The sequence below is a fragment of the Atractosteus spatula genome, chromosome 3 (genome assembly GCF_055471065.1).
Source record: "Atractosteus spatula isolate fAtrSpa1 chromosome 3, fAtrSpa1.hap1, whole genome shotgun sequence".
Classification (NCBI taxonomy): domain Eukaryota; kingdom Metazoa; phylum Chordata; class Actinopteri; order Semionotiformes; family Lepisosteidae; genus Atractosteus; species Atractosteus spatula.
The window spans coordinates 14,045,661-14,177,689 of record NC_142708.1 but is presented as its reverse complement, the minus strand read 5'-3'; the positions used below and the strand labels follow the sequence as shown (position 1 = coordinate 14,177,689).

General features: G+C 36.1%; 9 protein-coding genes across 15 annotated transcripts; 5 read left to right on the top strand and 4 right to left on the bottom strand.

The window, feature by feature from the left end:
• The first annotated feature begins 7,479 nt into the window (after positions 1–7,479).
• ccno (cyclin O) lies at positions 7,480–8,974 on the top strand. The gene is made up of 3 exons (XM_088911465.1): positions 7,480–7,908; positions 7,999–8,184; positions 8,519–8,974. The coding sequence occupies exons 1-3, from the start codon at positions 7,480–7,482 to the stop codon at positions 8,972–8,974; spliced, it is 1,071 nt and encodes a 356-aa protein (XP_088767591.1).
• Positions 8,975–15,029: 6,055 nt separating this feature from the next.
• On the top strand, positions 15,030–22,313 carry mcidas (multiciliate differentiation and DNA synthesis associated cell cycle protein). The gene is made up of 7 exons (XM_088911499.1): positions 15,030–15,134; positions 15,237–15,312; positions 15,412–15,491; positions 17,423–17,492; positions 17,802–18,058; positions 18,878–18,988; positions 19,374–22,313. The coding sequence occupies exons 1-7, from the start codon at positions 15,030–15,032 to the stop codon at positions 19,824–19,826; spliced, it is 1,152 nt and encodes a 383-aa protein (XP_088767625.1). The 3' UTR covers positions 19,827–22,313.
• Positions 22,314–44,318: 22,005 nt separating this feature from the next.
• Positions 44,319–70,963, top strand: LOC148837450 (cell division cycle protein 20 homolog B-like). The gene is made up of 12 exons (XM_088910787.1): positions 44,319–44,381; positions 44,542–44,613; positions 53,032–53,260; positions 53,505–53,602; positions 56,653–56,731; positions 61,023–61,136; positions 62,573–62,769; positions 63,376–63,470; positions 65,697–65,922; positions 66,348–66,473; positions 66,787–66,904; positions 70,836–70,963. The coding sequence occupies exons 1-12, from the start codon at positions 44,319–44,321 to the stop codon at positions 70,961–70,963; spliced, it is 1,545 nt and encodes a 514-aa protein (XP_088766913.1).
• On the bottom strand, positions 49,428–51,916 carry gpx8 (glutathione peroxidase 8 (putative)). Its single transcript, XM_088910913.1, has 3 exons — positions 51,682–51,916; positions 50,896–51,157; positions 49,428–49,750 (listed from the first exon to the last, which is right to left on the bottom strand). The coding sequence occupies exons 1-3, from the start codon at positions 51,886–51,888 to the stop codon at positions 49,587–49,589; spliced, it is 633 nt and encodes a 210-aa protein (XP_088767039.1). The 5' UTR covers positions 51,889–51,916; the 3' UTR covers positions 49,428–49,586.
• A 7,691-nt stretch (positions 70,964–78,654) lies between the features above and the next one.
• LOC148837449 (granzyme A-like) lies at positions 78,655–83,118 on the bottom strand. The gene is made up of 5 exons (XM_088910785.1): positions 81,755–83,118; positions 81,057–81,198; positions 80,320–80,458; positions 79,695–79,967; positions 78,655–79,246 (listed from the first exon to the last, which is right to left on the bottom strand). The coding sequence occupies exons 1-5, from the start codon at positions 81,849–81,851 to the stop codon at positions 79,091–79,093; spliced, it is 807 nt and encodes a 268-aa protein (XP_088766911.1). The 5' UTR covers positions 81,852–83,118; the 3' UTR covers positions 78,655–79,090.
• Positions 83,119–84,072: 954 nt separating this feature from the next.
• Positions 84,073–98,616, bottom strand: LOC148837448 (granzyme A-like). Of its 4 annotated transcripts, XM_088910782.1 has the most exons (6): positions 98,511–98,616; positions 97,017–97,062; positions 87,020–87,170; positions 86,164–86,299; positions 85,355–85,630; positions 84,073–84,770 (listed from the first exon to the last, which is right to left on the bottom strand). In XM_088910782.1, the coding sequence occupies exons 3-6, from the start codon at positions 87,121–87,123 to the stop codon at positions 84,615–84,617; spliced, it is 672 nt and encodes a 223-aa protein (XP_088766908.1). In that variant the 5' UTR covers positions 87,124–87,170; positions 97,017–97,062; positions 98,511–98,616; the 3' UTR covers positions 84,073–84,614. The 4 variants fall into 4 exon arrangements, with proteins under 4 accessions (XP_088766908.1, XP_088766907.1, XP_088766910.1 ...); XM_088910781.1 differs by lacking the exons at positions 97,017–97,062; positions 98,511–98,616 and adding an exon at positions 89,731–89,805; XM_088910784.1 differs by lacking the exons at positions 97,017–97,062; positions 98,511–98,616 and adding an exon at positions 89,731–89,784 and having other exon boundaries at positions 86,164–86,296.
• On the top strand, positions 92,809–101,119 carry LOC148837447 (fibronectin type III domain-containing protein 2-like). 3 transcript variants are annotated; one of them, XM_088910779.1, is made up of 8 exons: positions 92,809–92,996; positions 94,574–94,942; positions 95,393–95,665; positions 96,240–96,518; positions 96,658–96,771; positions 97,172–97,228; positions 97,827–97,907; positions 100,072–101,119. In XM_088910779.1, the coding sequence occupies exons 1-7, from the start codon at positions 92,957–92,959 to the stop codon at positions 97,865–97,867; spliced, it is 1,173 nt and encodes a 390-aa protein (XP_088766905.1). In that variant the 5' UTR covers positions 92,809–92,956; the 3' UTR covers positions 97,868–97,907; positions 100,072–101,119. The 3 variants fall into 3 exon arrangements, with proteins under 3 accessions (XP_088766905.1, XP_088766904.1, XP_088766906.1); XM_088910778.1 differs by lacking the exon at positions 97,827–97,907 and having other exon boundaries at positions 100,072–100,161; XM_088910780.1 differs by lacking the exon at positions 97,827–97,907 and having other exon boundaries at positions 92,850–92,996; positions 94,574–94,709; positions 100,072–100,161.
• A 1,088-nt stretch (positions 101,120–102,207) lies between these two features.
• On the top strand, positions 102,208–106,498 carry LOC148837446 (cystatin). Its single transcript, XM_088911973.1, has 4 exons — positions 102,208–102,378; positions 103,426–103,577; positions 104,371–104,472; positions 104,835–106,498. The coding sequence occupies exons 1-4, from the start codon at positions 102,273–102,275 to the stop codon at positions 104,913–104,915; spliced, it is 441 nt and encodes a 146-aa protein (XP_088768099.1). The 5' UTR covers positions 102,208–102,272; the 3' UTR covers positions 104,916–106,498.
• A 2,926-nt stretch (positions 106,499–109,424) lies between these two features.
• rassf6 (Ras association domain family member 6) lies at positions 109,425–128,923 on the bottom strand. 2 transcript variants are annotated; one of them, XM_088910776.1, is made up of 11 exons: positions 128,696–128,923; positions 124,194–124,287; positions 122,285–122,363; positions 120,455–120,603; positions 116,494–116,594; positions 115,693–115,886; positions 115,207–115,308; positions 114,610–114,661; positions 113,563–113,681; positions 109,898–109,995; positions 109,425–109,801 (listed from the first exon to the last, which is right to left on the bottom strand). In XM_088910776.1, the coding sequence occupies exons 2-11, from the start codon at positions 124,250–124,252 to the stop codon at positions 109,726–109,728; spliced, it is 1,029 nt and encodes a 342-aa protein (XP_088766902.1). In that variant the 5' UTR covers positions 124,253–124,287; positions 128,696–128,923; the 3' UTR covers positions 109,425–109,725. The 2 variants fall into 2 exon arrangements, with proteins under 2 accessions (XP_088766902.1, XP_088766903.1); XM_088910777.1 differs by having other exon boundaries at positions 124,194–124,264; positions 128,696–128,829.
• Between the last annotated feature and the right edge of the window lie 3,106 nt (positions 128,924–132,029).

Genomic DNA, 132,029 nt, shown 5'->3' with positions numbered 1-132,029 from the left:
TAAGATCTGATTAAAACACATTTGAAAGGAACAGAAAGTAAGATGTGGTATGTTTGAATCAGGGGGCGTAACAGCACTGTTTATTCTGATACTGAACCACAGGGAATCCAGCGATTTTCGAGGTCATGTGCAAAACCAATTAACGGTTCCTAAGTTAAAACTACAATTTCATCATCTGTTGCCTCCAACCGTTACTACAGGACCTGTTCTAGCAATTTGGTCACAGCCTCTGGTCACGTAATAACTTTGTGCTGCTCAGAAACACCTGATGGTGATCACGTACCCAGTGCGCGACGCGCTTGATATTCGCAGCTGCTCTACAATACGTACTGTATATGTACTGTACGCACTGTACGTTTTCTATACACGCTTTTCTTTTAAAGGATCATTAAGGTTTGTTTTTTCAGCAAAGCATCTTCGCACAGTAAAAACGGCATAATATATTCAATTCAATTCAATTCAACTCAAGCTTTATTGTCCCCTAGGGGAAATTTGTTTTACGGCACAGTCAGACACAACACAATGACAAATAAACATCATCAAAAGGGAAGAGAATGCTGTAGTGTTACAGGAGAAAAGAAACAAGAGACAAGGTAGTTGCTTTGCATTGTTTAAGAGTGTAATTGCAGTGGGAATTAAAGATTTCCCGAGTCTGTTATATATATTATAATTTGCTCGATGTCAGTTGATGTGCTTGTAGATGCTCGGACCAAAAATAATAACATCGATAAAGTCACTTTTAGCCCTGTTGCTTCGCAGCTGTTGTCTGCAGCAGCTACTCGAAGCCGTTCTCTGCACAGGATACTACAGGTGGAGTTTACCGTCGTTACTTCATTAGTCTTCGTAAAACTGCGCAGATTCCTGCAGGTGTCTTTTGGCATCGAAAACAGAATACTAATTTCGTAGGTTTCATGCAAGTTTTAAAGCATCATGAAGGATCAAACAAGATCTCCAGAACTTAGTATTTTAATACCTTCGCAGTTTTTATTCTCACTCGATATTATCCTTGGGGCGATGCATTTACTCCAACCTGCACGTTCTTTTTGGTATGTTATGCTCAAGTCCGCTGAATATTTAAAGGCAAGGTAAAAGCTCCGTGAAGTTGCCCCCCCCTACAGACAGCACAAACGATGAAACCCACCTCATTCGTTAGCCGGTTTGTGCCGTTGAAAATAGCGTTTGTGCTGCTTTCGTTTCCGAGATATAGCGCCTTGTTTATTCGGGGTCGTGACGTAACTCAGCCCCCCTACAATGTCGTAGGCAAACCAAACCGGTCTCATTCGTTAGTGCTGCTTTCGTTCCCGCGATATGGCGCTTTGGGTTTCCGGTGATCACGTGACCATACACGCTAACTTTGACTTCCATGTAACCCCGTCTGTCGAGTTCAAGCGCTCTGTTACAGCTCGTACCCTTAACATTTAAAAGACAATCAATATCCATAAACATATATGAGTCTCCTTAGGTGTGAATAATACTAAGACATGACGCATGTCAACAAGTTAACGATCTATGACATAGACCTGTGGTTGTGATGTATGTAAAATCACCGTGATTGTAAGATCTATGGTTTTTATTTTCTAAGGCACTTTTTCCTTTTCTTTCCCTACCATGACACGCTGTTGCCAAACGCGTAACTGTGGGATACCATCGCGATAAGACCTCCGCAGCATATCATGATAGGGACTCCATATATATCGCATGTATATCGCGGCTGTCGACTGGCGCCTTGCTTCCATGCCACCCTGGCACCGCTGTCGCAACAAAGGTCTCATATCAGGACATGATATACCCAGATAGGACTTTGTGTCGCGACATGGGGTCTTCATATCCTGTCAGGGTATGTCCTATTGCAACATATGGACTTCATGTCGCGACATGGGGGCGGGGCATTTTGTCGGGGTATGTCATATCGCGATATACGAGCTTCATGTCGCGACATGGGCGTGACAGTTTTTGTCATATTGCGATATATGGACTTCATGTCGCGACATGGGGGCGGGGCATTTTGTCGGGGTATGTCATATCGCGATATACGAGCTTCATGTCGCGACATGGCCGTTACAGTTTTTGTCATATTGCGATATATGGACTTCATGTCGCGACATGGGGGCGGGGCATTTTGTCGGGGTATGTCATATCGCGATATACGGGCTTCATGTCGTGACATGGGCGTGACGGTTTTTGTCTATTGCGATATATGGACTCCATGTGGCGACACTAGGGGTGGGCATTTTGGCTGGGCATGTCATATCGCGATATAGGGCCTTTCATGTCGCGACATGGGGGCCGGGGCGTTATGTTGGGGTATGTCATTTCGCGATATATGGATTTAATGTCGCGACAGTGGCGCCATGACAGTGATGCGCCAGTCGCGACGTGACCGTGATGCGCGCACTTCTATCGTGACATGCTATCGGAGTCGTGAACGCGCTGTGGATGCCATGACATTCTTTGCCTGCTGTTCAGTTTTGACGTCAGTGCAACCTCTCTTAAATTGATCAGTAACTGGAAACCAATGGATGTGTTACTGTATATCCAGCGTGCTCATACAGCACACACGGTACACACAGAACTTCCGCTGTGGCGCTTTACCCAATCAGAGTGTCGATTCTCACTCTTCACCCAATCGCGGCCCGAACTGTTCGGGGGTTTAGCCAATCACGGGTCTGAGAGCTGTTCAAGCTAGCAGCGCCAGGTGGATCGGCTTGTTTACTGTCAATGAGAATCTATTTTTAAAATGCTTTACTTGTTTGCAAAATAACTACATCAGCTTATTTTTTAACGTCTTTATTGATTCACAATGTCCCGTACTAAATACATTTTTTATTTGTAATACAACGTTCTCCGCTGCTTTCTGTAATAAATATATGGTATTTGAACAAGTTTAATCGTATATTTAAGGTAGGGGAAACGCCTTCTGCTTTGTACTTCAAAAATGAATAGAAATGTAAAGTTTATGATCATTATATTATTATGATCGTGCTTTCAATTCTGTTTTTTATTGTAAAATTTTATCGATCTTGAAACTAATACCTAAAAATGTTAATATGGGCTCTCGTTTTGTACCAGCGGTAATTTGGAAACTGTCGTCTCTTCACCAATGAAAGGAGTACACAAGCAAAGCATTTTCTAGAACATGGTAAAAAAATTAAAAGAAAACACCTAACCCAATGAACTAACATAGTAACTCCTCCCTAAATGTAAGACTGTTTATTCGTGTAAAGGCTGCAAAGTCTGGGGTCAACTGATCAAAAGATCACAACTGAAAGATCTGGCGGTCGTGACTTTGCTGTTTTGTACCAAGTGAACCAAGAGATCAAGAACATCCGAACACAAACAGCTCAGTTTAAACACAGTAATGTAGCCATGGGTTAGGGCAGGTTCTGGCAACGTATTGTCTCGTATTCACCGGATCTGCAGTGTAATATCGCCCTGGCGCCTCAATATTTACGGACCTGACATGAAATACATTGCTCTTTTGAACAGCATTGTATCTGTGTTTGCTGTCTCCAGGTTAACTCTTTTCATTTGTATTTTCTTTCACTTTCCATTTTTTTAATAATAATAATAATAATTACTTACACTTATATAGCGCTTTTCTGGACACTCCGCTCAAAGCGCTGTACAGGTTATGGGGACTCCCCTCCACCACCACCAATGTGCAGCATCCACCAGATCCGCTAAAATACTCACCACACATCAGCTAATATTAGTAGTATTGCTAGTAATACTAGTAGTTTTACTGCAGCTGTTAATATTAACTGTTGAAATAATGAAAGCCAAGTGAAGCAGTTGAAGAGTTTCTGGGTTTTAAGTATGTTGGCCTCTAAAAAAAATAATTATCTCAGTGAGCGGCCCATGCTACATAGCGGCTAGGCTATCATTGAAGACGGGAAATGTAGCGGGTGTAATTGCCTTCTTGCCCGTTAGAGGGCATTGGTTTGCCAGAAACATTGTCGACGTGCGTAAGAAAATAGCAGTGATTATTAAATAAGTCTCAAAGTAGGTTCATAGGTTTAAGACCGTACACATAAGGGAAAAAATGTTTATGGGGATAACGGTATAGCCCAGTGAGTGTAAGAGGAAGTGAACAGTTCTGAAGAGGGACAAACTGGCCTTAATATGCTCCAGGTTCGGAGAGACTAGAGCAGATCATTTATGAAGAAAGGCTCAGTTTAGGTTTCTGGTATTATCTTTTTTGATAGAATAATGTATTAGGACTTTTAAATAAGGGGACGTTTGCACATCGAGGATCTCGCAAAACCAACACAGATCTGATTTGGTGTGAATGATGTTATGTTATGTTTCCTTCATTGCACGGTGTTTCTCCAATTCACTGAAAAAGATTAACAAGTACCAGTGATGCGATTTGATTCTTCTCAGAGTACCCCAAAATCGTCGTTTTGCACCAGGCTTTGAAAGAATGGCATATATTATCTTGTGATTGTGACTGCGTCAGCCACGCCAAAGCATCTACATTTCCCACGATTAAGGGATGTAAAAAAATAGAACATTTCCACAGAATTTAGTAAAGAAAATAATAAGTACTGGATGTGAAATGTATCATTAGTGTGTTAGTGTTTAACTTTAATTTAGTCAACTTCATGACAAAATCCCCGCTTCTTTTGTTTGATTTATGTCACGTTTAAAATGGAAACAATCCTCTTACATGTGCACAGACATCACTTTTGCATGATCAGAGGGCAAAGTGTCCAAAGAAGAATCATTTCCACATTGAGTTTACCAGCCTCTCAATTTCCTGCTCATGCAAGTACTGTCATCCATGTCGATAACAAAGATTTACGTCAGCAGACATTACGCCGACAGTACAGGTGAGTTCGTAACAGTAATCGTTTTCCAAAAGGAGAGCCCTCTAAAAACTGATTTAAACTTTTCAATATTTCGACTGTCGTGATCTGTGCTTCATGTTCAATACAGATAATCCTCTCCCCTTTCTCTTCTTTAACAGGACTCTAAATCTTTAAATGTGTTCATATTCAGTCCGGGAAATCGAAGAACAGTCTCCTGCTTGGGTAGTTCCCAAGTTTATCTGCATACTCCACAAACTAGTCTAAGGAATCTGTACGTGAGATGCGACTCTTCATCAAACCGCAAAGGCTGCATTTTAGGATAACGGTCTTACGCGGGCTGCATGGGGGTGCTGTGGTTAATATTGCTACCTCTTATCTCTGGGGCCTTTTGTTCAATTCCTGAGGTGCTATGTGAGTGGAATTTGTATGTTCTCCCCGTGTTCTCGTGGGTTTCCACAGGGTCGGTTTCCTCCCGCAGTCCAAAGACATTCTGGTGGGTTAAGTGGCTTCTGGGAGAAAAGCCCCTGGTAATACCAGTGGTATGAGTGCGTGTGTGGCTGTATTTGTGTCTGTCTGCCCTGCGACCCGTCCAGGGTGTACCCTGCCTTGTGCCCGTTGCCTGCCGGAATGGTCACCGGCTTCTTGGCGACCCTGAACTGGAAGAAACGATTGGGAAACCGATAGATGGATCTTAATTTCCCTCCCTTAAGATCGCTGAACACATCAAACACAAGTTACAAGTTCCTAATCTCCCTCTCCCCCACTAAAAACAGAATTATATATATATATATTTCCTTTGGCCAGTTATGAACCATTTTTTAATCGTTTGTTTTTCTCATTGCAAAGAATAACTAGGAACACACACTTCCAGGCAAATAAAAGTCCCTGATTACAGATTTCTTTATAAAAATAAAAATTAAGAAGAAATAAGTATCAAAAGAAGAGACAAGTTGGGCAACCAACTCCAAAACCGCAAAAATATTTTCATATTATAACAACGTCGTAATAAAATAAAACCGTAGCTGTTTGCAGTCTTTTTACTGTGATTCACTGTTGCAAAAATATTAAAAATATTAAAGGTGAAGGACATAGAACACAGATTATTTTTGTATGAACATAAATCAACATATTAAAAAACTTTCTATTTAATGCGGTCTGATAGAAATGACCGAAATAGCGAAGGGGGAAAATGAATGGATCTTCAACCTAAAGCCACTTACAGAAATGAAGTCAGATATATTCTGACAATTTCAAATGCAGCCATTAACCACATAGAAATACAGAGGTCGGTGCATAGAGTGAGTGACAGCTGTAACAAAGCCGTACTTGGTCACGGAAATCAAAATTTCGCAAACGTTTTGTCGCTGTCGTTAGAGTGTCCCCCGTCTGTTTTAGCACGTTTTCTGGTAATGACTGCGAAGTATCAGATTTCACCCTAAGGCAGCCCTCCTTGCCTCTACACTTCGCGCCTCTCGGTCCCTTGGCGTGTGTGTATGAGGTGGGAGATTGGCCCTTAACCATTGCATGTCATGAGCAAAACGAAATCTCTGACGTCTGAGTAGAAAACTGACTTTCAAATATTCCAGTCAAGCAACTTGGTGATTAAAGAGGTTGGAATGAAAACCAGCGGGTCTGTGGGCTTCCTGGACCAGGATTGGGAAGCCCTGTATTAGGCTACGGTTAACGCTGTGACACAATTGGAAAAGATGATAATGATAGATAAGTTAGCAGTCCCTATGCGGCAGGTGACGTGGGCTTGTCACCGCAATTTTGATCCCTTTTTATAAACCAGAGGACCTCTTATTTTAAATCTATTTGTACCAATAAGAATTGCTTTGGCTTTTCATTGATGTGGAATTTGGAACAGCCAACAAACATATAATGAAAGTCAATAGGGAGTTCCGCCACATATAGGAACGCAAATAAAATACATACATATGTGTGATAATTTAAGCAGAACTGATGGTCCTAAACCATCTAAAATTCTACCCAGCGCAGCTGTGTGGATCGAGTTATACTGACCGCCTCCACGTACAATTAAAAAAAAACACTTCTGTGACAGTAAACGCGTCAGAGAGCTAGACAAACACTTGTCTTTTTGGACATTTCTTAATTTATTGTTTTACCTTATATTGCGTTTGTGTAATAAAGTTTAGTAAGCACGTATTTGTTTTCTTCATTTAGGTGACTCTCCGTATTACACCAATCATAAGCAATAAGCAACAACGACCTAAATCTTTTTTTTTTTCAATTTTTCCCATGAAATTTGCATGATATCATTTTCAAGTAGACGCTTCTAAGAGATACATTTTACAAGGAAAGCATGACGTTTTTAAAATATGCTGGCGTTCTCCTTGTATGTTTCTGCGGCAGGAAAAAAAAACTAAAGGAAGAAATAAACCCTTTTGTTTCGGCCTGGCAACCACAGGACGCATATTTTCTAGCTGCGGGAGTAATTAAGAGTGGCAAAGAGCGCTAGCTTACCCGGGAAACCAGCGGACTGTCTACGTCACCCAAGCAAACCCCCCATCAACAGCCAATAAGGGGTGCGCCTTGGCAAGTAAATAAACGCATGTGGCAGTTGCCTTTAGGTGTAGATACTGAGCGCATCAGCGCAAATTTGCGAATGGCAGAGCTCCATCGGTTATAATCGCCTTAAAAAAATAAAATGGTGGCATTTAGTTTCTTGGAAGACGGAGTCATGAAGAAGCCTAGCCCGTGTAAAAGAAAAAGAAGTCACGGCGCCTCTCCTGCCAAAGAAGACGTAACACCCGAGGACAGAACTGAAGCGCTGTCGATCGCCTCTGCCAATCTGCGAGCTCCGTGTAAAAAGACGAAATACCCGAGGCACAGAAAGCAGATGATAGAGTCGGTACTAAGTGATTCAGGCTTCCACGAGGGTATCTTAACTCCGTGCTCTACTCCCTCGTCCGGGTCGTCATCACGGATCAGCCCACGACTGACAGACTCGCAGTCCCCTTACTCTCCCCTATTGGACTGGCAGATCTTCAAGGAATACGGGGAGACGTGCTACTGTGTTCAAAAAAACAAAGAGAAGAGGTTCCATCCGGTTAACTGTTTAGCAGTTCAGTCACAAGTAAGCAAAGTGCGCTCTCGCAGAAGACGTAGCTTATTTTTTGTCACACTTTTCTCGGTACTAACGTGGCACGCGTTTTCTTCCATCTAGATTACAGCAGAAGCCCGGTGCAAGCTGGTCAGTTGGCTGATTCCCGTCCACAGGCATTTCAATCTGTCCTTCGAATCCTGCTGCCTTGCGATCAACATCATGGACCGGTTTCTCGCCACCACGCCCGTGGCTTCAGACTGCTTCCAGCTCCTGGGAGTGACCTCTCTTCTGATCGCCTGCAAGCAGGTGAGTGCTGGTCGACAAGACCGAGTGGAACAATTAAGATTGAAGTCTTTTAGCCTTTAATAAACTCCTTTTCATGTTAAAGATTTAAACGTCAGGGAAGACCTTGAAAACATGAAGGGGTAACCTATTAAAATTATTCTAGCTCTTACAGAGGTTGTTATTAGCGTGATTGTTTGTTTTTCTCGTATCTTGTTTTTATGGCTGTTGTATTTTTATGGGGGGTGTATGAGACAGTTTGCAGTTTTAATTGATTCATACGATCTGATCTGAAAACAGCAACAGATTATCTGGCATATAGTATTAATCTAATAACGTGTGTTTATATTTATTGCAGGTAGAAGTGTACCCGCCGCGCATAAAGCAGCTACTCGCATTGTGTTGTGGTGCCTTCTCAAAAGATCAGCTGTGCAATCTGGAGTGCATTGTCTTGATCAGATTGAACTTTAGCCTGACAGCTCCGACGGTTGCCTTCTTTATTGAACATTTCACGAATCGCAGATTGGAAGGTGGAGAGGTGTTTAGACAAAGCGTCTCGAGCCCTGGGAAATCTAAAAGTTTGGCGAAGAAGATCGCAGAACTCAGTCTGGCCGATTATTCATTCAACCGATACCCTCCCTCTCTTCTAGCCGTTTGCGCGATACAACTGGCTGACAACATGCTTGGTCTTCACCACGCAACAGACTTGGAACAGAATGATTATCCACTCAGTGTAACCGAAGAGTGCTTAAAAAACCTGAAACTCCTGGTTTCCCTCAATGAAGATGTATTACGCTCCATGGCTGAATTGTAAAACATCTTATTTCACTAGTTTATCGTTTGAGTTCGTCCGACTATCAGGCAGCAGTGTGCGCCAGTGGTAACCACATGACGTGTGTCTTGAAATCTCTTGTGATACGCTGCTGTTATAACCTATGAAAGTCAGGTACTTAATTGAAGCTGCTCTAGGAAATACCCCGCTGCATAAAATGTTGCTCTCCAGGTCGTCATTGTAAATTATCCTGTAAAAACGCCTAAACAGAGGATTTAAAAATGAAAAATGAATCGTACCCAGTACCTCAAGTTCGTTTACAGAAACGTTAATATCTAGTCCTTAAATTTCATTTTTTTTAACTGTACTTAAATTTGAAGTTGTTGAAATGTTAAAATACGTTTCTCATATTTTGAGATGAAGAGCGAAAATAAGAGCTGGTGTATCCATGTAGGTTGTTTTTAAAACAAATCTCTCTAGGTCAGAATACACTGTGTTAGTACTGAAAGGGGGGACAATACAAATGAAACTGGTAAGAAAGAGCAATATTGTCAGTAAATCCTATAAGATGGCATTTGTTATAAGATTTTGAAGGCAAATATCCTTTAACAATTTGGACGCTTAAGGAAGGTATCTCTGTATGCTTCATAATCATTTATGTTTCAAAGGAACAAGTAAAGGTTTATTCCAATGCCAAAAAGAGAAGAAAAGAAACACATCATTTTGGCTGTGGAGCCTTCTTTGAGTGTGAGGAGAAGGAAAGTTCTACCTACGCAGCTACCTACTTGAATTATTTATGTTTCTTTTGTAGTGCAGATACTCACCTTGAAGCTCTGATCTGTCAGAGATCTGTCTCAGTTACAGAAAGTTACTTGAAGAGAAGAAAAGTCACTATTGGACAAATCACTAACCTCAACATGTTGCATAGGTTACATCAAGACAGATTTAGAAATACATATCTTTGCTCAGTTAATTGAATCTTTTAGGTGTTAAAATGAAGTTCTATTTTTGAAGACTGAATATGTAATTTTTCAAAGTGAAGGTTCAAACACAAGGTTCAGCAGAATGAAGGAAAGACTGAATAAATACTGGCAGCTTCCACAGCACTCAAGGACATTGCAGGGAACATGTATTCATTTGAAAAGATGCATATTCATACTGCAAAGTGGTTTAGTCAGTGATCAATATGTGTTTATTTATAGAACAGCCTTTTTATTATTTAATATTTTTGTTCAAATGTATGTCGTAATGAGAAAGCACACTGTACACATCTACTGTAGGTGTTTGATCTTGTATTTAACATAATGTACTAAATATAATGTACTGTATTAAACAAGCATTTCAGAGTGCACACCTTCCTGCTGACTTCTTCCACTATTTTGTTTATTTTGTACTGTTCACAGTAATACCAATAATCTTTTCTGCGTCATCTTGCTATTAAGAGTTGCCTCTTGTATTCAGATTGTATTCAGTGGTGGTCTGTTACCAGATGTCTTGCAGCTAAACACAATCAACAGAAAGTGATTCCAGTAAGTCTTGACCTTAAGCAAAAAGACAGAACATACGTTCCCTTTGAAAGCAAAAAAGTCACAATGTTATTTTGATAACAGCCGAGTTAATGTTTTAAGAAAAACAACATTTGTAATGGTCAAAATCCTTCATCTGGAAATGCAGTTTTACATCTGTCAGATGATAGTTTTTTTTACAAAATTGTTATAAGGCAAATGAAGCTTAAAAGATAGATGGGGAAAATTATAACTAAGCAGTTCTAATATTACAATACTACTATACTTTTACCAACACACAGATATAAAACTACTATAGTGCTGCCTCTAGTCGCTTAAAGTCTCAGAGCAAACAGCACCAAACTCCACTAATCCACAATTGTTTTTGTTTTTCAACTGGAGAATCATACACTATGTTTTTAATGGAGTGATGTCACCATCTCAGACATGCACTGCACCTTGATACACATACATTATAAGAAAAAGATTTTGAATTCACAGGTTTGATTTATGTTATTTTAGACTAAAATGTAATTAGATCTGCATGAAAGTCATAATAAACAATGAAGATGACCTGATTAAACATATAACACCAAAACATAAGCAGAAATTAATTCAGCTATACATTTTTTGTAACTGTCGATTAGTTTATCATATTGGCTTTTAGGAATTTCTGCCCTTTCTTTCTTACAGAACTGCATGAGATCAGTGACATTTGAACTTGCATAAACAGTTCACCTCAGGTCTTTTCATGGCATTTCAGTGTAGTTTAGGATCAGACTTTGACTTGGCCAATCCAAAATGCAAAATGTCTTCTTCAACTATTCTGTTCTAAATCTGCTTGTATGTCTTGCTGTATGACCAAGTCAGTATCAGATAATGAATGGGTGACCTAACATTCACCCCCAAAGTTTGTGGATATAAATATAAAATATAAAAAGGTTCCATCAATGATGCCAAGTTATTTGTATCCTGAGGCAGCAAAACCTTCCCTCTCCATGATACGCCCACAAGCATGCTTTGACAATTGGGATCGGGTTCTTTTGTTGGAAGGCAGTTTTGTTTTCATCACATTAAACATTTCAACTTTTGACTTTTATCTTGTTTATCATCGATGTGCCCTTTGGCTGTCTTGAGATAGGCTGTAATGTTCTTTCTAGAGAGCCATGGTTTCCTTCTGGATACCTTTCTATTAAAAATCTTTCTGTTCTTCTTTTTCTTATTTGCTGAGGCACGAACACTAATGTTAGTAGCAGTGTTACTCCTGTGGATCCTTAGATGTTACTATGGGGTCCTTTGCGACTTCGTGGATGATTTTCTGGGTTGATCTTTCAGAGATCGTGGCAGGGAGATTTGTCTTATGTTCAGTAGAGTACCCATGGTCCTAAATATTTTCCATTTCTAGACTGTCTGGCAGTGGAAGGATCCCCTAATATTTAGAAATAGATTTGTTACTCACTCTCTCCGGACTGATGAGTCTCAGCTACTTTTTTTCCAAGGTCTTCTGAATCTCTTTTCATGGCTTGACATTTTTCCATTAATCTGTATGATGAAGGCCGAATTCACCAAGTTTTTAAGTATTATACAGGGCAGGGCAACCCAAACTCAATTCTTGTTTAGTTGTTACTCAATACTTAAGCACTTGATCCTAATTACCCTCTTATTTTGGCTAGGTAAACTAGGGATTCACTTATTATTTCACATATACTGATTCTGAATTATTCATTTTTCTACTTCATATATTATCTCCAAAAGACATTGATTTGGTAAAACTTAACCCAGGAAAATAACTATTTTTATTAAACAAGAATATTCTGTTAAGCTATAATTGCTTATAATTGCTATAACTGTAATTGCTATAACTATAATTATACTGGTGTTTCACAAATCTTTTCTTGTTACTGTAGATATATTATCATTATGATTACAGAATTGAGAAAGTCTTTTGCTTCAAGGTAGAAGGAGAAATCTACAGTCCGGCCCAATCAAGAATCTCCAGAGACACCATGAAGTTGACAAACTGTGCAGTTTCCCTGTGATATGTACTTTTCCACAGCCTGCACAAAGGTATTTAATTCTGCAATGAACAGTTTTCATCAGACATCAAAGTTTGCTAGAAAACATATTCCAAAAGACACAGCAGATATTGCTAAGCATTTTCTCAGTAGGTTTGTGAAAGAAAATGACCAATTTGTTTCAAACCATAAATGAATCACGGATCAAACATTTTTGTATGTTTTTTTAAAAAGTCAACGAAATTTTCTACAAATAACCTCCATCTATAAAATGTATGATAAATGTCTCCAATACTCACATAATAATGAATTTAATGATAATAAGTTTAATTAGAATGTAGTATATGGCATCATAAACTCTTCCACTTTAATGACCTATGACTTTCTTGATTTGTATGAATGCTTTTAATTCAGCTACGTAAGTAAAACTACGTTTTACTTACGGATTACAAATGTCTGTTGATGGCTGTTATATGACATTAGTAATATTTTTAAGAAGGCTCTTTAAGAGACTTCATGGTTTTGATAAGGTAAATAATTTCCTCTATTTCAAAATTGTCTAATGTTATTTTACAACATTTGGATCACTCAGTACAATTGTAGTATTTTCCATTTTCTGTGCAACATTTTTGTTTTGAACCGTGCATTGATGCCATTTAAGATCCCTGCAGTATTAGTTGTATCTTCTTTTGGTTGTTTGAGGTATTTTGCTTGTTCTCTTCATTATTCTTTTCAGTTTGAAGATGAGAGCAGATGCCAAATGTAGCCCAGTTTTCCTTAGGCTAGAAAAAAATCAATTCAGAAAGGAAATATAACTCAGGCGCATTGTTAAGGGTAGCTAGGAAATGTATCGAAACAATTTTTCAACTGTATTCATTTATTGCAATACACTGTATAATTTCCAAACTGAAAAGACAACTGTATTTGATCATTTTATGCAGCACTTTTTAAATCCATATCGAAAAAAACTGTCATGGTATTGTGCTCGCAGGCATTTGCTCATTTTTACCCAGAAACTACAGTTCTTCATAGTGCAAACTTGTCTTGCAGCTAGGATACAGAAACAACTTTCAGACAAGAGATCTGGGATGTTTTAATCTGGGATAAGCAACATTGAAAAGATGATCGTACAAGAGAGCTGCTTGCAATTCAATATCATCAAGAAAAGTTTTAATTTAAAAATGACAGTAACGCTAAGCATACATACACACTAGACTTGGTGAACAAAATAAAAAGGTTTTGAAATGGTCTGATATTGATCAGTGTCTGATATCCCCACTTCCTGATACTAACGCCAATGTAATGATAAAAAATGAATGTGAAAGAAGCTGGAGGAAGCTAGGTCTGAAAATGTACAAGAAGACTAATATGCCGCGAAAGCTGTGGGACAAGAATGCCCAGATTAAGCTGTAAAACCGTGATGACAACAATGGAGACAGTTCCGATAATAGAGGTTTTAAACAAAAGGCATTCAGGAACAATGAAGTTGAGGTGCAGTCAAACAATAAACAACCAAGGAAGAGAAATACTCAATCCCAATCCAAGACATTTTGAACTTTAAAGATCATGTAAAAAAGTCCGAACTCTGGCCGTAATTACCAGTATTCTTCGGAAACAAAAGCAGTTTCTCTTCGCTTTTAATTTACAATCAAAAGATAAGGACATGAGAATTGGTTACTAATGAAAATGATGTACTGAAGTACTCAATTAAGAATTAAAACGTAAATGGGTTGGAAAAATACAATTCACACCAACAAATTATAAAGGCTCGTTTTATAAAAAAAAAACATCCAAATAGTTTACACGACTGAATTTGTCCCTGGTTAAAATAACGTAAATTTAGTAGCATCAGAACAGTATTTTGTATAGGATTTTGTGTTACTTTGTAAATATTTATCGTGCGCGAACAATCAAATCATATTTTTTACTTTGTCACGTGTTTGTACATTTTGGGGCTATTTTTTTTAGGCTATAATGCAAATGTTGCCTAATAATTGCACTATCCTGGAACACATATTAACAACTGACTTTTCCCCTTGCGTTAGGCTCTCTTGATAAACAAAAATCAAGAAGACGTTTTACGTTCAAAAGTGAACTATTGAAATGCGTATTAAATGTGTACTTTTATAATAAAACAATACAATAAAAGTGAACGTATTTACAGTTAAGGGGAGAGTTCTGCTGGCGCCACTTGTGACAAAACGGCGCAAATCTGACTGCACTGTGCATAACGACCACAGTATTATGTTGTCCCAAGAGGGCAGTGAAGGCTGTTCAGTGTTAGCGCCTTTGCTCTTCACAGATTGTCACAGCGCAAGGCGCCACCCCTGGCGCTCAGGTTTAATTAAAATAAGGACTTTTTGCTTCCCGCATCCTCAAACATCTCCAGGGACGCCTCTCTACCTTGGAGATTTGGTGGAAAACGCAGTGATTGGATGAGGAAATAAATAACACATAACGGCATTTTTTTCCGCCAACTATAAAGACAATATAGAGCCTAACTTCCAGAAACCAATGTGATCGCTAACGCATTTTAACACGGAATCGCATTTCATAGGAAATACTGATTATACTAAAATGCAAAATGAAAGAAAAGCATTCGGAAGACTATGCCCCAACAGCCTGGCGAATTTCTCCTCTCGTATTCAAGACAGAAAACCATCCAAGGAAGACAGCAAAAAGGTACAATAATTTACTGTCCAGTGATTCTGCCTGTTTAAGTGCCCTTACGCGATTAATTCAGTAAACAAAAACAAAAAAAAAACCTATATATTTTACTTTCAGGAACCTCCGAAAATTATCACGGGGAACGTTCCAGTTTCCATTTACATTGAAGAGACGTCCAATATCGTTGATGAAGGTAGTCATCATGTTTGTGTCTTTTGTCAGGTTTATTTACTTAATTGAAGTGTAAGAAACATAGTCGTGGTGTGGACTGTAATGTGTATCAATTTAACAGCCTTCGCAACGATCGCTTGGCAAGATCTGGAAGAATGTACTTCCGTTCTGCAGCGGGAGAGCGGCTCAGTGCAGCAACAGGTACTGTTCTACTACAAACATCATCCTTATACTAAATAAGCTTAAACTATACCGCTTAGGCTAACCAACACTTCGACCTTTTGTTTTATTTTAAAACGAGAGGAAAGCTTGTTACTTGTTTTAGTGACGTCGAGTTTTTTGCATGTTTGCTGTTGCACACAGGTAGTATTTCACTTCACTGCTATTTTTACTTTTACTGAAGCTTCCCCTAGGACACAAACTAGGCCACAGAACACAGTCAAACGGTATAAAAAAATTAAGATTAAGGCGTTATCAAGGTAATAAATCAAAAGACAACCTTAGATAGGCCCACAGCTTCCCTATGCTCACAAACATGCTTTTACGGACTTTCACGTTTACGGTAAACGTAAGACCGACAGTAATCACTCTACGCCAATGAATTTTCTGGGGAAAAAAAGAATGATTAGGTTTTATTTCATGTCTGATAACCTGTCACTCTGCACTATACCAACGAGTAGCGGTATTTAATTGGACATATTAAGTAAAAAATAAAGTAAAAACCGAGAGATGGTGCAGAAATCAGGAGAGGAGTTGGTGTGTAGGTGTGGGAATATAGGATAATAGCATAGAAACACAATTCTATTCTCATACAGCACAATGGCTCTCTAGATCTGCAGTGTCTGTACTACTATCTGTAGTATCGCCACGTGCCTGCGGTTTGTTTTGGCAACTGAAAACCTGTTAGATTCGCCTCTGAAATTCACTGAAATCCCAGCATCACACTGCGCCAACAGAATATCTTAGACAAAAAACCTTAGCCTCTGACTGTTCTTCAGCAGGGTACCTTACATGTCAGCATCTGACAAGAGTTTTTTTTTCCCTGCGATGGGCCTGGTAAAATTCGTGGAACAGTGACACAGGTGGTGTGAAACTGAACGTGTAACCTACAGGATTTAAGGTAACAGGTGCTCGTAGTATAATTAAATCACTGGTTCGCATATTATCGTCTGAGTTTATCAAGGAGGTCTAAAGAAATGTAATATTAGAATGCTTTTACTCATACGTTAATTATTGCCACTGTTGCTACTACGGTAAATAACATTTGCTATTTACAGCAGTATAAAAGCGAGCAACTTTAATGAGTATTAAGTGCTCACTTTTTATAATCTAGCAGTAGGCTAATTTATCAGTGAATTTATAGTTAAGGAAACTATTTTTCTGATAGATTTACATTTGCCATTATTATTAAAGTGAATGTATTGTTGTCTAGTACGATAAGACTGAATGAAAATTAAAATAACATGCTAGCGGACCAGAGCATCTTTGGTGCTGTATATGAGAGCCCAAAACAGTCGGTACGCTGGGAATGGAATAGTTAATTCGTATAGAAGCGTGAGAGAAGGCAGGTCGGTGAGAGGAGAGCAGTTTCTTACAGCTCCCCTGTCCGGGTTCCAGGGGCGGAGTGCCGGGGCACGCGGTGCGAGCGGCGCCCGAGGCGCTGTCCCTGTTTGCGCTGCAGTGGGGGGGAATGCGCGAGGCGGGCGCTGTGGTTGGCTCGTGCGGCGAGCCTATGGGATCGCAGGGCGCGGGGCGTATAGAGGCAATCCTGGCAGGCGAGCGCCAGTCCGCGGAGCGCGTGGCACCTGCACAGTCGCCCCCGGGTGTTTAATTTTCCCAAGCAGGGCTCGGAGGACGACTGACACGGGCTTTCGCGTCAGTTGACACAGTCACCTACAGAGCGGATAACACGCTTCCGTTGAACTGAGGAAGCTTGGGGATTTTGCATATTATAACAATATAGTTGACATGGCAATTGAAACGTGTAGTTACATGCGGTTTCCATACTGGGAGTACGACTTTCAGGTATGATGACATAAAGTTTTGAAAATAAGGGCATTTTATCTCGTCTCCTTTTTACATATATTATAAGCGATTGCATTTTACAACATTGCCATTTTTTTCATCCACAGAATGCGCAGATACCCAATTCAGGCTACGATCTTCCCGAGTTTGAGGATGCTGTTGGCCACATGATTCCTGGTGAGTATATTTCATTGCCATCGCTACCGGTTTTTGCCCGTACGACAGCGCGTGAGGAGTTGTCTATATTTTTGCATGCATAAATCATAAAGTTTAAAGGCTCATTTTGCAAAAGCTGACGGAGAAGAGAACATGGAGGTGGGGACAGACTTTATTAGAAAAGTTCTTTTCTCCCTACTTTCCTTGTATTTAAAGGCTGTTTCAACAGAAAATGTGCAGGAAGGATATTTGGCAGCCTAATCAATATATATTTTCTCAAGTGTACAAAATAAAATTCAGTGGTAGTATATGTTTCGTTATATTTCACAGACCACCCTGCGCTGATGCAGCCCTGCCTCGATTCTGTCAGCCTGCAGCTCCCCAGCTGTGATGTCGCTGACTTTGAGGGCTGTGTCATGTCACCCATCCCTGCTTTACCGGAACACAGCCTGCACAGCACCATGACTTACACCGCCCTGAGCCACGTGCCGCACGAGGGCCTAACTCCTCAGGCCGAGCAGTACTGGAAGCATGTGGCTGATCACAATCAGAAGGCTCTGGGAGATGCCTTGCAAGCTAACACTCAGGTGGGTGAGAAGAGCAGAGGCCAATACCCAGAGTTCAGATTCCCCTGACGTACTAGCCCGTTTGATCTTGTTTTTCTTTTTGTGCTCTCACAAACATAGATGGGCAGCTCCGCTGTCTTAAGCATCGCATTGCATCACATTGGCAGGGTAGACAAAGAGTGCTTGAATCTTTGTAGGAGTGGACTTGCTTTATTTTGTCACCTCGCCGTATTGATTGAGAGCGTAGATACTGATAAGAATATAGTAACATGTAAGGAGAGTTACAACAATACATATTGATCTGTTTCAATAGTGATAAATATTAAAATGTTTTATGCTAAGCACTATTTTGAGACATCCCAGTTTTGTAAATGAAAGGCACCATAGAATTTTTAGTAACGAAGATTCAGAAAGAAAAAAATCAGTTATTTTGTATTTAAGCCTTCTGATGTAATTCCACAACATCTGGAATACATGCATTGTGTTCACGTATAGTTCTGTCTGTTTTTCTAGCTCCTAATCTGGTCAGATTATAGTAAAACTGGTTAATCCACCTTTTAAAAAAAATGTAATAATACAATTTGTCAATATAGTAATCCAATACCAAGCAGATAAAACTATCGCTAATACAATTGAAGTAAATGTCAAATAAGAGTTTCCAGTTCCTTACTTATAAAATACTTTATTTCGTTCTTATCACAATGATTCACAAAGTCTTCAGTCCTTTTCAGTCACTAGACTCTCATTGTTATCCCTGTTGTAAACTTTCTAGTTACATGCACTTTTTCAAAAATTAAGGATATTCAATAGGACATTATGTGTTTTCTTTTTTTCAAACAGCTCCATGTCACATTGAACAGAAAGCAAGAAGAGATTGCATCTCTACAGGAGAGAAACATCCATCTGAAAGAGCTTGCAGACCAAGCCAAACATCTGGCCTCAGTACTTGATGTAGGTACACTTACTGTAGGAAGGAGCTGTGTTTGCTATCTTTTAATGCTGGTTTAATTTAGAGCTTGAACATGACAATGATGCTGTTAAGGGCTTGTTTTCATTACCACATCGAGGCACAGTTAAACAGCCATACATTTTAAATACTCACACTAGCTTGCTAAAGACTTGCATTGTCGACTGTAATTTGTGGCTTCTGGGAGTTCTGTTTCTATTGTATTCAGAAAGGCAGAGTGCTCTCGTATTGCATCAGAGCTCTGATGCCTTGAATTCAATGTGCAATTACAGCGATCTACAGTAGGTGGTTCCAAAAGACCATAGGTAAAAACGAGAAAGACCGCAAGGAACTGCGTGCCTAAATCTGATCTTTTCCTGGTTGTTTCAGAAGCTGATGGCACAGCCCAACAATGCAAATCACCCCACAGCAGAATCCGGCCAAGGGAATGGGGGCATTAAAAGACGGAGGCTGGAGGATTGTTTCGAGCCCGTTCCCGGCTGCAAAGAGGTGGATGACATCTTGAAAGACATCACAGACAAGTGCAACGCGGTTTTGCACAGAGACTCCAAGCAGCCAAGGATGCAGCAAGAGGCAGAAGAAAACGGCAGTGACAACCAGGGGACGGGAGCAATAAATATGCATGGTGCCTTCAATGGACTGAAGACCTGCACGACACGTAACTCCATCGTTGTAGATGGTAGTGACATGGAAGAAGGAATGTCCTTTAAAACCTCCATTAGAGATCACTGTACGATCAGAACCCTGGCTTTTCCCCAGGGAAATGCTTTCACCACAAGAACTGCTAGCGGGGGGTACAAATTCCGATGGGTACCAAGTTAGAATGGGCTTTCAGCTAACTACACTAGCCACAGACGACCTCTCAGAATGAGCAGAGCATACGATGAATCCATTTTTGCACTGCCGCACTTACATTCTCTTTTAAAAAAACAATGTTCTGTTGCTCAGTTTTGGCTCCTGCCTTGAAAACCACCTGGAAGAGAAAAGTTTTTTTTTTTAAACTCTAGAGTGGTGTATTTTCATACTGAAACTGAGTTCGGCACAAAACATGCAACTGTCTTTTCTTTTTTGTTTGGGCAAAAATGCCTGCATTATTAATTCATTTGGCTGGTGCTTTTATCCAAAGCTACTTAACTGTACGTTTGTTACGGTTAGGCTTTTTACTGGAGCAAACTGAATGAAGTACCTTGAGGGTACAATAGTAATGTCCCAATTGGGATGATTCTCTTTGCTTGGTTTGAATTTGTCTGTTTGCCTTAAAATGGCACCATGGCAAAATGTCCTTTGAAAAAAAAAATTATTACATTCGTAATAAGTAATGCTGCTGGAGAGATGGTGACCTCAGTGTAATTATGTAATGTTCTATATATGTACCTGTATATATTTTTATTCTCAAATTATGTTTACACGTTTGCATTACTCATTGAAGGATACAAAAGTTTGCGCTTAACTTATAGAAAATGTATAATAACATTGTTGGGAAATGGAGTAAAAAATACTTGAATTTTTAAATGAAAAGATTTGTCTTCACATTTTATTTATATAAATCAAATATGCACATGTTTTTAAGCAAGAGCATTGAATTCTGTATGGGATCAGCTTCAGTAGACTCTTCCTGTTGTTGACTATCTTATTGGAAGGTAGTGTAAGGAAATGAATAAAATGAAAATTCAGTCACAACTGATTTTCTTGTCCGGAGTCTGAGCCAAAGCCGTTGTGATTGACACCCCATGTCTGAAACCTTTTTTTTCCCACTAATACATTATGTATAATGAATATTGTTTGAACTGCTGTAGGCTGTTATCAGTGACACTACTTCTAAGTCTGTTAAACTCTTTTACCCTAGAAATATGTCATACTGAATTAAATCATTTAAGAAAATGCATACCAATGTTTATGTCTGCAAGTGGCTACGTTATTAAAAGTGACTAAAAACCTTGTTTCTTAAATTAAATTACAGACAGATTGCATAGACAAATGAATATTAAACATGGAAGAGGTCAGATGTATAAATATGTTTAGTTTAACACAACATATTATTTAATATAATAAGATAACAAAATCCCTTGCCTTGAGGATGCCAGTATTTTAATACCTTCATGATTTGAGAAACAATATTGGTTGCTACTTTAAGAGTTATACTATGATAGTCAGGTGCCAATCTAAATGTTTCTTTCTTCTATCCAGGAAAGTGTCAAATCTTTTGTATTAGGTACTGTAACTCTGTAGATTATTTAAAAAACTGCAGTCTAGATCATTCACTACCTTTGAAGGAATTCACTAGTTTTATTCAATGTCCTTCAGGTTATGGTGGACCACAATACTCTTCCAATCAGCTTCTCACTAAAATTACACTTACGATCCCCAGGTTAGGTTACAATAATTATTGCTGCTCAAGATATCAATCGAGTGCAACTTGACAATCTTCCATTTACTGTGTCCCCATATCATAATGTAACCCTCGTGCTTTACAACAAAAGAAAAGTGTCCTTGTGGACCTCTCCATTCTGTCACCACAAAAATGTGATTTTTAAAGAATATGTCTAGTGATCTCATTCAACTCAGCACAGATTTAGTAATTGACCATATTTTCATTTAAAGTATACCACAATAACTATTCAGATTAATGTAGAGTACTCATGATTACAAAAGTACTGACTATAAGTTAAAAAGTATCAAACTAGATCAGATACAGTGTAGTATTTGGAATATTTACAGTAGCAGTATAATAAAATCAGACTGAGAGGCAAGATACTGTATATTAAGTAATGAACATTAACCATGCCTAATTGTATGAAAGGTTTAGTGATGGGCTTCCTTATTAAAGTAAAAGGAAATGAAATTAGAACATACAACTGTATGTGATACTTCTCATTATAGGCAATTAAACTTTAGGATGAACCTCTTCTACAATGGAATGGTGAGAGAAGAAAGCAAGAAATACATTAATGCTGGAGGAAAGGAAAATACTTTGTTATACTGTGACATATTTCATGAGATAAATTACAAATGCTGTTTTTTTTATGAAGTACAGCGCTCATTTCAGTTACTGTTTCATCCTTCAGTCTATTCTAACTAATTCTATATATGTTTGGTTTTTATTTCTTTTTCTTATTAAACACAATTCTATTCAAAAATGGATGTGCATACAGTATTCATATAATGGTTTTGTTATGCTTCTGTGTATTTTTTGTATTTTGTGTCAATGTAAGTGTAACACAGAGGTCTTCCGGGTGATCAGCGATATTGCCCTAGACGTGACAACCTGGATAAATACGATTCAATAAAATAATACTTTTACACAGGAAAGTGAACATTATTTATCTGCTGTAAAAATGAAAATATATGTTGAAATATTATATACATATCCTCTAATCCTAAGAAGGCTTTCAATTGTAAAACAAAATTGCTTTGGATAAATTAATGATACATCAGGAATTGCCACTGAACAGAAAATTAGTGCTACGTCCCAGCAACACAACTTATTTAATGCATACAATACATAAGTAAAAATGGAATTTATGGAAGAGTTTCAAACACAAAAGCAGCACTCTTGCTTATGTTGAGCACAGTTACTAAACATTGACTCACTTCTGGTCAGTGGTTTGTGTTTGCCTGCTGCATACTTCACTTCACACAAAAACAAAAGTTTGCAGGGGTTGGAAAAAGAGAAACAGTTTGATTTAGGTCAGCAGTTCTCTAGGTGTACAGGAACTGCATCAGGCTGTCTCCTTTACACCTGTTCAAACTCTCTGGGTTAAGGCCTGTTTATTTTTCACTGTTTGCCCTTTTCTGTTGAAAACAAGTAGTGAAATTAAAATGAATAAATGTCATAATTTCTTCATTCAGTTTAAGGAATTTCAGAAACAAGTAGGTTGTTTGCAGAGGATTTAGTATAGGGCAAAGATAAGGAAATAAAAGCTCAGAGTTAATCTTCTTGATATAGTACGCTGTTTAATATACAAATTCCTGCGTCATATAGTGGTAATCAAAATTCAACATGTCTTTTTAGTCTTTGATAATTAATAATCATGCAAAAACATAGTGATTAAATGTCACATAATCAGTGATACTACAGCACCCAGCATCTTTTTCAATGCTAAATCTTTTTAGTCATAGCATTTAAGTGTTTCCAAGCTGGGCCCTTTCCATGTGAAGAACTGTGATACTTAGTCAGACAAATCAGAAGTGGAGAATTTTAACCAAAACAAATGAATTCTTTGGAGTAAGGGAATAAAATTCGACATCCTCAATGTATCAATATGAAACGTCCTCGAGGTTTAAATTTTGTTTTAAGCAAGAAATTTGTGCATGTATTTATCACACAAAGTAAGCGCATACTTGTCAAGTACTCATGGATCTAAACATACATACTGTACTATATTAAGTATCTAGCTAAAAAAGATAAAAAAAATAGATAATACAAAATAAAAATGGAAAAGTCATGGTTGCTTAAATATCCGAAGCATTTGGAATAACAATCCTAAATGAATTTAGATGTATGAAATTACCTTGACAAGCCACACAGTCAAGTGGTCTCAGTGGTTCACATGATTTCCCTATAACCACACCTGTGTCTGTAAGGTCCTCAGTCAAATAGTGAATTTCAAACAAGGATTAAACTACGAAGACCAAGGAGCTTTCAAAACAACACAGAGATTATTTTTTAGGAAAGCACAGATCAGGCGAAAGGTACAAAAATTAAAAAAATAATTTTCCTTTGAACACAGTGGAGTCAATTATTAAGATGTGGAAAACGTATCAAACCAACCAGATATTGCCTAGATCTCTCTGATTAACCAAAGTGAGCATCTGAGCAAGGAAGGAACTGTTTAGGGATTCAACTGTTAAGCAATAAATCAGTGAAGTGGTATAAACATTTTTGTAAACACTGGCAATAGATTCAGCATGTCTTCTTAGCACATACACTAAAAGACTTCTAGCACATTAGTGAGTTAGAGTTTACAGTGAAATGCTTGGCATAATGTCAATCTGTAGGTTTCTAAAAAAAATAGGGGCAAATAAGACTACACCTCAAGTGTGAATGCCAGCTCGGGATTATTTTGGTAAATATGCTCTCTGTTAAATATTAAAAAAGCCAAGTGTTTGCCTTAGATTTTTCCTTTACTGAGTAATATCAGAATGTCACCGAGACACAAGACTTGAATTTATTTTTCTTGCGAGCAAGATAGAAGGGTGGTGAATTCTGTCAAAGTTCACTCACTGTATGAAACTAGTATTTCCAAGAGTTTAAATAGGAGGTTGAATAAGAATATTAGCGAGTGGCTACTACATTTAACCATTTGTGTCTTTTTTCCTGTTATTTTTTAGAAAAGTAAAATGTGAATAGTATGAAAATGTGCACATGTAATATAAAGAATGGCAGTGTCAACATATTTTTTTGAGCACCACAGAATCAAATCTTCCAATGTTCAAACTGCAGAAGGTGTAAGAATATATTTAACAAACATTAAAAGTAAAAAATAGAGAGTTCAGCAAGGATTGGAATCAGAAGGGTCTGTGGACCTTAATGTCCCTAGTTCTACATAAACATCAAGAGAAATATTCAGTTTTAACATGGATCATACTGTACATGGTATATATTTATTAATATTTCTAGGGATTTACATATAAAAAGCCCAAGATATAGTTAAAAAAACAACATATTTTAGGAAAATATATTTACCTCTCCTGTCACTACTTAACTTTTTAGAAAGAATGACAACACCATCTTAAATGTGTTTGATTAATGTTCTTGATAAGAGCATTAATTCTTGTCCACTAGAGAAAATTCAGAAGGCACTCTATGTGCTGCTGCTTCCTCTACACAACCTGCTTTCTCCATTTCCAGCACTTTTATGAAGCATGCTGCCAAGAATTTATTATTTTTTTCTGGCTGCTGCAATTATCTGATAAGTAAGGACACATTGGGAGCAACTGCAGTTTTTCTTTTTCAAATTTAAAAACCTGTGTCTTTCCATGGAGGAGAACTGAATGAATTTTCAAAATCTGCAGATTATTTGAATAGTTGGAGCATCTATAAGTGATATGGAGGCAGTTATCCTTATGTGCTCGAGTGGAAGTATACCTCGAAGGCATTCATTCAACCAGGACTGATACTAGAGTAGCTCTTGCATGCAGTAATAGAAAGGATACAATACAGTTTTCCAGCAAAGAATCTCAGAAAGAAAAAATAACTGAACATGACTGAAAATACCAACTGCAGCTCTTCAGCTCAGCCTTTAAACAAAACAGTTTGCTTTGAACAAGATAACTGATAGCTCTTGCTTTGATATACCGACAAGTTTGATATTTTTATTTGATTAACAGAACTCTAAACATTAAACCTCACCCAAGCAAGGTATGGTCAAGTTATATCAGATGTAAAGCAACCTCTGGGCAGGCTTCCAGAAGTCATTAATTATTTTTGTGCTGTTTTCAGAACTCATATCTTTCACTCATTTTCCCCTTACTGAACTATTAGGCACATATAATTATAACACAAAGATTTTAAAGTAATTCCCAGTTTGTGAAGTTGGTTTTGATTTAGTTATTACTGGTTAAAAATATATGTCATAATGTTGAAATTAACTTGGAATGAATCAGGATTCAGTTAACTTACTGCACGTAAGAAGAACTGTTACACTGCTGTAGAAGTCTCAAAACATTTAAATTGACAGACTTTCTATACTGCCAGCATTAATGAAAACTACATTTACAATTGGTTCACTGGAAATCAAGTAAATACAGTTTATTTCTAGAGGTATTAAACATTTGAAGAAAGAAATGTTCTGGCCCAGGGGTGAAATAAGTAATGATCTTTTAATTATGTAGAAAGCTACTGTAGAACATCACATATTAACAGAAAATATACTAGAAAGAGAGAGAAAATGTATACATTGTATAAAAGTATAGAAAGAAAGTGCTCCATCTCATGTAACATTTAAAATGTAGATAACTGAATTTCATCATGCTACAAAAGAACTTGATGTGTATCCTAGTTCTGGATGTCCACAGCTGTGTCAGACCTGTCCCTATATTTGTCTACAGCAGGAGAACAGATTTTTTTCGACTCGGGACAGCATGGAATATTAGGCACAGATGTTGGTCTGTTATACAGGTAGCTGATACTTTGGAAACTAACATAATCTTTTGAGACAGTGCAAGGAGTGTATATTGTCGATCTCCAGAATACAATGTGCTACCTGAACAATAAACTTCTGATGTCTTTTCCAGACTATCATTACATGAGGGGAAGGAAAATAAAGACCAGGAATCCATGCCTGGAGGAATTCAGAAACATAATTCTCCATCTAAAGACCTACAGTAGGACCTTCAGGCTTTGAAGATTAATTATGTTGTCAAGCTGGAGGATTTCATGATAAGCTACCTATGAGCCTCTCACCCACAGTGAGATGGAGAATAAAACATTTCCACAGTGTAATGGAAAATAAAAAGAATAGAAGTGACTTTCTGTGGGCCTCCATGAAGTGATTTTAATCTTTTTAAATTTGTGAAAACAAAACAAAAGAATACAAACACAAATGGAAGAAAAGAGATGCTCATTAAACATCTGATTACAATGTCACAGGTTTGAACTTGCAACATGTAAGATACATCTACTTCATTTCCTTACTACAATTTCTGCAAATGAATACAAACAAGTTCAAATTAAGAGCAATCCAGTGTCAACCCAACATTTTTAAATATATTTTTTTTGTCTGCAGTTCGACTCACAAACAGAAGATATTGTGCTTGAAGATTGATATCAACTTTGATATCTTATCAAAGTATCTTGATATCTTATCAACTTATCATTGTTTTGAAGAAGGAGCAGTGGATTGCGTAACAACACATGAGTTACATACACCTGAAAGGATGGTATCACAGAAAATTGCAAAAACTTGTGTTTAAATTTAATGTAAATGTAATGTAAATTATCCCTGGATAAAGCCTGTGCTGAGCAAACACAATATAACTGCTAATTATTAGTCTAGGTACTGGGTACACTTTAAATGCATCTGTGACAGAAAGGGAAAGAGGTAATCTTCATCTGGAACCACTGAAATAGTGTTACAGTACATACAGTATAGTATACTGTACTGTATGTGCCAGTATAAAATGGATTAACTGGTGCTATGTTTTTATCAGAAGAGAAGGTATTGTCCTGTAAAACATCCCATTTCAGAATATTGAAGTTGTGTAGTTTAATCTCCCATAAAAAAGGTACTTGGGAAGGAAATGATTTTCGGCAGGAGAAGGAAGGCATAGAGAAGTGATTACCGTATCTTGCGGAGACTTGAAAGAACTAGATTGAGTAGGTTAAAGCAGTTGTACCCTAGCACCCCAAAGGCAGAAATGGCAAATCAAACATATATTACATACTGTATAATAGGAAAACTCAGGGATTGAGTTAGTCTCTCTTAGATCTAAAAAATTCAGGCCACTATCATCAAAGATTTGCAGAAACATTTCTTGTTTATCAGGCTGGGTAGATAAAGGACTGAGAACCTGTCTGTAGGATGATATTGCTCCAAATGCTTGAAAGCTTATGAAGTTTTGAGGGGCTGGCAACAAAGCAGCTGACTTCCCCATAAGTCTATTGAGTCAACAGTGATTGTGATCATCTGAAGGGAGACAGGGTCAGGATCCATCCCTGAATCAGAAAAATAAATCATGGAGACTAAATCTTAAGTCTTAAAACTTCTTCATTTAGGAGTGTGACGGAAGATCTGGAATCAAATCACGTCCTAAAGAATCCCAACTGAAAAGCCCAATAGTGATACAGTATGTAAAATCTGGAGCATTGTAAGAACGTTTACCTAACCCTTGGACGCTAACACGCCACATGAAACCTGATACAACAGAATTCATTTTTTCTGAGTATTTTGAAGGACGCAAATTAGGTATCATGGAAAATTTTAAATCAATATAAGGACATATTCAGTATGCATTTTATAGGCAAACTTTCCAAGTGGTGGAGCACATAAAGTCCAAAGAGTTTCATTTTTATTCAGGACCCATGCTCTCTTTATGAATATTAGGTGATTTGTTTTTTTTAAATGAAAAAGAAATGGTTCCAGTTGGGAAATGATATCTGCATGACTCCCCCGGCTTAGACCGTGGTTGTGGTGCGGAACTCCACATGTGAAAAGGAGAATTTGGAGTTTCTCACTTTGCACAGTTTGCTGCACACTCATTACTGGCTTTAAGGAGTGGAAATGGGAGGGGAAACCTTACAGTGGAGCAGATTTATCATTTACCTGACCCAGCCGGTTAGTAAAGAAGCCGTGAGAGTGATGAATCTGAAGGACATGCAGCATTAACTTAGCTGCTCCCAGAAGGAATAAGTAAAATGTGAAGAAGTTTAGTGTAAATTTACTTGGATACATTCTCGATAGCAAAGTCTCTCAAATGCCTTTCCCGGTTACATGCAATTTTAATTTCACTTAAGCACATCACTGCAATAGCAGCAGAAGCAATAATTAACACCAGCACCAGGCAGGTGTGCCGAAAGAACACTGAGACACAGTTTTTAATGTTTCTGAAATTCATAAATCAAGGCAAATCTGATTCAATTCAAGTCCTTGATATTGTTTATGTTTGGGTACATTAGCATTATATAAAGATTGTGTGTTTGTAAAATCTGGAATGCTGCAAGGTGGATGAGGTGATACAAATGATTAGGGATTCCCTTATTCCTTGTTAAGCAATACCATATGCACAATGTAAAACACACCATTATCACTTGTTTCCCACTGCCAGGGAAGGAAGATGAAATCTCCAGGAAGCTTCTAGAACTATTTTTTGATGGAAGTATTTTCATGGAAGTAATTTAGGTATCATGAAAAATACAAAATTAATATGAGGACATATATCCATTTTTATAGTGGAGGAATAAGATGTGTGGTCCTTACTTGACATACTACAGCTTTTATCTGTATTAGGTAAAGCAGATGAAAAATCAATAAATGCATGCACAAATTCTTTATAAACCAACATCCTGCACAACGACATTATTAACATTGTATTGTACCATTCGGAGAGATCTAAACATGCATCAGTGCAATTTATTTCTTAGGGATGTATTTGATTCTCGATTGTTGATTTTCAGATTTCAGATACAATAATAGCCTCCACAATTGCTCATTGTTTAATTATATTACTTTTTTAAAGCACATTAATACTTGGTACAAAAACATTAGTCATATTTTCTTTAAGTGTCATGGTTATCACCTTTTTGACATCTATTGATGGCCTAAGTTATTCAATACTTATAGCTCTCATCCAATAGCTTTAAAAACAGGTTTTGCTATCAGACAACATGAGAATTTGTAGACATTTTAGTACTATATTTAAAATAATATAACCTCATGAGTAAGGATCTGCGCCTGTGGGTGGAAGGTTGCTGGTTTGAATCCTGGGGCTGGCAAAGGAATCCTACTCTGTTGGGTCCCTGAGCAAGGCCCTTAACCCCAGTTGCTCCAGGGGTGCTGTATAAATGGCTGACCCTGCACTCTGACCCCAAGCTTCTCTCTTTGTCTGTGTGTCTCATAGAGAGCAAGTTGGGGTGTGTGAAAACACAAATTCCTAATACAAGAAATTATATATGGCCACTAAAGTGATCTTGTTATTTACTAGGAACAAGTAATAGGTTTATTCCATGGTGAAATAAAAAAGAAAGAGAAAAACAACGTATTGGCCATTGACACCTGAAGAAGGCTCCACGGCCGAAACGTTGTGTTTTCTTTCTTCTTTTATTCAGAGTGGAATAAACCTATTACTTGTTCCTTTGCAGCCTACGCATGCATGCTGACGCAGCTACCCACCTGAACTACTTGTTATTTACTACTTACCTACACCATTTTGTTTAATAAATGTGTATTTATTAATACTAATATTTTAGTATTTGATTGTATAAAACAATGTGGTTTATTCTTCATAAATTAATTTAGAATTAGATGTTTATATTTTGTCTCATTTTGAGACATTTTGATTAATTAATTTTTTGATTAATTATGATGCAGCATGTTCTATGTGGTAACTGTGTTTTTGTAAGGATATTAACTACTGTATACAGGTGATTGATTAATTTTATTTCAGTTGTTGAACTACTAACTATATATGTATGCTTCTTGTGTCTGTGTAGTTACTATTGAAAAAGGGTGAGTGTTAAGATTAATCTATTGTCTTTGATCACAGTTTTTTTATTTTCATTATAATTTGCCTTTAAATTACTTTAGTTTTTGTCTGTTTGAGTGCATCTTATGTATTCTCAATGGATTGTATAGCATTTTTTAACCACTGGGCTTTAACCCTGTCCTGACTGAATGACTATCAAACAAGTCTACAAAAACTTCCCTCATTTCCTTTCTTACAATAGGTAGAATACCAGCAGGCCCTTTGGTTTTTATTTACTGTATCTTCAGTTCTTGTAGTACCTGTAGTACGTCTTTACTCAGCCTGGGGCATGTTTGGGTATTCTCCCTCAGGAAACACTTGAGTGAAATACAAGTCAATTCCTTTTCATCTTATAAAAGCTCCCTGATATTTTAATTAATCTTTTATTGTTCTGCTGCTGTTGTAGTACTGATAAACACTTTTTTGCAATACTCTTTCCTTATTTTTCTTATGGCATTGTTAATATGTTTTTAACCCCTGAGTGCTATTCATTGTACTCATTTTTTTACTTACTTGCTTGTTTTTAATAATTCTCCTTTCTCCCCTATCCATCCATTTTCAGTAACTGCTTAGCCCAATACAGGATTTCACGATGTAGACGACCAATTCACCTAGACAGCATATTTTCAAACTGTGTGAGGAAACTGGAACGCCTAGATAAAACAGTCAGGAATGAACCAGGACCCGAAAGCTGTGAGGCAGTAGTGCTACACTTGACACTACCACACTGCTCCTCAACTGGTTTATTAATACATTCTAGACATTGACACTTTTACTTTTTCTTTGAAACAATGTGAAAATTAGTATAGGGCTCAGTTACATTTTAAAGCCTTCACAGAGAGGCTAAACTGTTAACTAAAAATATTTTTCCGATGACATTCTAACTAAAAGATACAGACATAGTTCAATGGAAGCTTTAAGGAGGCAATCCATTAGTCTTTTACCGCTAGAAAGTCAGAGGTTCAGTCTAGGGAGCCACAAAGCATTGCTTTCTCAAGAAAAAAAATGAATTCAAGAATCCTGAAGTGTACGTCTAAAAACCCAAATCAACCCACAGAAGAAGTAGCTGACTTGCAACTTTAAAAGATCACTGCAAAATCAATACCCATTTTTACCTGAACAGGTTTTTTTTTACTGTATAATAAAGTTGGATAGACAGTTTAAGATCTATATTACAATTTACAGTGCCATGTACATGTTGGGGCAATTTGAATATTAACCATTCTATGTTTATTTTGATTCTAATTAAATTATCCAAGAAATGAATCAGAAATGATTTAGCATGAAATGTATAAACTTTGAAAAATATTACTGTTGAAGCACTTTTTAAAGACAATGTACCACATATAACACAGATGATATGCAGAAAAGCTCAGTGTTTTGCCGACAACTTGTTGAGCTACATTCAGCTGAATAAATACAGGGAATAAAAATCAGGTTCCTGCCCTAAAGTCTGTTCTTGTAGTCAAAGATCCAGTCAAGATTAACTTGTTTACTGTACTAGTGACCCACCTAACTATCAACTGTTACACTGTTATCTGTCAACTATTATAAAACAGCTCACAAAAGTATGTGACTGTGGTGAAAAGAGACAGGGACAATAGAACTCTGATTAATCAAATGTGTGAGTTTAACAATATGCTTGGAGGAAAGAACAAAGTTATAAAATAAGAGAAATTCACACCACATGTTGTGTATGTTTACTCTAGACCCAATGTGCTTTTTAAATGCCCACAAGTGTCAAATGTAGAAATGTGTGGTAGACTTCATTTGTTGTCTTGCATTGAATTAAGGAAGAACATGGAAAATAAAGGCGTAAAATAAAAATAAGACTGTTAGTTTTCATAGGTTTGGCACAGAGGTTATCATTGCTGTCTTCCAGTGTGACAGTATGGTAGACTTGGTAGACTTCATTTGTTGTCTTGCATTGAATTAAGCAAGAACATGGAAAATAAAAGCGTAAAATATAAATAAGACTGTTAGTTTCCATAGGTTTGGCACAGAGGTTATCATTGCTGTCTTCCAGTGTGACAGTATGGTAGACTTGGTAGACTTCATTTGTTGTCTTGCATTGAATTAAGCAAGAACATGGAAAATAAAGGTGTAAAATACAAATAAGACTGTTCGTTTTCATAGGTTTGGCACAGTGGCAAAAATAAGACTGTTAGTTTTCACAGGGTTGGCACAGAGGTTATCATTGCTGTCTTCCAGCACTAGCAGCCTGGGTTCAATTCCTGGGGTGCTATCTGCATTGAATTTGTTTGTTCTCCCCATGTTCACGTGGGTTTCCTCTGGGTGCTCAAAGACATTCTGGTAGATTTATTGGCATTTGTAAAAAAATGGCTTTGGTGTGAGTGTGTCTGTGTGTTTCTGTCTGTATCTGGGTGTGCCCTGGGATGGACTGGCATCTCGTCTAGGGTATACCCTGCCTGCACCTGTTGCTTTCTGGGTTAGGCTCTGGCTCCATCTACGACTCTGTGCTGGATAAGCGGTTAGAAAATGGATGTTCTGATACATCTGATGTTCTGCCACATTTCTGCATAATGCTGTTATGCAACTACCAAAGTCAGAACTTTATATAGTATCACCGTTTATATAGTATCAGAACAGTGATGCTCAAAACTAAAAAATCTGCTTAATTTGAATAAAAGCTTTGCGAAAAACGCAAAGGTCTTCCAAACTTCCAAATTTGTTTATTAATTATCTTAATAGGTTTGTGCCAGTACACATGGAGAAAAGGCATCTTATCTGCAATCATAATATATGGAATTACCTTCAGACATTTCAACAATATGCACAAATGGACATAAAGTGCTTACATCATTTGTTTGCTATTTTATAATCCAAGCACTGCATGGTATTATTTGAGTAAGATAACATTTTTTCTCTGGAGCAATTATTTACACCAAAGGGCAACAATCTCGCTCAAAGGCTTAGACTGTTGCTGCATAATTGCTCAAAACGTATTTAGAGTATTTAGATGTTACATTTAAAATTAAACAAAAATTTTAAGAGATTTCAGAACTTGGTGCAAGTTTTTAAAAAAATTTATTTAAATACTGAAAACAGTTATGAAAGAATAAAATGATGATACTGTCCACTGCTGTCTTTAAAATATGCCAATGTAAGATTTTTATGGGTAAGATTTTGCCTATGCTTCATGGTAGATTAGCTCAGGCACCTTTATGGTATCTTAATTGTTGCTTGGAGATTACTTATGGATGGTAGTTTTCAAGTCTTTCCACAGATTCTCAATAGGATTGAAGTCAAGACTTCACTGGCCCAGTCAAGAGCACTCACTTTCTTAATCTTAAGTGACTCCAGTGTAGCTGTTGCCTTGTGCTTTGGACTATTGTCCTGGTGAAAAGTGAATTTTGGCCCATTTTAAAGTCTGAATCAGGTTTTTGACTAAATTTGTCCTTGCTTCTTCTATATTCCTATTAGTTCTGATACATTCCACAGTGCCTGCTGATGAGAAGCAGAACTACAACATAATGCTGTACATTGGGTTTGAATGGGATGTAACACTTTGTATTTATAACAAATAGTTCCAATATCTCTTGTATGGTCACACAACCTTTTGCTACATGTTTGCAGTATTGCTTAGGTGTTTTGTTGTAAACATTTGAAAAAATGGCAACGTCAAAAAATTGTAATTCCCATAATTATACAGAGGGTTCACAGACTTTTTCTAGGCACTGTATTGGTGCTTATTACCATATTACCAGAAACACATAAGAAACAGCTGTCTTCACTACTCTGTGATTCATGGAAACTCTGCTTTCTCTTAACAAAACTAGTCCTGAAAATCTCTTTGTCACATATTAATCTAGTATTAATACTAACAGTACATTTTATGCATATTTAGCAAACTAAAACTCACTAACATCTGCAGATAATGTGAATTTCACCAAATAACTGTAGAAATAGGTCTTGTTCTTTTGAAATTTTGCTTTAAGCATCTAGACATAGCGCTCTTTGTTTAAATAACTAACCACAAATAAAGTGTGATTGCGAACAGGATCTGTTTTGCAATTCACAGTAGTCTGTATCTCCAAATCTACACAATTTAAATTCACTTTTTAAATCAGCTGAAGTTTGGAATAGTTTCACACACCCAAACATTCAACACCCAGCCTTGACTACCTATCATCCCTTTTATTTAAAAGAAATTTAAGACCAATAGAAAAAAAACAGTTGTTAATTCACTAGCTATGTATTACACAGTGTTTATGTGTTTAACTGTAGTGGCTGTATTTGGTACTCAAATGACAAGAATAATTGAAAATGTATGTCATATTTAGTTATGTAGTGTACTGATGGCTGTGTTCAAGTTTAAATGTTTTGCTTGTTCTTCAAGGTTATACAGTATATAAATAAAACTTACACTTTAATTCTAAATTCCGATTTATGTCCTATGTTCCAAAAAATTATAATAACTTAGACATGCAAGCTTTCATGTTCTATTTATACTTAATAATTTAAAATAATGTCTATTGCTTTGGTTTCCAAATTGGAATTGGAATTTTAAGAATTTGTGTATACGTATTTGTAATTATTCAATTTGTAAGGCTAAATCCCTATTTTTGCACCTTCTAAAGTGTTACATCCAAATATACTGTAATTTAATTTCAGGTACAGCACTTAGCTCATTGTGCTTGGTAGGCAATGCAGAAAAGTGGAATGTTTTGTCTGATGATTTCTGAGATCTGTGTATTACGCGTTTCTTACAAGTTATTTTTTCCCTTCTGTGGAGTTCTGGGCCACAAGCAGTAAATATCTGCTGAAATAGAGAGGATGAGGCACATTGTTTAGTGATTTATATTTGGGTTTTGCAGTTGGGTTTGATGCCATAGTCTGCACTTCATTCTTCTTTCTTATGACCATGCATTCTGGAGTATTCCAATTAAATACTGCTGTCCCTGATACCTAAAAACAATGGAACTGTGTCAATAAAATTATTGATTTTGAACCTCTTTCATAGTTCCCTGGGTGCATAGTTCCGTGCATTATTCACGTGTGAGGAAAGGACAAGAAACATACACTTTGAGGATTTTACCTACAGTCTACACAGCCTTCTGTTTCAAAACACTAGTCTAAACCAAATTATTTATGCCAGGTATTCTTAAAGTCCTTTATTGCAATTGTTTAAAACAACATTTAACCACACTTTGTATTTTCTTTATGATATTGCTGAGTTTTGAAAGTACCTTAGATAAAAAAACAAGAGCATATATATGCTTAAACACGTATATTCAGCCATGATTTTCTCACATACTGTACGTATCTCGGGTAGTTTAAAATGACATTAAAAGACAATGAAGTGATGTGAATAATGACCTGCCAACGCAAAATGAAACAAGCCGACGGGAAAACCCACTAAATAAATAAAACGTTGCTTGTGCTTGTTCAGACTTTCTTAAAAGTGCTGAGGTTTAGAGCCCTAATGAACCATCTTTCATTGGCCTTCCACCTATTAGGATACAATTAGTTATACAAGCATTTTTAATTTTTACTTAAGATATGTGCTGTGTCAAGTGCAAGAGAAGGAAATTTATTCCTGAATAAGGTGTAAATTACTGTAAGTTTCAAAATAAAAATGTTTCATTATTTTCTAACTAACTGTTCATAACAAACACATAACATTTGTGCAACTACACAGTAGAGCTTGTACACTGATACTAGAGATTAATAACAATTAGCAACTCCATGTATTTATATAACTCTTTTCATCCAAAAGGAGTCCATATAGGAGAACATTCACTTCATTGGTTAGTGATGCAGCATCCACTTTGGTAATGAATGGCACCCATTCTGCACCAGCAGCCCCCCCTACCAACAGATCAGGTAGAGAAGTGAGAAACTGCCTCACCAATTTAATTAAAGGGAGAAGAGATTGTAGAATTTTAAGGAGGTCACACTGGGCAAGAACATAGGGGAATTTAGTCAGGCCACTGTGGTGAGCACACTTACTCTTTGAATAATATTTTACAACAAATGTTTTGAGAAACCTTGAATACACATATGTTTGTATGTTGCTGCTGGAAGTGGTGGACCAGTAGAATTAAATGTGTATTTAAATAGTATCCACTTATCCATTTTCCGTCTTCTTTATCCGGCACAGGGTCACTGGGGAGCCAGAGCCTGTTCCAGAAAGCAATGGAAATACGGCAGGATACGCCCTGGATAGCACACCAGTCCATCCCAGGGCACACACTTTTCTCCAGCTCTATCTTTTTAAATTTACAGTTTTTAATTTCTTATTTTCTTTTTGAAAATGGAAATTCTAACTCTAACATCCACAATTCTAACATTTGGTAACAACTAAGAAGTTAGGTTTTATGTAAGACTTTTTGAGAAACTACACTCCTTTAATCTAATCCAACTCTAATCTACAACCGAATGAGAGAGACAGTGGTTTGTCAAACATGGCACAACATTGGCAATCACTGCAGATCTAAGTAAATACATTAACTGTATAGTAAACAGAACAAAATAACAACTATTAACTGTTTTCTGTCCATGTGATGTGTTACATCACTTCTTTTTACAAAAAAAACCTGTTAAACTATACCTATCTTTCTGTTGAGAACAGCTTTTTTGTTTGAATCCCCTTCAGCTGATCCTGGTCATTTTCAGCCAAATAGTTTTATAATAGGACTTATCAGGATTCTACTGTTGACATTTGTTTTTTATTGCAGTAACCACGGAGTTTAACTATGGTAACAACCAAATATTTGTGCTGTATTTAAACTATGATATCAAGATTAAATTTCAAATTTAAAAGTTCATACACGCACCTCACTCATTCTGCTAATCATTCTACTAAATATCTTTGCATGCAATCATTAGATAGACAGATATTTTTTTTTTCAGGACGTTAAGAAAAAAAATCTAAATAGCAGAAGATGGAGTTTTCTCGAAACAAATGTCTTACCCATTTATGCCTTGCAGATAAACAAATAGAAAATTTGTTTTCTTATTTTTAAAACTAGTTTAGTACAGTTGCCTGTACCATTAATTTTTAGATTACTGTTAATCTTTTCTGTGGAAAGTAATTGAAAGTGACATATCCTTGCAAGGTTACAATATTCCGAGCAAGTATTTTCATACAACAAAAATATATGAATATGTTTTTAAAAGTAAAAGGGGTGCTCATCTTGATCAATTGTTACATCAAAAGCCTAAACTGCATATAAAGAACTTAATATTGTCACACTATGTGGCCACCACATTGCTAGTCAGAGGTGTTACTTGCTGCTGCTGGCATGCATTAGACTACACATTGTGTATTCAACAAACAGAAGAATGTATTCTCTTGTTCATACAGCTCTTGGGCTTCCTGTTGTGTCTGTTTTTGGACAGTTGCAAAGACACTACCATGCCATTTGACAATCAATAAATATGACTTTAATGTGATACAGTGTTAAAGACCAGAAAAATGCTAACCTTGGAGAAAGAAAATTGAATGCAATTAATGCAAAATGTATTAATTCTATATATGTTTAAATCTGAAATACTGTGTTGCATTTCTTGTAAAATAAAGAAAAAACATTGTACAGTCTTCTTCATAGAAGTTGAGTCATGATATTGATTGATTAAGTTTAGTAAGAAAAATAATAAGAGGCAGAAAAGAGTGGAAGAACAATAATATTGACCCTAGAATAAAAGGCAGGCATGCAGATGACAGGAGATATTTCTGAATAAGGTCCTCACTGGCCCTGTACAATGCGTAACAGAAGGTTTAACAAGCCATTTGAAATCCAAATACTTTCTAAATACTAAACAGGAGCCAAGGGTGAAAGCTACTGTAAGAATAAAAAGAAGGCAAACATCTATTGTGACAGTAATCTTTTCACAGGATAATGTATAGCCACACGTTTCTTATCAATCATCAATCAATAGTCCACATCTATTTTCCCCTTGAGTTAGTGGTAATCTTCATATGAAATATATTTTTGAAATATCAAAATATGTTAATGAGGGATGAGTAGGATTATATTTTGTCCTCTCAACCTTAGTGATTCAGTCAAAAACAGAAATTAAGATTTTAAATCATAGTCACCGAATGCATAAAATACATGAGGCTTTTCAGGACATTCTGTAAATATTGTAAGCAATCTGGATCTCTCTTTTACACTAAGCAATTTGCACATGTTTAGTCCTTACCCCTAAACCCCCTTTGAGATGAGCCAAGGTGAAAATTGGATTTCACAAAATTAATATTTAAACCCACAGTTTTTCCAAGTAAAAGAAGTAGTTGAATACTGACTCCTCTTAAAGAAGCAACATGGATGGCATGGTGACACAGTACTTACAGTAGCATTGCTGTTTCACAGTGTTTGTGGTCCCGGGTTCAGTTCCTGACCTGGGGTGCTATCTGTGGATTGTATGTTCCCCTGTGTTCATCTCTGGGTGCTCTGGTTTCCTCCTGCAGTCTAAAAACATTCTGGTAGGTTATGTGGCTTCTGGGAAAATTGGTCCTGTGTGTGAATGTGTGTGTCTGTGTTTGTCCCTGTGTGTCTGCCCTGCAGTGGACTGGTGTCCTGTCTGGTGGGTGTTCTGCCTTGTGCCTCTTGTTGGCTAGGATAGACCCTGGCTCCCCTGTGACCCTGAATTGGGAAAAGTGGTTTGAAAATGGATGGATGGAAGAAACAACATATAATTACATTGTAAGGCCACGACTCTCTTTAATTTAAAGCATCAGAAAAATGTTTGCTTTTAGTCATTAACTTTTACAATGCTAACAGTTCAGATATTTAAATTACTACTGATTTGGCTGAAGACCTTTAAAATGTACACAGATTATAGCTTGTGTACACCCAAGGTCAGGTGGATTTGTTTTCGTTTTTTCTGTGGAAGAGGAGATCAGTCTTGGCTGTTGCTTCATGCTTGAGTGATTCACTTGTGATTTAAACTCTCAGTTTTCAAAAGAAGACCCCAAAGTTAATTTTTAACTCACTTGTTTTAAAAAAGTGCAGTGTCTCCTTGTACTTCCCCATCTTAACTGATAAAGGCAAATTAAGGTGGTATACATTCACATCACAGAAAGAGTCTCAGCACCACTTATTAATATGAATAATAATCACAATGATGATGATTACAAATACCACTCAGTGCTGTGTGACTGAATTATATAAGAGACTGACTATTTTCAGAATCTTTTCTGGCTTATCTTTTTAATAAAGATTTAAAGTAGCAAAATAATTATAGGAGACCATTTCTGTTAAAAAAAGAATTTCAGCACTAAACTGAGACATTTCAAATCAAAACTATTTCAACCAAAAGAATCCTACAGCAGACAGCCTCTAACACGTGCAATGCACTGTTTAAAACGTTTTTTTATAGTGTGTTGCTCCTGTCCATCTCTGGCAAAGTACATAGAACTAGAAAACAAGGTTGATGCTAAAACTAGATCAATGAACCTGAGAAAAGAAATACTGTGCATGAAAAGAAAGACACTTTGAACATGCAAGGAGAAGAGAGACGTTCACTCAATTGTTTGTAGAAGTGTTTCCTCATCTGCACAGATAAAGTAATGATTATAACCAAGTTGCTTCCTGGAATGGTATATATCAAACTACCAAACATTGTTATGAATTCAGGCCAAGATCTAATTATTTGACAACAATGTTACAATTTATTCCACTGTAATTCATGAGAAATTATTTTTTTCTAAAGTTGCAACTGCTCATAGTATGGCTTTGTGACATGCTATTGATTATGATCAAAATAATCATCATGTAATGAGCCTAACCTTTGCAGTTGTAAAACTGCAAAGCAGAGGTTCTGAGTAAAAAGTACTCGGTGATGCATTCGTACGAAACAGAGAGTTCAAACCTTTGACATCTTTGAAAAACTCTAATTGAATTTGCCTCCTAAAGAGGCCCCAATTACAAACCTGTGTACCCATCAAGGGTTGTTCCATTTATCATTTAAATTGCAGGTGATCATAGCATTACTAATGACCTCATTACATTAGGATAGTATGTAAAAGAAAACATGACCCATCTATCTGAAATTTGAGACAAAGGTTTTCATGATAAATTAATCAAGCTAGTAAGAATTTTGATAATAAAGATAAAGACAGATGTTACCATTTTCTGTTTTTTCATGCTCTGTTCTCTGAATTTATGTTTTGTGATTACACTAACAATTATTTTAAATAAAAACATGTAGCTTCCCTGGCTTACATCATGTAGCATTACAGTTTTAAGTATTAGCTTTGTGAAATTTCCTTTCTTTGTTTTTATATCTGTAATTGTTGTGTTGTCACCTAAACTGAGCAATAGTTTTCATACAAGTCACTTTCAGTGATTAAAGCTTGTTAATGAATATACCATCATGACCTCACGAGTCGGGGGTTGTGGCTAATCATGGATAAAGAAGAGTAAACTGATATTCAGTAAAGTCACAGACTAGTTCAGTGTAAGTCCTGTACTAGTAAAGCCATTTGTCAAGAGAGAGAAAGCATAAGAATAATTCAAACAAGATCTTCTGCTCATGCTTTCTGTTTAAGAGAAGAATTGTATAGGGTGCAATTTGCACTCACCATTTTTTCTAAAGCCAACAATGCAGAGGAAGTGTGCAAAGAAGGCTGACTAACAGTGCACATTGCCAGACAGCCTAGTAATAATGTTTTATTGAATAAATCTGTGCAAACCTGATTTCTTTATGTTATCCTCTGAGACGTCTCCGAGTATTCATATGTTTTTTACTTCATCTGGAAGGGTAAGCTACCACAACAAACAATTTGTGGAGAAAAAGAAATAAAGAAACAGTTACAACCCATTTAAAATGAAATAAATTAAAACAGCACATAATATAAATAACTGCTTAATCAGTGAACTGCATATTTTTCCACATAAATGGAAAACAATTTATGGAGAGACAGAATAAATAATTATAAAAACTAGCATGTAGAAACCATGTAGCTTTTCCAAACTGCCTTAGCGAACCTTAAGAGATAGTTATTGAAGCATGAAATTATAGGTTTCTCCTAGTATTGTTTACACTAGTAACACTCCACAGTAATATGGAATCTGAATACCTTGCCGCTCCTTATACTTAACCTAACCTGCTTCTGTTTTGTTTCTATTCCTGCTGCTGGAGAACAATGATTTTTATACAATAGGGAGCTCCAGTGTTTTTCTCTGTGGGTCTTCACGTGTCCTTTTGTAGGCTGGTCTTACTAAGATGTTCTGGTTAAATAGCAGCAGTGTGCGATAATAGTTTTTCACTGCCACCTTGTGGACAAATGACTTATGTATACAATTAAATTTAGAATGCTTTTCAGTATTACCCTTTGTATTAACTAAACAGTGAATACCAAATCAAAATGTTATTCCGTAACAGATTAATTTTGATTTTAAACTACATGCAAGACCTTCATATGTATCATTATAATGAATGTTAATAAAATGTAGTATTGAAGAAGGAGAACTGTAAGGTCTGTTGATAGTAATCAAGATGACAGTAGATAGATAAAGCAGCAGAGGAAAGTGCAAAGTGATACCATGAGGAATGCCCATGTTTCAAAACTTGTGATATCTTGGACCACGTCTAACACTTTTCTATTGAATTAATAATTAAATAATTATTTCATAATGTTTTTTAACACTGGAAGCCATTATAAACAAACACTTTACCTAACCCAGCAGACACAGGACACAGGGGCCAATCTAGAGACATAAATTAAACTGTACAGCATGTCTTTGGACTGTGGGAAGAAACAAGCATTCAGATAAACTCCAAGACAATCAAATCAAAAGCTGATTTCGACTACTTCGCTGGTGGTTAAATAACCGTAGATTGGGGGTTAGACCGCTTCTGACATTGTGTTTTGGATGCATGTAATTTTGACGGATAACATGCTGTGCTTAAACTGAAGGCATGCCGATTGCAGCAACCATATATAGAAAGGTACTACCTGGTAAAAGAAAAGTACCTAGAAAGGTACTAGGGTGTACCTCTACTACTACTGTGCCGCTGCAAATAAATATAATATTCAACCAAAAAACCCCAAAACATCCATGAACACTTAAGTAGCCTAAGAGCAGCTGCCTAGTTCAGTCTTTACTATTTGATCCCTGCGAGAGCATCACTGTAAGACTGCAGAGAGCTGACAGTACTTCATTTTTAATAATCTAAAATAAGTGTTGTGGGAATTACAGATAGCTTTAAATCTTCAAAGGTTAATAATTTGGAAACTGTGGACCAGTTCAGCAAAAACACGGGCTGATTGAGTGTGCGAATACTCTATGTTTATACAACCATCTTATATTCTGTTATTGCACAGGACAGAAGTATAATTTACCTTTAGAATTAGTGTGCATAACAGAAAAAAACAGACACAGAAAAAAACACACGGGAGCTCACAGCTTACAACAGATAGGCAACATTTGTACTATCTAGTAACTAATATTTACTTTGTCGAATGGTCACCGGTACTTAACAAAAACAATATTTCTTTTGCTGATAACGATCCTACAGCTTACAAAGAGAAGCCTCGTTCGTTGAAGCTTTTCCATTCAAATAGTGGGGTTTAAAGATGACTGAACAATACAATGCACCTTTATAGAAATAACTGTGCGAATTAGCTGCTGACAGAAGCTGCAATGCATCTCCAACAAAATGTTCACACTTGCTTCATTTTTTTCCTTGCCACGGAGCACCACAATCAGACCTTTGTTCAGCGGCTCATAATTGCGTTTGGTGTTTGTAATTGACAGCTCTGGCCGTTAAGACTGGCAACCAGCGCCAAGACTGCAGGAAAGGCGCTTTGAAACTGGCAGTTACGACCCTCTTTTTCCCGGTTTTGTGGCCCCGCCACATCCAGACCACTCAACCTGCGAGGTAGGTCTGGTAACCGCGGCAACAAGGGCCAAACACTTCAAAGCGGACGCAAAGGCAGTTAGTCCCAGTACAGCCAGTATGCTTTTATATCAGAGGATTATAAAAGCATACTTATTATTAAGGGTTATTATTATTTATAATAATAATAATACACCGACTGTTATTATTATTATTACAACGTTACTGTGTATCTATCAAGAACATTTTTCTACATAGAAGATATCAAATGTACATTATTTTCTCACCTTCCTTGACATTACAATTGTTTCGACAATTGCTTTTTGTAGGCTTAAGCAGAACGACGCGGTACTAAAACCTAAAAAAAAAGTGTCCCGTGTCGTTATTTTTCTTTTCTCTCATGAACAGCATCTGGTTGCTGCTCATTGAAAGTTGAAAGCACCTGTTTCACACACTGAGTCTGAGAGCAGTGGATGTACATGTGTTAATGGCAGGTGGTAACTCAAAATAGTAAACGACTTCGTGACACGGATGACTCCGTTCAAAATTATGGGATACTGGGAAAAATGTGGATTGTTGTCGTCTTGTTTCTTTCATTTTTGGAGTATCGTAAATTAAGTTTTGTCTAACTTCAGACAGCCTGGTAGCGGTATGCACGTATTGTAAATAACATAACTCAATAAATAATAAAAATCATTGCAGAATATAGCAATAAGGATCCAGCATCATTGTGCAGTTTATTTTAATTTACTCCATTTATACATATCTCAACTACAGCACTTCCTCCACTACTACTTAGATCAGCTAAATTATAGACAGCTGGTAGATTCACAACGTTAAAAACGTTCCTCTAACCGCAAAAGATCAAAACCCGCCTTTGCCTTATTGAAGTTGGCGCGTTTGTGTCCTGTGCAATTAGACACCTTCCTCGAGTTTTCATTCTGCATCTCTACGGAGACCGGCAGCGCGTTCAGCTGTTGCTAGGGGTGTCCACAATGGGGGGCATTCCACTAAGGGAATTCCTTTCGGTGACGTAACCTTTTACCCGTCCACCAATCGCAGGAAAGTCGAGGTGATTCCCGCTCCACGTTCCGCCTGTACTGCATATTTAAAGGTACCCCTGAAGGGGTAGGACAGTATGTAGTTTTCACATAGGTGAGAGGGACAGCAGAGACCACGACGAAGTATTTAGAAGAAAAGTACGTCCGTGTAAAGATAACGTGTTCTTAAAAAGTATATACATATATTTTAAATATCCGTTCATATTCTTGAAAATATAGTACTTTTTAAACACGATTACAGTTTTAGCTCTGTTTAAAAATGGAATGGAAGCTGGAGAGGATTTCCCGTTTTAAGATCAAAACGGATGACACTATTGTATGGGTAAGTTAATGTAAATTGATTTCTGGTATAGTATACATAACATACAACAAGAGAGACACAATTTCTCTTGTAACCTCTTGCAAACAATTTATTTGGCAACAATTTGTATTGTATCCAACCTACTCCCTCTAAGCGAAACGTGTTATTTGTATTTACACAGGAAACGATTATGAAAACGTTTGCTAAAGATTTCATAAAGACCAAGAGACACTATCCTCTCAAGATTGGAAAGGTAAGAGTTTACCCGAATGTTTAAAATTTAAGCTAATTTACAAGTGTAATCATTATGTGGCTGTTATGTTTGAAGAGAATGCTATTTATATTCTGTTCCATGGCATGTGAGTAGAACATTCAAATGATCTTTTCTGTCATGTCATACAAAAGGGAATAAAGCTGGCGGTTTATTTTGACCATATTATCAGCAAAGAGATATTCGTTAATGATGAGCACAGAATTTTAATTTTCACTTGTGTGATCGACAGGGACACTTGGACTAGTACATTATACATGTACTTTGTAGAAAAACAATTATTCTGACAGCACTGGAATGACCATTCAAATTCCATATGAATTTCTAAATTATGACCTTGGACAAAACAGGTTGGTCTACACTGGTATAATAGGATGTTTTCAATACAGTAAAAACAGTTCCTGGTGTTACATTTTTGAGCCTTTGTCCTGCATTGCTTTCTGGACTGTATCAGTGTGGCAGTGTACTGCTGCTGGCTGTTGTGTTTTTGACAGCTACTGGCTACACTCCACCCTGCTGCAATCAATACCACCGCTCAACTCATGTTCGCATTTGTAGCTTTTCCCTCAAGTTATATGTCAGTGCTTATTAGTTTTACCCAGATTGACACTTGTATGGTGCCAAAGCCTGCATCTGCAAACCACATTTAAAAAAGTGGCAGTGAGTATGAGAAATGTCTTGAGGAATAAAGAAGTGGCATTCTATAGAATGTAAGCAGTACAGATATATTTTTGTCTAGGAAGTATAATACTGGTCAGCAGATGTGTTAATTTAGGAAAAAGAAGGGCACTAAGGATACTAAGGTGCTTGAAAAATGGAGTCCAACACATCGGGAGCTGGAAAAATCATAACACTCGCATCAGTCTGAAAATGTCACGTCCAGTTCCTTCTTCTTCAGGAGTGCCTGTGTCAGGCAGGCAGTGTACTGTTAGCTGGCTGCTGTGTCTGTCGGAAGCAGCCGCTACTACTTTGCCACCTGCTGCAGAGCAAACGAGTCATCAGAGCACGCCGAAGTGTGGTCCTTCTGAAGACCTGTGCGCAGGTTAGAAGGCAGTGTAGTGTTAGCTGGTTGTAAACCTGTTACCAGCTTACAATTCAACTGCTGTCTCACCGCGCATTTGGAAACAACCAGTTCAACGGCCAGAAGGACCAATCTTACCACTGATCGTGTGAGTGGCAGGGAGGCAGTGAAATGTTAGCTGGTTTAATTGATTTCACCAGCTTACTTTTTTACTGCCCTCTTGCTGCCCATACTCCAACCATTGTGGTTTTGAAAGGTACTCAGAAAACATGCAAACTCACGTATCACATTTGACCACATATTAACATAAAAATAACCGAATCAATGGACAAAAACAGACTTTGTGAAAAACCTCTCATTTAGTTAAATATCTTAAGTAACGTTTTGTCTTAGAGAACTTCAGTATAACTTACCTGTAAGTTTTCTTTTACTACATTTGTCTTATTCTTAGATATAAGTCTGCAGAAAGGTCTGCAGTTAAGATGTATTCATGCCACTGCTTTACTGGGATTTTTTGTACATTGCATCTGTACACTAACATAATACTGTCATGTGAGAGAAGTTGCTAATAGTAGTAGTACAGACATGTGCTTTAAATCTTCAGTAAAGACAGCAACAAACGTGTGTGATGATTAGGCAGTGTATCAATAGCTGGCTGTGACATACAAAACAGCAGCTATGTGCACTTCCACATCACTACATGCCATGCAAGTTTTATTAAAAATTACAGAAAAATGCTGTTAAGAAACTTTATCATCACAAAACATTAGTTTAATTAGTAGCTTGAAGTATTTTTTATTGGCGTGTGCTCTTTCACAAATTCAAATTCAACAATCTGACATTAAGGTCTTCATTCAATAGTACAGTATGTCTTGCTGAGGGCAATGCAGTCAATTGCGACTCATAATTGGGGAGACACAAGTATTGTATTGTACGACTCATAAAAAATCCGAGGCTCATGTAGTGATCGTACGTCCTGTCGTCTGGCCAGGCTGCACAATTATCCAGCAGTGAACGAGGATTGAGCCAGAGCACGGTGGAGCGAGAACTGTCAAGGCTGGATGGGCTTTTCTTGCACATAATATAATTTTCCTGCTGTCCAACCCCTGGAGCACGCTGGCCACCAGAGAGCCTGCATTGCTCCATCGGTTAACGTCACCTCTGCTGCCAATTACTTTGGAGCTGCAGAATTTCACGTGCAGAACAACTAGGACAGGACATGTCACATTATGCGCAAAATCTTGTTCTTCCTGGGGGGGTGGGGGTGGGTAGTGATGAGCCAAGATGACTAACAATTTGGTGATTCCAATCTAGGAAGGTTATTACTGACATAAGTGATGCATTAATATTACATAGTATTAGTATTACTATGTAAAGTTACTTAAAACTTATTCTACTGTATATGACCTTTGTAGATACTGTACAGTATGGACTAGGCAACAATTTTAGTGTTATACAGATATCCTTTCTCTGTGTTTGGTTAATTCTGTTTATGAAATGCTGTAGGTGTAATTTCTATTTCACTTAATTAAAGCATCAAGGAACAGGATTCTTCTGATTTGGCAAATAGGAGGCATTTATAATTTGATGTATAAGTTCTGTGTGTTTATTTGCAAAGTTCTGATAGAAATTTGTGAAAAACAAGAATGGCAGCATTATGAACATAAAAAGGTTGCAAAAATAGGAGGCAATTCAGACATTTAGCCCACTGCTTTGCTGGTAGATCCTGGGAATTAATCCAGTTATTTGCTAATTCTTGCAAAAGATCAGTAGGCTTATTGAGGCTATTGAGAAACTAAAGGTAGATTATCTGTGTCAGACATAAAAATGTTCAGATCTGCTCCAAGAGCTTAGAAACTATTCTACACAAAACAAATTGTTGGTTCTTCTGGCTTGTTTGATGGCCGGTAGCTTATTGATCTGAAAATGTCATACATCCGTTTCTTGAAAGATACCAGGAAATCTGCTTCAATATCATGGCTGTGAAGTTTAATCTAGGCCCCATAAACTTTATGTTTGAACAGATTGAACAGACGTCTTTTCTCAGTCCTGATGTGCAAATCCTCTTGTGTTATCAGATCAATATTTGATTACTGATAACAAAAAATCAATAATTTTAAAACTAGTGGAATGATATTTAATAGGTAACAATACTAGAGAGTGCTCCTAACAGTACTATTTTCTAACAGGCTCCATGGATTATATGTATTGAAAAATACAATGTGCAAAACAATTATGATTGTTTTTGTTTCAATTCACATCCTCTGGAATGTTAATTAATCAATTGGGGAACATAATTTTAGCAACAGGTAAAGTGTTTGACACTTTAATAATAGACATTACAATGTACTCCAGCAAAATAACCAAAGAGGCAAATGCCCTACAGTCTTTGGTTTTACTCAATGCAGATGTCATCTGTTTATGAATAGCTCTCTTTATCTCTCCAGTCTCAGATGATAAAAACATAAGTAGCTGCAGTTGTTTACCCCTTTAGTACGTGAAATGTTTTTTTTTCACATAATATATGTGGGTTTCCTGAAGCTTATCATGTATAAATTCAATCTAGTGTGATAAAACAAAAAATCCCAATGATTTTTCCTTCATTTGTCCAATTAATCCAAAAACTTCAAAACCTAAACAACAGTAAGCACAGAGTCTCACCACCAACACAAATTGATAACTATGATAATGTCAGCAGTCTCCTTTTGTTAAAGGTGACAAAAACTGTAAGAGTGACTTGAGTTCTAATTTTAACACTTAATTTACCTACAATTTTACAGTTCCCGAATACTGCAGCGCATAACTGCATATCAACTATAATTTCATGTATAAATCATTCTTTACAGCGATTCTCTTAGTTGTCTTTACTGTTACAAGGCCCTCCATTCTTGTTCCTGAGGGGCACATTGAAGCATATTTTAGAGCTCCACATTTTAATACCGAAGAAGTTAAATCCCGATTTACCCAACAATATCTACATCTTATGAATAACCCAAACATTAACAAGCTTTAATGTTCAAAGTATTGACACATATTTCATTAAGTGAAAGGCTTAATTGTCTTTCAAATTAGAATTGCTACATAACTTAACAATGCAAAACATTAAACATGAATCCTTTGGTTTCTTCCCCAAAAATGAATTAACCACATTTTATAGAACCAACTAAAACATCAGACTTTGTAATCACATTTTGATGAGCCTTAAAAGATTTCAATCGAACTGTACTGTTCAAATGACAGTATAACATTTTCTTTCACTTTTAATAACAAGCAGGAACAAGTCTCCAGTAAATAAAAATCAATCACTTACAATCCCACCAATCCTCCATCTCCCTAACACACATCATTGGAATCTTAGTTCATGCCTCTATTTTAACTTTACTTAAAATGTACAATTTAGCAAAACTGCAAATACAAAAATGGCATTTATAATTAACACAGTGGTTTGCAAAAAAATGAAAATATCTTCTCACACACAGAAAGATCTCAATAATGACACTTTGCACAATTTTATAGAAAAAGACTTCCTTGGTCACTGTGATCCCAAGCACATCTTCAGTTTACCTGTGATTTCTCACACAACCACGCAAGTCACACAACCATACATGAGACGCACTCTCCACTTAATTTTTAACTCACATTTCCAAAGTGTAAATTAACACTTTCTATTGAAAACATTTCATTTCAGGCATAAGCACAACTGGTCAGAATTGTGAACAGAGATAACCTGGACCAGATATCCAAAGAATCGTTTGTGAGAATGTACATATGTTGCTTTTGGAAATATTCCATATGCCACAAAAAATGTCCATATGCGTCTCTATTAAAAAATGAAATGTACAACTCAGCTTGGCAAACAGAGTGAAGGAAAAGACCTTCTGTGATGCAGTAAATAAGGCACACAAAGTTCTTCTTTGGATGCCGCGTTAAACCTTTAAAGCTCTACCCTCTTCTTCAGGATGATCTCTCTCACTAAAGCTGCAGCCTCTTGTTTGATGTTCTCCATGGGTTCTTCAGGCTTCCAGTACTTCACCACATGTCCATCCGGGTTAATGAGAAACTTCCAGAAGTTCCACTTTGGAAGCTTTTGTACTGAGTCTGTTGAAAAAAAAAAGAGATAATACTTTGAATCTTTCTTATGTTTTTTGGCAATATCTGAATAATGTAGGAGTATCAAAAATGAACCTGAAGATAAAAACAAAATACATTTTTTTGGATTATTGGTCTAAGACCCAAAACAAAATTCAATTGTACAGTAGTGATGCGGCACGTAGGAATTTTTCTAAGATAAGGCCTTAGAGTTAAAGGAAAAGATCATTTAAGACCAGAAAGATCAATTATTAGGCAATAGTTTGGTACCCTGTTGTTGGCATTCAATTAGATGCATTTGTTGATATTTTTCTTGTAATAATTACTAGTTGTATATTCTTTTATAGTCCAAGATCACACAGCAAATCTCTGTTCTGGTGTACTGGCTACGGCAGTCTTGCAATAGCCTTAAAGAACCTGAACTGTACACACAACTGCTAAAAAGCCAACTTTTTAACTCAATGACAAGATATAGCTGAATACCATGTATTCTATTTCATATCGGCAGTGCGAAAACCCCAGTCTTGGAGGGCCAGGGAGTTTCTGCTTTTGTTACAATTGGAGCCCTTACCTAAATGAAACCTTTCCTTGTTCTTAACAACCTGAAGATTTAAAGAGACCACAAAACCTGCTAGAGAGAGGCCCTTAAGGATTGGAGTTTTTTTGTGTATGGATCGTGTATTCCTTCTATATATTAAGTCAGACATTCAATAAATTGCAAGTTATTAAAGCATCCTTTGTGAGTAGTCATTAACTCTAGCAAACCGTTGATGGAGTCCTAAGGAGAGTTCGGGAGGGATGAGAGCAGCCAGCAAACTCAAGTTTCCGCACCCAACGAACTGTAACTAATCCTTACGTAATTTCTCAGATTCTCATATATACAGTACCACACGTCACCGTCCGCTTCTTCGCTCCCTCGTTTTGCACCCCTTCCTCACCCCATCTCACCCTTTGCAAATACACCTTGATCGCCTTTTCATCGGACATGGGCGTCCTAGCCTTCCTGCCCTGTAGCCGGGAGGTTGGCCCTCAGTCAAGCGAGTTAAACCAGGTTTCCACAAGCTCAATAAACCGATTGTACTTTCACACAATCTTTGGCTGCCCTCATAGATACCACATGAAGTATAATAATAATAATCGATAATTCACCTTACCTGTAATGTATTTGAAAGCAGGGTCAGCTTCTGAACCCATTATCTTAATCTTGCTGAAAATGGGGAAAGTGACGCCGTAATTTGCTTTTGCAAAAGCTTCGATATCACGGTTTGACCCGGGCTCGGTGTCTCCAAACTGACCGCAGGGAAAGGCCAGGACGTTGAAGTGAGAGGTCCCCAGCTCTCGGTGTATTTCTTGAAGGGCTTTGTAGTTCCGCTCCGTGTGTTCGCAGTGACTCGCCACGTTTACAACTAGTGATGCCTGCAAAAGCAGCAGCCAGTAAATACTTTGCTTTGACAAATACCGAAGGCTGACTTACAATGCAACTAAGCCATGAGAGATAGCAAAAACTCAGACTGCCCTATTGTTATTTTAAATAGCATACTTATAGGGACAGTGAACTCTGTCCCAATGTTGTAATATTATTGCTGGCGCCTGTTGATGAATAATATTACATCATGATTATGCTGTAAAAACATTAATTGACTGGCAATCAATTAATGAATCGATCATTCTGTACTTCATGAGAATCGTAACTGTGCAACAACATAAAAGATTCAAAACAGAAAAAAATAGTGATTCTAATCGCATACATTTAAAAAACGAAAGTGAGTATCTCTAGGAAACTGGAAATTTCTCCTTTACAAAGGTTTGGCATTATCCAAAATAATGAAAAATACTCGAAATTATTGCCTAAATAGACGGTCAAAGTTATATTAAAATGTCCCATTTATGAAATGACACGGAATTACACAACAAAACTAATTGCATATTTTCCAGCTTACTTTTCCTCTGTACTTCTCCAAAGAAACGGTTCTTCCTCTCAGATCCCGTACTTCTAAAGAGTAGAAATCTTTATTTTTTCGGGGTTTGAAAAGTTTGTTCTGCAATAAAAATAATCCCGCCGTGCATATCATCATCGTAAATAAAACAAGAAACATTCTTGCTTTTGGAACCGAGCTTTTTAAAGGATAAGATGACAGGGTATCCATTTTGGTGCGAGACACGTCCAAATGTCGATGAGGAATGCAAGGAGGAGCTGTGCTGCCTGGCTCAACAGCAACAGAGCTGGAAGATGCATCAGATTACACGGAAGTTTAAGATGAACAGGCTACTAAATAAGAGAAGGATTCGCCTCCTGTGGCCTGTATTGTAATTTTCATCCATGGACCTACAAATTAATGGTATAAAGTCCATTCAGCAAATAAATGTGCCCAATGTTTTTTGTAACAGACTTGTCGATGCTATTTAACTCTTGATTTCGCTCTATGTAGTGGGTGAAGTAGCAGCACTATACATCACAAAGTAGTCAGTTTCAGACTCTAACCTAGTGGGATCAAGAGTCTAAGAAAGCATATACTGTATATACAGGCCAGACTCATAAACAATTCTGAAGTTCTAGTGTTGTGAATATATTATAGCCCAACAACTGCAGATGTTAATTCCAATGTAGAACTGCGTAACGAACGTAATACTATGCGTAATTCTGTGCAAAAGAAGCAGCGTTTTTTAACTTAGTTTACCCACGCAGACGGGATACAGTCTTCAGGCAATGTCAGCAACAGAAACTGAAATGATCAGCACGATTAACCGTTGTTGTTGTTTTACTGAGCACCTTGTATTGCTTGTATTGATCTAGTGTTTTCAAATATCTGAGACAGAAAGCGAACTGACGCGGTAGAACCCTTTTAGGGCACTGTGATCACAGAATGGTGTGTTTTGAAGTGTACTTTGAGACGCTGCAGCTTGAGACCAAATCAAAGGTTTGCAATTTCGGGGTAGCAAACTTTGAAGAATGAGACAGAGCTGAAGAGAAGTAAGGGAATAAGTAAAGGTTTATTCCATGCTGAAAAGAGAAGAAGAGAAACACAACGTTTCGGCTGTGGAGCTTTCTTCGGGTGTGAGAAAGAGAAGAAAATCCCCTCGTTTCCCTTTATATAGTAAATCACATTATTTAATAACCCCCATGAACGCTGACACCTACAGTACATATCTTCAAGGCAAGTAAAAACAACCAATGAACATAATATATTTTCTACAGTATTGAGAAATTATACCATAACAAATTATACCAAACAGTGCAGTATTCCATTTTCGTTACAGTTATTAAAACGTATCTTTTCTTTCCTTTTTAGACCACCGATGGCACTAAAACATCATACACCAGATTTAAAAGCAGAATTGTCAAAAAACTACGCCGCGGCTACCCCATTGCGAGTAGCCCTGTCACCACGGGGTGGCAGCATTCCTACACTGTAGGCGACGACACCGTTTGTCAAAGACTGTCTCTGGACCTCTCTCCAGAAGGAAGCTCAAAGTCTCAGCTCACCCTGGTGGACTCCGAGTCGACTATAATACGTCAAGGTGCCTTTAAGATATTTTTTCATAATAGGTGACTAAAATAAATGTCTAATTTTTATTTTATTGGAAACTATTTTGACTTTCTGGAAAGCTTATGTTTCTACATTGTTGATCTGCCCTGCATTGTGGGTCCCATTCAGACATGCTTTGAATAACGTTTCACGTATCCCAAACATACAGCATGAATCTGGTAGGACTTGTCTTTGCATAAGTGATAGTTACTCACATGTGTATTTTGTCCTCGTAGAGTCCACGTTTGAAATTGAGGATAATAATGTAAGGGAGTCTGACAAAAGTTTGGGTAAGGACCCTTCAAAGACCACCTCTACACCTATTAAGAAACAGGTACTGTATGTTAGTGCTAATTTTGGTTTGTTTAGGAAAATCAAAATAAACATCTTTTGTCTGAAATCGATTTATTCTTTTATAAAGGATATCTTGTGACTGCAATACCTGCCCCGAGGTTTTGAAAAGTTAATATAAAAAGTGTTATTGTGGAGGTGCTGAACATACAATCTTACTTCACATGTAGAACTTCCAGATTTCAACACATGCTTAAGTGGTCAAATAAAAGTATCCCCGGTATTTAAAAATTGATCCGTTCAGTGTGACCTATAAAACCTGCTGGAAGCAGAGCATACAATAGCTGACTTACACCCACGAAGTTGGAACATCAAATCCCTCCCCTAGACGAGAAATATTTTAAAATCAGCCATAGAGTTAAAAGCCTAAGTATTGGGACAGTGAAATTAAATTTTTGCTTTGTATCAATGAAGTTTGTATTTTTGATCAAATGATTAATGAGGCAAACGTATAGAATTACTGCTGTTGGGTCTGGGTATTGTTTTGCATACATGTTTAACCATGTTAAGACAATGTCGCTTGTTTTCCATTCCCCCCCCCCCCATTTCAGGTGAGCATAAATAATGGGACAAATGGCTGCCTGGAAAGGTAGAGTAAAAAGACCCCGTGCAGGGCTAAAAGGGGAGTAGCAAAGCCCAAAAACAATCAGGCATAAATTTCAAATCCAAAAAAACGAGCAAAAAAAAAAGCCCAAAAACCGGTAGAGGGTAGTAGAACGGGGCAAACAAACCCGAAGACGTAAAGCGAGAGAGAGAAACCAGGAAACAGACAAAGGTCAATAATAATCATCCCAAAAAAAAAACAACAGAAAAGCATTGAAGAAATACGTGCACTACTGAAGCCCAAGAAGACTAAAAGGGGAACTAAAATAGTGAATGCAGGGAAAAGTGATAGTCTAATCACTGACGGCGTGAGCGTTTGTGAAAGCGGGTTCGCGTGGATATGCAAGATTGAGTGGAATGCGAGCGTGTGGGAATAAGGATGCGTACGTGTAGAATGCGTTACACAGGTGCTTTTGATTGCTCAGGTATTTCATGTTGCATTTATTGTGAAACGATACAAGAGTCGTGAATGTAAAGGCATAAGCCAAGATGAAGACTACAGAGTTGTCTATGATGGAAAAGCAAAAAATTGTTAAGATGAGAACAAAGAAGATTACAATTTGCAGTATTGCAGAAAAGCTGGATCAACAACATGAAATGTCTTTTAAAAAAGAAACTACTGAAGGAGCAAAAAGATGAGCAAAGACCAGGTCATCCAAGAAAGACAAGGTGATGACAGAAAAACCATTAGAACTGTGAAGTTAAACTCTAAAATAACAGCCAAAGAAATTGTAGACAATCTGCAGAGTACAGGTAAAAGTGTCTTAGTTCCCTGTGTGCTACTCCTACAAGATGCAAGCCTCTCTTCAGCACTAAAAACAGAAACAGCAGACTAGAATTTGCAAAGTAGTATAAAGATGAAGCACCACAGTTCTGCAACAGAGTTTTATGGACAGACAAGACAAAGAGAAGCCTTTATCAAAGTCACAGAAAGGTAAAAGTATGGATAAAGAAAGGAAGTGCTAATGACCGCAGGCACACAGCCTCACCTGTGTAGGTAGATTCATTGTTTCAGTAGGCAAAGCACTCTCTGGAACAGGCTCACTGGTCTTTTGATGTAAGTGATAATGAGCGGCACAGAATTCTGAAGTGTAAAGAAACATCTTGTCTGCCCGTGACCATTAAAAAGTCTCCCAACTCAAGACAAAGAATTCACCCTGCAGCAAAACAAGGACCTAAAACATACTGCATGCTTAATCAAGGAGTTCAACAGGAAGAAGAAGTGGAAACTTTTTATCTGGCCAAGGCATCTCAGAGTTGAAGCAGTCAGTGCATGTAAGGGATATGTTACCAGATACATTAATTACTTTATTTGTTCCAAACCTATGCTGACCTGAAACCCAGGAGGGGAAGAACTTTTTTTTTGTTCTAACATGGTTTAAAATGTATGTACAAGAATATCCATAAATAAATTGATATTCTGTACTTTTGCCTCATATTTATCCTTTCATGTGAAAGATAAATTTCAATAGTATAAGACAAATATGCCACATTTCACTTCACTTTCCCGATACCTCAGGCTTTTTTCATGTATTACAGATAAACCAGTGCCTCTCATTTCCGTTACTGCCGCTAGAGGCCGCTAGCAATCCAAACTTGAGTTCATTTTAACCGGTAAAAAAAAATCTAACCAAAACGGATAAGTTATGATCAAGTGTACCGTTTTTTAAGAATTCATAATGTGAAATAAGAATTTTATATCGCCCTTATGGAATTAAAGAAGTGTAGCATGCTGGTCAAATGCATGCGTGGCACAGTTCACCTGGGTCAATGCTGGGAGCACTATATCAAGACTTATAGTACTACAATACAGAACTTGAATAGACGTATATACGTCCAGGGTGTATTCTGCTTTGCTTTCTGTTGCTTGCCAGGATAGTCTCCTGCACCCCCCACGACCCTGTATCGGATAAAGCAGTTAATAAATGGATGGATAGAGAATCATAGTAGGTATGTTAGGTCCCCTTTTCAGGCCATAAAGGCCCATGGGGGAATAGGGGGCAAGGGTTTTTCTCAACCATCAACACTGGAAGTGGAGGTGATGTGGTCAGCATCACGCTCCAGCCGGCCTTACCCCCGGTACTCAGTTGAAAAGCAGGCTGAGTGGACCTGGGAGCCGTCTGGAAGGAATTAGAGCAAGCTCCATCACTTGCCCCTACCTGGGATTGAATCCAGGACCTTTCAGTCAGGAGCTAGACACCCTTGCCATCTGAGCTCCCACGGCTCCAGAGAATCATAGTATAGTAAATTATTGGTTCATTTTAATTGTTGTTCAGTACAGGTCACAATAGGAGGCTGAACTTTGTGTTCTACAGAGCACTGATCTGCAAATTTATTTTAGCTGTTATCCGTTGACTGAGAAAATAATTTAGCATGCTGTTAATACTGGATTTGCTGCTAATACTGGATTTTGTGTTTGTTTCCCTACAGGACTACTTGTTGAACAGCTGTCCTGAGAAGAAAACAGATCTAGAAAAAACTACAAGAATGTGTGTAAACTTTATTAAAGGTACAGTGACTTGGGTTGTGGGAAAAGAAAATGATGGATGACATCTTCAGATCATTTAGCTACTACCAAGCCAGCCAGATGAAATGAATGGCTCCTCCTGTTTGTAAAATACTTTGTTTTGTAGAGTTTAAATTAATATTAATTTTAATTACTCAAATTAAAAAAAAGAAAGGTAAACAGCCAATGTTAGTGATGCTTCTTTTAAAAGTTACTGCAGTATTTGAAACTTCTTTCTGAGAGTTACCCTCTTACCCTTCATCATCACCACAAAGTTTTGAGAACAAAATAAATGCCCATTCAGCCCATCTTGCTTGAATGATTAGACAAAATACAGGTGGTGGAGTTGATATTCGTGTGATGGCTTTAAACTGCTTCTCAGAAGAAGATATCAGCCTAATAGACCAACATATGAATGTGAAATTGCCAAAGCCCTTAGCTTTTATCATGTATTCCTTATAGTTATATCTACAGTAGTTACATTCATTAAGTCTGTCTTGGGGCAGAAGCTGTGCACTCTAGGAAGCTTGTGTGTGACACTGTTCCATACTACAGGATTCATTCCTCATGATGGGAAGTGGATGAGGCATTTCTCAGCCTGTCCTTAATAAATGTAAATAAAATTGTACTTCCATCCATTTTCTAACCTCTGTATCCAATAAAGGGTTGTGGGGGAGCAAGAGCCTATATCCTGGCAAGTAGCTGGCGCAAGGCAGTATACACCCTGGACAGGACACTAGTCGATGGCAAGGCAAATACAGATACAGATGCACACACTCACACCAGGGACGGTTTACCTACAAGCGAGTATGTCTTTGGATTGTGGGAGGAAACCGGAGCACCAGGTAAAAACCCATGCAAACACAGGTAGAACATGCATACTCCACCCAGGTGTGGAATTGAACCCAGGACCCCAGCACAGTAAGGCAAGAATGATAACCACTTCCCCTACCACGCCACCCAAAATTGTACTGTTATTTATTAGTTTCTCAAAGAGCTGGTATTGTGTCAAAGTGACTTTATGACTTGTGCTTACGTGATTGTTGAGGTGCACTAGCGTTTAGGGTTCAGGATTAATCACTGGAAGGTGGTGGGTGTTAATTCCAGGTGAGGCATTTCTGCAGGAGCCTTGAGTAAGCCACGCCACCTAATGGTTTTCGAATGGGAGCAGCTGTATTTTGCTTTGGATGAAAGCATCAGTCAAATAGTCTTCATTTTTGTTTTGTCATACAGTAAATTAATATTAAACATGAAGCCCCAGTGTGGCAAAAAGATTTTCGAATTTGTGAAAAAGTATTGCATTTTTTTTAAAGTTGCAAGATCTATGTTTTTTTCCCAATAATGTAGGTGATTTTTTAACAAGAAAACAATCAAAGCTTGTAGTATACATCACATGGAATATAGAACCTACTTCTACACCTGATAATCAGTATGTAAAAAGGGGGGGGGGTTATAAATTATTTATATAATTTGTTTTCAGTCTTCATCCCGGTTTGTATTTGGAGAGCTGCCATAGCTACTGTAGTTGCAGGGGTTGCAGGGTTCTATCATCTTTAGTTATATGTGCTGTATTTTCCAGGTTCTGACATATTTGCCAAAATTAATATTTCTTGCTTAATATATTTATGTATAACTTGCTTGTTATATATATTATATGCATATATGCATTATGACATACTGTATACATTCGATATACATTTATCTTTTTATATGGATTTTGTATTTTAAGAACTGATGTTTCAATATATTAGAAGTTAGTTTACGTACGTTATTTAGATGTAGGTAGGAGAGTTGTTTTTTAATTAATAATCTCATTCTTTGTGTGCCTACAGGCAGCCAGTGAAATATGTTTGCAGGTCACGTGTCTTCTGATTTGCCAGCAATAATGGAAAGTAGTTGTATGGGTGTGTGTGAAGAGAGTGAGAGACATTATCAGGCAAGAAATAATCTAAAAATGGACCAGCAAAACTAGAATAGACCAGCCCTTAAAAAAAGGGAGCATTGAGGTAAAACTGGTGTATCATGACATGAATAGAAATAACTGTTGTATCATAAAATGTAAAATCACAATAATGCAATTAAATAACTGCACTTAGTTTCAAAATGTTGCTGTAACTTATAGCACTGCAACCGTGAGACGCAGATAAGCAGGACAAACAGCTCGCGACAGGACATGACATTTCCTGTGGTATTTAAGGGGTCTGGTGTTTGATGTCAAAATAAAACCAAAGCAGGAGATGCGTACAGAATAAAGACCCCTTGAGAACATTTTTCAAAGACGTTTGGGTTAACCGCACCTCGATTCATCTCGAAAGTCAGCCTTTGTGCAGAAGGAAGGTGATGCTTTTTTCTTTCCATTGCTACCAGCTGATTTCAGTTTAAGGCATTCTTATTTCCAGTCGGTGTAAAACAAAATGACTAATTTATAAGTATGTAGTGTTCAAAATTTCAGGGTGGGGAGTCTAGTAATATTGACTGATATAGCTCACAGTCACAATCATTGTTATAGAGAAAGTTTAAATTTAGAAATTCTTACACTTGACTTAATCAATATAACAAATAATCAAAGTTCTGAACACTTCTCTGACAGTCACGAATGATTTTGAAGATTGCTAAGTGGTTTCTTTTTTGTAGCATATTTTAAGTAAGCTACTTAAAAGCTACTACTTACTCGGTAGAGTAATAAGCAAAAGACAGACTTAGAACACAAAAAGTAAACATTACATATGAGACACAATTGTTAAGGGAGTTGATACTGGTTTCTGCACAAGAAAAGACACTTTACTAGGGTCTTCTGTCTAGATCTTTTGCTTTAATGGGAGGTGTGTTTGCCTGAATCAGATGCTTGATGGATTTTAATTAGAAACAAATGTTCTCTCACCTATAAAAACACAACCCTCTGTTCCTAAAATTACTTCTGGTCCTATCAGTGTTAGAAATGCCTGTTTCATTTCTCAAAGTGTAGGCCTGATTTGCCTGAGTTTGGACTTCAGTACCCTTGTGCAGTTCCTGCCTTTTCACTTCTGGAAAGAGAGATGGGGAGGGACATGCAATTATAAATGCATATAAAATGGATCTCCTTGGGTGTCCAATGCTCCCCTTCTGCCTTAGTGACAGTTTCCAGCTGGTTTCTGAGATCACACAAAAGCAATGGTCTTAATCAGGGTGTTTTCTATTCTGCATAGTTCTGCAACCTTACTGGAGTCACTGATCACATTTTCTGTCTGTCACTCATGGCTTCTGAGCTGTGTTTCCAGTGTCTGACACTGGACAAGAACAATCAGAAGAATTTTCAATTGCTAGGTCATAAGGTCTAGAAAGTATACTAAAATAAAGTGTAACATAATAAATTACAAGTGTAAAAGGAGAGGACAAAATTGTACCTGCAAGAGGGATGAAAAACATTTTTTTAAAATGAAAAAGCGAAAGGAATGTTTTAATGAACAACAGCTTTTATAGCCAATGAGAAGAAACTGGTAACTGAAGGACGGGTCTGACCAGGCACAGGTGCAGGGGTTTCAAAACGTCTTCACCCAATCAGGGTCGGGCCCTCAGGGTCACATAGCTGACTCCCCACATTGGACATGTGACCATCATGATACAGCAGTTCAAGTCACATTTGGTTAATTAATGAGAACCAGGGATCAAACACTGTGGGGATATCTTAGAATAGCCAATTATACCTAACTTTCATGTCCTTACGAGTCGGAAGGAGAAAACCCACACAAATACAGGCTGAACAAGCCAAGCTCCACACAGAAGGAGCTCCAGCTCAGGATCAAACCCAGGCCTCACTACATGTGAGCAAGCAGTGCTACTAACTTTTTTGTTTTCCAGATTGAATGAGCTCATTGTGTGATGGCCTCGTGAGTATATGTATGTGGAAAGAGTCTGGCACAGACCTCTATAATTATATACATTATATACAGTACCTTTGAGTTATTTCTTTTAATAAGCATTTAAATAAATTAACTGAAATGTTAATCACTGCTAATGGCATACTCCCCTACTAATACCATTTGAACACATTTTTCCTTACTTTATAGGCACTTTACGTGACACCCAACTCTAACTGTCTCCTTCATTTGTATATGACGTTCTGAGTAAAATGTGTGAATGGAAAAACTAAACCTGCATAGGACCACAGGGACTCTACCCAAGCACAACTGTGGACTTAGATGACGAATTAATTCCAAAACTACTGTCATTCAACTGCCAGACAAAATCAGTCTTTTAAAACGTGCACATAACTTTTCATTTTGTTTGAACAGTATACAAATACATATCATTACAGGCTCAAGCAACAGCCTGGGGCCCTTCTCCATTAAGACCAGCCCTTACAGAAGTAGCTGTGCCCTCTTAGAGTTGGACTTGCAGCTAAACATCAGCGGACTCAGGAATGATTACTGTAAGATGTACAAACACCTCATGGAGAATTAACTCCACGGTTTTTTATGTTTGGCTTTTTGTTAAGAAGTGTTGCCTTTGTCTTAGACCAGATCACCTCATGCAAAGATAATCAAAAGCGTCCACAGTAGCTTCATGCTTTGTTTTCATATAGAAAAATATTTTTTAAGAGATAAGGATCTTTGCATGAAGATTGCACATTAAAACCTCATTGGGCTTACGGAGATATGAATGTTAAAGATCACATCCAGTTAGACAATTCTAAGTCTTATATTGAACAAATAACTTAAAAAACTAGCTTAGATATTCGAAATACGAACATCAAAAAGGAAAAATACTTACAGCAATTACTAAACAAATCTTATGCAAAAGTATTCACTCCCTTCCAATGTTGTTCCATTTTTTTTTGTATGCAGGATCACTTAAATGTGTTGTTGTGAACTCCCTGTGGGATTTGAGATACTGTAGGTTGGGCACTCTGCCAAGCAGGCCAGCTTTGTGGACTGACAGGGACATTGTTTTGACTCATGGACATGCACATTTTTCCCATCTCAACAATTGACAGTTGACCTCTATGTATTGGGCAGCCTTATCTAGACACTGTCTGGGTTCTTTATGTTTAACTTGACTATACACAAAAGAATATCCAATGTATTTGATTTTCCTCCTTATCATGCTATATACTTTGGAGTGCCTGTCTGGCACACTCTGGGTGCCTTTCACATCTTCAAGATCGACTTCACCATGGTCAAAAATATATGAAAGATTTTTTAAATAAATATTTGTATACTCTTCTGCTGATCTGCACCAATCTACAACTTTATCAATGATATGTTTTTGTCATTTAGTGGAATCTTTGCTTGAAATTCACTACCTGATTGAGGGACCTTATAGAGATGGGTGTACTTATTCTGAAATCATGTGAACCACTGTTATTGCGCACAGAAAGAAGCCATTCAGGGAGCTGTGTAATTTGTCAAAGTCATTTTGTGCAATTTTCCAAAACAAAACAGAGGAAGTGAATACTTATGCAATAAGCGTATTTAGTTTTTGTTTTTTTTTCATTTGACTTCTTTTATTAATAAAACTGTTCAAGGTGAACATTCATGAATAATTAAAATACAGTATCTCCTTTAAAACCCTAAAGGGACCTAATAGTTTTGCAGTGTACTCTATGTTTCTCAGGTAAAGTGCAAAGTATATTAACTGTTCTGTTACTGTTGTGGTCATGAAATGTTCTACATGACATAGGTAAAAGAAATAAGGTCAGCAGCAGAGAAAGGTCAGAGAAACAAGGTCTTACTAAATATTTGATCACCATAATTTATGGTCTGAAGTGTCTCTGCATGTGGTTTTAGACTGGAAATAAAACATTTTCGCTTGTGTCACTATTATCAGGCCATAATAATATCGTCCATCAATGTGATTATTTTACAGACTTAAACCTACTTGACTGGAATTCTGCAAACCTGATTGCACTGGCTTTGGATTCTACAACGTATATATGGAATGCTGAAACCCACATGTTGGAAGGCAGTATCCATTTGAAACCAGACACAAGCTATATTTCTTCGGTTTCCTGGGTTGAAGATGGCAATTTCCTTGCAATTGGTACAAGTGATGGTGCTATTCAGGTAGATTTCCCTGTTATTCACCTTTCTGTAAGCAGCTTATTAAAAAAAAAAATTATCCTAAATTAGTTCTTATTTTGTACACTTTCAACTTAACAGCCCTTGATTTAGATTTGACATATTTGAATATACTGTATATTCTACCACATTCTATCCTGTCTACCCATATATTTATGGTTAAATAGTGTGTTATAACTATCTGCTTGTAACACTCTGTACTTATCTCCCTTAAAAGACATATTAATTTGGTGTCTGAAAACAATATAAGGACATTGGTCTTTTGTGAGTGTGGATGTCAGCTAATTAGACCACAAAAAAGACACACATTGTAAAGAAAAAGTTTTGGATTCAAATTCACGTTGATTCATTGCCTAATGGGTAAAAAGAACTAGTAGAAAATGGCACTCAAGCCTAAAGGTCAAGAAGAAGACATTGCCCTTCAGTTTGTGCCTCATTAAAAAAAATACACAGTAATAATAAGAATTCTGCCCTGAGATGGGCCGCCTTTAACAATTTAAATTACTTTTAGTGTTAAGGGGTATTTCTAAATTTGGCTAAGAATATTTATCTGCAAGTTTTAAAAGATAATTATTACTTGTTTATTTTTAGATATGGGACATAGAAAGGAAAAAAAGATTGAGGAACATGACTGGACACCTTTCAGTCGTGGGTGCTTTGAGCTGGAATAACCACATTCTCACCAGGTACTTATTTGAATGTTTCACATTGTTATGTGTGCCTTGACACTCTCAAGAGATGTGCTTCATGTTACACTGTAGTTATGTGCTTTTTCCTGAATGAACTCTGCTGGGTACTGTACATCCTACCCATTCTGTCTAGGTGCAGACAATGGTTTTTCCAGAACGTTCATTTCCCAGACCTCTGTGGGGATTCACTGAGGCCTTATGCAATCATACTGGTAGTACATCACTGGTAATAGTCTTTCATTTTGGCTAACCGTCTATTGGCTTCCTGCAGTTTTATAATAAAGTGTCAACCCTAGGCCATCTACTTTTTGGAAGAATTTAAAACACTTTATCAAGATTTTGTCTAATTCTCTTTGAGATCCTGCCTATTCTTGAGGTGTTCTGATTAATTTGATTTAATTCCACTTGTGATATGTAGGCTGAACAGATTTTAATCTGGAGCTTGACTTTGCCAGTGTAAGATTTCCCACTGCGATGACCAAAACTGAATACATTTCTTAGTAAGGTCTTATTAATCATGAACAGAAATTCCCTTGATTTGAAATATACAGTATATATTTTACTATATACCCAAATATTTTGATTCCTTTTTCATTTGCCGTGTGTAAATCCAATCCATGAGTTTATGAGAGACTGTGTCATTCCTTTGCTGTTTTTCTGTACTTCCCAATCCCCCTATTTTTATAGCATCTGTAAATTTAACTAACATCCTAACTAAACCAAAATCGAAATCATTTATATATATCAGGGAGAGTTATGGTCCTAAAGCAGATCCCTGTGGTACACCACTGCTTCAATCTGTCCAGTTAGATGCAATGTCCCATGCTGTTTCCTGTGCATTAACCAATTTTTGATAATGTCAGTCATACATTATCTTGTATTGTTATAGCTTTTAATTTGATTTTTTGAGATACCTTATCGAAATCGTTCTGGAAATCTAAATATATCATATTGTATGCTTTAATGAGTCAACTTTCCTTAGTGCTTGTATGGGTAATTATAGATTATTCCACAACCTTTCCTTCCAAAATGCCCATTACCTGTCTCTTATGTATTCTTTTAGTTTAGCTCTATCATTTACATAACTTTAGCAATAGCTTTGTTTAACAGAAGATATATTTTCTATAGTTTCCAAGTGCAAAATAATATTTTTTTATTAACTGACTTTATATCTGCAGTTCTCTAATCTGTGGGATCAGTTCCCATCTTGAGTGAAAGTTGAAATGTCGTAGCTAGGGCTAACATCCCACATTGCTTTAAGTCCAACTGAAATATTTTTCATTTTAAATCATTCTCACCCCTGTAAATCCCAAGTGTAAGTTATTTATAGAATTGCCTAATATTGATGGTGATCCTTCTGTAACACAGGGCATATTATTGTAGTCTGCTATTGTAAAATTACGTATGAAATATTCATTTATTTATTTTTCACTCTTTTCCCTATATTCACTATTTCTTTTTCATCTTCTTTCGTTATTATTGTCTCAGAACCTATTTATTTCAGGTTTTACAACTATTTTACTGTTAGAGAATATTTCCTGTCTATCTGTTTGGCAATATTATTACCTGCCTATAGGTTGGTATACTCTTTTCTCTACTTTAAGTTACAAATTCTAGATTATTCATTTAAGCATGGAGATGGGAATGGTGGCATAGTGGTTAGCATTGCTGGCTTGCAACACTGGGGCTCAGCTCCAGACCTGGGATGCTATTTGCATGGAGTTGGTATTTTCTCCTTGTGTTCACAGTTTCCTCCAGGTGCTTCAATTTCCTCCAACTGTCCAAAGACATGCTGGCAGGTTAATTGGCTTCTGGGAAAATTGTCCCTGGTATGTGTGTGTGTGTCTGTGTTTGAGTCTGTCAGCCCTGCAATGGACTGGTGTCCCATCCAGAGTGTACCCTGCCTTGTGTCCAATGGCCCTAAATTAGGTGAAGCAGTTAGAAAATGGGTGGATGGATAAACATAGCGGTATTACAAAAGATGTCAGAAATGGTGTCTTTATATGTAATCACCATGTTTTAGTGTTTTTTACTTTAGTATTTGGTATAGATGAGGTAACTTTTAGACTTTTAAATTAATGTTACTTTTAGTTCTAGATGATATAGCAATCCTCAGAAAGTTTAAAAACAGTGCTGACTGGATAACATTCATTTAATAGTAAAGAAATTAAATTTTTTAAATTTTGAGAATGTTGCTTAGACTGATTGCTTCTTTTCCTGCAGCGGTTCACTTTTAGGGTTAATCTGTCACCATGATGTCAGAATAGCCCACCACCATGTGGGCACTTTGAGACATAAGAAGGGTATTTGTAGTTTGAAATGGTCTCCTGGCGGTGCCCACCTCGCTAGTGGGTCAACAGACGGCATCCTGAGTATCTGGCCGAATGACCCAGGAGTGACAGTGACCCAGCAGCCCGTCCAGTCAATGTCCCATCCCACAGCTGTAAAGGTAAAGCCTTATGGACAGTAGGTTTTCCATCATGTACAACATTTTAAGAAGGGACACACAATAGTAATGGAACATCATCAGCAGTAAAGCTTACAACATTATATATTAATTAATTATGGAAAGTGAATATTTTCTAAATCCATAAATACTTACAGTGCTGTAATCTATTTAAACAGACTTATAATTCAGTGCTGTAAACTATTGAAGCAGACTTCCAGCTCAATGCAGAGTTAAAAAAAAAAACATACACTAAACCCCCACATCTTAAAATAATCAATAACACATTGAAAAGTAAGGAATATAGGTGACAATGTGTTGCCATATAAGCCACAGAAAGAAGTGAGGATCTCACAATTCTGGTTTGCTATTGTGAAACTGAAATCCATCCTAAAGCACTGGGCATTTATGGTCTTTATTGTTTATAGGCCATGGCGTGGTGTCCGTGGAAGACTGGAGTCGTGGCTGTTGGCGGAGGGATGAAAGATGGAGTTTTAAGAATCTGGGAAACACATACAGGAAACTGCATCAAGTCCAGTCCCACTGACTCACAGGCAAGGGCTGATATTGACTTCATATTTCATAGTTTTCCTGATTCTGATAGGCTGTTTCTGTTGCTTTGAGGCTTTTTCCAACATCTATAACTATGCAATGTTAAAATCTTCCTTCCTGAACACTTAAACTTTTTAAAGTTTCAGGACAGTTTTCTTTTAAACTCTAACATTGTGAATCACAGAGGATATCTTGGGCAGAAGCACAATTTTCAATACCTGACTATTTTACTAATCAAACACATTTTAAAAAATTCATACTGTGGTTCAGGTTATTTAATGATCACTTATCTAACTTCATCTTGTTTTCTTCCAGGTTTGCTCATTACTCTGGGTCCCCCAAACAAAGGAAATTGTAATAGGACATGGTCTCCCTCAGAACCAAATAAGCATTTGGGACTTTCCATCCATTACTAAAAAGGCTGAGATGCATGGTATGTCTTAAATTAATAGAAATTTTGTTTATGTACTTTCTCATGGACAGGAGTAATGCCATAATGGTAATTAGGGCAATTTTGATTTATTTGGTGAATCTTCAAGGGCAAATCTCCATTTGCATGAAAGCAGGCTTGCCTTGATAAAAAGCCTGAAGAGAGGGAACCTAGGTTTTTTAAAACTGTTACACTATTGGAAAAATGATAAATATCTATGAAAAAGCAAGGGGTTAAATGCATATATTACAGAACTTCATACATTTCTGCACATAGGAAGTAAGAGATGAAAACTGGACAATGATCTAAACACAAACTTGTGCTTATAGGATCTTTAGGGTATTTGAAAAATAAATTGAAAATGAAAGTTTTGTTTGCAGTTTAATTAATTGCTTACACTAGTATAGCGCTTTTTTGGACATGCCACTCAAAGTGCTTTACAGGTAATGGGGACTCCCCTCCACCACCACCAATGTGCAGCATCCACCTGGATGATGCGACAGAAGCCATAGTGCACCAGAACGCTCACCACACATCAGCTATCAGTGGGGAGGAGAGCAGAGTAATGAAGCCAGTTCATAGAGGGGGATTATTAGGAGGCCATGATTGGTAAGGGCCAATGCGAAATTTGGCCAGGACGTACACCCCTGGCCAAAGGAGTACACCCCTACTCTTTTCGAGAAACGCCCTGGGATTTTTAATGACCACAGAGAGTCAGGACCTCGGTTTTACGTCTCATCTGAAGGACGGCTTACAGTATAGTGTCCCCATCACTATACTGGGGCATTAGGACCCACATGGACCGCAGGGTGAGTGCCCCCTGCTGGCCCACTAACACCTCTTCCAGCAGCAACCTTAGTTTTTCCCAGGAGGTCTCCCGTCCAGGTACTGACCAGGCTCACACCTGCTTAGCTTCAGTGGGTTGCCAGTTATGAGTTGCAGGGTGATATGGCTGCTGGCTGCTGTTTAAAACAGTGAAAGTGAAAGCAACATTATTTGAATACATAGTTTCAAATGCTTTGACTTTTTTCCTATAGAAAGTTTCAGACACATACCCTGCTTTGAATACGTTTCTTGTCAGAAAAAAACTTTCATTAATCGTGCTTGGAGGTTTTTTAAATCTTTAGTATTGAAATACATAATATATACTGTAAATCACAATAAACAAAAACTGAAATTCAGCTACCCTGACAATTTTATTTAAACTGCTCTTCTTTACCCTTACGCCCATACCAGCTATGCCCTGACAGACACAGTGTTCATGTCACAGTGTTCTTGTCTTTCTGTGGTGTGACATATTTTTAAGTGGTACATTGGTCTTCAGTTTCCTCACCAATTTGATGTGTGAGACACTTGCACAACTGTCTTTTGCAAAGCAAGACGTTACATTGGAAGAGCTGATATTTCTGTCCTGTGCACAAGGTGGGTTTTATGTTAGAGTACTAGTCAAAAACCGCTGTTTACATCTCATCTATCTACACAAAACTTCAAGACATATCTCATTATTATATATTTGTTGAAATGGATGACATTTGAAATTTTTCAAATGTTGACCTTCTCAATGGCACCCTTTTCAGATCACCACAGTGATTTCATCTCACATAATTGTAAATTCCCACAGAAGAACTGTTTTTACAAAATACACTGCAAGGCTAATACTTAATACAAATTATTTATAAGTGATTAAAATATTTACCATGTATACCTATGTGGCTAAATATCTACAAGGTAATGGATTAGTGTTATCAACGCAGCTATGGTAGTTGAAACATTTTTAGAGTGAATTTTAGAGTGAATCAGCTAGTTCAAGTGTGCAATATTTACGATGAGAAACAAAAAGCAAACACCAAAAACAGTTATAAGTTCAGTTGCTGTGTTGTCAAAGGGGTCAAACTTCTTATCAGTTCTGGTCCTCACAGTTTTCCTGGAATTACACTTGTTTCAAATCACACATTGGATAAGAAAGTTAAACTACAATTCTACGAGTTATCCATCTGTTATTCCGTCTTATGCAATCTGGTAATAGGAGTTTTGAAACAAGCTGAATATGTAAACTAAGCAATTGAAAAGAAAAAGTGGATTCTTAAAATATATACTATATGGCCAGCAGCCATATCACCCTGCAACTCATGACTGGCAACCCACTGAAGCTCAGCAGGTGTGAGTCTGGTCAGTACCTGGATAAGAGACCTCCTGGGAAAAACTGAGGTTGCTGTTGGAAGAGGTGTTAGTGTGGCCAGTAGGGGGCGCTCACCCTGCAGTCAGTGTGGGTCCTAATGCCCCAGTATAGTGACAGGGACACTAAACTGTAGAAAGGCGCTCGCTGTCTTTCGGATGAGACCTTAAACCGAGGTCCTGACTCTCTGTGGTCATTAAAAATTCCAGGGCTTTTCTCGAAAAGAGTAGGGGTGTAACCCTGGCGTCCTGGCCAAATTTCCAATATGAATTATCCAGTATTATTAAACTATATATCATTAAACAATTAAATATTAAATTATTATTATTTAATACATATTTATAATATTAAATATTTTAATAAATACTATTATAATAAATATGTATTATTAAACTATAAATTATTAAATTTACCAATATTTTATAACAATAAAATGTGGAAACAGTAGAAGATTCTTCATACTTTTGCAAGTCATTGTAGACCATCTAAATAAGTTAAGTCTTGAGTGTGACAGTAGACACTGAAACTTCAGTGAACTTACCTTGTGTAGCCCAAAAGATTTTTCAGAAGCTCCAAAAACGTCTTAAAGGGATTACCTGTTGAAAAGTATTGTTTCCACCGTGGGCTTTGTTTCCAGCTCTGAGTCACAACCTTGTGACTTATTAAACCACTACAAAAACCTTTGTGGACGTAATCTAAACTATGATAAATGGAAATGGCAGTAGGAGGGGCAGTAGTAATCAAGATTGCTGTGCATGACATCTCCATGCCGAAAATTAGTCATTTGAAGAAGACGGAAGTGAGTCCATTATCCTTAGGAATTAGAAGTGCTCACATGGCATTATTACAGAAACAGGAATAATACTGGGGAACAAATAATGTGATATTGATCCATAGTGAGCCTTTGGGTGACCATGTTGCAGTGAGAGCTGATCGAGAGGTTTTCAAGAATTAGCTGGTAGTACATTCCGCAGTGGATGCACATCAATGTGAAGATTATTTCAAAAGTCAGAAAAAACAGAAAAATGTTTTATAGGATTCAAAATGTAAATTGAGGATTCAGCATGTAATAAAATGATAAGACCTCAGAATTCAGAGATGGCTACTATTGACTGACCTTAGGCTGATATGATGACTACTGTCTGGTTATTTCTACATCTGAGAACTGTTATGCAGAAACAGCACAGAAGACTCAAATTTTATTTCTGTGTTTGCTCATTTCAGTGGATCGAAATTTAATAACGTGCAGCTGACTGTGTGTATTTTGCTGATCTCCAGAGGCCTCAGGGGTTTTCAGTCTCATCTTGGCCTCAGAATATATTCTTTCTGATCTATATAATCTTGTCTGTTGGATTAAAATAACTACAAAACATTTTTTCTTATTATTCCTGACATTCCTAGACAGTAAGGATGCTTTCATGATTCTCACTATGACTGGTCTTTCTTTAAGGATATCCTCAAGCTTGATACATTTTCATGAGCTCAGAAAGATGCAAAACGTACAATTCTATTTGACATGAAATATATATAACCCATGCATTTTTTTATTTATTTGCATGAAAGTTAGTATTCTCTGCTTTAACTATTTTCAGTTTCCTAGGTTGGAACTTCATAAGCATTTAGTGCACAAACATTAGAACTGAGAGTGTAAAGTTCTGTCTGTCTTAAAGTTCTCCCTTTTAGGAAATAATGCTTTATTTTCTACATATGTTTTTTTTTCTTTTATTCTCGCCTGCATTAACTGACATTGTGGATCAGCACATAATGGAAGAGTTCTGAATTTAGCATTGAGCCCATGTGGAAGTAAGATTTTTTCCTCGGGATCAGACGGAATGGCTTGCATCTGGAGAAACAGAGGAGAGGAGACCAGATCACAGGAGAAGTAAGGCAACAGCTGACAATGACCATGCTCTTCGTTCTTCAAAGGAAATCAGGTAAATTGGGCACCAAAAACTCCTACATATAGTAGTTATAGAACAGAGAGTGGGTTGTGTTTTCTATTTAAATTTGATTTTAAATACCAAAGCAAATCTTCATTCTTCATCAGTCTGACATTTGTCATTCGTCATTTGTCATTTGACATTCGGTTTGCTTGTTCAAACCGAGCACAGCCATGGCTGTGTGGACGTTAGTTGTCTAGAATATTCTTTTCCTGTGCAACAACAGTTGAAATGTTTTCAAAATACTATCACTACTGCATTATCAATAAGAGCTATGTTTTTCCTCATATCCACCCTTTTTTCCCTGTAGGCACTGAAAAAAAGCAACTGTGTCCAGATATGTGCACATTTTGGAGGAAAGGGTGCAAAGTCTTCATCACCCCTGTACTGTGAAGAGGGTTGTAGTATGCTGACTGAGCAATGGCAATTCCAAATCAAAAATATATTCTTAACATATGATAGTCATTCAAAATACTTCCAGAAGCGAGTTCTGAAGACATTATCTATTACTATCTTATATATTGTATACATTGCATAAATGTTGAACTTCTGAAACAATCCTCTTTCCTTGACAGAGATGACTCAATGTGCCACTTCATGCAGTATGCCTTTACAGTGCTGTATAAGAAAGTCTGTACTAAACTTCATCAGCAACGCTAGTTTTGGAGCAAGGAAGAGCTATTGCTTTTAAAATGTTTTTGACAGAATGTTGATTAACTGATGATTTATGACGGTGACTTAACATCTATAATAACGACTTTGACTCTTGGGCATTAAATGTTTCAGTTAACCTGTTTAATTCCAAGCCTGGTGTAAACAAAGAAGGGAACCAATATGTCCATGCTTATCAAGAGAACAATGCCTTCATAGAATTGCTATATTGGAGTTTGTCTGTATCAACCCATACATTTTGTGACCTGTCAAAATGTTATAACCAAACAAATTCCATCAACAGTAGGCTACAATCTGAGAGTCCATAAGTCATGATGCATCATGACGCATTATCAGGAATGCTGGGGATGTTAACATGTGATAATCTGGGCAGGAGTGTCTAGAATTTTATATTAAGAGGTGGCAACCTGACTGCATGGAGCCACACTGACCAAGTCTGGGGATTTCACTTGCTGTCCTGGTGTGGCAACATTCCAGCAGGGCAATGCACATCCTCACACGTGTGTAACAGTGGCTTTCTTGGGAGATGAGAACATGACAGTTATATCATGGATGGCCTGCTCACCAGACTTGAGCCCCATTGAACATTTGCGATTTGCTTGGGGGGATGAGGAAACTAGGGCTCAAATATGAGGGAACAGAGGTATGCTTCACAAGACTTTACAAGGCAAATGGAGTGGAATCCCAAACTGCAGCATCTGCAGCCTTCTGGAAATCATATATATAAACAGCGTACTATTTCAATAATGGCCGCACACTATTTAGCCAGCAGCTATATCACCCTGCAGTTCATGACTGACAGCCCATTACAGCTAAGCAGCTGTGAGCCTGTTCAGTACCTGGATGGGAGACCTCCTGGGAAAGGTAAGGTTGTTGCTGGAAGAGGTGTTAGTGGGACCAGCAGGGGTGCTCACCCTGTGGTCTGTGTGGGTCCTAATGAGCTGATATAGTGAGGGGACACTATACTATAAAAAGGCACCATCCTTTAAATGAAACATAAAACTGGGATCCTGACTTTCCAGGAGCAGTGGTGTTACCGCAATGTCCTGGCCAAATTTCCCCTTGACATTTACCAGCCATGGCCTCCTAGTAATCCCTATCTATGTATTAGCTTCATCACTCTGTTGTGCTCCTCACTGATAGCTTATTTGTGGTATTGGCACACTTTGGCTGCCCTCAGATTACCCGGGTAGGGCTACACATTTGTGGAGGGGAGTCCCCATTACCTGTAAAGAGCTTTGAGTGGAGATTCCGGAAAAGCTCTATATAAGAGTAAAGATTATTTATTATTTATTATCCTATGTCTTTCACAGCAAATACTCTGCTGATCAGTCTGATGTTGATCTGTATAATAAATGTTCATATGTTTTGTCTATTTAATAAAATTTTAGGAAACCTGCTGCAAAAACATTTTTATCAGTTTCTGACATTTTTAAATTTGGTGTTCTTGATGTTCAGTATACATGTGGATTTAACAACAGATTTTCTTCCTTGTTTTTGTTCTGTAAATGTTATGAAAAAATATATTTTTTAATTATCAGAAAGTGTTTCTCATGTCTCTGCTACTGATTACATGATATCATTTTTCTTCTAATTATATTAATATCATTATTAATTAGTTATTAATTATATATAGTTCAGGTGGGTAGCTGCGTCAGCATGCGTAGGCTGCAAAGGAACAAGTAATAGGTTTATTCCATGCTGAAAAAAAAAAAGGAAGAAAGAGAACACAACGTTTCGGCCGTGGAGCCTTCTTCAGGTGTCTACTCATAGTTCCAGTAGGATTCGATCACAGACCATGTGACAGGGGAGTCAGGAACCTAACCCACAGCGCCACCGGCGCAGTCACCTGAAGTGACACCTGAAGAAGGCTCCACGGCCGAAACGTTGTGTTCTCTTTCTTCCTTTTTTTTTTTCAGCATGGAATAAACCTATTACTTGTTCCTTAATTATATATATATATTATTATACTAATAATAATCCTTTTTCTATTCTACATCTTCATTATTGAAACGTATTTCTCTGCTTTCACAGAACGTAACCAGAAAATAAGTAACAGAAAAATATTCTGTTAAATAGATTGTAGTCTAATCACACATTTGATTCCTGGGTAGGGCAACATCTTAAACCACTTCAAATAGGGGGGAAACTGCACTTCTGCGGTTAGCTAACCACGGCTTTGAACATACAGGTCTAGGGACACATCCGTTGGCAAGGTTTATTTTCAGTCCCACTCTATCTTTCAAATCTGTCTGGCTATCTAGTTTGAAACTGGTCTTCATTATTATCTTGGATTTTGTGGTGGATTGTAACAGACTGCTATAAGAGATTTAATGCACATAATGTTCTCAAACTTTATCTAATATAAATGTTGGAAATGTTTGCAAATGTAATTGAAGTTGCATGTTGGTTTACTTTGATTTCAAATAATACCTATTTTAAACAGCTTAGACTATTGTCAAACAAAATGAACCTTTTAAAACCACTGTGCTCATGTTGCATTTAAGTAGTCAAAGCGCATTGGTGGTCTTTTCTGGTTTTTGGTGTAGTTCTGAAGCGTACCTTTCCAGTAACATAACCCACAGGTTCCATTTTGAGTCAAGAGCTTATGCCTGTTATGTAGATTGGGTTTTCTTGCTATAGTTTTAGTCACGTAATGTATAGTTATTTTAAATGTAGAAATTAAAATCTCACTGTGAGAAAGGTTATTACAATGTAATGTTCTTCCTTTTAGAGGGGAACTTTGAACCTAAATAGCTATATTTGCTTTGTAATAAATAAATACACTGGTACATTTTCAAGAAAAGGATAGAAATTCCCTTTTTTCTCAGTTCACTGAGAGATACCTAAAGTATACATTTGACAAAGAAATACAGTGACTAGCAAAAGTATTCAGACCCTTGCACAGTTTAATATTTGGTTGCTTAAAGCTTGCAGTAATAAAAAATGGAAAATTGGAAAAATGGGAAGAGATCCTAGAGAAGACCCATGATATTATATCTCTCTGAGGTATTATATCTCTCAGCTGACCTGGGATTCCCTGGGAGTCCCTCAGGAGGACCTGGAGAATGTTATTGGGGAATAGGAAGTGTGGTCTACTCTACTCAGCCTGTTACCACCATGACCCTCTCAGGGAGTAAGCAGTTAGAAAATGATGATGACAAGTTTTACTTGTAACACACTTCCCCATCCTTTCACTGTCATTTAAAATAAATGAAATATGTATTTTGTAACATTGAGTAATAGATTAACACTGATGTTTCACTGAGGTGAAATCTTAACTCCCATAAAAAGAATATGTTACTAACCCTAAAAAAATATCTAAGCTTATTTATCCATTTGATGAACCGGAGATGGACACCTTCTGGGGGAAATAGTTTTGATGATTTTTTTACTGATAGTGAAACACAGAAGCCCACCCTGTAGGAGTTCTGAGTAAGCACAATTACTGGCATGATATGAGTCAGTCAGTCAGTCATAAACCTGTGGAGTCACACTGAGCCTTTTTTAATCACTTGCACAATATTGAGAAGGTTTCCCTAAATGACATTGCTTTGCAGCAAAACTTGCATTTTATCTTGTTGAGCAATATGAATGAATTTGTGGAATACTTCACTCACAGAATGACAGTTTTTTTTTCACAAGCAATATTATGAAAGGCAAAGGAATATCAAAAAGGATGGTGACAAAACAGTCAAAAAGGAGTTACCCTTGCAAGTGTGAATAGGTATGGCACTGTAGACAGTTCTGTGTAGCTTGCTGTCTTTGCAAATAAACTCCTGGCTCTCACACACTTGGCATCTAAGAAGCTAGAGATTGTGCACCCACTGGGTACCAGAGCAGCACACAGCTGTTCACAAATGGGGTGAGATGGATCTTTTTCTCCTATATTTGACACACTTCCATTAAAAAGGAAGCACTTCATGTACAGTAGTTCACATTTCACTGTGGAAGATGGAACCTGAGTGCATCATTATACTAGAACTGAGCCAGGAACACCCATCAACCACTTCTGTAAAGACATTCAGAACAGCTCCAGCAGTGAGCAAGATTCTGGCAGTTGTATTTTGAGGTGATCAGACTGTGAATCTTGATCATTTCTTCTTCTGGAGTGATACTGTGAATGTTGAGCACTGGTCCAGTTGTCAGAGGCCTTTCACTGGAAACGATCTGGGATGGGGCATCATCCTGCTACACAATAATCACATACTGGTAACAACACCTGTACGTGCTTACAGCATTGAGGGTGGGAGATACAGTATAGGACAACCCACCTCATGATCTGACCTGGTATCACATTGGTGTTGCACTGACACATATACCTGAACAGGTATGGAGACTATGTACTGTAGAATAGTGATGTGTCTCATGGCCTTGTTATTGGTTATTCCTGTAGCCATGCACATACTGTAAAATGCAGTGCGGGTTGAGCTTTCATTGCCTCAATTATTTATTTAAAACACTTTTGAAAATGAGTATGCAGATGCAAATGTATCACTATCCAGGGATTAATTATATTACATCTCAGCATAAAATACCATTGAAAAGGTCATTTTGAAGAACAATATTTTTATTTGTTCTCACTCTAATCTCTACTTTTGCTAGTTATTTGATTAGTTAGGCGACTAACAGTCTCCTCTTTTAAAATGTACTGTGAAAACTATAACATAGATTTCCTCCTAAAAGCAGGACCTACTGCTGCTTTTCATCACAATATCAATGTCTATAGCATATTGTGTAAGAGAAAAGATATTAGCAAAGATGTTAGTAAAAGATGAGGTTACACTAAAGAACAAGGAACATTGTTTTCTGTAGATGGCATTTGCACAATTTCAAACAGTACTCTTTAAGATTTAAAACAATTGACAGTGCAAAGGACATACATTTACAAACATTATCAAGAGTAAGGTAGGACACAAGACATAAAATAGTGTTACAGCTTTAGGTGACTGAGAAGTGTCTTTTAGATTTTAGTCTGTGACACTTGGAAGGTTAAATGCTTCTAACATTCCTTGAGCAGAAACAATTGTAAAGTTTACCTTAGTATACCTAGGTAAATTGTGGATTAATGATTGTCAAGGAGCAGTACAGACATACACAATTTAAGATCACATTAAGAGCACAAGAAAAGGGAGGAAGAAACAAGGAGGAGAAGGGAGAAGAGGGAGAAGTCTGTTGGAGTTGGGACTTGAAGCTTGTGCCAGGAAGAGCCCCTACTTCTTGATCATCCAAACCAACCTGACTGGAGCTTAGTATTTGAACTTAATTAGAGAGAGCATGGTTTTAGGTTACTTGGGTTTCCTGGGTAAAAGATAACTCAGTTAGAAATATCTTTCCTGCTTAAGGTGCATTTTTATGGATAGGGATATAGGCTCCCATTTATTTTGTGGCATCCAGAGTGCAGAGAGAGAGAGAGAAAGTTAGTTAGAAGGCATCTCTTGTGTGGCCTTTGTAGGCATATTAAGAGTTTAATGTTTAATAGCAGTCTGGGGATTTCTGGGTGGCCAGAATGTTAGGCCTCTGAAACACCTTGTTTGTAAATACTGTACATAGAGTAACTTGTGTGTAGTGTAGTTTGTGTTTTGTCATTGTAATAAATATTTGTTTAACCAAGTGTGCCTGGATTATTACTCCTATCAGCAAAGCTGTGCCAGAGAATAAAGAATTCACATGCCTCTAATTATACCAACCACTCGGGAATATTGCTAGAAATCACTTTGTCACAAAAAGACCCAAGCAGTGGCCAAAGCAGGTCCTTTTCCCCAAATGATGGCACAGCCATAGAGCACTCAGTTATATCAAAGCACAATTTATTTACAGTGCTCTTCTTCCCAACAAGAAAAATACAAAAAGACAAAAAAATCCAGGTAGAACTCTGCATGCATGCTCTAACACTTTTAATCCTTCATTCCTGAACGTCCAACTCAACTAACCTTCTGCCCTGGGGAGCACCTTATATCGTTTGTAAACCGCTCCCCCCGGAATCAGCCATTATCCTAATTATCTTTGATTTAACACACATTTACATTTACAATTCATTCAGTCAGGTCATAATAATTTCCGAAACGAAAAAAAAAACAGATGTATCCAAAAACTTTCTACCGCTTCCTTTTTTACCGTTTCCCCAAGTAAAATTAAAAATGGAATCTTCCCATTCATACCTGCCTGTGTGTTTTCCTTTACACGCTATAAACATGCCTTTAGAAGTACGGATCAGGTTTGGACCTTTGGAGCCACCATAGCCTGACACCACGATAGAACCAGGAAGTCTCAAACAGCAAACAAGCTGTTAGTACCACACAAATTGAGAGCGCTCTCCATTCACACGATCGCAGCATAAAAACGGACAATACGATCAACATATATGCTTATATGGGTATGTATCTGGATGCCACTATGCCTCAAATTAACGAATTAAGTCACCAGTCAAGCCCTGAGTGTGCACCCTCTGGAGCTAGCTAGCAACTGGTTGGTGGGATGTGTGTATTTGCGTGATGTTCCTGTACTACTCGTGCCTAGTGTGAGTCCTCTGTCGCACACTTACAAGTTGGAGGTTATGAATAATTATTCACTTATTGACTAAGCCGCTTGGTTAAATTCTGATTTTCACCAATTTCGTAACCGCCCATTTGTAACAATAGTAAAGCATGTGGGATTGTTTGTTTGGCATTAATTAGTAGTTATAAAGGAATAAATATAGATTTATTCCATGCTGAAAAGAAGAAGAAAGAAAACAACGTTTCGGCTTCTTCAGGTGTGAAGCCCCCACGGCCAAAATGTTTTTATGTTTTTCTTCTTTTCAGCAAGGAATAAACCTATTACTTGTTTCTTTGCAGCCTACGCATGCTGACGCAGCTACCCACCTGAATTAATTAGTAGTTGGTATTTACTCGTGACTACGTCTCAAAAATACCCTTTAAAAACAAGTAGAATACCTGGACAAATTTCACAAAATGGAGTCTGAATTACTTTCTTTCTCATTTTTATTTTTATTATATAAAATATTTATGCTTATTAAATTATGTAACAGAATATATATATTCTAATAAGACTAAGCCTAACACAGAAGTATTAAAATTTAAACGCAAATCCAAAGAGGCATCTTACAATGAAAAGGATAATACATTGAGGCAATACATATTCCATGCTTATCAAATCATTATGCAGATAAATTAAGAAATTCTAAAATTAAATAATTTTGAGACTGTTTTCAAAATGACTAAGAATTTATCACAGTTCTGCATACTTTCTGCTTGATAAGGACCTCTAAAAGGAAAAAAAAATGTTGCTCAATAGCAACCTTGTTAAAGATATCTATCGTTCTGAAGTTTACAGAAAAAAAAAACTTCACAAAATGCATTGACCATACATATTTGTTTCACCTAAATAAACTGCTGCTTTTTATGCGTCTCCCCCTGTTACCTTTCGAATCCACTGGATATATTTTTTGGTCAGCAGAGTATATACTCCAGGCTTCTTGCCACATTGACCTTTATAACCAAATGAAGCAACAGCTACAAATTTGTTATTGCAGATGAGAGGACCTCCGGAATCACCCTGTTGGAGGAGAAACAGTTTTCAGTTAATGCAGTGCACTGACATAGGCATTGAAAAAATAATAAGCTGGAAATGTATATGCTTGTACAACTGCTCATCCTCTAAAATATTGCCAATAACTGGATTGTTGCATCAAAATGATGGAAGTGGCAGAAAAAATGAACATCAAGATCATCATCAGAATTGAAATATGTTAGGATGAGTACTGTATTTTAAAACGGTTATAACATTTGTGCCAATCAAATAGGAGAGTCACTGGAGCCACCCTTGAGCAGAACAGAGAAATATGATTGGGTACCAAGCAGACCAAGAACATTTAGTCAAATTGATTAACTTTACAATATCAAGAATATCTGAAATACTGAACAGCTGTATGTATTGGTCCCTGTATGTTAATTGATGTATGTCTGTTGATTAGAAGAATGACTGAACTGAAGGGAACTCGTACCTTACAAGAATCTTTTTTTCCTCTCTTACCACCAGCACAAAGCATGTCTTGGGTAATTACAGGATTCAAGTTAAAGTAGCTTTTCCCATTGCATTTCTTTCTATCGATGGCTACAACATCGACTTCCATCAGGACATCTGAGCCTTGGTTGTCTTTGTTGCTAGTGGTTCCCCAACCAGCTATTGTGCACTTGCTTCCTGATTTGACATCATGGGATTGTTCAGGCACATTCAGTGTGGAGACGAACTTGTTAGGTTTAACTGCTTTGTTCAGCTGTAAAAAAAAAAAGAAATCTGATTAATCAAAGCAGATGCAATCAAATGAAGTCTCTTCTACTGTGATATGAGGTTGGGTGTTAACTATTACATTTTATTCTAGATTTTAAGACTGTCAGATGAGTGAAACTGAAATGCAGGTGTCTAGTTATCTTTTGTAGAGGGCATTAATAACCAGATGCCTTCAAATGGATAGTTTATCAGAACGTGGGTAGGTGTTTATATTTGTAATGTCTGCTATACAAAAACTCAATATATTCTTTCTAATATTAAATGCATTAAACCTCTGGATATTAAACATGGAGTAACACTCATTACGGAAACGCAAAAGGATATGAAATATATGTTACCTGCAAAAGCATGAGGTCATTTACTGCCGTTTCATTATCATAACAGGGATGAGTCACTGCTTGAGTGACACTAAATTCCTGTTTCTCTTTCTCAGGTTTTGAGCGAGAGTGAGCCCCAAGGACTACCTTCATGTTTTTACTAAGAAACACAGTAACATGCATGTAAATAAACACTTCAATAAAGGCCACATCGGTACTTGCCATAGACAAAAAAGACTGAAACATAGATCAAAATGCATAACAAAGACATCCTGAACTAAAGCCTACATAATGCACTAAGCACTCTCATGTTTATGAATTTCACTGAACATAAAATTTATTGAATATGTGTGGGATAATCTAGACAAAGCTCTACCTCAGAAGAAAAAAAAAACATTTGAGTGAATATATATCCTGGTATTGCAATATGGGAGCTATTTCAGAAATGCAGTGTAAACAGTAATCAAGATCACAATAAAGCAACATGTACATGTATATGCATTGACCATACATATTTGTAGTCTGTTTTGTTATGGTGTTTGAAACTGACACAAGTTATGTGTTTACAACCTGTCTTTACCAACTTGCTCTCATTCAGAACACAACATTGATGATTTATTTTTAAATACGATAATCTTCAAAGGCTTCTGGAGGAAAATGTGAAATAATCACTATGAAATGTAAGGTTTTACATTGCTTTCAAAATACTTTTGTTACTATCAGCATTATTTTTGAAATGTGGATATCCAGTATCTTACCCAGAGTAGCAATGTGCTGCAGTTAGAACCCATTTAGTTTTGATCAGAACCCCTCCACATATAGTATTTCCTAGTATAAGTGCCATGTAAGGTCTTGAATGGTTTGCCACTTCTTTCCCTCCAATGATTTCCACACAGAAATCTGCAAGAAAGGAATTAAAAACAGCTTCATTATTTAATATCACTGCAGTTTAAAACAATATAACATTGTGCATTTTGTTAGGAAAAAAAATCTTCACTTTGTAACTTACGCATGTTTATAAACATCAACAATAAAACTTTCTTCCCCTCAAAAATCAATATGCTTTCAAAATTTTCATTTCTTTGAAATATTTGCATACTTTTGTTTCCTTCCAATAAGATCATATTTGAAAGATATTGAAAAGTCTGCTTTATATGCTTGGGGTTTCACAGTAGATATTTCATTCTTTGGATGATTTGTTGGTGGTTTTATATTAATCATTTTTCCATTTGACTTGAGGTATAGTTTCCCTGATGCAGTCCAATTTTTACTGTATGTCCTTTCCTGTCTCTAGTACTTTTCAGTATGGTATTCAGAAAGCACTCAAAAAAGTGTATAAAGCTGATTCCCTTACTGCAGCATTTTAAAGAGTCCATTTAGCAACTGTCTTACTATTAAGTAATTGATTCACCTTCAAAGATGTCAGAATATTCTAGAATAATACTACATTTCTTACCTTCTGGGATTGTCAGAAGAATTACTATAGCTATGCAGGCTAATACCTTTGCCATTGCAGCAGAGTGACCGTCTTTAATCTGCCTGTGTGCTAACATGAATCTGTCTAATATATGTGAGTTAGGGGGTGTGGTTTCATTGAGGTCTATGTTTTTAACACATGCTCAATTACGATAGCTTCTTTCTTCTTTTATTCTTAAGACTGCCCCCCCGGAACTTAGTGGTAGTTGAGAAACCCATCCTAATAAAAGGTGTGAAGAAATCTTTGCAGCCATTTCATAGAAATACTACTTGAGGTCACTTGAATTTCATTTTTTCAACATCACAGCAATCTGTACAAACATATAGCTGAGAGATAATTACATACAGTACAAAAACATCTGAAAAGTGCTCAGGTACTGTAGGCAACTTGTTGCTTTTTTTTACTTTATTTTAGTTTTATTTTCTCATTTTATTTGAGACTACCTAGAGAATACACACGAGTAAAAGAAAGCTGTATGTAGTGCATAACTGAAAAATAAAAAGTCACATGCTTAAGACAAAGTTTGTTGCTGTCATCCCTCGGGAACATTATTTAAAAACTTCTTTTAATATAGAGCTTCCACAGACTGGGCGACGTTGTTTTCTTAACTGGTATGCATAAGTGAAATATCAATTCAATACATCAATCATTTCCTTTTCATTGCCTTGATTTTTACTGTTATTATACTGTACACACCTTTTCATCCTGCACTCTTCTTTTGCTGCTGTAATATTAAAATTTGTTTGTACTCGCTTATCAAAAAATGTAGTGTTCTGTACCCTACATGCCACACATAAAAGTTGGGGGGGGGAGAAAAAATAAGTAAAAAGCACAGTACATTGATCCAATAAAAGCATGAAATTTTACATGTGAAAAAATGTAAAAGGAAAATTCAGTCCACGGTAAATGGTAAATAGGCATTTACTGTAGAGGGTCTTGAACTCCCTAAAAGTGTTGCTTAATAAATACAACAGCATGTTATGGGCCTTTGGTCTTGTCCTGCAAGATACTCCAATTTACCAGTGTTGATTCACCTGATGCTCATTGGATGGCCTTGCTTATTATTGAGTGTGTACTGCCCTCTCAAATGAAGTGCAGATTAACCTTGCAGTAAACATGATAGAATTGTATGACAATTGTGTGAGTAGGTTACCTTCTCACATCTAACATCGCTGCTATTTAGTGGAAACAATAGTGCTAGACTGAGTTGTAGAAAGCTGTGCTCGTAGTGTAGTGCCTTACATGATTCGTTCTTCCTTTTAGGAAAATCCCTCAGTGGTCCTCAATGCTGTTGGTTGATGTGTTGTAATATTCCAAAAGTGTGGACTAAATAAAAATTTCCTTCAGAATTTGCTTTGCATTTTCAGTTTTTTGCATCAACGTATTTACTGCAATTAAATAATTTCTTCCTTTTCCCCTTTTCAAATGTGCTTATCATTCAGCATTTAATTAACCTTGGGTTCATTTAATGTCTGGTCAGAGAAATTGTTTAACTGTAGCATTATTTATTATTAGAAGAATCCATTGGAGAATAATATGAAGTGCGATGGCATGGTGACGCAGTGGTTAGCATTTGCCTCACAGCGCTGGGGCCCCGGGTTCAAATCCAGACCCGTGGTTCTATCTGCATGGAGTCTGTATGTTCTCCAAGTGTTTGTGTGGGTTTCCTCCCACAGTCCCAGGACACACTGGTAGGTGAGTTGGCTTCTGTAAAAACTGGCCCTGAGTGTGTGTGTGTCTATGATGGCCTGGCATCCCGACTAGGATGTATCCTGCCCAGCACCCATAGTTTGCTGGGTTAGGAGCCAGCTCCCCCACAGCCCTGAATTGGATAAAGCAGTTAGAAAATGGGTGGAAGGATCAAGTATCTTGCTGATGAAGGATTTTTCACATTTTTATTCACAATAAAAATAAAGAAATAATATTATACATTCTGCATGTCTTTCAAACACTTTGTGCTGTTGTGCATCAAAAACAAAAACAGACTAGCATGCTCTGGGAGTACAGAAGGACCAAGGTTTTCTATATTCAATATATAGAAATAATATAATTTAGCAACTCTGAATAGTAAATATGTTAGAATTATCTTCCCTCTTCCTCCCAAAATGTTTTCATCAAACCCAAAAAAACAAAAGTGGAACAATTAAAATAAAACTGCTACACAGAACATGATATATTAAACATTAAGTTGACTTTATTTGCATATAAATACTGTAAATATTAAGAGTTATACAGAAAATTAGAACACATTACATTTTGGTTTTAAAACTACATCATCCTGTAACGGTAAGGCCTCAAAAACTCTTCTTGCCATTATGTCTTTCTCTTTTCAGATCCAGCACCTCTGTTTGTACCGATTCTCCCATCTTTGTTTGCTTCTTATTTTCAAAGTAAGGTGCTTTGCAAGAAATGCTTTTCACTTGGCTGGCAGAGAGAAGGTGGCAGTGATGCATGTGTGCTTTGCACAGGCCTTCGAGAAGGCTTTTGTGCTCAAGGGCATGGGAGCATTGCATGTTGCAAGTTTCTTTGTCACACTTTTTGCACGGTGAGCTATGAGGAATCTTTCTGTCAAGTACAGAAAGCAATTCATGCAAAAACAGTACCAAAGAGCCTGTCAAAACAGTTTTAAAAAGAAAAGGAAACTCAGAAGTAAGCTACTCATTTTAAAGCAGTTTTTTTCCTAGACTAAAAAAAAAATAAAGACTTGTTTTATTCCCAGTGATATACTGTAAAGGGTAAATTTTATAAAAATATAATCACACACAAAATAATAATACTATATGCAGGTCAGCACTTGTGGTTCAGTTGCAGGTGTTACCTCTTATGTGAAAATGAGATTTTAGTCTGATCTACGAATTGTTTTTTTAATCCATTCAATGTGTTTCTGAGTGAGAAGTGTGTACACTCCAGGTTTTTTCTGAAGGCCACAGCCTTTTCCAAATGATGTTATAGCTCTGAAGACTCTACCGCAGATTAGAGGTCCCCCAGAATCTCCCTGGAATAAATACAAAAATGGATCCATTTGGATAAATATTGATATACTGTATTGACATAGATAAATACATACATGGAACAAAATGTGTGTGGACATCTAAAATCTGTATGGAAAATATGCATGGGGGTACTTGCTGTTATTAAAATAATTATAAGTTATATAGTGAAGATCACAAAACAATAGTAAAATCATATATCAGAGGTGTCAAAGGTTGGAAAGTTTTGTTTTTAAAGAAAGCATTTTACTGAGACTGAATTAAGTCATTTTGGTTTTGTTTTAATTTTGGTTTTGTTTTTATCCAAAGCAACTTACATTGGTACCCATTTATACAGCAGAGAACATTTTCTGCAATTTCCCTCACGGGATCAATAAAGTATCTATCTATCAATAACATCACAGGACCATAGCAAGAGAAGTGCTTTGTTTAAGTGTACAACAGCAGTCATCCAAACAGTACATGAACCCACAACTATCAACATATCTGTCAAAACCACTACCTAATTATATATAGTGAAACTTGCCTTATAGTGTTATTTATGTAGTGTAACCCCACAAAATCTACACTAAAGCTTTAATGTACTCACCTGACATGAATCTTTGGAATCTTTACCAACTGATCCTGCACATAACATATCTTTTGTTATGATAGGATCAAAATTATAATAGTCCTCACTATTACACTTTTTCCTGTTAATGACAGTGACATTGGCTGCCATTAGCACATCTGATCCTTTCTTCGCTGTGTTTGTCACCAGACCCCACCCAGCAACAATGCAGTTGGTACCATCTGGCACATCGCCACCAGAATTTGGCAAGGGGAGATAAGACACAGCAGCATTACTCTTCACCTCTTTATCAAGCTGTGGAAGCAGAGAGAAAATCTTTTTAAAACTGCAGAAACGTCGAGGAAGGAGAACACAGAAATGCATTAGCCAGTGGTTTCACTGAACTACCTAAGGTTATATTTATAATTGTTTGAATGTAATTTGTTTAATGGTGATCTAAAGAGCTCCCATTTATACAGTAACTGGTTACTGCAACAATGTAAGTGATGTAAGTGATGTACAGTACCTTGTTCAAGAGTACTACTTCATTATCCCACCCAGGACTCTAACACACATCCTTCCAATAGGGCTTCTAGAAACCAAACCCTTACTTGACACTGGTCTGCAAATCTAGAAGCATTTCTAATCAGGGTATTTCTGTATCTCTGTTTGTACATAATTAAGAGCATGTGAAAGATACTGGAGATATTGATATTAAAGATCTGTGTGCATGTGCTGTGCAGGCCCAATTGGACAATTGCTCCAGTTCATGCAGCTCAGGCTCTTCTCTGCACTGAACAGAGGAAGGTGCTGAAACTGAATGCAATTTTTCAGTGCATGATCCTTACCTTTAGTAGCATGATGTCATGAACTTTATCTGTATTGTGAAAACATGGATGAGGCACTGTATTTTTCACTTTCCTGATTTGTATTTCTTTGTCAATCTTTGAACGAGCATGAACTCCTAGCAGGACTTGCATACTGCTGTTGAAGAAAACGGAGACAAGGGTTCATCAAACCTTTCTTAAGAAAGAAATGTATCATATCATTGTATAAATATGAATGACATTTGCAAAACATAGACATACTCTACAGCACATTGTCTGCTTTTGTTTGTAACAAACAAACCTGTACAAGCCTTTGTAGACCACATGTGAGCATGTGTTAGGAACCAATATAGAATTTAAGAGACTCTACAATGAACCTACTGTCTTTAAACAGTATAAAGAATCTTATTTTGGCTAATCCTAATCTTATTTTGACTACTGAAATATGCAATACAGTATAAGTACTGTAGTTTGCTGACAGTGATTCTGTGCTTAATTCACCAAATAGTACTTTATTTTTTTTTCTAAATTAAACTTGTTTAATTTTAAACATTCATATACAATATTTTTAAAACGGGTTCCAACAAAAGTCTAAAGAGCTTAGCCCAATTTGTTGAATACTCTGCAATGCATTAGTGCTAATAATCATAATGCCGTTTGTCTAATTCAAATTGGTATTTCTTTAACTGTCTTTGCTTTATCATTAGATAGCAAAAAAAAATAAATCTGTGAAAAATAAAGACATTTTTGCCAACAGCCACTAATCCTATGTAGCATTTTTTTCTTGCCTCTGTATGGATGTGTGGTACAGAAGATGAGGACTTGAGTAAGCTATTAATTCGGCCATGGTTAGTGAAGTGCAGTACAGAAATCTTACATGTTTTGACAGTGGGCAGCAGTTATCACCCATTTAGGTGCAATCAATGCTCCTCCACAAAATATTTCTTTGTTTTTCCCGTGCACAAGCGCCATGTAAGGCATGGAGTGTTTTGGCACTTCCTTGCCTCCTATGATTTCAGTGCTGTGGCCTATTAAGAAAAGAAATGACATATATGAATAATATACAGTTGAAGAGACACATACAATATGCTCCTGGCATCTTAAATTATTTCATAAAAGTGTTTTTAAAACAGTACTGTATAGTAAAATGTAGGGTTGTTCCAAATACACCGACGAATGTAATTCTGTTAAATAAGTACAATGTTTAGTTAATTGTATTTTTAGAAATCCTAAAGAATTCCAAAGCACATCAAGGAGGGGGATCTGCTTTATCCACTTCTGAAGCACAGCCCCTTCTTGGGTGATGTGTAGCTGCTGTTATGACCCCAAAGCCTGACTTCACAGCTGAGTAAGTGGAGAAGTGAAACATTGCTTCACAAATTCAATTACAAAGGAGATTTAGGTGGACAAGATTGATCAAGCTCAGAAGGGAATTTATCTGGGACACCAGGATTAGAGCTTCTGTTCTTTAATTTATTATACATTTATTACACATCCATCCATCTTTAACCACTTTATCAAATACAGGGTCTCAGGGGAGGCTAGAGTGTACCCTGGCAAGCAACGAGTGCAAGGCAGGATACACCCCGGATGGGACACCAGTCCATTGCATGGCACACACAGACACGCATGCACTCACACCAGGGCTAATTATTCTAGTAGCCAATAAGTCTACCCGAATGTCTTTGGACTGTGGTAGGAAATCAGATCACCTGTAAGAAAACCTCGTGAACATGAGAGCTGTGAATACCACTACCTTTACATATAACATTAAAGAATAATTTTGTTTCTGATACAGAATCCTAACAAGATAGTATGTCTTAAACCAATATCACATCTTAAAAATAGATATAGTGCAAGTACATTAAATTGTCTTTAGGCAGATATAAAACCAGTCAGTGTTTTTCCCTTACTGAAACAGATAACTGGCAGTGCTACAGCTCTCAGTCTCAAACTGGAAACCACCTGTGGTGTGGTTAAAGCTGTGGGCTTCAGATTAAAAAAAAGGGTTTGTTTAAATTTTAGATTCACTAAATTTCACCCCTACACAAATTGCTTAGTCATCAGTCTGCTATACATTTGCTTCTCTAACGTTGATGCACCTGTCATGGATCAATATTGTTCTGGTAACAAAAATATAACTGATAAAGCATTATGAAAACACATTTTTAAAGACATTTTAGACATAAAACATACAGTATGCTTAAGTTTAAATGTCGATTGCTTATTTAAGATTAGGTTAATCTTTACATGTAGCTGCATCCAATTCACTCAAAGTTTGTGATGTTTTGCCAAATGCATTTTAGGCCAATAATTTAACATTTTCCAGCTAAATAGTCTTCCAGTAACAGCCAACATGTAGTTTTCAAATCAACCTTAAATATACTCATTCAGGTACAACTTAACGTGGATATCAGCATTACTGTAATAGTTGCAAAGACGACTTTGAAAGCTTTATTAAAAAATTAGGTCAGGTAAAAACACTTTTTTCCTAAAAATTGAATTTTATGTTACATTTGATTACCTTAACTGTTTTTTTTTATCAGAATTGGTCAGAAACCCGAAAAGAAAATTAGGCCAAGGTGCTGTTATGATAGACACTTAAAAAATATTTCCAGAAACCAGCGATGATATCTGCCAAATGGGGTATTTTTTGGCTGAATATTTTTAAAACAGAAGAAGACTAAAATTTGAAAACCATTTTGCTTGGCTGGCAGCAGCCCTTTTGGATTCAATTTTGTATCCAACTATACAGAGCACATACATAAGTAGTAAGGAGTCTGGGAAGGAAATAAGTAAAATGTAAAAACTCTTACATTCCCTATAGACCTCCATTTGCTGGATTGGTAGTACAACACTATTGTCTCTTAAGTAAAGGGGCATGCTGGGCCAAATCGCCTTTTTCTCTTCATAACCTTTCTCATGTTCTGAAATTCTGAAGTGGCACAATATTGTCATTGAGCAATTTCATCACATGAGCATACCATGAATATTTTCATTCAGAGCTATCACGTAAGTACAGTACGTGGCATAGTATAAACAACTGCAAACATAAATAAAAAAACAGGAACACAATACAATCAGATAAAAACTGAAATTATACAAAAATATTCGTGCAAAGTCAGGACACAGACTAAGCCGTATACGCACATACTGTAGATGTATTATACATCTTTTTTTATGGAATCCTCATACTGCTAACCTGCTCTCTTTCATACTAGAATGGAACACTTCTACCAAAGTGTTCTTAGAAATATTCAAACTTTTTGAAGACATACTGTACCTGCCATAAAAATGGTAAACATTTGCGTCTGTTGTTTCCTTGAACCCCTTTTTTATGCTTGTAATTGTGATTAATAACTTATTATTACTTTTCTTGTTTTTAACCTTTGCACAATACTGTACATCCAATTTGAAGTGATTGTGTTTTTCTATGAATTTCTGGTAATTTTTGGTATTTATATAATTGATTCCCAGAATAAGAAACTTATCCTAAGATTTGCATGTATAAATTGCTTTGAAGTACCTGGTCATTTCAGCAGCACTGAAGAAAACGAGCCCTCAGGTATCTTATCAAGAGATTCTTACCTTCTGGAATCTGAAGGAGAATAACTGCAGAGACGCACAGCAAAAAAGTCAAGATGCCAGTCATTTTTCAAAAGTAATTTGCCTTGGTAAAGATCAACATTTATTGGGCTCTGAAAGGATGTGGTTAATTACTGATTGTTCTTCAGTGGGAAGTGACCAATCACCAAGGCTGACGTAATATATCTACAGTATGTGAAAAAAGCTTTAGAAATGTTCGAAACCTTGTGGGTTTCGCGTGTGGTTTCCTAATAATAAAACAAAATACGTAAGGCTGTGAATTTACTGAAAATGAATGTGATGCTTGTTGAAATGCAGTTAATCTAATTATTATTATAGTAGTACTGGTTCAGGGGTTGATAATTAACATCATGCTATTAAATTATTTAATAGTTTTTACAGATCTTTGTGGTGCTTTGCAATTATTTATACATTTTTTAAAATGCCTTATGCAAAAGTATTTATAATTTATGTTTTAATACACTATAATTATAATTTGAAACTGTTTTTGTTCCCACAGTCATAATTGCGAATTCCCATTCTGGTCATGTTGACAGAGGGCTGGGTTGGGAAACGGGGAAATTCGGTCTGGGCTATGAGTTGAGGGAAATTGCTTTGTAGGCTGGCTGCTGTGTGTAACTACCTCTCACAAATTGCAAGACTGAGACTGTCAAAGACTGGTGTAAGTGAGTAGTGTTGATTTTTTATTTTGAGCTGTTCAATCAAATTCGGACATCAGTGCACTAACATCCAGAACACATGTTATTTGTACTATTCCCAGAACCAACCTACCTTAAATAATCACATATTGTGCCAGTGAATTTGAAGTCTATATTGCACATAATATTTGTGTATAGCTTTTAGAAATACCCAACTTCTTTATTCTGTACTTTTTTATTATTGTCCAGAGTAAGATGTTTGTTTAGTTGCAACTCGGGCAAGTTTGTACTGTTTATAAAACCTGTCTGCCCTCTTCAGGATATTTTTAAAACTGAATTTAAGGTGAGAAAGTTTAATATTTCCAGATCTCTTTTTCAATAGCCTAACAACGATCTTAAAAAAGCCATGTTTATTTCTGGATACATAGAAAATATTTTGCTGTATTATGATCATACACATGTACACACCATATACTTTGAATATATTGGATACATTACAACGACTCCTTCACAAACTAACATAATTATAACAGAACTTGGGAATGTTTGTTATGGGATAAATGACACACTGGGGTATTATGGTGTAACAGTCATTATTGCTACTAATAAACCCACAAAGTTGCATAAAAATGAAGTAAAAATATAACCAGTTATTATAGCTCTTACGGAAGAATTTAGATTATGTTTCATGCCTATTTATTTTATATATCCTGCTCAACAGCAAAATGTGAAAGAGTCTCCTACTGGAACAAAATAATCATCTTATGTAAATAACAGATGTAAGCAAAAGTGCTTGAGGTAGTGAATGCTATTTTAGTACCTGAAAGTTAAAAATAGCCCGGCAAGACTTGGCCCCAACACTGACATTTTTGACATACGTCACATGTTTAATTTACATTTTCCTCAAGGTCATCACCAGGTTTCTTTCAGTTGCAGGTTCTGTTTATACATCGACTGAAAAATCCCCACAATCTTATGAAGGTTTTAACTGATCAAGCACATTAGAAAACAGATGGATGCAACAATAAACACATATCGTTTAAGACTGAGAAATGCATGCGAATCTGAAAGAAAATAAATCTGAGTGAGGATTAAGTAAATCTACAAAGTCAGTGACCGAAATTGAGAAAATTCTACAAAGGTATCCAGAATTTAAAATTCTAAGGTGATGGAGACTGCTAACACCTTTCCAACATACTGTAAAAGAGTAGGTTGTATGATGTAAATTTTACTGGAACTTTCTGTATTACATATTTCTTTGATCTTTTATATTCCCTGATATTGGTTACACTATGTTATTTAGAATTTGCCATGCTAACTACTAACTTACATTAAATAGAAAAAAGAAGAAAAAATCAACACTGTCTTGTAGGTTGTGCCATCATTCAGATGGCACATTGACCCCTGGAAGCGATTTCTCAATGACCTGATTCTACACAGTGGGACGCATAATGGCTGCAGTGGTTCACCCAAGGGGGAGGTTCATTTCAGTTGCTGGAGAAGTGGGAAAAGCACTACACTAATGTAATTTCTTTTTCTCTTTAGAATCTGCCTATAAGCAACGAGTTCAGGAATAGCTGTTAAAGGAAGCACTTGTGAAGGTGGAAGAAGGAAAACTAAAGCACACAGAAAACTGTTGAAACCTGATACTTTGGAAAAAATGTCAGAGGCTGAAGCTGTGGAAAGGCGTGTTGCTGACATGTCTCAACAGTTGTGTAAGAGAGTGTAAGGGGCTGTGTTCAGTTCTGAGTAAAACATACCTGAAGATAAACAACCAGCATAGGTATAGTAAGAACTGTAGTGGAGGACCCTTTACTGTCGGTGAAAAAGAAGATAATTTACCATCTTGATCTAGGCTACTTTTCTGCTTTTTTCTACTTTTAGCTCCCAGCAACAGCTTGTACATTATGTGCATTTACTATACACGCTGTCTGCATTGTTATTGTATATCATCTCTTGATGTATATTCCATGGTGTGCTCTTTTTAACTGCCCATTATTACTTCTATTTAAACATAATTTGGCTAGCCTGCTATGACAGCAGCAATGACTTCTGAATGGAATAAAATGGTACTGAGAAGCATGGGGTGGAAGGAGGTTGTATATATTAAAAGACTTGAAGTGCTCTAAACATCTACATTGTATGAAACCAATTTTAATCACCAAACTGTATTACAGAATAAGAACAAATAAGAGAAGCAGTGATTAATCATTCTGAAATTTGCAAGTGCATGAATGATATATTTAAATTTCAGGTGAGAATGCTACTTCCCTCGTGTTTATCCTTGTGTCACAGTTGATATCCGTGTTAGCTACCTTTCATTTTTGTGGTAACCAGCGTCATTTCATGCTCTTCTGCATTCCTCTGCTTGACATGTAGAACCTGATTCTTCCACTTTTAAAGCTATCCAACATCCGTCTTTATGCATTTAAGATTTAGTGCCAGCTAAGATGTAAATTCACTTGACTAAAGCAGCTCAGGGGAGCAGATGGATTTCAGGGAGAAAGTGATACAGGTTTGCTGAAAAATATTTCAGCCTAAAATAACTAAATGTATTTCTTTGGCTCAAAATGGATACAAGAGGATACATGCAATACATTGCTGTGTTCAGTGAGTAAACAATTTTGACAATTCTCTAAAAAATGCCGATTCAGCTTCAGTCACATGTCAAACTTTTTCAATTAATTGCACTTTAAATTTAGAGCTGCTTGATGTGTGCAAGGTTGTATTTGATATTGTCAAACTGAGATAATTTTTTTACCATGGAGGAATACAGTTTACGTATAAAGTTCACAATAATTTGTAATGTTTATTCTACTTAAGAAAACCCAGAATTTATATAGATTTGGATGCCTGCTTTCTGAATGAAGAAAGAAATAGTATACTAAGGAAAAACAGCTTTTATACTATTCAAGTTAAAGAATAGATTTGAGCAGACTGAGTGCTCCCGTGCTATTATGGTAATTAACAATACAGATGTGTTTCATGTATTAAAACAAAGTTTCTCTGTGACATCTGTATTGTTAATTACCATAATGCCATATTACGTAATGTAACAGATAATGAAAAAGAATCTTCTGATTGGTGTACAGCTCTGATCTATCAAGATCTGACTGCATGTTCAGACAGCTGGTGTCGGTATGGTGATCTTTTTACTGCATATCACAGAATAGATTGCATGTTCATAATAACAAAGCTTTTTGCTTGAGTCCAGGTTAAATGCATTATTTCTGTGCCCGATTCTGTGCCACATTGCTGGAAAAAAAAAGCATGGTGGCTGATTCTGTTCATTTACCTGTACATGTCACCAGGTTTCTGACCATGTGTCTTGACTGTACACAACCAATAACAAGCTCAAATGCTACAGATGTTTGGGTGGAAAATGTGTGGCAAAATCAAACCAAACTGAATTTATAATGATAGGATATGAGAGTTGAAAGAGAAAAGTTTATTTGTTACTATCTTTGAATATTACACTACTTAGAATAGTACTAAGCAGCAGATCAAGCTAAGGAATAGCATTTCACAGAGAATAAGGAAGAAGACAGATATCTTTTGTTGAGCAAGTGAGGAAGATGACTATTCCCTGCTTGCAAAACCATAAAATAATTTTTCAACCACATTATTCATTATGATTTTTTCCATTTCATTTGATGCATTTACACAAAATCTTTTTTTCACTTTGTTCCTCAGCACTTCTAACAGCAGAATGAAGTTTGTATTTACTTTTAGTGCTGTTATACTGTTGGTATTATTTTTTAAAAACTTTTCAAAATATTTCGAATTAATCTTAGATGATTTTGTATTTACATGAATATTCTTGTCTGGAATGATAGTGTCACCTAGTGGTACATACTGTAAGCATAATTATATACATGCCTCGTCTTTCAGAAGGTGTCAACACTACAAAATAAAAGAGGGATGCTTTAACAAACTTCTAAATGGGATCATGATTAAATATGATTCCATGGATAAAGAAAATCCAAGGTTTTAAGCATCTTATCACACAAAATGTAGGAGGCATGAGAATATAAAAGAAACAAAAATTGTAAGACAGCATCCTGAGCATAAAGTATCAATTACTGTGTTGTAAAGTATATAGAATCACTTGGCATTCATTCGATTTTGGTAACATTTAAATAACATTTCACTGAAGAAATACATTTTATTTTTCTTTCTTCTTTCAGCTTTATTTCATAGTACTTTCATGGTCTTTGGACAAACTCAGTTCACCGTCATTCTGATGCGGAAGAGCTGGGAAGAAGCCAGGAAATATTGTAGACACAACTTTGTGGATCTGGCTGTAGCACACGATGAACAGAGGTACCAGTACTTAATGCAGTGGATGAAACCCCTGAAACAGGGGAGCTTCTGGGTTGGTTTACAAAACAGATGTCATAACAACTGGACTTGGGTTGATGGAAGCCAATTAACATATAATCAATGGAATATATACCCCCATTGGACGGGCTGTGGGAGTCTTTATCTGAATTCCAATGATTCAAAAGCATTGTTGGCTCGTTGGTGCAAAGAACAACACTTTTTTATATGCCAAGGTAAATTATAAGCACATTAGTCAAACACTAAAAAGGCAGCATTATCTGACTCAGCAACCCAAGGCCTATCAGAATGAGAATCCTCACAGGTTTTAGAATTGTTCCTGCTATTTGTTTCATTATTTAATAATGAATAATAATTTAATAATAATTTCTTTTAAAATAATTTCACTAAACTTCATTGTCGACTGAAATGAGTTTGACCAATGATTTTCTAACACTCTCAGGTAATGTAATTATTTAGAAGATAATGTCACCAAGCATTTAAGACTGCAACTTTTTTAAATATTTTTTTTATTGAAAAGACACTGTTTGTCTTAGTACCTCCTTCAGTCAATTTAGAACATTAGATTAGATTATAAGGACCATAAAAACTTAATAAAAATGTGCATGTCATTCAATCGTAAATGTTTCTTGATACAAAGATATCTGATTTTTTTCTTTTTGTAGGTCCAACTCCTCCACAAAAGATACATGTTAATTCTGTTGGGACAGAATATGTTGCTTTAAGTTGGGAAAGACCTTCCATTATGGTGGGAACACCATACAGTTTTAACGTATCTTATTTTTCCCCTTATTGGGAACAGTATGGGTCATTTATTTTAACCTCCAACTCCACAGTCATTTACGGCCTAAAATCAGGCAGTGAATACATATTCAACGTTTCCATAGTAACTAACACTGGAATCCAGAGTTCATCTGTTTCTCTAAGACTTCAAACACGTATGTATCACCTTCTTTCTCTCTATATCTCATTAATGTTATAGGAAAACAGTTGATGAACTGAAATCCTGATATCAGTTAAATTAATTAATAGTAAATAGTAATTTAATATTTAAGTGTCCCAGAATGCACAGGATTAAAATCCCAGAGTTTAATCCTGTCACTGTTCAAAGGCAATATATGTTTTTCATTGTCTACCTTTACAGTACATCCTGAATCTTTCAATTTTAAACTCTTGCAAATGAAACAAAATTCATATTTGTGAAAAACTACTCCTCTCTTTAAAATATATACTTTACTACTGGCTCAATAAATTACCTTATTATTATGAATTAGCTGACAAGTGTAATATTTATAACTCAATCCTTAATCTGGTGTAAAATTAAATTTAAATTAAAAAAATAGTCACATTAAGATTAAATATAGAAATTTTCTGTTAAATACTAATAAAATATTAATGCTTCTTTACACCTGATACCTCTTATTAAGACTCAGAAGATAAGGCAGTATAATTCTGGAACTGACATTAAAATGTGCCACAGCCATTAAATCATTTTGTAACATTCTGTTATAGGTCTGCACCAACCAGAAAAGTTATGTATCGACTCAATTGGAGCTGATTCAGTTTCTCTAAGATGGGAGAAACCTGCAACAGAGGGGGAAATGTCATGCCAATTTAAAGTCAACTATGCTTCCAGAGATGGAGAATTCCAAGGGTCCATAACTATCCCTGAAACCTCCAATTCCATGGTCATCTCAAACCTGAAATCAGGGACTGAGTACATGTTCAGTGTCACAGCAGTGAGAAACAATGGAGCAGAGAGTACACCTGTCTCTGTGTTTCTCTGCACATGTAAGAGTCAAAGTCTCGTTATAACAGAAGACTGAATTTCTAGACGACTGAAAAGTTAATGTTTGCTGTGCATGATAATAAAAATGACAATGATTGTAAAAAAATTGCATTTACATATTGTAATGTTCTTCCCATCCAGGTAAAAATGAAGTAACAATCTGTAAGATTGGCTGCATTGTTCTGGGAATTCTGTTGTGTTCATCAATGGTCCTGTTAGCCTGGCTCTGGAAAAAGCTGGTACTCATAAAAAAAGGTAGGAATCTAAAATGCTTTTTATCTTATAAATGTGTTTAACTGTCCCAGTGTCTCTTTTTTGTTTTTAAATGTGTGCTCCCATCTTTGTATTTTTATGTTCTTATAAAAAGTAGGAAATTAAGCTGTTCTTTTATATCTAATCATTAAAGAAATATCCAAAAGAGCTGTCCAAAAGATGATAATAAAACATTACTAAAACGCGTATATGAGGTCACTGATAATCTTTTTCTGAAAATAACCTACATTTCCCATCTTCTTCCACATTTCTTCATCCTCGTTCCACAATTTTCTGCAATAGACATCCAAAGAATGAACAATAAAAGAATGTTCAAGGAAAACATTTTTGTAGTAACATACTAAAATGATGTATGAATGAATGAAAAATATCTGTGTTTCAGGTGGTTGCCAGTGTCATGTGATCCGAGTTGCTGGGGGTGTTTCAACTAAGCTTTTAGGTGAGGGACTAATTACAGTAAAGGAAATAAGAACAATGCAGATACAATCTCATCACAGTAACACATTCACTTTAAGTCAGAAAATGCAGAATTGTTTACAAAAACAGCATTTTAAATGCTTCTGATTATGAACTGCTGTATTTATTAGATATGGAAAATATATTTAGGTACAGTATTTCATACATCCATTCCACCTGAATACTGTACATGCATTCTGGTAGACTGAATACATGTACAGTAAAACCTAATGTACCACCTTATCTGTGTAGCTGAGCTCAGTATGTCATCAGTATGCATGAGCCCCATCTTGAAACTTTCCAGTGTACTTTAACTATAGAAAATAAAGCAAGAATTGCTTGTTTCTGGGTTTTTACTTAACCTTTGCATAGTAGAATACGGAAAATCAGAAGTTTATATTATTAAAATATCCTAAGTGCAGAAGCCAATTATACCCTAAACAGGTTATATATCATCTTTCCCCTGCTCTCAATAAAATACATATTCTGCTACCTTTAACTAGGCATGATCAAAAACTGCCTTCAACACAAAATGTTGATGTCTCAGTCAAAGGTCTGAAAGGTTCTCTTTTTATGTACAGTAGGTGGGCCAAAGCCTTCACTGCCTGTGAGTTGTATTTGAATTAATGTGGTTTTGAGACCTTCATCAGCAACATACCCAGGTATAGTATCCCAAACAGAGAAAATGACATTACATTGGTTGTCTGGGATCCTAAACAGAAAAAAATATCACGTCTGCATGCAATTCTGCTGAAAGTAAGACATTTTTAACAAATGTGTGTGTCATGGATGGTGACCCCTTCATGCAGGATGATTTTAGTTATTGTAGCCAACTACTGTACTACCTAACAAATTACAAGCATGCCAGGACCCATTTTTTTCACAACAGGTTCTTTAGGTCTCTTAGATCCACCAGAGCCATTTTACCTTTTTAATACAGTCTATCAATCTACCCGTCACACTGGACTCATTACAACAATTTCTAAAACTGCCTGTCTGACACACAGAGCATATGACACAGCTTATACACAAGGGGTGCTCACTCACAGAGCAGCACAAGAACCCCAGTTACGGAATCTTCAATGTCCAAAAAGAGCAGTCCAGCAGTACTGTCTTCCAAAAACCACTCCAGTTAGTGGCCTACCACAGCAAGAAAAACTGCCATCAGGAACAAAGTGGTGCCTTATGCCCACCCACCGGCCAGTTTTCTCTGAGCCTAGCATCACCCGTGGGAGCAGGGGAGACGATGGCAGAGCCTTCCTCACCTGCTCTCTACAGAGTCCTTGGTGTCCCAGTCCTCTCCTGGGTCCAGCGGTGCAAACTGCATGCCCCCAGTTCCTCTCTGTGCTCCGTGAGTCCCCTGGGGCTTATGAAGAAACTGAAGAAGCTCTTTCCTAGCCACAGCTCAGAGCTTGTTAATGGTGTGTGGTGGGGCCGAAAAGCCCTTGTGATATCTTGAGTGTGGCCAGATATTATTATTATTATTATGTCATTTGCCAAACTGCTTTATACCGGACGGTGTTGTGGGAAGCTGGAGCCTACCCGGCAACAAGCAACAAGCGCAAAGCAGGGTAAAACATACTCTTTGAATATCACCATTACTCTCCTTGAAACAGCATTTAAGTAGGATTTTCAAAAGTAGTACATAGCAATATAGTATGTCTACTTAAGGATTTTTAAAAATCAGTAATAAATAGTAATAAATGTCACAAAAAAGTGAAAAAGATAAAGAAAAAGACTTCTAAAATGCTATGCATTCACATAAAGAAAAAAAAACATTTCTTAGTCTTTCAGTATACAGTGACTTTTTAATCATTTTCTTCCAAGCATGAAAATCTTGCAAGTATAAATCAGTGTTGTCATTTTCTGAAATTTAAAGGAAGTAAAAATGAAAGGTCTGTTAAATATTTAGAACACTTCATGCACTAGAGAAACAGGAATCAAGATAAAGATCTTATTATTTTATAAGATATAAAGATGTTATTATATTCATAGTCTTATTTCCTGTGCCTGCCAAAATTTGAACACTTGCCAAAGATTTACAAAGCAGCATTTCAATGTGTAGACACACAAGCTGTTGGTCAGCAGAGGTCACTGTTACAAGAGTCATGTTGTAGTTACTGATTTCTCCTGTTTCTCTAAGAACGTACTGTACAGTGCTGTGTTTTTTGGAAACAGTAGGAGCATTCATGCAGAACATATGCTGCTCATGATTTTCATCATCCTCACAATTTACCAAATAGATTACGGCATAGTGATAAAGATAAAGTTTAGTCTTTCAGTCTTAAAGGATTACAAAAAAACCTTTGAGTAGGGCTCTCTAACACTTGTCCTGGAGAGAACCAAACCAGCAGGATTTATAGGTAGCCATTAAATCCTCAGAATTTAAAGATTTGGGCCAACTGGACGATAATCAATTAAACAATGGATTTAGTAAATTAAATAATTTTGAATACGTTATTTGGAACAAACATTGCAATACCTTTCAACCTTAAAGGACTAACATTCCCTTAACAGAACAAAATCAATATCTCAATAACTTGCAAGCATTTCTAATCTCCAAAAAAATGGTGGATTTCGGGTGGACTGTAAGATTAACTGTATTGGAGCTCTACAGGACCAGGGATTTGATAACAAAAATTCAGTTTAAACTATTTTATAATTTAAGGTCAATACTCATTTCTCACTATATTACTCATCTAAGTACTATGCAGCACACAGTCATTATGCATACTCTGTAGCAACGAGTTACGTCACAATCCTTTTTCAGTGATCTATCTAATACATTGCCCATATAACTCTTAGAACCTCTTTCTGTCTTTACAGATTCTACTGGGAAGATATCACCTGCTGAATCCATTAAACCTGAATTGTTGTTGATAGATCTTGGTCCATTCGCATAAATCAAGCATTGCATGAGGCAGCACACACATTGGTATTGTGTTTGGTCAATAAGTTATGTGTGCTTGGGAGATAAGTGATGAGGGAGCAGGCTCTCTCCATATTCTATTTTTTTTTACCTGAAAATTTTATATTTTATATTAATAATATATACATTATATGCTGCTGATTAATAATTATATGAAACAATAAATAATATTGAACAGTATTGAAATGGTGTTGATCAGAACTGCAGACACTAACTGGAACAAACTGTAAAAGTCACACTAATATGCTGAAATGGAATATTATAGGTTAGTAGATTAAGACATTGTTATCCATATAATCATGATCAAAAATGGGATTTACAGACTGAAGAAAAGCAAAATCAGATTTCACCTTTAGTGTTAAACTTTTGAGTTTGATACTGTATTTTTTGTTAATAGTACTTGGAGGAAGCCATTTTGGATTCCAGTGTAGTTGACGCATTTCTTCATCTGATTAAAAGAAAATCTCTATGAATAGGCTTCATCATTCAGTGCTTCTCTGTAAAAATATCAGTATTTATCATAATTTTCTTTCTGAATGAGTCTTGTTATAGCATTGAAAGAGTTAAGGTGATTTATATCACAATGACATGTAAGATTTGATAGAATTTGAAACCTGTAACCTGTTTAACCAAACATGAAAAAATGTATCCTAGAGAGCTGATGTATGCAGGTAATGTAATGTACAGTAGTAGGTGCACCTACCCTACTAAGAAATTCTGTGGCCAGGAATCTGTGCTGATTCTTAACAAAAGAGAATAAAAGACTGTAGTCTACTCTGGCAGTTGCTGGTTGTATTACAGATTATTTTAAAATTGTTTTATGTTCATGTGTGCAAATTAAGCAATGAAATAACTGGGGCATTAAAATTACTTTAATGTAATTAGCCCTGGGGAAAGCTGTTTTTCTCTTTTGTGTCTGTAGTATACATTAAAAACTCCTGGTGATGTCTGGGTTGTGTATTGTTTGACAAACATGTCGAAGACTCATTTCATCTACTTACATTTAATTTAATTTCTGGGAGTGATGAGATCCTACTGCCCTGTCTCATCTGATTGAAGCAGAACCTTTTTGCAATGTACTGAAAGCACTTTTCTCTAAATGCAAGTATGGCTAACTGGCTTTAACTTGGTGCAAAGCCTTTATTTTTGCACCCTAGATATTACTTTTACTTTCTGCGTGCTAAGTGCCAACAGTAGTTGTTACTATACCTACCATTAGAAAGGTAATGCATGTGAATGAAATGTCAGACGTTAATGTTGCTTAAATGTAAAAAAAAAATTAGACTTATATAAATTGCTCAGTGGATTATACTTTTTGTGTCATTATACTCATTTATTTAATACCCGAACGTTATCTTCATTTGTTTCTTTTTTCCTTAAAACAACAATTTCTTTCTTTCCTGTGGTTTACAAACTAGAATGTCATTCCTTTTTGTTTCTTTACCCTTCACTTTTTTTCTATTTCCTTTCTGCTATTAAAAATAATCATACAAATGTAGGTTGTAAATAATTACAGCTTATAGGATGATGGATATTAAAACATGCAAACCTTTTTATATTTATTCCTCTCAAATATTTTAAAAAGCAAAAAATAAATATTACAAATGATGTAAATCACAAATTCTTTACATAACAATCATTGGAATTTATAACTTCACTCAGCTATGTTTTCCCTTCTTTACTTTGTATAGCTTAGAACCCAGACAGAACTTCAGTGAACTGCAAACAAAGATCTTCTTTTTCAGTGCCAACAGTCTATTAATATCCGTGAGAAACAAAAACGCCTTAGTTTATTTTTTTAGCTGTTTTGTTTATTTACACCTTGCTATAAATACAGTACAATGTAGACAAAGCAGTGTTTGTAAAACCTTTCTTTGGGCTTATTTGTATTAGAATACACTAGCAAAACATATTTTTCTTTAAAACAGGTCACTAATCCTGCAATGGTTATTACAGAAGCTGTAACTCACTTTCTCCATAGTTTGACTTGGGCGTGTATTTCACAGTCTGGCAAAACATTCTCTTACTTAAATATAAGCCACTAACATTCACCAGAGGGTTAGTCACTTATTCCCTTCCCAGGAAGACAGAAAGCAACATGGCATTTATTAAGAAGATCTTGCTCTTTTTCTCACTGATGTCAGTACTTGTACTCTCTGAAAGCGACCAGATTGTTGAGGATGTAATTGAAGAAATCAAACCAAGTAAGCTTTCTCTACATTTTTTCAATAACCTCATATAGTCACAAGCTGTCTTTTAATCATGTTAATAAAAACATATAAAGTGGAAAAAAAATGAGTGTAAGTGATGCTTAATCTCTTGTCTCCTCAGTTATTATCCTGCAAATCTGGAGTCAGGGACTGTGCATTATATTGTGTGAAGTTTCCATATGATATATGTATATTTGTGAAAAACTAAGAAAATACTAATTGGTGGAATAGATGAAAAATAAAATCCTGTTCTTTTCCCTTTGGTGACACTGTAAGGTGATAATCTTATTATCCTGAAAAATGGTAGTGTCCAAAATGATAGACTGAAAACAAAGGTTCTTGTGTTGTACACAGAAATTAAATTATTAAAAATTACTGGTTACAGGAATGTTTTAGACAACCTTTAGCTGTGTAGAAGAAAAATGAAAGAATGCTATCACCTTGTAATTAGTTATTTGCTGTTAGTTCAGGTACAAGTTGACTGCGATGTGTTTACTTAATTGACACAGTGAGATAGTTGTTAGTTTGTTTCTTACGTTACTGTATGTCTGCTTCATTTTGTACACTAACAACCAAGTCCTTTGAGCCCAATTTTCAATTCTAGGCAGAATAGAAACACGATTTTTGACTTAGAAGCACTATTAGCAGGGATCTACTGTATAATGATACAGGAGTTAAAACTATCTTATAGATAGGAAAAAAGAATAATAAAGAATTCGAATTAACGAATATACATAGATAGTTCAAGGGTGGTAGACAAGTCCTGATGGTGGGGTAACAACCCATATCAAAAATGGCATAGAGGCAGAAGAATGTAGATATCACTGCTTCTAAATAATAAGACACATTTTTTGTGGAATTTTACTGCACATAATAATTTACTATACATTCTAAACAGAATCAAAAGGAGAAACCAAGGACATGTAGCAAGTATAAAATGAAAGTGGAAAATGCAGTCAATCATTTCAGAAAAACAAAATTACATTGTGAAATACATCTGAAATGAGATAATCTATGGTCATCTTTGGCATTTTCTTCGAGGGTATATAAAGCCTGTTGGTGCTCCTTTTCGAATGGATCCAAACAGCCCAGAAATCCAGAATGTGGCCAACAATGCCGTTGCAGAGTACAACAAGATATCCAGAGGAAAAAACTATTTCATACTTCTCAATGTCACTTCTGCTGAAGCACAGGTAAAACTGCTGGTTAATATACTGTACAAGGGATACTAAAGTAGCAGGGATACTTAAGTGTTAAGTAAATGTTGGGAGAAAAGGGTACACTCAGATGCAAAATAAAAATCATAACATGGCAAATATTGGCAAATGCTTCTCTTCTGTACTTTAGAATTTGGCAGGAAGCCAAAGCTTACAATTAATCCTACTGGAGGTTTCAAGTTTTTGTTGCAAGAAATGAAAAACAAACTTTAGACTTTCAAGACACAATATCAATATAATATAATATTATCAAACATAATATTTAATCTGACCGCCAGAAGTAGTCTATTTTATTTGGTTTTAAAGGGTATGGGTTTTAAAAATCACTAGGTTGCTTGTAATAATGATATTTAGACATTTTGGCCAAAGGGGCAGCGTAGGGTAGTGTTAGAAGATCTTGACATGCTGAAGGTTGTTGTTTGAGTTTCTGTTGCAGGCAGTTCTGTTGTGTTATTGAACAAGGTGCTCACCCCAATGGCTTCAGTGCACCCAGCTGTATAAATGGGTACCAGTGTTGCAGGGGAAACCCCTGATATCCCATCCGGGGGGAGTCATACACTCTGAATCTACTCAGCAGTGTGAAAACCAGAATATACTTCAGCCTGATGGGTCTCTTGACTTGAGTATGGAATTTACTGTAGTCTAAGCATTCTCTCATTGTCAGCTACTTTTCTATTGACTGATATCATTATTATATTGGTCTTTTTCTAGCAGGCAAATGTTGTAATATGTGTTTCTGAGTTTCTGTTTTTCCTTTTTGTTGTTAAAGGTCACAAATACAATAACATACAAGCTCAATGCTGAGATCGGAAGATCAAAGTGCAAGAAATCTGAAGATATCGATTTAAAATCATGTGCCTTAGGAAAAAAGGTATTTTCTTAAGCTATTTTTTTCAGGTTTTCAATGGTGGGGTGGGAGATATGTTAATACAAAAAAAAATACAGTATATCTCCTTTGGAGAGACCTTTGGTTTCTCATGTCTTCATCTGGATAAATAAAAATACACAAAAAATAGACAAGGTATCAGAAGGACCAACTTTCAGGTTAGGATGAGACTTGCATTGAAAGTTATGTTAATTAGCAACACAGGAGATAGAAACTATCTTATGACTTCTCATTCCGAATTTGTGCTCATAAGATAGGCAGCAGATTGATGTCTAATGGGTTCTCATCATGTAGCATAATTAAACAGCATCCATATTATTTAATTAACTATATTATTTCTTTTACAGAGGCTCAATTGTCAGTTTGAGATCCAGTTTCATCCTTCTAAAAACAAGAATGCCCTCACTGACTCTAAATGCAAGAAATAGGTTTTCTCTGTTATTTCTACTGTTTTCTTAGTTTAGTTGCTCCCTGTTTAACCAGTTGAATAGAAGACTGTATAATGTAACTGGATATGGCATATTCTGCATAACTGTTCCTTTTTAAGAAAACAGTTTAAAATCATATATTTTTATTAAACTCTTAAGATTACAAAGCTATTAATTTGTGTTGGGTTTCTTATATATTTAAAACTCCAATTTTGATGCAGTGATAATTATCTACATTTTTAGCTGCGTGTGATGTTTTGTAGCCTTTTACACATTAATGTAATGTGCAAGATCCCAGATGGCTTGTTTGTTAAAAGCCTCCACCCTGACCACAGGACATGGCCTATAACTTACAGATCTGGCTGTACTTCTTCCAGCCTGTTCCAGGAGCCCTTCATTGGCTGTGGATTAACTGCAGGCTGTCAGGATTTGGTTAAGCAAATTGATGTGAATTTTTTTGGCTCATCATAGAGCAAGAACTCCCTATCGTTCACTTTGTTCCATGACGTTTTGGTTAGATCCATGCTTTGCTTTCAGATGGCACTTCAGCACCTCCTAGTTACTTAAAACCACAAAACAACACCCTCAAAAATTACTGTACCACAGAACTGACTCTACACTTCCATGACCCAGTCTCAGCAAAACCTGTACATCGTGTACTATATAAAACTGATATTTAGGGAATGGCTGTCATTCAGATATCACTTCTAAACAAGGCCAATGCACAGCAATGCATAACCTGGTGTAATGAGCACAAAGCCTGGAGTTGTGAGCAGTGAAAGAAAGTAATATGGCCTGAATATTTGTGTTTTAGTCTTTTTCCTACATCTGGACAGGCTTATGTTTGGAGAAAACCAAAGAAAGCCTTTAACCCACACTGTCTATTGCCAACTGTTAAACATGGTGGTAGATCTGTTACAGTATGGGCAGCCATCTTGTTGGAATATTGGGACCAATTATTACTCTTCATGGTAGTATTATGGAGAAGGAATACAAAGCCATTTTAGGTAATTAGGTACACCCTATGGTGCAAATATTGATTCCTTAAGAATCATATCCCAAGATGATAATGCCCCAATCCAAGAGTGGATTAAGATAAACACCTTCCATGGCCTCCCTTCTTACCAGATCTAAACGTCATTGAACCTTTATGGAAGGTTCTGGAATGTAGAGTGGAGATTTTCATCTCCTTTATCTTTAAGGAAACTTTCCTTCTTGATACATAGTCCAAAAACCAACTAAAAAAAGTTAGAAATTATTATTCCAAGAAGGACTGAAGCTGCTCTGAATGCAATAAGTGGCATAACTTCTTAATACATATTCATACATTTCTTTATGATTCCATTATTTTGTCTGTCCCCTGTACAGTATATATATATAGGTATATACTGTACTGTTCCTGGTATTTGCAATGTTTCGTGGAAGACAAAATAGAGAACATTGTTTAGAACTACAGTATGTGACTTTTGTACTTATTATCACATTATAATTGCTTTCACAGTGTGAGTTATATGAAAATATTCTATTACAAATACTGTAAAAACTTTATGTAAATTCTTATTAAAGAAAAATCTACTATACAACTGCCATGTTCCAGTGTACTGGTTGTTGAACATTAAAATTTTGATAAATAAATGTATACTAAAAATATTCATTTTATGAATGTTTTCCAGCATCTATGATGCTTGACGTAACAAAAAATTGGAAGTTTTCTTGTAAAAAATAACCCATGGCTTAATTTAAGAGTGAGAATAATATTCTAGACATGAAGCAGACGTGTTTCTAACGATAGTCAAGCACAAAAACTGTCTCATTCATTGACCAGCACAGTAATATTTTTTCATGTTTTGGTACACAATGATTCACTGGAATGTTTTCTGGGTGTTGCCTAAAGTTCCACCTTAAAAACCGCTCCCTTCACACATAATGTAGTTATGTGGGTATTAACTTACATGAAAAAACAAACTAAAAACATCTAATTTCCCAATTTTTCAATCACACTATCAGATGATCTGATCATACTTGCTATGTATCTAGTGTATGGCTACTGTATATGTAAATAGGGTAAGCAAGTGTGATACCAGAAATAAATCTCACAATTAGTCTAGGTACTGTATCTAGTACTTGGTACCTTGTATCAATAATTAATTTACTGGAATATGTTAATGATCTCTTACTAGGAAATATATGTTTAAGAAGTAAATCTGCCCAATAAGCATTATTTACTGGCAAATAGCCTTTCAACATATACAGGGTGACAATATTTATGTTAGAAAATGTATATTTTCTATACAAATTAAATGGTAGATTATTCATATTACTTTCTGCAAGTATCCACTGATGTTGTTGTGCAATTTAAACCAGGTTTTCTAAGCTTTACACCCGAAGTAAGCTTCTTGCATTAACTTTCTAGAAGGAAATTATTTAAATAGTGCTACACTTCTAATTTTTGTATATATACACAAGAACAATCTTTTCTATTGTACTCACAGCTTAAGTAGAAAGACTTGGTGCTTTAATTCCAATTATAGCTCTGAAACCTGTGCTGTTGTTATTATGTACAGGCCCACTTCTCCTATTACAGTGCGCCCCCTAGTGTTTTCTGCTGAATATTTTTCGTTATAAAATAGTTGAGCAACATCCTAAATCTCAAAAGCCTAAATCTAAAAAATGTAAATTGCTTTACAGAAATGTGTATTTGGGTGTCTGTCCTATTCAGGTTGAATTCTTTAAGGAAATAAAAACGCATTAGCTACTTATTTTCTGACCTTTCCCTTCAGCTAAACAAAAGGTAGCTTATAACGCCACATTTCCTGGTATACAGAACATCAGAATTTATGCCTTTAGAAAAACAAAATGTAAAGATTTTGAATATTAATTAATTTTGACATTTCTTTTCTTATTTGATCATTCGCAAGTCATGACAGATTGTGATACACTTTAATGACTTTGACTATTGCTCAAGCACTAGAACACCTAAAACACCTTATTAGTGAAAAACCTGACTGGGCACAGGTGGGAACATGACAACCTGTTGAATGTCAGGTCTAGTTAAAGTCAAAGAAGAAAAACACAATAAAAAAAGAGCAAAAACAGCCTGCTTATCAAGCCTAGAATAGTCACCTGTGGTAGACTTGTCACTAGTGGATCCAAGACTTCTTTAGCATTGAATCACCTTTTTGTGAAGACCACCCTGATGAATGTCAAACAGACATGCAGAATGACATACAAATTATTGTGTACAATAGCTTAATCAGTGAAGAAGTCAAAATGGTATAGTGCCCAGTTGCTGTTGTGATTGCCTACAGGTGCTACATTGATCAAATCCTGCTTTTTTATCAGAAGTTTATCATCATGCTATAGATGTCTTCTGGCTTCTTAAGAGGTTAACATTGATTCAACTCACATCCTGAGAGGACTCAGGACTTGCTGTAATCTCGAACAAAACATAGATATATAGAAGGATACAAATTTCAGTTTCCTTGAATAAAAGTGTTGTAAAAATTCATAAACCTAGCAAAAATATTGCATAGACTTAGACAGTCAAATATTTATTATTTACAAATCCATGACATCAATTTAAACTTCATTAAAACAAACGAAATTACAAATTAATACATTTAATTTTCACAGTCACATATATTGGAAATGGAAAAGACGAAACTGTTACTGTATGTGAGTTTTAAAAAACGTTTATAATTATCTAATTATTGCATTCATAGTAGATAATTGAATGCATTTCATTAGGTTTACAAATTATACCTTACGTATATTGTTTAAACAACATGAATCACGTAAAGTAAGAAAATAATATTCAAAATGTAAATTAATATTAATCCCACTAGTTTCTTGGAGATAAAAATTGATTTTAATAAACCAGTTAACGGAGTTTGAAAGACCTTAAATACATAATTCAGTAGTAAAATATTAGTATTCATATTCATATGCATTAAAAATTTAACATTTAAAAATCTACAGTGCTATGTATGGCTGTTCAGGCTGTATAGTATATTATATAATACTTGAGGAATGTTCTTATGTTGAAAACCTGTAAACTGTTTAGTTTATTATCTCATCATAATTCTATCAAACTACTAATTCAAATTCCTGGAAATTCTTGGTAAGTGTTATTCTTTTGTTACTTGACATAGTTTGATCAGTTTTCCCTCAAATGCATGACAACAGCATAAATGCTTTTCTTTTACTGTATGTTCCAATGTCAATTTCGAATTCTGTCTTTCCTAACTTTTCTGTCTATAACCTTATCTATTAAGACACACAGCTTGTTTCTTTGTGAGTGGCTTTCTAACAATCTACTGTAGTCATGGCTGTGCCTGCTTGCACCAGGGCAAATTCAAAATTCTTTACATTTGCTTACTTTAAAAGTGCAGCTGCCTAAACAATAATGAATAGTTCTTACCATTAAAGGTAGATCATGTGAAAATATTGTAAGGAAAAAATACTCTTCTTAAATATAATATGCAGAGGTAGATAAAAGAAAAGCACCAGTTTATGAAGAATATATATTTTTTATTTTTAATGACCCGTGTGAACAGAAATATAAGAATTAAAACAAAGAGACCACACCCCCTTATTTCATTATACTCCACATTAACAATAAAAGAATGCAATTACTTTATGTTGTAACAATTACACAATAATTGTTAATTTCTGTAAAAAATAAATTATTCAGGTTTATGTTACATGGTTTCAAGATCAACATATTAACGTTGACTCTCTTTGACCAAAATTGGAAACAATTATTTTTTTTCAAATTTACTTCACAAAAGGGATGAAATGTCTTCATCTCTTACACAGTAGTTTCTGTCCTTTGCATTATTCTTGAGACAATACAGTGTGTGAGGGTTTTCTCTTCCTGTTTGTACCTGTAGGACAGTCAGAAAACCGCATTAAACAAGGTTCAAAACAATAGTACAGAAAGTTTCTATTATTACTGTAAGAGCTTCATTTCAAAAACTCACTTTATTTTTATCTTTTGTATCTCTCTGCTTTCCTCCTCATTTAACTTCTGCAAAAATCCTTGCAGAATCGGTAGTTCAAAATTAAGATACTGTGCCACCTGAAACAGAGAGAAAAGGCGGTTGACATTAATCAAGTTACCTGAAAATAATGGGCTAAAATAAAATACATAATAAAAAAAAATGAAAAGAAGTGCACTTTTATTACTGCAACAACACACGGTGATACTTTCACCAAATGGTTGTGATTTATCCCTTGAAAATGCTTGAAAAGAAACACAACACTGTAATAGTTCAGGTGGGTAGCTATGTCAGCATGCGTAGGCTGCAAAGGAACAAGTAATAGGTTTATTCCATGTTGAAAAGTGAAGAAAGAAAACAATGTTTCGGCTGTGGAGCCTTCTTCAGGTGTCAGCCGAAACATTGTGTTTTCTTTCTTCTCTTTTCAGCATGGAATAAACCTATTACTTGTTAAAATACTGTAATTGCAGCTTGAAAAAATACAACCACTGCAAATGTCAAAATAAAATAATATTTTTAATTCTACAAAAATATATTAAAAATGCAATTAAGTTGTTTTATGACACCATGAAGGTTCAAATATTTTGCTTAGTTCAGTTCATCAATGCAATAAGCAGGAAAACCAACTACAGTCCATACAGGTATGGATTGGCTATGATGTGATGAACACATGCAGGGGTCACTGATGTCTGGTGTAGCAGTGCGTGAGTGATTGCACTGTGGTTTCACTGGCTTCAACCGAGCTATTCCGATAAAGAGGTAAGAGAGCCGGTGTGAAATCACTTGGTCGGAATATATTTTAAGGAAATAATACGAGAGCTAACGTTCAATAGAAAGTAAATGTAAATAAAACATAAGGCCCCAAAGCTATACTGGAGTGGTTTAACAGAACTCAACAAGAAGAACGTTCTTTAAAATCTTTGACTGGCTAAGTCAAAGTCCCAACTCAAGTAAAATTGCTGTGAGTAAGAGATCACTTTATTAGCCATATTCAATTTCTTGCATTAGGAATTTGTCTTTTCACGTACGTAAATAGCACTCAGAAGAGTTGCTTAGGTGAGGTTCTGTGATGAACGCCCAAACAGGTGCGTGCACATCTCTTATATTGAGCTCTTAATTGGTAGCGCAGGTGTTGCCGATGGAGAGCCCTCTATTCTCACGTGGCTGTGCTGGAGGAGAGCTAGAGAGTGGTATTGTAGACTTCCTGGGCCCTCTGTTGGTGACCAGCAATAATGAAGGATAAGATTTATCTTTTGTGTCACACTAGTAATGAGGGTGACCGCTTTGTGTTCTGGCACTAGCATGCAAAGCTATTGGTAGTAACTGACATAGCCCTAGACAGGGCATGTGGGAGAGTTGTCTAATGGTGCTGCAGCATTTCTTGTGGATTCTAGTTGAGGAAGTTCCTGTCAAGGAAAGCCCCACAGGTGCTCAGTTGGGTTCCTATCAAATAATCTGAAGGCCGGTACAACACTTGAATTTTGAGTGCATGAAGGAATGACTGTGCAACCCTGGCTGAGTGAGGCCTAGCATTGACATGTTGGAAAAAGAGTTAACTGTACCAGATGGGTTGCATTAACAGCACAGAGAGCGAGGCTCTGATTCATTATACAGTAATTACACGTGTACTATCTTAAACTGTTTCTACTCAATTTGAATTGGGTGTCACCATTACCATGCATTAAATTAAGGAGTTCAACCATTAATTTGCAATATACTGTACCATAACTGATTATTGTAGAGAGGAACCAGGCTCTTGTGCAGGTGAATGCTGCTACATTTCATCAGTTTCTTGACTACATTTCATCAAAAACTCCAAAGCACAATAAAAAGAAAACAAAAATATGTTTGTAACACATCAGTAAGATCAGTAATGATAGTCGTCCCCACACAGGCATCTTTTCTCGTGTCTTGACATTCTCTTGCTAGTGCTCTTGCGATAGTCTTCTCAGGCTGTGTAACTTGCTTATTTGACTTTACACTCTGGATTATCCCTGTGTTTTGCCTGTGTTTGTTTGTGCTTCGATCCATCCTGTTTTGACTACAGTCTGTCTTTCGTGCTTACATTCCTGGCTTGTTTCCACAACTTCTCTTACAGATTCTTTGCTCTGTGTCAACCCGGCTTGCTCACTCAGCTATGGCTTTGGACTATCCTTTCAGATCATCCTTTGTGCCTTCAGTCTGAGTTTCCTTGGTTTGTACCCCTGTTTATGTGACTACGATTTCAGACTGTGTTTTGGTATGTTTTTCGCCCGAGAGTGTACTGTCTGCTCAGCCTCTGCTCCTGCAAGTGGATTCAACTTCCTGTCTCAAAACCGTTGCATTTCATCAGGTGAGTGCTGCGGGGCTACAATTCCTTTTTGTTAACTTCAGTAAGTTCCAACAAGTTGGTTGGGGGAATCAAAGATGGACAGCAATTTTCAAGTCTTGTGACAGATTTTCTACTGGACTCAACTTGGAAATTTGACTTAGCCAGTAAAAGATTTTAGACTCTTGTTGAGTTCTGTTAAACCACTTTAGTATAGTTTTGGGGCCTAATGTTTTAGATCATTGTTCTTCAGCAGTCTGTGCTGTAAGATCTTGCAAATTGCTCAATCCTGACAAGTTGAAAAGCAGCATCATAACACAATACCATCACCTTGAAAGTATGGGATTATATTAATTACGTAATGGATTTCAGACGAAACATTTAGACCAAAAAATAAAATTTTGTCTCTTCTGACCACAAATCCTTTTGCCATGTGTGGCAGGCTGGCTTCAGAAGAGCTGCAATGATAGATAGCCTGCTACTAGAGTCAGCTACTGTATAAAGCCTTTAATTACTTGTAAATATCCACACAAGGGGTAATTGTTGTAATTATTGGTTAAATGATAAAGGGTTTCGAAATTCACATTTTGCATGGGTGTAATTTTTCTTTTGTTTGCGCTGAAAGAGCAAATAATAAAGCTTGCTTTATTTCACCTTGTGGCCATCTTGTGAGTTTTTGTGTGAGCAGATCCTTGAGATCACTCTGCTTAAAGTTAGGGTCTGTCACACCATGTTTGCAGCATCACTTAAATGCTTTGCAGTAAGCATTATGCAAGGTTTGGTTTAAGATGGGTTTTCTTCTATTATGGCTTCCTTCAGCTTTGCAAAGAGACCGGGATACTCTTGATTCATGGATATTGTCTCCCATCTCAGGCACTGAACTTTGCACCTAATTAAAAATTGTTTTGGCCTCATGGTGACATTCCTAACCAGAAACTCTGCTATCCGATTGAGTGAGACAGGTACATTTATTCTTTAATCAAGTGAACACTATAATGACACACAGATGCCAGTTAACACAGTTGTGACTGACTTGACAAAATGCACTGAACTAATTTAGGCTTGTCACAGCAAAGTGGGTGAATACATATGTAATCAACATTTCAGTTTTTGATTTTTCTTTGCAGTTTTTACTGCCATGTAACCTTTCACCCCTAGACCTATTCAGTTTGAGCATAATCATTTTGATTAAAATATGCACTTATACACAAAGGTGTACAGTATATGACATTTGCACTTGTAATTTGTAATTCAACAGAATAGGAAATCCCTGGAGTAGGGTGTATACTTCTGCAAGGCACCGTATATAGTTAATGGGATGTGCTTTTTATGTACTTACGTCATTGCTTACTTCTTGCTCATTTCTGTCCACTAAAAATATTTTTGTGATGCTTTCTGAGGGTCCTTGGAGAAGTCTTTCCCACAACGGATAGTCAGAATTGTTTAGTTTCCTCTTCTCTGGTGTATTCATGGAGAAGAAAGGTTATTTGCTTGATAATGAAATTCACAGCAGAATGCATATTAATTAATTATTGTTATCCAGGTAAATCAATTTAAGAGAAAGCTTGATGCTTATGTTATGGTTTCACACATTCCACCATCTCCAATAACACATCAATAGTTTCCCGTAAACATGCAAAGCTCTAAACATAACAGGGCTGTTTAGGGATATGTCCGGAAATAAGGGCATTTATTGAAGTATTGAGGATAAGAGTCCAAATTTAAAGAAAGAAAGTAGTGTTGTCTGAAAAGGAAATCAGCATTTTTCATCTTATCTAATTGCTCATGAGCATATTCCGTATGCTTTCATTCAAAAGGGCAATAGTGAAGTTTACTTTGCTGTAATTAGGTGCTTAGAAGTTTTGTTTCACTCTCTTCTAATGTTTCAGCATATGGTAATTCATACTAAATTAAATATTTCCTTAGATGTTCAGAATTTAGGCAAAAGGGATCCTGGCAAAGATAATGTAAATTAATTCATTTTAATGTTTATTTTATAATTAAAGTAAAACTGTTTCTATGGTTTATATCCTTATCCCTGCTAAAGCTTTAGAGACACTGTATCTATCAATCTTTACCAATTTCACCAAATCACAGTAACCATCCTTCTTAATTTACAGGCAGGTAATGTATATTTCATGAGTAAATCAAACATCTTTAAAAGTTATACACCTAAAATAGAAATTAACTAAAGTGTTCTACTTAAAATACTGAATGCTTTACAGTATATCAGATTAGATTCCAGTTTTTCCACATATTAAAAACTATTAATAACTAATAGAAACTGGTGGTTTTTATATCAGAGTTACGTTTCATTAAAATGTGATTGCTGTCCTGCCATTCCCCAACAAAAGAAAGCTGAAAAAGAAAAAAAGAAAATGCTCACCTCCACTTTGATGAATGCAATACAGGGCAAACTCATTCGGATCATTTTCTATCTGTTACCCACAAAGAAACATACTGTAAATGCTCACATTTAATGCAATCTTCATTTTTTTTCTTTACGTTAAAACTGTTGAACCTTTCTATTAACAGTGTGCCATTTTATGCGTAGATGATGATTAGATTAATGAAGATGCTTATTATTTTTATTCATGCTGGACAGGAAGTACAGTAGGGCCCATAATTGCAATACAATTCTTTGAACTTCAGTGTCTCACGTATTGTTAATCTTTGAGAAAAAAAAAATCAGTAAAAACTTGGGTCATTTAATGATAATGCATTGTGTAGACATACTACACCTTTATTTTAGAGTCACTTATTAACCACTGCTACAGAAGAGAAGCCTATGCAAATGGTCTGAAGACAGGCATTTCTGAAGGCACTTCTTTAATGTATATTTTTCAGATTATGAAAAGAGCCAAACAATGTCACAAACAGTTCCAACAGAAGTTTGGGTAACAGAGCACTTACTTTTTGAACAATACTGTGTTTAAATTGACCTAATTCAAATTATATTGAATAACAATAAAAAGTGATTTACCTTAAATTTCTGAAGAAGTTGAAGTATAACTTCATCTGTTGTCATTTTGCTGTTTATTCGTACACTGGTTGCAGTCCCAAATGATGGGGTAAATATAGATGTCTAAATAGAAGAGATGGAGCAATGTCAAAGAATGGGGTTTTCATTTTATAGAAAGCTGTGTACAGTGATAAGTACTGGGAAATTGAAGAGAATTTGTCATTTTTGCTGTGTACTAATGAAATCTGAATTTCAGATCAAAAGATTAATATGGGACAAAAGTATAGAATTACAGCTTTTGTTTCTGGGTATTATTTTGCAAGCGGCTTTAATCATGTTAACAATGACATTTGTTGCATTAAATTGTTTAATGTAGTTGTGTTGCTGTGATGATTCTGGGTTGTATTCAGTAGGTGACAGTAATATGGATTGGCCTGTTAAATACTGTAGATTCCAGGAACACTTCCATTTTAATTAGGAGCTTTAAGCTTTAGGTACTTTACTTACCTTATAGTTATAAAAATGGCCATTGATGGAGAACCTTTGCTGTTTGCCTTGCTGTCTCTCTGCTGCTGTTCTGGTTTTTACTCTCTTCTTCACCAATGAGGCATCACTCATTGTCCGATACAGATTAGATTCCTCTTCAATAGCAGCCTGGGCTCTAGGTGGTTTTAGTGTACTGCTTACATACTCCTTAGGCCCTTATTTAAGAGAAAAAAAATCTCATGTGTTCTCATGTTTTTTGCATTTAAGGTACTGTAGTCATAATACCAAATAAATTTCAGTAGAATTGTTTTTTAATGATGGTTGTACTATATTTCCTTATACTGTAAATGACATCGTACAGTATATAAAATATTGTTTATATCCATGCAAAATGTAACTGGTCCATATTAATGCTTTGCTAGATTCTGTCTCCCTCTCCTAAAAGATTTTGAATTAGATCAGAGGTGAGGAACCCTAAATTCACAAATAGAGGAAATTATATTTTTTTTAACTAAATTCTTTAGCCTTGTCACAAATATCATCTATAATTCTTACATTGACATGTTTTACAAAACATGGCTTTTTTACAGTACTCTTTTGTTATGTTCAATGTTGCAATTGCATTAACCATATTTTTAAACTTATTATTTTACTAAAGGCAGTTTTGAACTCAGCTAGCTGACTATTATTAACAAGCACGTTGCTTCATGTAAACCATTTCTTAGCTCTAAGCTTGGCCTTTTCTCTTTCGGTTGGCAGTCAGCTTTACTACTTAAGGATACTTTATTGCCACCAAGCAGTGGTTAGATTGCTGGAAGATACCGGTATTGTGGTTTGTAGATGCTTCAGGAGTGTCTTGCCTTGTTTCTTCCATCTCATCAATTTGATGAAGATCATCAAATTCCCCCCATCGAGTCATACCTCTAAAAGACAATTTAAACCTTAGAAACAAGTTATGTTACCACAGTGCTTGGCAACCTTAGCTGTAATGCTGATATGTGCTACAAAGAACAAAACAGAACAGCCTCATTACCTCTTAAAGAAGTCATAAGTCAGCATGTTAAATATAATTAATATTCTCTTTTTAAACCAACTTATTAGACCCTCTTACTTTACAGCCATATGAATTATATAACAATTTGGAAGGGCAGAAATGTCATTTTCTCAGTATCTATGATACCCTTCTTAATGATTTTGTTAGATGGTTTTATGACTGATATGGTTGATAGTAAGTCTGTGAAATATAATACATTTAATATGCACCTTGTAGACTGTTGACTACCATGTGTGATAAAATGTATTCATTTCTTTATTTTGCACATTTCAAGGAAAGAAACTATGTCACTATGTAAAAAGATTATTCATATTGTTATGGCTAAGCGTCTCAGGATCTAGAAATGATGATAGAAAACTGTGTTTGCAGAGCTGCACTTGGCTTCACAGACATTAGATCTAAAGCAATCGTTGTTAATTAAATTCCTTTTAAATCATTAAAAGTCTTCATCAGTGAGAAACCGACACAAGAAAAAGACTAAGAGACAGAAGCATGTGAAAGGTGAGGATGTAGTTTAAATCAACCTTAAAGACCAGACTCGAGGTATTGGAACCTTGTTAAGAAAGCTTGCCATTCTTTTATTTTAGGAAACTATTATTTTCTTTATAAAGACTCCCAAGGTTAAAAATGTTCTCCTCCGGTTTATAGATGCATTTCTTTGGAATAGGTACAGTAGGTACAGTAGATCCCATTCACTTTGGAGACATTTAGCACTGGGTTGTATTCTGTTTTATTTAGGACACAGGTTTACAGTATCTCTTATGTTGGCCTGTTAGGCATTACATAGGAATTTTGACTACTGGGTAGCAGTCTGGGTTTTTCTGGTTGGTCAGGACATACTGTAGGCCTGAGACATATTGTTTTTTAAAAAAACTATGCTGTTCTGTTGTGTGTTATTTGTTGTGTGTTATTGTCTTTGTTAATATTTGTATATTCTAGTTTGCGTGATCTATTACTCTATCACCAGAGCTGTACCAGAAAATAACGATATGAACCTTTCGGGTATATTCTTGGCATATCTGTAACAATTTAGGGGGTTACAATTATTATTTTAATTACCAATTTTCCCCACTCGATATTCTCTAATTTTCATAACTCCCATATTTGTAACAATATGGTGGTTAATTACAACACACAGTGTAATATTGAAATACTAAGTGTGAACATTAAACAAAAAATGTTTAGTGCTTAGAAACCACTAGTTCATAGATCATACTAGTGTTCAAATGTATTTGGTCTAGGCATTTTTTACAAACCATTTTCCCTCTTGGTAAAACCAGTTTTACATTTTATTCAACATTGACTTTTGCCAAGAAGATTTCTTTAACTTCATAGCAACTTCGACATAAACTAACAGCCACAAAAGCCAATCTGAAAAGACCTGTTACACGTGTATGTGATTGATGTTGTCCAGTAGGGCTTGTATGAATCAAAAATCATTTCGTTTTTGTCATTATATTTTTAAATATGTAATAAGTAATTATGTAATTTAAAAATCTATTATTTTTTGTGGAGCGTTGTTGCTTTAAGAAAGCTGACACTTAGCTACTGTAAGTGGGGGTGTGGCGATCATTTGGTCCTGTTTTTTTTTTTGCTACTATGAAAATAAGATTTTTATACGCTTTTTTTTCTTTCAAACAATTCACGGATTTACTTATAAAGCCGTTGTAATTCCTCTCACGTTTTTAATTTAATCTTAGTTTTGATTCACGTTGCTTCCTGTGTTTCACGCCCTCACCTTGTGTAGTTGCGGAGAAATGGTTCGTTTTGTCAAATACTGTATATTTGCACTAACAACATTTAATTACTGTATATAGTTAATACTTTAAAATTGTTTTTTTGCTCTACACGAGTAAACGGTGACGGTGTCATTAGAGAGCTGGGCTGAAAAGGTTCAGACACAATAATATATTACAGAGGTAAATTCCCATGGATGTTTAGTTTCACTTTCATTGAAACTTGATAAAACTGATTCAAACTAATGAATTTTTTGCAGGCATTTAATTATATTTGCAACACGTTTTCATATTAGAAAATAATATGTTACATTTAACGTTTAAAACGGACAGCCAGCTATGTGATTGTATCCACCGTGCTGTATATTTGGTGTTTACTCTGTGTTTAAACATTTTCATGTGGTAGTGGTCTTTTTGTGTGAAAATGAATACAACTAATTTTAATAATATTATTTTTCCATGTGGAAAGACAGTTTAGACAGTCTCCCTGCACCTGCCAAATTAGAGTCCATCTCGCTGTAAACCTCTAAGGTTAAAGGTATGGTGAAAATGCATGGAAAGAATAATAATAATTCCTTACACTTATATAGCGCTTTTCTGGAAACTCCACTCAAAGCGCTTTATAAAGTAGGTAATGGGGACTCATTACCTCCACCACCAATGTACAGAATGACAATTCTCCATTGTATAAATATAAAGCTTAAAAATGTAAAACCAGCCCTAAAACTTTGTCAAATGATGGCATTTGCTTGAAGTTTGATCCTGAATTAAGAGTTTGATTTTTGATTCTGGATCGATTGTTGAACCTCTTTTTTTAATTTTGTCAGGCTATGAGTTATTTCTCAGAAAACTGCTTCATGAGTTTGTCTTTTGAAAAATATTATTTTATCTATTATACTGTCTATTATTGTATTACCCTTCTTGGAAGAGTTTCTAAAACTACACTTAACAAGTTAAAAGGTATATTTTATATGCATAAATATAACCTCTCTCCATTCTTGGAGTCCTTGCACTGGATTCCTATCACTTTCAGGATGGTTTTAAAGGGAAACTGTAACTCTGTTTTTATATTTCAGGATTATAAAGAATCAGCATTGATTCTTGAGATCATTTCAAACCACAATAGAAATAAAATGTACACAAAAATGTGTTAAACCTCCAATTTACATCACAAAATAGACTAAATTTCCAGGTATGTGCAGCACTATATTCTGCATTTTAAAGCAAGGCAATTAAACTTCTGGTGAGGTGAAGAGGCCCTATTACACTGTAAACAAGCAGCCCTGTGAATACATCTCTATTAATTCAACAGAAATATTGCTCTCGACCTCGAGAGGGTTTTGCTGGCAAGTGCTACTTATTTGTTTACTCTGCATGCAGATCACATTGGAACATTTCTGCAGTGAAATGTCCAGTGCCCAATCCGTACTTATTTGCTTGTACATTGCATTACGTTATTCATGTTACAATTGACACAAACTCTCACTCATGCCGGTGGTGAGACCAGGGGTTTGCGGCAACATGTGGACTATATTGAGGTGCTTAATTCGGAATTTGTAAAATTTTGCAATACCGTCAATTATTCTGTTTTGTTACTGAGATTTCATAACTGGTCTAAGAAACTGGGACACAGTTCTCCTTTAAATGCTTCAAGTCAGATTTCAACTTGCTTTTAAAACCCTTCTACTTACATTCAAGGCTGTACATAATGTCTCGGCAGTATCTAGCTGATACGTTATCTTTTTTCTTTCCTCCATGCACCCTTCACACAGTGGAATCTGCTACAGTATGTTACAGTATATGTTCCCACTATTCCTTGATCCTCTGAGTGCTGGGGTCTATTGCTGCAAAATTCCTCCCTGAGCTTTTACAATCAGAATTACCTAAAGATCCCCTTAATTCAATTGGTGCAGCAATTTCTCACTTCTCTGCCTGATCTCCTGCAGAGTGGGGTAACTGCTGTGTCACCAGGAAAAATAAGAAATATACATACCTTTTGCCTCCAAGTGGACTAGTAGCATCTGGTGATCTTAGAGTTGCATAGGAGAGCACTTGCTTCTCATCTTGTATTTTAAGTCGAATAGGCCGTTGCACACCCCAAGATATGATTAGGAGCCCCTCAACAACTACTTCTCCTCCTTCCTTTGATAAAAAACAAAAATTGTATTATGCCTTAGATTTTTCTGATAGCATTTCTAAGATGTTGATGATGATCAGAATAATCATTTTTCCTGTATACACATCTGTGAACTGTGTATTAGGCAACACATAAAAAGGAAAACAATACAAGAAGTCAATGAATAAAATACTTTAAGCTTGGTTTTAATGTACTGGGGATGATACAATTCCTTATGCATTTAGAGAAAGCATCCAATGTATTGCATATTAACCATTCTCACCCAAGATTTAACCTCTTTGAGGCTGGTGTACAGAGTAAAATAAAGTACTAGGAGCATGACCTTTGAGTTACAATGTAGTGTGAGGTAATGTACTAGCTTAGTGAGGTAAGGAGGCATTAGATCATTCTAGTAGTAACAGAATTTGACATTCTCAGTTCAAAAGAGAGCCAGTGCACACAGTACTGTAGATGCTAAAATGGATGTAATGTATGATTTCTTTGTTCTAGTCAAAGCCAAAGTAGCTGAGTTCTGCACATACTGCTACCTATTGGACAATATTCTTAGCTACACCAACTATTACAGTAATAGACATTGGGAGGACAAAGATATGTATTAAGTTCAAAGAAACATCACTCATAGTAAAGAATGAGTTTACTTTCCTCATAAATTACAGTAAATTACCAAAACAATAAAGTATGTTTTTTTCTTTTCTGACAGTACTGCCATTCACATTAGCTTGATATACTTCACATCTTATTTACATAGGATTGATGGCTATATGTCAAGTACAATTTATCTACAGAACCAATAGCACAGAAATGGCAACACACAAAGAGAAGGGGCCTTTTGGCCATTGAGCATCAGATTTTTCACTAGCTTATTTAAGTATCTTATCCAGCTGCTTTTTTTAAAGAAGCCAGGATAAAGCTTAAATATTATTTTTTTAAATCTTTCAGTGTAGGACGTTGCTTTAAATCTGAAAATGTATCTGCATAGTCTACTCTGGATGAATTCCAGGGACTAAACTCAACTAAGAGTGATCAAATCAGTTTCCTGGTCTGACCACTTGGACTTGACAGTTCAGCAATATGAAAATCCCAACACATAAAAATATTTACTTACAAATTAAGAGATTTTGTAGCCACAGCAACCATTATTAGTAAAGTTGAACATGTTCAAGATCGCTGAATTAAGGCAGCAATGTACCTATTCCACAATATCATTATGCAAAAGATCACTATAGAGTGGGTCTTGTGTTTGACCTCGCTGAAAAGGAGAAGGACATTTGGTACAGCATAAATACTGTATGTAGTCGTAAAGGATGAAAATTGTTTCCTAAATTGTAGGTCTTATGATTAAGCTGCAGCTCATCAAGGTGAACCTGAATTCTTTTAAAGCATTTTAAAACACTAGGAAATTCAGTAGGAGTGCACACACCTATGCGAGATAAACAACAGATTTTTCCAATGTAACATTTTGAATGCCCCAGTGAACTGTAGCTGTAGAGTATGATCAAACTATCCACTTACTGGTAATTTCCTGAATATCTGTCTAATTCTGCAATAAACCATCATACCATTAGTTCAGGTGGGTAGCTGTGTCAGAACACGTTGTGTTTCCTTTCTTCTCTTTTCAGCATGGAATAAACCTATTACTTGTTCCATCATACCATTAGCTGAAGACTATAAGAAATATATCCTTACCTCATGATAAGATAACTGCAAGTTAGTCTTTTCTTTTAAAAAGCAGTTGTAGGTGTCAAGGAAAGACAGGAATTTGACCCTATGGAAGATAAAACAGAACTACAGTATATGTTTTCCTATGCTGACATAAAATAAACACATTACTTTTTTAATAAGTGTCCATGACTACAACAAATATAGTAACTAAAAAAATGTCCCCACACTGTATATACAATTTCTTGATGGGAATAGTTTGGCTGTCAGTTGGAATAACATGTTTCTTTTTTCACTGAAGAAACTCAAGTATCTTATCGTTCATAGTGTGCTGAATTTGTTTTTACATAATGTCCTTTAGACATTATGTAACTTGAATAAAGAATACTTCAATGTAGATGTCACTTTACCATAAACTCTGTAACAGTTACTAATAGACAACTTTAAGATTAAGTTTGTTCTGTATAATCTAAAAAATGTTAATATTGGATATTGCTTTACATGTACTCTAGTTGGAATACAGAACAAAGAAGTAAAGCAAAGAAGCTTGTAGGCTAAAATATTGTAGACGGTTATTGAAAGAGACCGCTGTTCTTTTTTTTACTTTACTGTAGAAGCTCTCATCATTTATTTCATGCATAGTACCAGTTACAGGTTGAATAGATTTAGTGTGCATTATGAATTTACTGAATACTACTATCATTAAAACGCACTTTGTCTAAATTGTCTTCTAATCAGAGGCATAAAGCTGATGATTCACATTCAGCAAAACAGTTGTCCAAAATATGTACATTTTTCCTAGTTAACCAAATACCTGATAACCAAAAATACTATCTGCTGCCTTCTAACATTCTCCAAATGCAGTATTCTGTGAATGATAGGCATAAAGAATGCATGAGATCTTTTCCTTCACCAGCCTTTGCCCAACAAACAAAAGAGGGAATTTCACAAGAGTATTGTGGTCATGAGGAGATGAACACTACAGAGAGTAAACTCAAATGTAGAATACATTGTGTTTGCTATAGATCAAAGATGCAGTCTTTTCTTGTTGCTACTTGACACGCAAAGGGTGTTTCCAGTTTTTCTGGAATGCAGCTGCCACTTCACAACTGAATCAATAATTACCACACTTAGCATAAGAACATAAGGAAAACTACAACAAGAGGAGACTATTCCGCCCACTTACAGTGGCTCATTTGGTTCATTCTAGCTCAAGGCATTTACTGAAGGAAGCTAGGATGTTGGCTTTAGCTTGACATCTATTTGAATACTGATTATAAGCATAATTATGGTTAATACCAGTTTGTTATCAAATGTATAAGGTTATATTTTGTGTGATATGATCAGTGTGTCCTACTATCCAACCAAGACTACAGGCTCTAAATAACTTTAAGAATGAGCATTTTCTAAAGGAAGATTGGGATGAGACTGTGATTTAATGTTTTACATATAAATGCAAGAGTATGTTTTATTCACTGCTTCTTGGTTGTGTTTTTATTTTGTTTGGTCATTTTCCAAAGTTCCCTGCAGTTCATTTTTCTAAAATGCTCCAATATTTTTGACAATATATGTGATAATGTGTCTTTTAACAAATAACAAAATAATAAATTCTGTTTTCAAGTTTCAATACTTAGTTCAGGTTTACCTCTGACTGTATGACTTGGTTAAAAAAGTGTTATATATTTAAAGATTTTATGTGTGTTTTAGACTGCAGATCACACTCTCAATCTGAACTTTTAAATTAACTGATGATAAAATAGTTAACAAAATTAACAAACTGCATGATAAAATTACTAGGGAAATGAATAGATTTGTCTAGGGTGTATGTCGAAATGGATTGCATTTAAGTGTACATCGCTTTGGATGTCTCTCTTGTGATCTTTTCTTCCTACTTTCCCATTGAATGTGGCATGATTAAAGTGTCAGATTGAGCTACCTGGAAATGGATCTCTTGTTCCCGATGTGGACAGGAGACGATGGCTGGTCAAGATTCATTGTAGTTAAGTCCTGCAAACCAAAATGGTAAGACCCTTTGTAAGATAAAAAAAACAAAAATCAGTAACACTGTTAATTGCATAACGATTCACAAGTTCCTTAATAGTCCAAATGTCAGTTCTGTTCATGTTCTTTCTGACATTTGTGTTATAAGACTCACGTATTTTCTTTTGAATCCTTAAAATATCGATCATGTAACAGTTTCTCATATGCTGTTAAATGAGTGTTGTTGTGTATGTGCTGTAAATTGTTGTAAGATACTGTTCTTCAAAAGTGTTCTTTTGCAACAAGGAGGAATATACAGAGACTTAAATGTAGGTGTAATACTCCTTTCCACATGGTGGGCCAAATGACAGTCATATATTATTTTTGTCCAGTGTGGTTACATTTAATCAAATCATGAAACAAAGTGAGAAATGGTTATCTCCCCAGATCACTGTAAATTGTTGAGGCACTGGGGGGTATCAGGAGTAATAAATTATAGCAGATATACCACATTTGTAGTGATTTTGGATCATTTAAAACTTGTAAACTGTACAATGTACAAAAAAATTAAACAATGACTGAAATCATTTTTTTCTATTTTTTTCTTAAACAGGAACAGCACATTTTTTTAGCAAAGATTTTGGACTTCTTGTTATCCATTCATACAGTATATAATTTAAGCAGAAGCTAGCTATTTGTTTAATAAAAAAAAACAAGAAAATTCAGCTTTGGTCCTAAGATGACAGACATGTAGAGTTTATAGGTCACTTTAAACATCAACCACTTAAAATCTATAGAAAAGGGTAAGGTTATAGGAAAATTGAAGAGGAAATGATAGTTACTTGTTTAGATAAAGCCTTCACCTATCACAGTATTTGTAAGAATGACTTATATATATTGATCTTTTTTTTGTCTGTGGTACTTCTTTGCACTTCGTGATCCTTCGTTGTGTTTTTCTCATGACAAAATGAGTTGTGGCACCAATACAAGGATTGAGAAGTAACATTAGGCTGTGTTTCTGTACACGTCTTCTGTCTAAAAAAATAGATGAAAAAAACAGCTTTTTTCTCCATGCTTGTTTATTCATTTGAACCATTGACTATCACTCCTGACCTTGGAGAGCAACAGGAGCAATCCATTATTCAAATATTGAATTATCACTTTTTCCTTGCTTTAAAATGTCGAAGAGACTAGCTTTCTGGTAACAGGAATGAGCATCACACTCTGCAGCTCATAACTGGGAACCCACTGAAGCTCAGAAGGTCTGAGGCTAGCCAGAACCTGGATGGGAGACCTTCTGTGAAAGCTAGGGTTACTGTTGGAAGAGGTATTAGAGAGACCATGGAGTGCTCAGCCTGCAGCCGGTGTGGGTCCTAATGCCCCAGTATAGTGATGGGGACACTATACTGTAAAAAAGGGCAAAATTCCTTTGGATGAGACATAAAACCCAGGTCCTGACTGTCTGTGGTCATTAAAAAATCCCAGGGTGTTTCTCAAAAAGAGTACGGGTTTACCCCAGTGTCCTGGCCAAATTTCCCCCTGACCTTACCAATCATGGCCTCATAATATTCCATCTACAGTATGAACTTTTTTCTTCCCACTGGTAGCTAATGTGGGGTGAGCCTACTGGCACACTTTGCCTGCTGTTGCATCATCCACGTGGGGATGCACATTAATGGTGGAAGGGAGTCCCCATTGTTCTCAAATTCCTTCATGAACCACAGGAACTGCATTAGTGTTGGACAATCTTGTTTTAAACATTATTTCAAGTATTAGATCACCATTAGAACATCACCAACAAGTTCATTGCACTGAAATCATGATTTAGCACAAATTAATTTATCACAACATCAGTTAATTCCTACATAATGTCCACTAACAAGGCAGACATTACAAGCATGTACAGTAACTATTTTAGTAATTCAATATTTAAAAAAAATATATATTTCAAGACAACCAAAAGATGAAACATGGTTCTCATTGAGGTGACTTCAGAGCCAAACTTGATCTTGTGTTTGAATTGAAAGTGGTTGAAAGTGTAAAATAATCTAATGAATAAGGCTTGTTTGTTTGTGATTCCTTTATTGTATGTACTTCAAATGGAGCTTTATAGAGTTTGCTGTTACATTCAAGAAACATATATTTTCAAGGGTGTGTCTGTAGTGGTGTTGGTGGGGGCTGTGATAGAGAAAAACATGCAAATTCTGAAAGAATTAAACAATAATAAAAGGTGCGGAATGTTCAAATAACTACAGCTTGAGAGATCTGTATGAAACAATTATTTAATAAAGATTGGTACATTTGGTCTTTTGAGTTTTGAAGTGTGTGAAGAGAAGAAGAAGAAAAATCTTTAAAGGAATACTTAAATGAGATGTAGAAAATACACTATTGGTTATTCCAGTTCTGTTGGGTATAACAAAAATGATGATTCTAAGTTTTTTTTAAACAGAATGTGATTAGCTTGTTTAGAATATGTTTTTTTTAATTGAATACAGACATCCAGAACAATTTTAATTTAAGTTACATAGGAGCCATATTTGTGGTATTGCAAACTATGGAGGAACAGCAATGCCACAGGTTCCCTATTGTTGATTTAAAATGCCTAAATGCTTTTACTCAGTGTTGTTATTTGAGTTAACATAAATAACAATGTCCCTTAGTGTTTAGCTTAAATAAATGTTCTATAAACACTTTCAGTTCCTCTTTCCATCCTTAAAGGCTGTTCTGTTGATCACATCATAGTTACCGAAACCGAGCACACTTACTAAATGTAACAAAGTCTTCTGGAGTACAAACACACCCACATTTTAGATAAAATAACCTTTTGGGCATTCAGCATCCCAGCCCTGTCTAGGAATGTCAATTTTTGTACCTTTTGGTCAAGTCAAAACATGCACTTTCCTGTACCAAATTTACAAATCGAAATATTTGAAATATAATTATCTACAAACAACCATTTCATTGAATCACATGCTTTGATTTTTTCTGCATTTTAAAACATTTGTAAGTACTAAGTATGCCTAACCCAAGTAGAGACGCACTTTGTGAAGAATCTATAGCATATACAGTAGATATAGCATGTCTATAGGTCTTTAAAGTACAGTTCAATGCTGTTTCAGAAGTGAAAAGAAAGCATAAACAATCAAAAACAAACAACAACCAGGGAACAACCCATTCGTGGCAGGTGTCTACGAAGCTCCATTGACAGGGAGAACATACAATAAGTTCATTTAGCATTTTATCCAAAAAATATATTATCTGAAGTAAAAAACTTATCAACACCCGGAAAGTTTTTAAGTACAGCCACAGAAAACATCAACTGTGATGCAAATGTTTTGAGACTAGTGTTATTTAATTCTAGCAACTGACATTTTATCTTTGCTACATACGCAAACCTACAGCAAGAGACATTTTAAAAGGTCACCAGTAGTAATCCATAATTTTGCAAGATTTGTTAATTGCCATCTGTGTATAAATGAGTATACAATAACAATAGAACATCTATTAAGATAATTATTCTACATTATTCTATTGTGTGGTTTTAGTAAATGCTGCATCAAATATAGATAAATGGTTATTACAGTTCAATTTCACATACTGTATAGTAAAGCTTTTTAAAATGTGAAATGGGATGAAAATGTACAGTAAAGTTTTGTCTCTTGAAATTTAAAGCCACTTTTCATTATTCTGAGGATGGTACCATAAAAAGCCTAGTTTACCCACTCAAATATATAGCCAGGGGCTACATTCCTTTAAGTTATTGAACCACACCCATTTCTAACTAGAATATTTCACTAATCTGGATGACTAGATGCAATACATTTAAATAGTATTTCTAAGTACCACTCTACAAAAAAGCAATCTGTGTTATGTTGTTATGAAGTATTTAATTTACATATTTTAACGCAGGTGTATTTCTTATATGCAGTATATTTAAAACAAAGTTATCTGTATTTTCTTCAGTTCTGCAAGAGATTTGTATGATTTGTTTGAGAGATGGTGTGAAATAGAAGATTTTGATCACGAGGTGATTCTGAAATCTACCATGTTTTTTCAGTTCTGAGAATCTTCAGTTTTAATGTTCCCCACAGACTATTGCCAGTGATGGCTTGACGTAAAAATTAAAACATGAAAAAATCATAAACTAGAAGCACAAACTTCAAAATCAAACCTCAAACTGAGCCACATGTTATTTGAAGCAACTTAATTATAAAACTGATTCACTTTATGTGTCCATATACTATAAACTGAAAGTAAAATATAAACTTTTCCTTTTACTTCAGTCAACATGAAGTGCTTTCCTTGCTTTTGTCACATGATGATTTACCTACAAACATGATGACACATTATCCTTCCACTCCTCTGAAATTAAATCTTACTTTACTCATCGTCTGGTTATAATAGTTAAGTCTCCAAACAGCCAAAAGTTACCATTACCACTGAACAACTTCCACTCACCTTTACTGAATCAGAAGTACTTGTCCAAAGTAGCCTGTATCACATACTTTTTTCTGCTGTAACAGGAAAAAGAGGTCAAAGGAAGTCAACGATCAGCCAGGGTAACTTTTGCCTGAAGCCTCAGATAGATGTTAATTATTAGTGAGCGCAGGACAGACAATGTTTTGAAGAAAGTGGCAGAAACCTGAGACTGCCTACAGTACCTTGCCACAGTGCATGTTGGGAGTGTTTGCCTTGCTGCTAAGTGGATCCTATATAAACACACCTGTAGTCACACCTTTCACCAGCAGGAGAAGGCAGGTACTTTGTGAATATTAACTGTTTCATCACTGGAACATTTTTCAAATAATCAGTCAAATGCTGAACAACTTACAAAGTATTGTAATGTTTGCTAATATTTAATCAAAATAGAAAGATCAAATTTATCAACAGATCAAAGTATTCTTTTTCACATCATTTCCCATGCAAATCATACAAATCTCTTGAAGAACCTGAAGAAAATACAGATAACTTTGTTTTAATTATAATACACATAAGAAATACATCTGTAAGTGAGTTTCACAGACACAGTACACAAAATATTTACAAGTTCTAATTAGTTTGGGGATTTAATTAGCAATTGTTGTGGGGTACAATGCATGATATCATGCTTATTCCAGTTCATTACTTTTAATCATCATGGCTCATCAAAATAAGTTTTTAATAATTTCAGTTCGGTGTCAACAGTTAAATTTTTCTATTCAGAAACTTAATAACTAAAGACGAATTTGATCACTTTGTAATACAATATCTTTATGATATATAATGACTGTAATATAATCTCTGTAATGAAAATAAAGCAATTTAATAGAACTGGACAACACACAATGTATAGCATGTAAATAAACAACTTTTATTTATCCAATTAACTCTGATTTTACATTAGAGCAGTGTGCATTACTGCACATTTCTCTGTGTGCTGTTTCGTTAATCTTAGCACACAGTTACATAAATGAACACTGCAGGTGGGTAGCTGCCATCAGCATGTGTAGGCTGCAAAGGAACAAGTAATAAGTTTATTCCATGCTGAAAAGAGAAGGTGTGAAGAAGGCTTCACAGCCAAAACATTGTGTTTTCTTTCTTTCCTTTTCAGCATGGAATAAACCTATTACTTGTTCCTAAATTAACACTTACTCCATACACTATTTACTTTAGCTTTTTCAGAGATCAAAGCAAGTTGGAGACTCAAATCAATACAAGAGTCAGTTAATAATTAAGAATGCATCTGGAACAGAAACTACAAGAAACAGGGGTACCCCAGAAGAGGTGTCCTTGATCCATGCTACAGAACTTTGACCAGATTGATTCATCATACCTGATTCATATGATATTCTGTATGATACATCATATCATGAGTGCAATGTTTTCTTGAGATAATAGTTATAATAATAAATCTTGAAAAATATGATAAGATAATATTTAAGATGGGTATTAGTATGGGTAGTACATACTGAGAGGCATTGAAAATGCAACAAATGGTTTTGGTTTCAACACAATAGATGAAATCTGCACCTCCAAACCTTTATAAAGGTGGGATTTAAGAAAATGACTAAAGTTACTGAAATGTTAAATTAGTTACACAGAACTCCACAACTGTTAAAAAGGGAAATGGTTAAAGCTGGGAGCAATCATGTTTATTCTTTCATAGTTAATCTGTTACTATTACAGATCGTTTAATGCCTTGACTAATTACTATATGTAAAAATAAAGTTTCAGAAAAATAATCAAAAACACACCATGCACTTTGATATCCATATCTAGGAAAGGTGGGATTTTACCAAGAGTAATGCAAAGCATTTAATATAGTTTACATGCTGTAGAAAATCTGTCTGTCAATTCCATATGAATCATTTTCAAAAGAATAACTGGGACATCAATAAATTGAGACTAGAAAGCTAATGTCTTTCAAAAGCTTTATGTACCAAGTGGAAGAGGCAAAGCAGTCACCCAACAGCTGTGGACATTTTGCTATATTTGCTTAGGAAATGATTTGGTTTCATTGCTGTACAGATTTGCAGGAGATTGTATGCAATTCCTTTAAGTACAGTAGGTAGCTGTGTCAGCATGCGTAGCCTGCAAAGGAGCAAGTAAAGGTCTTTTCCATGCCGAAAACAACATTGTGGCTCTGCAGCCCTCTTCAGGTGTAAATCTGGAGGTACCCAAAAAAGACTCCACAACCGAAACATTGTGTCTCTTTTCTTTTCAGATGAAATAAACCTTTGCTTCTTCCTTTCTCAATTTCTGTAGTTTACTTTTCATTTCTGAATGAGGCACATTGAGGATAGACAGGCAAGCATCATCATTTATCAACATTCAAAAAGAAAAAAAAAATTGATTAATTTTATTTCTTGAAGTAGTCATTATGTACTCACTTATACAGCAGTGAAGGAAATTATGGAAAGAATGATGATTATGGAAGAAAATGGCAATGAAGAGCAAATAATCTGACAGATATTCAGGTTAATGGGCCTGAGTGGCTCAAGCTGCATTTGAGCAATCACCTGTACATGGCTGAGTAACTTTGGAGGCCCTAAAATCAAAGAGAGGTGTACTCTAGGTAAAATCTGTGCCAGCTTCAAGTTTTAGCAGGAACTGCATGCAAATATCTGGAAGGAGTAGGCATTGGCACCATCTATTTAGGTGCTGAGCCAACAAGCCCATACGCAACCAAACATGAAATGCCTTAGGACATAATGTATTGAGATAAACTTAGTTTTGGGGAATATCGGTCTACAGCATTTATAGTTTTATGTACTAAGGCACAATAAAAACCCAACAGTCTATATTTTACATCAATACATCTTTTGGACCATACTTTATAAATATTAAATAATGAGCAGAAAGTCTTGCTGATTGTTTATTATTGGTCCCAGGGTTAGCAAAATGAGTTTATTAAGAATCTGTATGAATATCTATTCTAAAAAATATTTTGAATAATGCATAAGCAGCAAAGATAAGACTATGTGTAACACTCTGCAAAATGTACCTTTTGTTAATGGAGGCATGATACTTTGTATTATTATGTATGATAAATTACACATCACAAAGATCATATAACCTCTGTCAGATAACAGTGGGGGAACTTGAGGGAAGTGCAGAGGTTTGAAATCAAACTTTGAATTATTTCACTCTGTTTGCAGACTTGAATACCACTGTCTTGTCCATGGTTGTCTGTGGCTGCTAAAATACAATGTCTTGCTAGAGGACCCTCTTTCAATTTAGCTTCAGCTGATGAATGCATTGCCCAATATTCTACTACAGAATTTCCTGACACAATACGAAATTCATGGTTCCA

Bases quoted from the DNA above. Each gene is read 5' to 3' on its own strand.
- gpx8 (XM_088910913.1), bottom strand. From the start codon at position 51,888: ATGGATACCCTGTCATCTTATCCTTTAAAAAGCTCGGTTCCAAAAGCA. The intron at 51,158-51,681 runs GTAAGCTGGAAA...CTGCTTTTGCAG, and splicing joins TGGAGAAGTACAGAGGAAAA to GCATCACTAGTTGTAAACGT. The intron at 49,751-50,895 runs GTAAGGTGAATT...TTTTTTCAACAG, and splicing joins TGCTTTCAAATACATTACAG to ACTCAGTACAAAAGCTTCCA.
- LOC148837447 (XM_088910778.1), top strand. From the start codon at position 92,957: ATGGATACAAGAGGATACATGCAATACATTGCTGTGTTCA. The intron at 94,943-95,392 runs GTAAATTATAAG...TTCTTTTTGTAG, and splicing joins ACACTTTTTTATATGCCAAG to GTCCAACTCCTCCACAAAAG. The intron at 95,666-96,239 runs GTATGTATCACC...ATTCTGTTATAG, and splicing joins TTCTCTAAGACTTCAAACAC to GTCTGCACCAACCAGAAAAG.
- ccno (XM_088911465.1), top strand. From the start codon at position 7,480: ATGGTGGCATTTAGTTTCTTGGAAGACGGAGTCATGAAGAAGCCTAGC. The intron at 7,909-7,998 runs GTAAGCAAAGTG...TCTTCCATCTAG, and splicing joins GTTTAGCAGTTCAGTCACAA to ATTACAGCAGAAGCCCGGTG. The intron at 8,185-8,518 runs GTGAGTGCTGGT...TATTTATTGCAG, and splicing joins TTCTGATCGCCTGCAAGCAG to GTAGAAGTGTACCCGCCGCG.
- rassf6 (XM_088910776.1), bottom strand. From the start codon at position 124,252: ATGAATCTTGACCAGCCATCGTCTCCTGTCCACATCGGGAACAAGAGA. The intron at 115,887-116,493 runs GTATCTTCCAGC...CTCTTAAATAAG, and splicing joins ATCTACAAACCACAATACCG to GGCCTAAGGAGTATGTAAGC. The intron at 115,309-115,692 runs GTAAGTAAAGTA...TCTTCTATTTAG, and splicing joins GCCATTTTTATAACTATAAG to ACATCTATATTTACCCCATC.
- LOC148837450 (XM_088910787.1), top strand. From the start codon at position 44,319: ATGGAATGGAAGCTGGAGAGGATTTCCCGTTTTAAGATCAAAACGGAT. The intron at 65,923-66,347 runs GTAAAGCCTTAT...TATTGTTTATAG, and splicing joins CCCATCCCACAGCTGTAAAG to GCCATGGCGTGGTGTCCGTG. The intron at 66,905-70,835 runs GTATGTCTTAAA...ATTGTGGATCAG, and splicing joins TAAAAAGGCTGAGATGCATG to CACATAATGGAAGAGTTCTG.
- LOC148837448 (XM_088910781.1), bottom strand. From the start codon at position 89,794: ATGACTGGCATCTTGACTTTTTTGCTGTGCGTCTCTGCAGTTATTCTC. The intron at 86,300-87,019 runs GTAAGATTTCTG...TTTCTTCAACAG, and splicing joins GCTGCCCACTGTCAAAACAT to CAGTATGCAAGTCCTGCTAG. The intron at 84,771-85,354 runs GTGAGTACATTA...TATTTATTCCAG, and splicing joins ATTCCAAAGATTCATGTCAG to GGAGATTCTGGGGGACCTCT.
- LOC148837449 (XM_088910785.1), bottom strand. From the start codon at position 81,851: ATGTTAGCACACAGGCAGATTAAAGACGGTCACTCTGCTGCAATGGCA. The intron at 80,459-81,056 runs GTAAGATACTGG...TGTGTTTCTTAG, and splicing joins GCAGCACATTGCTACTCTGG to TAAAAACATGAAGGTAGTCC. The intron at 79,247-79,694 runs GTACGAGTTCCC...CTCCTCCAACAG, and splicing joins GAAAAAAAGATTCTTGTAAG to GGTGATTCCGGAGGTCCTCT.
- mcidas (XM_088911499.1), top strand. From the start codon at position 15,030: ATGCAAAATGAAAGAAAAGCATTCGGAAGACTATGCCCCAACAGCCTG. The intron at 18,059-18,877 runs GTGGGTGAGAAG...TTTTTCAAACAG, and splicing joins CCTTGCAAGCTAACACTCAG to CTCCATGTCACATTGAACAG. The intron at 18,989-19,373 runs GTAGGTACACTT...TGGTTGTTTCAG, and splicing joins ATCTGGCCTCAGTACTTGAT to AAGCTGATGGCACAGCCCAA.
- LOC148837446 (XM_088911973.1), top strand. From the start codon at position 102,273: ATGGCATTTATTAAGAAGATCTTGCTCTTTTTCTCACTGATGTCAGTA. The intron at 103,578-104,370 runs GTAAAACTGCTG...TTGTTGTTAAAG, and splicing joins TCACTTCTGCTGAAGCACAG to GTCACAAATACAATAACATA. The intron at 104,473-104,834 runs GTATTTTCTTAA...TTTCTTTTACAG, and splicing joins CATGTGCCTTAGGAAAAAAG to AGGCTCAATTGTCAGTTTGA.